Source organism: Podarcis vaucheri, assembly GCF_965113315.1.
Source record: "Podarcis vaucheri genome assembly, chromosome: 11".
In the NCBI taxonomy this organism is placed as follows: domain Eukaryota; kingdom Metazoa; phylum Chordata; class Lepidosauria; order Squamata; family Lacertidae; genus Podarcis; species Podarcis vaucheri.
The window spans coordinates 63,967,726-64,089,621 of record NC_138749.1 but is presented as its reverse complement, the minus strand read 5'-3'; the positions used below and the strand labels follow the sequence as shown (position 1 = coordinate 64,089,621).

At 42.9% G+C, this 121,896-nt stretch overlaps 3 protein-coding genes across 5 annotated transcripts; 2 read left to right on the top strand and 1 right to left on the bottom strand.

The window, feature by feature from the left end:
• The first annotated feature begins 6,686 nt into the window (after window positions 1–6,686).
• On the top strand, window positions 6,687–35,272 carry LOC309542694 (cytochrome P450 1A1-like). Of its 2 annotated transcripts, none has more exons than XM_082241595.1 (7): window positions 6,687–7,048; window positions 24,793–25,629; window positions 27,769–27,892; window positions 29,000–29,089; window positions 29,181–29,301; window positions 31,482–31,568; window positions 32,881–35,272. In XM_082241595.1, the coding sequence occupies exons 1-7, from the start codon at window positions 7,001–7,003 to the stop codon at window positions 33,161–33,163; spliced, it is 1,590 nt and encodes a 529-aa protein (XP_082097721.1). In that variant the 5' UTR covers window positions 6,687–7,000; the 3' UTR covers window positions 33,164–35,272. The 2 variants fall into 2 exon arrangements, with proteins under 2 accessions (XP_082097721.1, XP_082097722.1); XM_082241596.1 differs by lacking the exon at window positions 6,687–7,048 and adding an exon at window positions 22,545–22,579.
• Window positions 35,273–40,573: 5,301 nt separating this feature from the next.
• On the bottom strand, window positions 40,574–75,575 carry LOC309542705 (uncharacterized protein). Of its 2 annotated transcripts, XM_082241619.1 has the most exons (12): window positions 75,531–75,575; window positions 66,682–66,789; window positions 61,647–61,847; window positions 58,533–58,643; window positions 57,130–57,242; window positions 53,109–53,189; window positions 46,967–47,089; window positions 45,922–46,014; window positions 44,728–44,788; window positions 44,130–44,242; window positions 43,575–43,682; window positions 40,574–41,674 (listed from the first exon to the last, which is right to left on the bottom strand). In XM_082241619.1, exons 1-12 carry the CDS (start codon window positions 75,538–75,540, stop codon window positions 41,492–41,494), a joined length of 1,305 nt encoding a protein of 434 aa, XP_082097745.1. In that variant the 5' UTR covers window positions 75,541–75,575; the 3' UTR covers window positions 40,574–41,491. The 2 variants fall into 2 exon arrangements, with proteins under 2 accessions (XP_082097745.1, XP_082097746.1); XM_082241620.1 differs by lacking the exon at window positions 75,531–75,575 and having other exon boundaries at window positions 61,647–61,907; window positions 66,682–66,770.
• Window positions 75,576–91,028: 15,453 nt separating this feature from the next.
• On the top strand, window positions 91,029–107,357 carry ANXA1 (annexin A1). The gene is made up of 13 exons (XM_082191709.1): window positions 91,029–91,183; window positions 94,816–94,895; window positions 95,980–96,073; window positions 97,656–97,750; window positions 98,390–98,503; window positions 101,701–101,791; window positions 102,807–102,886; window positions 102,995–103,051; window positions 104,044–104,137; window positions 104,448–104,543; window positions 104,959–105,017; window positions 105,969–106,091; window positions 106,967–107,357. Exons 2-13 carry the CDS (start codon window positions 94,830–94,832, stop codon window positions 107,024–107,026), a joined length of 1,029 nt encoding a protein of 342 aa, XP_082047835.1. The 5' UTR covers window positions 91,029–91,183; window positions 94,816–94,829; the 3' UTR covers window positions 107,027–107,357.
• Window positions 107,358–121,896: the final 14,539 nt, after the last annotated feature.

Here is a 121,896-nt window from a genome sequence, read left to right as displayed (position 1 = left end):
CATGTTTATAAGACATCTTTAACTTTATAAATTTAACTTTATAAACTTTATAAATAAGGTCCATATAGTTAAAGCCATGGTTTTCCCAGTTGTGATGTATGGAAGTGAGAGCTGAACCATAAAGAAGGCTGATCACCAAAGAATGGATGCTTTTGAATTCTGGTGCTGGAGGAGACTCTTGAGAGTCACATGGACTACAAAATCAAACCTTTCCATTCTGAAGGAAATCAGCCCTGAGTGCTCACTGGAAGGACAGATCCTGAAGTTGAGGCTCCAATACTTTGGCCACCTCATGAAAAGAGAAGACTCCCTGGAAAAGACCCTGATGTTGGGAAAGATGGAGGGCACAAGGAGAAGGAGACGACAGAGGACGGGATGGTTGGACAGTGTTCTCGAAGTTACAAACATGAGTCTGACCAAACTGCAGGAGGCAGTGGAAGACAGGAGTGCCTGACGTGCTCTGGTCCATGGGGTCACGAAGAGTCAGACATGACTAAACGACTAAACAACAACAAACTTTATAAATTGACCCGTGTAGCTGAGTCCCTAGTATTAGGAGAGAGACAAAAACTTCTTCATGTCTACTTTCTTCACTCCATTCCTAATTTTATTCACCTCTACCATGCCCCCCCTCCATTTCCTCTAAACTAAAATATCTCTTCATGGGGGAGTTGCTCCAACATCTATCTATCTATCTATCTATCTATCTATCTATCTATCTATCTAATCTATCATCTATCTATCTATCATCTATCTATCTATCTATCTATCTATCTATCATCTATCTATCTATCTATCTATCTATCTATCTATCTATCTATCTATCTATCTATCATCTATCTATCTATCTATCATCTATCTATCTATATCTATCTATCTATCTATCTATCTATCTATCTATCTATCTATCTATCTATCTATCATCTATCTATCTATCATCTATCTATCATCTATCTATCATCTATCTATCATCTATCTATCTATCTATCTATCTATCTATCTATCTATCATCTATCTATCTATCTATCTATCTATCTATCTATCTATCTATCATCATCTATCTATCTATCTATCATCTATCTATCATCTATCTATCTATCTATCTATCTATCTATCTATCTATCATCTATCATCTATCATCTCTCTCTCTCTCTCTCTCTCTCTCTCTCTCTATCATCTATCATCTATCTATCATCTATCTATCTATCTATCTATCTATCTATCTATCTATCTATCATATCTCTCTCTCTCTCTCTCTATATATATATCTATCATCATCTATCTATATAATTTTATTGGGTTCCATGTTTAAGTTTAAATTTACTGCATCTTTTACCATTATCCATGTATTATATAACCATAATTACCATAAATAATTCCACATTACAAGTGTCTTTGCATCCCTGCCAAAGATTTTAATTGTTTACAGTGGTCTTTTAAATGAATTACAAATTGACTCCAATCTTTAGAAAATACTTGATCTTCCTGGTTTTGGATCTTCCCCGTCAGTTTCATCTGCCATTCTTCTTTTGTTGGTATTTCTCCTTCCTTCCATCTCTGGGTTAGTAGCATTCTCGCTGCCATTGTTGCATACATAAAAAGTCTTTTATCTTCTCTTGGTAACTCTTCACATATTATACCTAGTAAGGCTTCTGGTTTTTTAACAAATGTATTTTTAAACATTTTCTTTAGTTCCTTATATATCATTTCCCAGAAAGCCTTTACATGTCCATCACATATGGTAAAAAGTACCCTCCTTCTCTTTACATTTCCAACACAATTTTGAACTTGTTTTGTACATTTTAGCAATTTTACTCTGTGTTAGATACCAACAATGCATCATTTTCATATAGTTTTCTTTCAACGGACAGCATGCAGTAAATTTTATTTCTTCTTTCCAAAACTTTTCCCAAGATGAAAGTTGGATATAATACCCAAAATCTCTAGCCCAATGTAGGCATTGACTTCTTTTGTAACCAACATCTTTGGCATATAGCAACTAGGAAACTGATGAAGGATTAGCAGCTGTTTTGCCTATTTTCAGGAGTCCACTTGTTTCCATAATGCTGTTGGTGGATTTGTAAATAGCCAGAGACCGCAAAGACATCATAAGTCTCCCTAAGGGAGACTTTGGGCTGGAACTCGGTTTGAGGGGTACCCAGGCAAGGTCACCTCTGCGTCTCTGCATCACCTGGAGGGCCCTCCAAAGTCACAATACCAGGGGGTGAGGATGGTAGCAGGCGGCTGCAGGGATGGATAGCAATGTAAGCCCTTGTTCCCCCTACCTGTGCTAAGAAGTGCTGGGCCAGACATTGGCAGCCATCTCCATTTTCTGTTCTTTTTTATAATCAATTTTCTTTTTTCTTTTTTAAATAATTTTTATTAACCGACCAATCAAATCACATCACATCACATCACATCACATAAATTCCAAATTACAAAGCCGAATTTTTAAATTTTTGTGGGGGGTACCCATATTTCAAGTTCCGAAGGGGGGGGGGTCCAATCATCTTCTTGCTGCTGCATTAATGTCCACAAATCTGTTCAAATAATGTTCATAATTCTATCCAATCCTATCTTGCTGTTTCCCACATCTCATCTTGTTATTTTCGTATATTTTTCCTTCTCTTTGCGACATCTTCTGATAATCTCCTTAAGCAGGTATAAAACAAGTTGTAATCCTGTGTGAATTTTTCCGTTCGTCCAATAGCCATATCGAGATAGTTTCCATATATCATCACTTCCATAGATAAAAGCACTCTTTCCATCATTAATCTTCACAAATCTGTCGCCTTCTTTAGTCCTCTGAGGAGGTTCGCCCCAGTGGCGTAGCGTGGGGGGTGCCAGGGGGGCCGGCCGCACCGGGCGCAACATCTGGGGGGGGCGCGCTCGCTGCCTCCGGAGTCGCCGAAGAGCCTCGGGCGCAGGCTGTAGCGGAGCCGCATGTCTCGCGGAACCGACGAGCTGTGCGCGCGTCCGGGCTGAAGGCGCCCGGCAGGCAGCGGCTCTCAGCGCTCGCCGCGGAGGACGCGCCAGGCAGCCCCTCCTCACAGCCCCGCCTCTGCCGGTGCTGCTCCAGCTGCTGGGCCGTTGCATTTTCCTCGCCTCTCTGCCCCCCTCCTCCTCCGGGCAAGCGGCGTCGTTTGGGCGGCAGCGCCAGCGGCAACTCACAGGTTGGGGGGGCGCAAATTACTTGCCTTGCCCCGGGTGCTGACAACTCACGCTACGCCGCTGGTTCGCCCGCAGTATAAAAACAGACCCGTTCCTCCTCCCAGACATAAATCTTTCGACAGAACTTGTCAAAATGGCGACGCTGTTTTTTGCTGCGTCATCCCAAAGCTCTTGTACTTTTCTCGGTCTCCTTAAAACATGCTTTTGGTTAGAGTTTGTTTTCACACAGTCTTAAATCATCCATCTTAGGTCATTTAATCGGCATTTCTGACGTGGGGGGGGATTATTGGTTAATCACATAGAAGAAAGAAAGAAAAGTTTTTCTTCCTCCCCCATCCAGTCCCGCTGCCGACATACCGAGCCTTGATGTGTCTTCTCATGATATATTCCTGTTTATCCGACCCGTCTTCTTTCAGAGGTCCCTTCAATTAGCAGTCTTTACTCCCCATTCTTCACTTGAAATATGTGCATTTGCTTCTTCCTAATTGTTTATTTTCAAGTTGCTGCAGCTAGTGGCACGATCAGAGACAGCGTCCAGGAGAGCTGAAGTCCACACAAGGGCGTTCAGCCTAGTGCCCACACCCCCTCGAATCCGGGGATGATTTATGGGCACAGCAGGCAAAGGCAGTCCCCCCCATTCCCTTGGGGGGGGGCAGGGAGGCTGCATACTCCCATTACAGCCTCTTAATTACCTCGTGTGGGTCAGAGAGATGTTATTGTCGGCCATCTTCCAATGCGCCCCTAGTGGCCCCCCTTTTATAATCAATTTTCAATTGAAAGTTTTAAACATAGAATATAATAAAACCAAAATAATCTAAATAAATAAAACTAAAACAGAGAGAAATATCCAATATGATAAGTTTCTTTCCAAGGGTTCCAACAAATCCTAACAGCATATTCGTTCGCAATTATTTACTTGTTAAGTCATAACCAATCCCATATTTTCCAGTCCCACTTAAAAGAGGAGAGGTCCTTATTTTTCCATTCTTTTACTTCAACTTGTGCACTCTCTGCCGACAGGAGGGTCAGCAGCTGATGACTATTCCTTGTGGTCACCACCATTTTCATTTCCCCAGAAAACCTGTCAACCCAGATGCAGCTTTTCAGAGGGACGTGATGTTGTGGCTGAACCCACAAGCACAGGAAAGATGGTAGCATCTGTGGCTGCTGGTCTGACAGGTGTTTTTTCTCAGTATCAGGTCCGTATATATGTATTTCTGAAATAAATAAAATAAAACAAGGATGCTGGTGTGAGCTCTGACCATGCTGTGTGCTCATGCTGGGCCCGTGCTCTCTCATTCACCCCCACTTTGAGACAAGTGTGGGGAACCTCAGGCCCTCCAGTCTCTTGCCCTCAAGACTCCTCTCTCCAAGCCACATCCCTCCCTCATTCTGCTCTTCACTGCATTAGTTTTGCCTGGCTGGAATGTGTCCTTGGACTCTGATGCTACCTTTCGCTTGTCTGGATGGAGAACTGTATATAGAAACCCATCTACTGTCCAATCAATTTTTTTACATTTCTTGCTTTGCCCATTTTTGGTTCTGGCCCCCCACCCCTGGCATGTGACCCTTGGAAAGCTGACCAGAAGGGAGTGCAGTCCTTGGGCTGAAAAAGCTTCGCCATCCCTGGTTTGAAACCACACTTATTTAAACTAAAGGGGGAAAGTATAACATATCTAATTGGGTGGTCGACTTATGGTAAAATAGCTACGGTACTGTTCATTCTGCAGTTCTCAGGCTGGAGAGAATTTTGCAGGCTCCATGTCTTTCTTCCAGTTTTGTATTTCTCTGGAACCCAAAGAACTGTAGTCTGATGGATCTCTAACAGAATTCTTAGTGGCATTACCAAGCAATTGCATGTCAAGGTCCCCAAGCCACCCCCTAAATAAATCACAATTCACACAGAATTTTTGTTTTTGTGAGTGGTTGCTTAGGCATTGGTTCCGGCTATCTGTCCCTGTCCAGGGACAGAACTGACTTCTGGATTCCAGCGAAAGCCAGTAAGGGAAAACAATATTGGGGAGAAAATGGAGCTGAGCCCCAGGCCCTCATTGCCCTGCATGCTCCCCGGGGCTTGCCGGCCCTAGCCCCATTCCAGGGATTCGGACGAAATCATGGCAAGCCCCTGGATTCCTTTAACAGAAGTAGCATTGGAGGGGCAGGCACTGCCAACCACATCCCTTCTACCAACCAACAATTAACCTTACAATGCCTAACTGCAACCTTACAAGTTGTGACAATTTGCTACGCAGTAGGCAAAAACCAAATGGCACCAGCCAATCTGCCAAATGGACAGAATTCCTACTAGGCCCCTGCCCCAAAAGCAGGCGACCCCATGACAGGCATAGCAATGTCAAACGCAACAGCCCTAAATTAGGGAGGGTAGGCGGGCGATCCGATGCACGCAGCAAAAGAGACTGAAAAAAGCTGTGTGCCAAGAATATATAACTTTTGGGCCAACCCTCTAAATGGTAACATCAAAATCTCCCCAACAACCCAAACTGGCCCAATCACAGTCATGGCCATCCAAACGGTCCTGGCCAGTAACCAAGAGGGGGTGTTCTGTTAAACCCCACCGCAACGCATGCTCTCCATGAAGGAGAACACGCTTTCCCACAATTCTTCAGGGGAAACCTGGGGCCTCCTCTCTGCTATTCCCTGTGCAAAACCTGCCCCAGAGGGTTGGGGAATCCTCTGGAGCAGATTTATGGGGTGGGGGTGGGGAATTGCAGAGAGAGGAATGGGAAGTTCTTTGAAGCAAGTGGGATGCCATTAGTGTCGTATTGAATACAACCCTACAACAGTTAAACTGGTATATTGAAGATACAAGTTTAAAAAACTGACAAGGACATAGAGCTTTCAGACATTTCTGTTTTCTGATCAATGTTTATAACTTAATTATAATTATATTAATTGTAGTGGGGGGTTTTGTTCACTGACTCATACCACCTTGAATCAATATATAATTTAAGTTTCAAATGTGAAACTTAAATTATGCCTCACATGACATTAAGATAAACCCACATAAATTTCTTGAAGCGAAGCACATTCTGTTTATATGGCAGCATGGCAGATCCTTGCTTTGAAAAAAAATGGCTGACTAACGCAGCCTATCATCTGTTCAGATGACCTGTATTCTAAAACAGATTGTGATTTTGTTCCTGCCAGCCTCCCGCTAAAGAAAATGAATGCTTGATTTAAAAATGCGGTGAAGAGAGAGTTGTAACTGAATTAACCATACAAACCGTAGAAGATATTTGGGCTTTGTTTAGGAAACCTATTTATTGATCATTCAAGTACTTTAATAATACCTGAATAAATTTAAGACTGTGTGGCACAGTATATTGTTGGCTGTTTCTGCTGTGCAAAGTGAATCTGGCTTTTCAGGAGAGATTTAGTTAGGATAGGGCTAAATGTGTTGCCAAGCAACCATCTCTGGTGCTAAGGCTTATAATCACCAGGAAAGGGGGGGGGGCGCTTTAAAAGTTTGCCTTCCCCAAACAAAAGGGAACTGGTGAGTCATTTTCAGATGCTGGTAAATAGAAATTTCCCAGAAAATTGTTCTCTCTGTTTCTGAACTCCCATATAGGATGTTTGTCACATCCCCATCATCTCCTAATGCTGGATTTAATCAGATTTGCAGTCGAGATCATGAATCCTGTCAGGCTAAAGGCATCCAGGGTGACGCTATGGGAAGCTGCCCTCCTTCAAGGCAGCAAGATGAGGGGAGTGAAAGCGCTGACTGTCCAATGGTTTTCCCAACCGAAGATCCAGAAAACAGTGATGACGACAGCCAGGACAAAGTCTTCATGTGCGCTTGTACTTGGAGATGTTCTATTTAATATTTAGAGCCTCGAGATCCAGCAATTTAAAGCAGGTAACAGAAGCACGAAGCTGGAGGTTGGATAAGACTTTTGTGAATATTCAGCAAAATGTGGCTGAAATGAAATTGCTAGCTAGGCTTGGATTGTGAGTGGCCATTTCACCTTAAGATACATTCTCTAATCATGGGAATAATGCTCTTCTTGTTTTATTAAAAGTGGGTTTTGTGGAAACTGAAATAGTACCTCAGCAAAAAGATGTACTCTCTGCAGAGGGCCTTGTGTATTGCCTGAAAAAGACTTTTAACATTGAACATTTGCAAAACAATTGATTACTATTAATTGGTATTTATTTTATTTGGGGTCACTTTTGATTTAGGACTGTTCTTGAGACAGTTAGGCCATTGCTGTACTAAATTGGAATGCTGTGTTGACGTCTAATAAGTCAGCAACTTTAAGCATGGAAAGGAATGCAGAACAGAAACCTTTTTCTTTTTCAGCCAGGGCATATTAATTGAATGCTTTGATATATTTGATTATTGAGTAGGTAGTGTGTAATACAGATGGGTGTTATTTTACCAGTAATCTATAATTTGCTTCAGCTGTCTTATACATTCATTAAGTGGAATTCATATTATATAGTACTCTATTTATTTTTATTTTTCTGCCAGATAGCACTTCTGTCTCAATCACATTGATCTCCGTGGAACCTTTCTTCTTGAGCTTGATTGCATCATGTACTGGTTTTGTATAAATGGATAAAAATCTGGCTCTGACCTCCAGAATATTATTAAAAGTTTCAGGTTATTTATGCTATATAGGTGAAATTTGTATGCTTCTTTCTGAGCGTTGCTATTCAGCCTGTTATTTGTGCTGGAATTTCTTGGGCACAGTGGCATCAAAATAAGGGAAATGGATTGTGGGGGGATTATATATATAAATATAAGTGGGCTGGTATTCAACCCCATAAAAATCCAGAGTGTTTCCACAGACTGCAAAATCTGTATTTATAAGAATGAGATTGGTCACTTGACTCTTCCAGCACTGGCAGAATCCCATGCAATGCAGTGAGGTTCATAAAAGTTTTGCAGATTCAGAATGCTTCTTTGGTATTTCAAAGCTGTTCTATTCTGGGTTTGCTTTCAAATGAGAAACTTGTAGTTGTCTCTCTTTAAAATGATAAAACAGACACAAATCTCTTTTACTTAATCTAGCTGTGTACTGTACTACTGTCTGCTCACCAGTTGCAGTTTTGTGTCCTGTGGAGTCGTCTTTCTTCTTAGGTGCAGGACTTAATGCTGAAGAACACTTTTCATTGGGCATACAGTGACATGCATATGTGTGCACACCATCAAGATGCAAGAAAAAAAATGATTCCGTTTGCATTTAAAGGCAAGAATATGTCATTCACATTTTCCAAAACAACACACGTGCCAAAACGCAGCCATCCTTCAAAATTCACACACCTCTCATTTTTTTCAAGGCAGTTTGCCATCCAAGTAATGACTAAAAAATGTGTATACTATGGTGAAGTGTGCATATATTAGTGAAAATTACATACATGATGAATTTATATGGAGATTTTAGAAAAATCACAAACTGATGTGGAGAACGTTAGGCAAGCCCCAAGCAGTTTGGGTTTAAGTGCACATAATTTAGCTTTTGATTTTGGTACCCAAAAGCAGATAAATACAATTTAGAAACATGTTAAATCTCCCTCTCCCCTCAGACTAGAATAAAATGGCTTTTACACAAATGAAACTCCTCAACGTGATCCTCTCTCTTCCCAAGGGGTGGTTGATTTAAAAAGTTGTTATTCTCTCATAGTACGCAGAACTGCAAAATAATTTTATAGCGCTACATGATATTGATTTAGAATTGTAGAATCATAGAACTGTAGAGTTGGGAAGGACTGTAGACATCATATAGATTTGTTTCTTTTAGGAAATGAAAATACATGATAACTAGTAACGACAAGGAAAAAATGCTGTAACAACTTAGCAAACCATAAAACTAATTCTCATCATGACTAAAAGGAAAAAGTGTCCTTAAGGAAAAATCCTTCTGGTTAACTCAAAGTCATAGCCATAATTATTTTCATTGACAGAGCAAGTAGGCCAATCTACTCAAAGTAAATGCCAGCGATTTTAATGTGTTTTGTTTACTCCTTGGTAAGTGTTTCCTAGGTGCTGTGTGTTAGAAATTATCAATGATAGCAAAATGACTATCCAATGTATATGTGACTAGGAATGTAGGCTTACAGCACAATTACATATTTATGCCTTTTAGGAAAGAAGTCTCATTAACTTCCAGGAATGTATAGATTTGCAGCCTTAATCTATGCTAACTGTCCATGTTAACCAATTCAGATTTGTGCACCAAATGCATTTATTAAATTCCTTGAATTATGAAACAATGGACCCCTGCTCCCTGCCGAAAACATCAGTTCTTACATTTTAGTATTACATGCTGTAGGAATGTGGAAAAGGGGGAAATAAATGATTACAAGTGTCATGGCAAGCAATCAGTGTCAGATTTACACACAATTTACGTAAACTACAATTTAGGGTTTCAGATTATGAGTTGCCTCCTAATACAAAAAAAGATGAAGTTTCAAGTTTTACATTATAATTGTAGAGCTGGAAGGGACCCCAAGGGTCATCTAGTCCAGCCCCTGCAATACAGGAATATTTTACCAACATGCGGCTCGAACCCACAACCCTGAGATTAAAAGTCTCATGTTTTTCCAACTGAGCACACTAGTTTTTAGGTGCACCCTTGACTGTGTATGCAATTATTTCTATTTTTCTTTTTATTGTCATTTCAATAAGAATAATATACATTTCTGGCAATACTATGGGGCTTCTTAAACTTGGGATAGCTTAGGGCCACATCATGTTTTCATCCAGCTCTGAGCTGTTCACTGTATCCTGAGTCCTCCTCTGTATGCTGGGCTCTCCTTCCAAAATGTTGTATATGATGCTGGAGGAGAGATGCCAGTTATATTAGCAAACATTTGAGGAACTTCAAAAGATGCACCACCTTGGTGTGTTCACTGTGCAATGTGAACTTTTGCGTTGGTCAAAACTCCTGTTTTGATGCCCCTGAGAAAATATGAAATGAAAAGCTGTTTGATTATATTTTGAATTACTTCTCTCCTCCGCTCTGTACGATAACAGCTGTTATTGGAAGTGAACAAACTAGAAGACACAAAGCAAAGGAATCATGTGATATTTACTCCTACAGATACCAGCATTTTATATTTACAAGTTAATGATTTGTTAACTACGAAAAATGGCTGCTAGGTTCATTTAACAGGTCATAAATTTGATTCATTACCTGTTATACATTGATGATAAAATGCTTTTATAGACCTTGGTTCATCCAAATAAGAGCTACATTTTGTGGATGCGGGTGTGCTGTGGTCTAAACCACTGAGCCTCTTGGGCTTGCTGAACAGTAGGTCGGCGGTTTGAATCCGCACGCCAGGGTGAGTTCCCGTTGCTCGGTCCCTGCTCCTGCCAACCTAGCAGTTTAAAAGCACGCCAGTGCAAGTAGATAAACAGGTACCGCTGTGACAGGAAGGTAAACGGTGTTTCCGTGCGTTCTCGCTTCCATCATCATGTTCAGTTGCACCAGAAGCGGTGTAGTCCTGCTGGCCACATGACCCAGAAAGCTGTCTGTGGACAAGTGCTGCTCCCTCGGCCTGAAAGTGAGATGAGCGCTGCAACCCCATAGTTGCCTTTGACTGGACTTAAGTGTCCAGGGGTCTTTTACCTTTTACCTTTACCAAACATTTATATTAACAGTGAGAATATGATTACATGCATTTTTAAAAAAATTAAAATGGAGTCCCGGTCTAGCGATATACAACTGTTCCATTGCACATGTGAAGAGCTTCATCCATTCCAATATACCATGGCTGTCCGTAAATGGGGAAGCTCTTTTTGGTGAACATGCTTCTAAAAATTACTGGACCACACTCTAGATTTTAATGATCTTGTTATTTGGGTTTGGATAATCAGTAAAATATATTTAAGTGACTATGTACTGCATTTCCTCCCCCCCCCCCCGTTATCTTTGGTACAAGCACAATATCTGCAGTTTATTTAACTTTTTGGAGATCATTCACTGCAGCATTTTATTGAAGGAAACCTCATTGTATTTTGTAAATAATGAAAATCTATGTCTGAAACTCCTGAGAATTTTATTCCATTTCTTCTGAGTAAACCAAATTATGTTTTTCAAATTAATCTCACTCCTCTGTGTTTTGACTCCCTTGCTTTAATATTGCTGTATTTATATTTTGATTTTTTTTTTACTATAACTTCCTTCTGTTTGCATCAGTCTTCTATTTAATTATATTTCTGAATGCAGAAGTGTTATAGAATGGTTTGCAGTTAAGAAGCATTTTCCCTTCTACCATAGATGCCGAAGTTACTTAAACTGATAAATCTCCTAAATTTTTCTCACTTTTGTTACAAATTGGGGGTCTTCCTTCCTTCTTGTTGACCATTGGATGGCATGTCTTTGACACTACGCACCAGAAGCGGATTGTGGGGTGAAACTGGTATGCTTGCTTTCTGGCCAGCGCGTTGCTGTTGCTTAGAAGGCGGTCAGCATGGCTCAAACTGGCTCTACTAGTGACTTTTCACCATCCTGACCTCCTCACCACCTTTCCCTTTCTGTCTCACAGTAAACAATAGCCATCCACTTGCTGGGAAGGCAGCTGAGAAGCTCTGACCCACCTTCAGCACTGCTTCTGCCGAACACAATTTATCAATCACCTTTACTGGCATACAGAAGATGCAAAAGTATATAAATCAAAACATAAAATGGCATCTGTTCCTAAAAGGAGTTACTTTAAGATAAAGCTAATACAGACATAATAAGGTTAAAAAATGCCTCTCAAGTCTTATGGCGACATAGTTTCATGGCATCTCTCATAAATTTTGCTTCATTCTCCGACTGTTGAGTAGAAAGGAAACCCTGCAGAGGTCAGGACAATTTAACCTGTTTTCAGCATGGAGTTTAAATGTTTATCATGGATTTTTGTGTAAAATGGGCAGCTAAATAGAACATGTCCAATAGTTTTGACCTGTTTTATGCATTTCTAAGTATGATTTTTTTGGAGAATCTTCCTTGCAGAATTGCTGATGGCAAGATGTTAGGATTTATCTAGATGGCAGGACTTTACAAGCAGTTCTGCAAGGTAAAATATAATTTACTGAGTTCAATGATGTGCTAAAGAGAGTGATCTGCTTTGCATGCAGAGAATCCCAGCTTCAATCCTCAATATCTCCAGGTAGAGTTGGGAATGTTCATCAGAAACCCTGATTTCTGATGGGGGTTGTCAGCCAGTGTGCGTAATAGTGACCTGAATGGGCTGTTCTTGATTCAGTATAAGGCTGTCCTCGACTATTTACTCATTCAATTTTCTTTTTCAGAAATTTGATCTGATTTGTGTGTGTGATTTTCTGAGATTATGAGGAGTGGTAGATGGGGCTGAGTGCATCCTTTAAAAAAATGTGCTTACTTTACTTTTGAGGTGCAAGAGGGGTTTTTGTGAATATCCATTATTTTATACTACAAACCATCTCAGTGGTCTGCAATTTTCAGCCTCCCTAGCTCCAACCAAAACTCATGACGCATTTCCAGATCAGTAAGTGTGGGCAACCAGGGAGGCTGCAGAGTGCTGGACAAATGTTAACTGGAAAGAAAAACACCTTTTGCCCTTGACCACTTTGCAATGACAGGCAAGACAGACAGGTGGAAGGTATCAAGGAATGCACTGTGCAGTTCCTTCTCTTGGATAAGCAAGGTAATGTGTGCAGGTAGCACATATTAGCAATATTGGTCAAATGTGATATATCACCTTAACTTGGAACAAATATATAATGCCAGTGCCTTTTTTTGGGGGGGGGGTACAGAAGTACGCATACCCCTAAACATTTTGTGAATCTAAGTTTGGCCTCATTGAGGGGCAGTATTTCAATATGAGTAGGAAAATGTGAGTACCTTTAAACATTTTTTTTAGAAAAAAAGCACATTACATAGGACATTACAAAAAAGTCATATTACATTAGACATTGGTGTGTGTGTGTGTGTAATTGATGAACGCTTAACTGGAATATGTTTTTCTACAATGGCTACAGATTGTCCAGCTGAAGCTTCAAATGCAGGGCCATCTTTACCTGGGGGCACAAGGGGTGCAGGGCATCCGGTCGCCGAATTCAGGTGGGCGCCAAATGCATACCTACTGCATACTGTTCCCTCTCGATTGGCAGCAGTGAAAAGCAATGGAGCAAAAGTCCCCACCCCCGCCATCGTTCTGTTACTCCGTAGCATCAAATATTCCCGACGAGTCAGGAAACAAAAGCAGGGTTTTTTCCACTGCGTCATTGTTACAGGTTTTAAACCTTGCATTTCCCCCCTTTCCTCATTGCTAATCTGACCGTAGTTTAATCTCATTTCCTCTGAAGTGTCATGACCGACACCATTTATTTCCATTTATTTGCAGGTGGCCTTGTGTTGTGCGATATGTATACTGTATTAAAAAGTGTGGGGGGGGTGTGAAGTGCTGAGAAACCCGAGGGAAAGAGCTGCCGAAAGGAGGACCACTCGCCCCGGGCAACGAGGCCACCAACGCTGCTTCGCTCCCTGGGCCTGGGCGAGCGAGTGGTGGGTCCTCCTTCACCGCCCCCAAAGGGGCCGCAGGGCGGGTGGCTTGATAACTGCCAGGACCCGGCGGTGCTGGGCACAGGAGAAGGGCCAGCCCAGCCCTTTCTGTGAGGCGGTGCTGAGGCAAAAGCGGGCGCTGGGGCTGCCTCCTCCCTGGCCTCTTCCTGCCACGCGAGGATGGAGGTGGCGAGGCCCAACTAGGGGATGGGGCTTCAGCACCCAGCAGGTACCTGTGGCAAAAGAGGCCGCAGCAGGGACAGAGCCTCGCCCTCCGCCCTCCCTTGCTTCGCGTCTCTGCCGTGGCTCCCCCCCTCCCCAAAAAGCTCAATAAAAGTTAATTTGGGGGCAGCTGGGTGAATCTTTGCACCCCGTTGCCACATATGCTAAAGACAGCCCTGTTCAAATGCATCTCTTTTTAGAATATATGTAATTCCCATTCTTTGGATTTAGGAGTCAGAGCTTTCCTCTCATCTTCCCTCTCCGCTCTGCCTGCTTCCTATCAGAATGCTGAAAGAATATGATGAGAAAGTTATTTAACTGTTGCGTCCAAATTCTACCCCGATTTCAAAATAACATATTTCCTGATATGATTTTTGGAACACAGCTGTAATTGTCCTAAATCCAAAGGAATTATATTTTCCTATACTTTCTAGAATATAAATCACATTTCTATATTTTTGCAGGGAAGTATTTATAGAAAGGAACCAAGCTAAATGCTTTAAAATATTTCAATTGCACAGTTTGACACTTTTATATTTTACTTCATGGAATTATAAATATACAATTCTAATAATAATAATAATAATAATAATAATAATAATAATAATAATAATAATATTTTTAAAACCATGGCTTGAATCCAAAGATGTATTCTAAGTGTAGAGGGATACCTTTGGATCCAAACCTACATATTTCTATAAGTTTTTAAAAGTAGGAAGATTTATTGTTTTCCTCCCACTGTTAAACATATACTTAAAATTAAAAAAAAATAAACAAATGCCATGACTAACAATCCAAAATGAATCATAGAATCATAGAATCATAGAGTTGGAAGAGACCACAAGGGCCATCGAGTCCAACCCCCTGCCAAGCAGGAAACACCATCAGAGCACTCCTGACATATGGTTGTCAAGCCTCTGCTTAAAGACCTCCAAAGTAGGAGACTCCACCACACTCCTTGGCAGCAAATTCCACTGTCGAACAGCTCTCACTGTCAGGAAGTTCTTCCTAATGTTTAGGTGGAATCTTCTTTCTTGTAGTTTGGATCCATTGCTCCGTGTCCGCTTCTCCGGAGCAGCAGAAAACAACCTTTCTCCCTCCTCCATGTGACATCCTTTTAAATATTTGAACATGGCTATCATATCACCCCTTAACCTCCTCTTCTCCAGGCTAAACATGCCCAGCTCCCTTAGCCGTTCCTCATAAGGCATCGTTTCCAGGCCTTTGACCATTTTGGTTGCCCTCCTCTGGACACGTTCCAGTTTGTCAGTGTCCTTCTTGAATTGTGGTGCCCAGAACTGGACACAGTACTCCAGGTGTGGTCTGACCAGAGCAGAATACAGTGGCACTATTACTTCCCTTGATCTAGATGCTATACTCCTATTGATGCAGCCCAGAATTGCATTGGCTTTTTTAGCTGCCGCGTCACACTGTTGGCTCATGTCAAGTTTGTGGTCAACCAAGACTCCTAGATCCTTTTCACATGTACTGCTCTCAAGCCAGGTGTCACCCATCTTGTATTTGTGCCTCTCATTTTTTTTGCCCAAGTGCAATACTTTACATTTCTCCCTGTTAAAATTCATCTTGTTTATTTTTGCCCAGTTCTCTAATCTGTCAAGGTCGTTTTGAAGTGTAATCCTGTCCTCTGGGATGTTAGCCACCCCTCCCAGTTTGGTGTCATCTGCAAATTTGATCAGGATGCCCTTGAGTCCATCATCCAAGTCGTTGATAAAGATGTTGAATAAGACCGGGCCCAAGACAGAACCCTGTGGCACCCCACTAGTCACTCTTCTCCAGGATGAAGAGGAACCATTGATGAGCACCCTTTGGGTTCGGTCAGTCAGCCAGTTACAAATCCACTGAGTGGTAGCATAGTCAAGACCGCATTTTATGAAGCTTACTAGAATTCATCTTGGGCTGTTTAAAGCTGTCACTCAATCTTTAAATAAAATAAAAAATCTGGATTGGCAAATGAGATGAGCAGACTTGTGTGTCTGCTGTGCCCCTGCTCTAGTGGTACGGGGTCTGCGATTTCCAAACCATCCCAGACTTGGGAGGGAGAAACGCCAGGAAAATGTGGCAGGATGGGTAAGTAATAATAATCACCATAATTTTATTATTTGTACTCCGCCCATCTGACTAGGTTGCCCCAGCCACTCTGGCCGACTTCCAACATATGTAAAAACATAATAAAACATTGAACATTAAAAAGTTCCCTATACAAAGCTGCCTTCATAGAATCATAGAATCATAGAGTTGGAAGAGACCACAAGGGCCATCGAGTCCAACCCCCTGCCAAGCAGGAAACACCATCAGAGCACTCCTGACCATCAGAGCACTCCTTCAGATGCCTTCTAAAAGCTGTATAGTTCTTTATCTCCTTGTCATCTGATGGGAGGGAGCCATCACTGAGAAGGCCCTCTGCCAGGTTCCCTGGTTCACTTCTCACAGTGAGAGAAGCTCCAGAAGGTCCTTAGAGCTGACTATATGGAGATGGCGGAAATGGCTGGCAGAATCCGAGACCAGGGAGAAGAGTTGGTGGAAGAAGATTGGAGGAAATTTAAAACTTTTTTGCAGAAATATTGTAAAATTTTTGAATGCTGATGACATTGAAATGAATTGAAGGGGTTCTAGCAACAAGGTAAAATGTAAGATGGGATTAATAATAGATAAACTAATAGGACATGAATTTGCTGAACCAATTTCTAAAAGGGATACAAAAATGGGAGACGTGGGGAAGTCAGGAAAATAAGTTAACTAAAGATGAGAAATTAAGAAAGAGGGAATTTTTGTTTTTCTTTTGTATGTGTTTTTTTTCTTTTTTGTGTTTAATGTCTGTATTTTTGAATTTTGTAATTTTGTATCTTTTTCGTTTTTGTACTTTTCTAAACTTTTCTATTGATAAAACCTAATAAAATATTATTTAAAAAAACACAGAAGGTCCTTCAAGCTGGACCAGAACGATGGGGGTGGAGACGCTATTTCAGGTAGAAGTCCCACTAGAGTCAATGGTGGTGGTGGAGTACTTGTGCCAGCTCCTGTCTTGGTGTATATTTCTGTTGTTTGCAGGCATGTTTGCGCAACAAGAGGGGGTTAGGAACCAGCATAGGTGTGTTTCTCCCCTGTGCACTGCGCTAGACTCTGCCTACGAATCCAACCCATTTTTAGGTGGAGCATGACCAGCAGAGAGGCTTAGCTGGTTGAGCCTCCTGCAGTGCTCACAGACATTGTCTTGGGTATGTTGCTGGTGGCTCTTCACTTCTGCTGATGCCAAGAGCCTCCCGCCTCATTCTGATGCCCCTCAGCTGATGCCCTGGTGTAATATAGGACTGCACCTATACTCCAGGAAAATAGCTCTAAGGGGGTTGGGACCATATGTTGCTTTTTCATTTTCATGCATATAATGGAGAAGGTACTGTGTATGCCTCCCTTGTATACCACATTGATTCCTGTGCTGTGCAGTAGAGAACCTCCCATAGACAACCATCCTTTCAGGAGGTTTGTTCTGTATAATATAGGAACTGGGCCTTTAGCATTATGGCGGCAACCTTTTGGTATACTCTCTCATGACATATCAGGTACCGTTTTTGTTGACTTTTTGACAAATACAGAAGATCATCCTCCTTCAACAAGACTCTTAAAGGAAGATCTTTATCCCATTTTGATTCTGTAGTGGAACTATTTTGAACTGTTTTTATATATTGAATTGTTTTTAATTTTTGTATTATTTTATATATGGAACTGTTTTTAATTTGTCTTGTTTTATGGTGGCAACTGCTTAATTTGTTTTATAATCTCTCTCTCTATATATATATATATTTGGTATAACCTACCCTGGTAAAGGGCAGAAATCTCATAAATAAAAGACACCCCCTTATTTATTTATTTCATAAACTTTATACACTGCTTGACTGTAAAAAACTACAAAAAGATAAAACAAGAAAATCTAGGAAAAAATCCCAAACATATCTTGAGGATATAGAAGTTAAAATACTAAAGCATATTAAAATTACCTCAACTTTCTAAGCATCTGGGTAGACATTCTTCAGTCTGAGAAATACCTTGGAAATACCCTGTCTATGCAAATTTAGAAACAAACACTTGCATTTTTTTGTTTTTGAAAAATCATTAACTCCTAAGTACTACTGCATTACTCAAGTCTTTTGACAGATTAGTCTTTGAAAGGAGAAAATAAATAAGAAACTTCAGATACAGCAGCACACTTGGAAGACAACAGAAACTGAGGTCCCTGAAACAGAAACCTTTTAATAAGGAGTGGTGTAGAGTTCAGAGTTATCCATTTAAAAAAATATATTTGAGCATTCACTCTGTTTAAACTTCTGTTGTACAAACCTGGGCTTTTTTCTGAATTATTCAAAGAAGTTAATTGGGGGAAGTAGAGATCGTGCCTTAAGTGCCTTTAACAAACAATCTACCATCCCAATGTGAATGCAATACTGCTCCCCACAATGCAAAACTTTTGCCTGATCTTCTAGAATTACAGTGACTATTTCTTTGATTTCTTCATTGAATTACTACCAGCTAAAAAAATTTAAGAAAATAGGCTCACCCAGTCTTTCCCAACTTGGTACCCTGTAGTTGTTGTTAGACTGGAACTCCCATTAGCCCCCGCTAGCATGGCTGGTCATCAAGGATGCTGGAGCTCCCAGTATTGTTGTTGTACTTCTACTTCTCTTAGGCCTCCTTTCTGCACTGGCAGGAGATGCTTGCCCTGTTCTGCAGTCCCTCCTCATCTTGGTTTTGCTTTTCATGTTCACAAAAGAGAGAAACATTGAATGCTTCATTATGGCACATTCCTTAGTGGGTGGTCCTGGCCTTTGGTGCATAGTGGTGTGTAATGGTGCTCTTCTGATGGTGGTACCTCTGTCTCCTCAGTGGGGCTGCTGGCTAGCTTGGTACCCACACACAGTCACTCCTAGTCACTTATGTCTAGTAAAGGTAAAGGTACCCCTGCCTGTACGGGTCAGTCGTGTCCGACTCTAGAGTTGCGCGCTCATCTTGCTCACACTCGCAGACACTTCCGGGTCACGTGGCCAGCCTGACAAAGCTGCTCTGGCGAGCCAGCACCAGCGCAGCACACGGAAACGCCATTTACCTTCCCGCTATAAAGCGGTCCCTATTTATCTACTTGCACTTAGGAGTGCTTTCGAACTGCTAGGTGGGCAGGAGCTGGGACCGAATGGTGGGAGCTCACCCCGCCGCGGGGATTTGAACCGCCAACCATACGATCAGCAAGTCCTAGGCACTGAGGTTTTACCCACAGCGCCACCCTTTACCTTTACCTTCAAGTTGTTCTAATGAGTTACATCATAGTAATTTTGAGAATCACTGTCTCCTGATCATTTTACATTGCTGCAGTAACATTCATCCTTTTATATATGTTAGCTGCGTGGACTGGTCTGCGATCCCTTGACATTTTCTTCTACTCACAGTGCAGCAGCTGCAAAGCGAGACTGTCTGTCTTGCAGTGGGATGTAAAATGATCAGGAGACAGTGATTCTCAAAAGGTAAAGGTAAAGGAACCCCTCCTATGGACATCCCCAAACAATATGCATAACTAAATAGCATGTTGAAATAAAGGTGTTTTCAGCAGGAACCTAAAACAGGAGGGAAATGTCTGCCTAATGCCAAGTGCAGGGACTGCATAAGATGGCTCTGTGAACAAGGAATGCTCCCTTCCCCAGGCACAAAGTGATAAAGTTTCCCTGGCTTTACTCTCATTATATCAGATCACCACAGTCACTGGTGAGGCACAAGCTTTTCTTCATGTAGTGCAATGACTACAGGAGGGAAGACTGGTTTGAGACGGGGGTATTCGGGTCTCCCCACTGTGGCAGAGGCCCCTCTGGTCCTATCCATGGTGGAAGAGGGCCTTGTCAGGCCTCACAGCCTCCTTCCGACACACATGACATCACACATGTGTGTCACACGTGTGATATCATGCACATTTGACGAGCCCTCCTAATTCTGTGTGCCTCTGCTCAGCACCAATCAATTGGCCCCCAAGGAGTGGGAGAGGTAAGGATCAGTCTCACCAGCTCCAGTTTCCCAGCCCTGCTCCATAAATGGTATGCGCATTTAGCCCCTGGATATGGATACGGATTGTGAGGCAGGAAAGGGAGTTTGGCAAAATTAGAGGCTGGAAAGAGAAAAATGAGGTAAATGAGGAAAAAATGTGTCTCCCTCAAAACAGGCAATACTGTTAACTTTCAGAAGATGCAAAGAAGGACTTTTTTTTTTAAAAAAAGAAAACACGTGGAGCAAGTGCATCTGAGCAAATGAGGTAAAAAGGCTTTTCTAAGCAAGGATGTGTTGCAGGAAAAACGTATCAATTGCACCTCCTGGTGGCAACCCAAAAAGTTTTCTTTAAGAGAAGTCAGGATCTTTTCTGCACCGGGGGGGGGGGGTGTGTGTTTGTGCATATATATGTTGAAAATAAGCTTTCAAAAACACTATTGAAATCTCAAACTTGGCAAGGTGTATTTTCTTTTAAAATATAAGAACATACACTTCAGTAGCACACAAGAACAAAAAGAAAAAAAGAAAAAGCAGAGAGTTCAAGTAGGGAAGGGCAGGCGCAAGCAGAGGGGTGCCCTCTGTTGCAGTTGGATTTCTCTTCCACAGGCCGTCCTGGGCCCAGGGGGGCTGAGAGGGGAGGGCCAGAATTGCACAGGGCTCCCGATCATGTGGACATGGAGCACATGAAGGTTAAGGGCAGAGGGCTCGGGGAAGGCGCATGCACACCCACAACCTCTACTCACATTATTTCAGTGTCCCAAGAGGGATATTTTAACAATATGTTGACACCCTGAATGGCTGAAAGAGTTGGGAATGTTGCCTCACAGGGAGGCCTAGAAGCAGTGGGTAGAAATGCCTCCTGCACAGAGCAGGGGTGGGACTTGGTGGCCTTTAAGATGCCCCTCTGTGAATGAATACAATGATTTCCCCACTTTCAGCTGTCTTCAGCTCCTGCTCTTTCTTATTGTTCCAAACCATGTAAAGCAACTGGTAAAGCACATTGTGCCCAGTCAAGAAATTAAGATGCATACGACAGCTATAAAATAATAATAGAAGATTAATGTTCAACTTCTGTCTCTGCCTACTGCACCTGGGATATTGCCATTCGATATTTTAAAATGCTAAATATGCGTTACTATCATACCAGCTCTAACCTGCATAATTAGGAGATAAGGGTCCTTATCTGATCTCTCTGGGTAAAGTTCTTTTCCAAGTTCTCCAGCTCCCATGCTGTGGCATGTTTGCTGGATATGTGCCAAGGCAAATCTCCTTCCTGAAAAGTATTTGGTGGGTTATATAACCTGCGGAGAGAAGAATACGCAGAATCAAGACAGTAGACCAGTGGTGACTGTGGCAACCTTTGTAACTCAGGCAATGTGTTGTGTAATTGCCAGTCCCTTACTATTTGAAGAGCAAATATCAGGAGCCACCATGGATGTTCCAAGCAGACGTGTGTGCAGTCATAGGAATGAAAAACACAGTCATATAACCAAAGTTGATAGGCAAAGTCTCACCTGCAAAGGAAAAAGAGGCAGTAGGAGAAGTGCATTTTTCAAAAAGCCAAAAAAGTGGAGCCTAGCTGAAATCAGTGGGCCTAGACCACGCAGAGGCAAACTAAGGCCCAGTCGCCTTCTAAATCTGGCCTGCAGACGGTCCGGGAATCAGCGTGTTTTTCCATGAGTAGAATGTGTCCTTTTATTTAAAATGCATTTCTGGGTTATTTGTGGGGCATATGAATTTGTTCACCCCCCAAAAAAATATAGTCCGGCCCCCGCACAAGGTCTGAGGGACAGTGGACCAGCCCCTTGCTGAAAAACTTTGCTGACCTTTGGCCTAGACATACAGCACAATAAGAAGTCCTACTGAATTGAGTGAGTCTTACTCCCAGGTACGCTGAGTACTGCAATGTACTGCAGCCTAAATCTAGATCTAACCCAACATGTTCAAAATTATGTGGCTACATAAAGACTACCATAAGGTTACCAGATGTCCCTGTTTCCCGGGGACAGTCCCCGGATTTACAGCTTTCTCAGCATTCACATGTATGTAGTGAACAATAAGTGTCCCCATTCCAGGTTCACTGAAATGTTTTTGGTAACCTTAGACTACCAGCAGCCTGGGAAATATTTCTTGTAGGTCAAGGATGGAGAAGTTCTGGCTCTCCCATTTTTCTGGACTCCAGGTCCCATCAGCCGCAGCCAGTGGGGCCAATGGGGGGAGTCTGGAGGGGAAGGGGAACACTCACTTTCTGCACCAGCTAAATTTAGAAACTTGGATTGCAGGACTTTGAGGCACTGTGCTTTCTTTTTTCTTTTTTGAAAAACAGATTTAATTCTGTCCACCTCGAATGGGTCTTTCTATGTTTTCAGCAGCTCTTCTTTTGATATGTAAGTCGCCTGGAGTCCCATCGGAGGGAAAGGCGGGGGATAAATACTGTATATGATACGGACGAGGATGGGAAGGCTGTGCACACAGCGCCCTCTAGTGGCCCGCGGGCAGGAGCCGCAGACGGCAGCGCCCCCCGTTTCAAAGGCCGCGGGGCCGCAGGCTGGCGGGCTGCGCTGGCGCCCTCTGCTGGAAGCAGCTGGAAGCGCCGCCGCTGGCCTTGCGGCTCCGCCGAGCGGGAGCAAAGGAGGCGCGCGAAGCAGGTGAGCCGCGGCGAGGGGGGGGGTCTGGCTTGGGAAGCCTGGGCAGATCGGGGGGGGGGGGCGGCAGAGCAAAAGGGAAATGAAGAAGAAGACCCTCGAGTTGCTTTTGAGAAAGACAAAGGCGAAGAGACGTGCCTTGGAGCATGTGCAGAGTCCCCTTTTGCAGGGGGCCCAGGGAGTCGAGGCGGGACTAGCCGGGCTCCTTCCCCGTCGGGCAAACGCCAAGAGACCCCGCCAGTCCCTCGGGCTCCCTGCTGGTCTGTCCCCGGAAAGTGTGTCCCTTGCGGGGTTGCGAAGGCGGGGGGGGGGGGCTGCCCTGGATATAGATGCCCAATGCCTTTTCCTCAACCCGGAGGGGCCACGATGAGTCTTCGTAGCCTCCCGAGGTTTTGACTCCAGCTGGCCTCAGCCCCGGGCGGGATCCAGCCTGGTTGGGGGCTGCTTGATTATAGAGTGTCAGATAAAGCCAAAATAAAGAGCTCAGGAAAAGGAGAAGGGTCCTCGCACCCTTTGCAATAGACAAATGTCTTCACAAGTCATCTCCTGAAAAGATGCCTTTGACACGATCTCCCGTTTTCTCTTTTATTGAAGAACAGGATGTTTTAATTCCACCATCACCACAGAGGTGTCTGTGGAGGGGATATATTGAATGAAAATGCATTGTATTGTAACTTTTGAATAAATGTGGGGGGGGGGATGGGAAAATGCTTAAATACATTTCTGTTTCTTTCAACCCTGATATTTCTCTATTGGAAAACGCTGTGATAGATGTAAAACCCAAACATTTCTTGCTTTAGCTCTTTAGAGGAAAGCTCATGTGTAGCTAGGAGAGGGGAGATTTAAACTACTTGTTTATATTTTGAGTTATCCAGAAATCCTGTCCTTAAATTAACTTTAGTTTCTTCACACGCCTCTTCATGATTCAATTTATGGGAGAGAAGCTGAGACTAATTCCAGGAATTCTACACTGGAGAAGGTACAGTTTGCAGTAAACAATTATTGCTTTAGAGGCACAAGTGGGGGAGCCAGAACTTGGTTCAAAGTGCACACTGTTGCAACACTGCCATAAATATTTATAGAGGTGGAATTCAGCTGAATCATTGCCAAAGTGCAGACTTCTCCATCCATAAATTAAATAACGACATGTTCTGGTTTTTGGATTTTTTAAAAAGAAAATAGTTTGGGATGAATTTGCCACTTACTATGTTTTCCCCAAAGCAATTACATCTCATTCCATTTCTTAAATAGCCAGCCTTCTGTTTTGCCTGCACACATCCTCAAAGGAATCATCCCATGTTGCTTGTTCTGATAATCTCATTTACAAGATAGCCGCTTTCAGGAGGCGATGGATGGTCCTCATCTCCCCCGCTGGAATCCAAGCAAGTCTTATTCCACAACCATTGCATCTCCTAATATCCCCATTGCTTCTAAGTTGGCACTGAAAGGCCAACTTACATTCTTTAGAGCCAGGGCTAAATCCAGCCCACCACTTGCAGATCCCTAGTCATGGTTTGTTTTCATGGAACAAGGAGGAGGCCACCTTTAGATGACCAAATCCTGTCTCACCAGGATGTGCACACACTTCAGGCAGATTAATAGTGCAAAAATATGGGTTGGTATTTTGATGCTGACAACATCGTATGGATGCTGTGAAAAGCTTGTTTGCTTGAGCAAGACTGATCCCACAATAAGCAGCCGTCCGGAGGTTGCTGCCTATATATTATGAACAACTTGACTTTGGTGAAACATTGCTGTGTTCCCCGAGAGATATCTAGACACATTTAATTATTTGGCTCTTCTGTAAGTATTAGGGTGCTCTACCCAATAAAAGGTGCTTTTGGTTGTAATTTAAGAGTCAGAGTTGTATACGGATTCTTACCTAAAATGTAATGAGTTGGGAGTGTGCTTTGCCACTAGATAGATAGATAGATAGATAGATAGTGGTTTTACCATATGATATCACTAGATACAAAAGTGTGGGAGAAAGATCCTAGAATCACTTGTAGATGGAGAGATTGTGGCAACCAGAGAGAACCTCTGAATTGCATTGGGAAGGGGGGGGCATGGAGATAATGCGCCATGAAGCAAATGGGTTCTACTGTGTAGAAGGGTATGGAGCTGCAAAATGTCTTGCCGGAAATCTGTGTATCTACACATGTCTGTAAGTTTTATTTTATTTTAAAGGAGTTTCAGTCTGCCATTTTTCTTCTCAGGTATTTTCTTATTTGAAAATGAATTTTACAGCTGAAGAAGTTTCCTTTCCAATGATGACCATTGCCTTCTTTACGGTGGCTTCCATTTTAATTTCTATACGAATTTTTATGAAGAGCAGGCAACCTCGGCCACCAGGACCTTGGTCTCTGCCAATTGTGGGGAATCTTCTCCAGCTGGGAGAGTATCCCTACATTTCATTTGAGCGCATGCGGAAGAAATACGGAGATGTGTTTCAGATAAAGCTGGGAATGGTACCAGTCGTGGTAGTTAATGGACTGGATGCAGTGAAACAGGTGCTGCTTAGAGATGGGGAGAGTTTTGCTGCCCGACCTGACATGCACACCTTTTCTTTTTTTGCTGATGGAGAGAGCCTGTCATTTTCTGTGAAGTACGGAGAAAGCTGGAAGCTTCAGAAGCAAATTGCCAGCAAAGCTTTAAGGTCGCTCACCAAATCAGAAGCCACGTCTTCCACTTGCTCTTGTCTGCTCGAAGAGCATGTTTGTGCTGAAGCTTTGGAACTGGTGAAAACCTTCGTGGAGCTCTCCAAACAGGCTGGTAGCTTTGACCCTGCTGCCTCCACTACCTGTGCAATTGCGAATGTTGTCTGTGCCCTCTGCTTCAACAAAAGGTATGACCACGATGACGAGGAGTTTCAAGGCATGCTTAAGGTAAACAATGATTTCATAAAAGCATCAGGTGTCTTCAATCCAGCTGATTTTATACCATACCTTCGTTACCTCCCGCTTCCTGCTGCAAAGGCTGCTCGAGAGTTTTATAGGAAGTTCAACAACTTTGTTGCAAAACGTGTAGAAGACCACTACACCACATATGATAAGGTAAGCTTTCGGCCGTGGAGGCGGAAAACGCCGGCGGTGGGGGTGGTTCTTCAGGTAGCATGACACTTATCAAACCAAAGCATGGCAGGAGATCACACCTGCCAAAAACATTAAAAGGGTGAATACAGGAATGCAGAATCTTTCTGTTCAAACACTGCATTTCTACAGTTTGTGGCAGAGTAGAATGGCAACTTAGATCACATTTCTCATATTAACATTCCTAACATTCCAGACATGTGGAAGGTTGACATGTGTTTTAATCTAGTTTTCTGATTATCATTGATTTTAATCACTTTTGAATGTTGTAAATAGCTGTTTTAAAAATAATTACATTTTTTTTGTAAACCACTTTGAGGATTTATTACAGTCAAGTGGTATATAAATCTTTTATTTCCTGGACATGCAAATATTCTATCTAGTTTCTCTAACAGCTAAAGCATACTAGTTTTCAATGAAATATTTTTAAAATTATTTTTAAAATTCTGATCTTAAGAAAATGAAATGCATTGTAATGAAGCGGCTCACTCTCCCCAAATGAAAACAACTTAGTTAAAGAAAACTCAAATTAAAATTAAAAACGCATTACAAATGGAGCAGTAGCAACTAAAAGAAAAAATAGAAGCAACGGGGCAGAGAAAAACAAGAGGCAGCAAATCAGTTGGGCTTAAAAACCTCAAAGAGCCAGGTGTTAACTAGACACTCAAAGAGCAAAACACTGGAGCCCCACAACCAAAATGGTTGCACTCCATATGGGGAAGGATTCCCTGCCCCACCACTTGAGTTCCTAAACCATGTAGGGCTGTAAAAGTAAGAATCAGCATCTTGATTTGAGCCTAGAAAGTAATAGACTATGCAGATGATGGGAAGTTGGAGCAGGATGCTGTGTTTGACTGTTGGTAGATGCTAATTGGGCAACAGCATTTTGCAGTAGTTGATGCAAAATTGTACCTCCAAAAACTGCTATTAGCTCTGGAGGGGAGACTGCACAGGCACAGTGCTGGTGTCTATATCCCTGGCCACCCCCCACCTCCACCCCCTGGAGTTCTGGAATACTGATTTTGTATCAGGAAATCTGAGGAGGGGGAATGTTGCATATCAGTTCTTGGCTCGAAAAACATACCAAAGTACTGTGTCCAGTTCTGGGCAACACAATTAAAGGAGGGTATTGACAAGCCGGAATGTGTTCAGAGGAGGGCAAGCAAGATGATCAAGGGTCTAGAAACTCTACAATTCTATGATACCTGCTCCAGAGACTAGGACCTGAACCAAGGGCTTCAAGTTACAAGAAAGGAGATTCCTACTAAACATCAGGAAGAAATATCTGAGGGTAAGAGGTTGTCAAGCAGAGGTTGGATGGCCGTCTGTCATGGATGAATTAATTGAGATCCCTGTGTTGCAGGGGGCTGGACTAGATGACCTTTCAGGATCCTTTCCAACTCTACAATTCTGTTTCTGTGTGCAGTGTAAGGGGAAACATTTTGAAATGCACATTTTTATGTATGGTGGCACCTCTGGATATGTACACCTCCGGTTGCGTATCCTTCAGGGTGCAAATGCAGCAAACCCGGAAGTATTTTTCTGGGTTTCACTGCACGTGCATGCGCAGAAGCGCTCTACCATGCTGCACGCATGCACAGAAGTGGCACCTCCGGTTGCGAATTCCTCGGGATCCGACCAGAGCTCCGGAATGGATCCCATGCACAACTGGAGGTACCACTGTAGTTTAAAAGAGAAGTCACAGATTAATGTGACTTCTGTCCAGCCTTAGGTGAGATTGGGAGAAGATAACCCTCTTGTACTGTCAAAAGAGAAATACCATTAGCAGCATTCTTTTGTGTGTATTGACTGGGCAGTAAATTCCTGTGACTTTAATGTTACTTAGGCCAATAGCTTGCTATGAAGTCAGGCTGGGATTGTTGCCTAAGGAATTTATCACTATGCTTGACATTTTTAACAGCTGATACTTGCTGCTTTCTTTTCCAAAATAAATTTTGTCCTAAGAGTCTGAAGCCCTTGATTTGGCTGGGAGGGGGGAAAACAATATAGACTCGTTATATGTAGGATTAAACAAATTGCAGGTTGCCAAGTAAAAAGTGATTGGTTGAAAATAGCATCAAGGGTTTTGTTTGTTTCCTTTAGAACCATCTCAGAGACATCACAGATGCCCTCATTAGTGTTAGCGATGAAAAAAGAGAGGATGGGAAAGCTGCAGCTTTATCTCATCAGAAAATAATAGTTACAGTCAATGACATTTTTGGGGCTGGTAAGTATGGAACATTTTTGCCACTCTGAGATTTTAAACATGACCCTTAAAACACAGCTGCCTGCTGTTGCCTGACAGCTGATCTTTTAGGTGAAGAGCAGGTGAAATTTTATGGGGACCATATAAAGGCTCCTATCTTTGTTGGTGGATAGACTTAGTGTGACTTAAAATTCATGAGATTTTTAAAAAGTATACATTAATTAATTGTAGACCTCTTGCCCAGTGTCTTCTATATAGATGGATTTTGTGTCATTGTCAACATGGACAAACTTCAACAAAGTGTGTTAATTTTTTCCAACACCTAAAATATGGAATTGGTTTCACCCCCTAAAATGGAACTCAACATAATCCATTTTAACGTTTGATAGGAAAGTACTGTTTGACTGAACATTTTCTTGGACCACTGCAAGGGGTAGAATTGCAAAATTGACTGTCAAACTGGGACTGGTTGTAAATTTCAGCAAAAATGGATCTGTGACCTGAATTAGGCATTTGGCTAAATAAAATTATGGCCAGAAATTGAGGACCTGATGACAAAAACTCCATCCTACAAAGCGTTGCAACTGTGGGGAACAGAAGCGTTGAGTTGTGCCCAACATAAGGGGAGTCCGTCACGCAGGTGTGATGTCACATGCACGCCATCTCTCCCACCCGACCAGGGTGGCTCAGCTGCTGTCCCCCACCGCCCACCCTGGCCATTGTGAAAGGGACACCTTACCCTGTCACAGCCCTGACAGAAGATGCGTGTGGTTGTGGGATTTTGAGGGTGCCCAGCCCCCTCCTTCAAAATTTTGCGGGTCCTCGGCCCCCGTTACAGGGCACGCCTGGTGGGGAAAATGCTCCTGCAGACATGGAAATATCCAGGACCTGGATTTAAGTGAACCATTAGCAATTACCAGTAGTACCAAAACATGTCAAATCATAACTATCTAGTCAATTTTATATGGAAATGTATGGATGTATGTATTCCATACATTCGTGCTGGAATATCTCTTGGGATTTGTGCATTATGCCTACAATGGATTTCAGCATATAGAAATACCAAAGTGTTGTTTGCAGAATAATAATTTAACCACAACATATCCTGACACTTCTTTTATTTTGTAGGCTTTGCTACACTGTCAGTATGTTTGCAATGGATATTTCTGTACCTGATAAGCAATCCGGAAATTCAAACGAAAATTCAAGAAGAAATTGGTAATGTTCTTGATTAAATTGATTAAATGGAAAATTGAAGCAATCCTGTGAAGCACATTGCTTGAAACATGTTCCATTTTGTTCTGTGCAGATGCAAAGATTGGAGAAAGACCATCAAGGTTTAAAGATCGAAAAGTTCTGCATTACACAGAAGCTTTCCTTCATGAAATATTTAGGCACGCCTCCTTCCTGCCCTTCACTATTCCTCACTGGTAAGAAGCAGAGTTGGAGAGTGGTTTTGTTTCAGAGTTCTGCTCATATGACTACTTCATGTTTTGCATGGTGCTGCCAACACAGACAGAACTGCCAAGTTACCTTAACTGACCGCATGGAATAGTTAGCACTCTGCCCCACCCCTCCCTAACTTCCCATCACTGGATTCTGCCTTAACACTGGGGCTTGACCACAGAAGTAATATTCCAGATAATTTTTGCCATCATCGATTGAATTCTGTGTCCAGTAGAGTACTGAAGAAAGAAGAAGCGGACACGGAGCAATGGATCCAAACTACAAGAAAGAAGATTCCACCTAAACATTAGGAAGAACTTCCTGACAGTGAGAGCTGTTCGACAGTGGAATTTGCTGCCAAGGAGTGTGGTGGAGTCTCCTACTTTGGAGGTCTTTAAGCAGAGGCTTGACAACCATATGTCAGGAGTGCTCTGATGGTGTTTCCTGCTTGGCAGGGGGTTGGACTCGATGGCCCTTGTGGTCTCTTCCAACTCTATGATTCTATGATTCTATGATTCTAAGAGTCTTATTTTATGAGGAGTTTCCCTAGCTTATAGGTAAAAGATGTGGCTTAGGATATTTGTCCACCCTGTTACAGTTCCCTTAGATCCCCTGGTCATCCCCCAATACTATAATGCTCTTAGCCCTAAAGTGACCAATTGCAAGAAAGCCACTCAGGCAGAACTGTTTAAAATTCACCAGCAGCACCACCAAAAAAGATTTATTTGTTTAAATGGCCTATATTTATTTGTAAATAAAACACATCAATTAACAAATAATAATGCAGGGGCTGGACATCTTTAATCAAACAATTTGAAGAAAAAATGAGTGCCACCCAAATTCAAAGTGGTGTAGTGTGTTAAGAGCGGTAGTCTCGTAATCTGGTGAACCGGGTTCGCGTCTCCGCTCCTCCACCTGCAGCTGCTGGGTGACCTTGGGCCAGTCACACTTCTTTGAAGTCTCTCAGCCTCACTCACCTCACAGAGTGTTTGTTGTGGGGGAGGAAGGGAAAGGAGAATGTAGGCCGCTTTGAGACTCCTTAAAAGGGAGTGAAAGGCGGGATATCAAATCCAAACTCCTCCTCCTCTTCTTCTTCTTCTTCTTCTTCTTCTTCTTCTTCTTCTTCTTCTTCTAAACCCACCAGGATGAGAGTGGATCTGAGCTGGGACTCAGCCAGAGAGATGCTAGCAAAGTCCATTACCTCAACTCAGCTGACAGTATTTAAGCCACCCAAAATGGGGTGGGAGAGGGAAGAGAAACTTGACCAATTCAAAATCAATTTTGTCATGTGATTTAGCAACCTTTAGGAACTTAGCAAATTTATAAACAAGATTAAGTGGGAGAGTGAAAGTGAAATTTGAGGATGAAAGCAAGAACGTGGGAGAATCAGCCAGTCTTGTAAGGTGCCTTATAAACTTCTTTTCTGGGAGCCTCACCAAGAACCAAGCTACATTCTGGACCTCCTGATATTTCCAACTTTTTACTTTAAAGTAGAGTTCGGGAGGAGGCAGCGCTGAATCACCCTCCCCACCCAGATCTCTGCTGTTAGCCCTCTCAGGCAAAAACTCCACAGGTGCCTGACAGAAGCTTTGAGGGCAGTTTAGATGGAGAAAATGTTCATGTTCAGAATTCAGAAAAGCTGTGTTAAGGTGAAACCCAAAATGCTTCAGGAGATGTAAGCATGGAATGCCTGTACTACAAACAGGGCAAAATAAGAAACCATTGCTCAGCTCAAATGAAAAACGGGTTGTGGGGTTTATTTCTTCTTTCGTTCATCTTGTTTCATTTATTTTAACAATGAATAAGGAAAACAGTATTTCATTCACATGAAACGTTCCATGACATTTGGAAAGCTCTTAAATCCCCAACTGGAGAAGCCAAGATCTGTAATGCTGGTACATAACAACATAACATCTAAGTGACCCTTTATGTCATCAGTGATGGACCCAGGCCATTCTTGGTGGTTCCTTTTGTTTGGACCATGACACTCGTAGCAGGAAGTGTAGATCAGTGTGGGGCAATCCTAAATTATATTTCTGATAGGTGGGGGCCACGGGTTGATCTCTCACCACTATCTGCAGATTGCTGTGAAGCTGTTGTGCAGCTCCACATATCACAGTGTTGAACAAAAGTGATGTGTATGCACTTGTGTTTTTGTTTCCAGTACCACCAAAGATGCCACTCTGAATGGGTACCATATTCCCGCAAAGACTTGTATCTTCGTTAATATGTATCAAGTGAATCATGATGAGTAAGTAACAATACTATTTTTAAGAAAAGGCATTATAGTCAAGGCTTGTTTTGTTTTTTCTTGTGTCTGCTGTGCATAAGCTTAGAACGTAGGGTGGACAGGGCGTGACGGAGAGGGACTTGTCTTGGGGGGCATGATGCATTTCTGAGCATGGCAGGTAGAAGCTCCTATTGGACCATTGGGCAGTAACACACACCTGGTCTCCGAGCAGAGACATCCCTGCTGCTTTCCAGGCAGAGAGTGGAAGAGGAGAGGTGGCAGGGAAGTCAGTGCTGTGTGGTCAGACTGGCAGGAGTGCCACGTTGGCTGTGCTAGTGCACTGGCAACCCCATCCCACCATCTTAGCAGCTGGCAACTGTGCCACTACCAGGAGGCAAGGTGCACAGTGACGTCCCTCCACGCGGGCTGCTCTTGACTCCCACCTTGGGGCCTCTTGTCAGTGGAAGCCATGCACCTTCCCTGTTTGGTTGCTATCAGGGATTACCTTTGCTTGTTAGGGATATTGCCTGTGTCCTCTCTGGTTGCAGCACTGCAAGACCTCCTCTCCCAGCAACACAAGGGGCATTTCAAGCATCTCCCAATACAGGGGAGGGCAACCATTTTTCTCTTGGGGGCAATCTGTTACGAGGACATCAGTGGGTCAAAGGCAGTGGTGAGCAGTACTAAAACCGAATGCTTTCTCTCTTTCTGAGCCCATCTCTCTGTGCACCACTGATAGGAACATTGGAAGGTGCTTTATACTCAACTGCTCCATCGACTTCAGTATTGTCTACAGAAGGGCATCCATTGGTTGTCCAGATGTTGTTGAACTACAACTCCTGCGAGCCCAAACAAGCAGTGGCCTCAGATGACGGAAGTTGTAGTTCATCAACATCTGGAGGGCCAGAGTTTCCCAACACCTGCTCTACACTGACTGGGAGCAGCTCTCCAAGCACATTCCCAGCACTACCTGTTGGGGATTGAATTTGGGACCATCTGCATGCAAGAGGTGCTCTGCACTCTCCTATGACACCTGCCTTTATGTGTATATCCCATGGATGGGTGACCTAGTCTCTACTTCCTGTTTGCTTTTGAGTCTTTTCAGCAAATAAAGCTTAGGACTTTTATCAATCCATTTCAAACTCATCTCTGCCTTCACAAGGGACATTGTTTTTTTCCCCATTTTAAAAGTGGGCTTCCAAAAATTTGGATTAAAAATCTCAGTGGAATGTTGCTTTCTTCATTGCTTAGGTGTGGCTAAATTATGTGAAGCATAACTTAAATAAAGTGTCCTACATTGACTATATGGTGTATTCCCCCCTTTTCACAACAGATCTTTATGGGAAGACCCTTACTTGTTTAAACCAGAAAGATTTCTGAATGAAAATGGAGAGCTCAACAAGAGCTTGGCTGAGAAGGTATTGATCTTTGGAATGGGAATACGAAAATGTTTGGGAGAAGAAGTCGCCCGCAATGAAGTCTTTGTCATCCTCACCACCATCTTGCAGCAGCTCAAGCTGGAGAAACCTCCTGAAGATCATCTAGATCTGAATCCAATTTACGGGCTGTCCATGTCACCTAAACCATACCGAATTAAAGTATTATTACGCACTTGATTGTGATGAGGGCAGCAGCTTTGCTTTCAAAACTCAATGATAATGCAGTTGATGCAGTGAGAAGTAATCCATGAACCTTCTGCGACTATATTGCATCTGTCAGGAGAACCATGCTGGGTTTTTTGCTTATTATGATTTTTTAAAATCACTCTGATGACAGGTATGAGATTAGCTAGAGAGCGAATTTAATCCAGGCTCTTCATGAGCAAGTTGCCCATATATCTTTCATGTTTTGTCTTGCAGGGCATAGAACTATGGGAGGAGGGGACATGCAGATGAGTGAAAGGGTGAAAGGCTCTGAGCTGGTGGAGGGAATTGCTGCTCTTAACTGGGTCTCCCAACAGGGGTGCCAACTTGAATAAAATACTGTGGGGGCCCAGGTAAGCCCCACACCGCATAATTGATCACACGATGCAGTGCACACACACCATTTGAATGGGAAGGCCCATCAACTTTGTGGAGGCCCCCTCAAATATTTTATTGTGGGGGCTGAAGCCACCACAGCCCCTAGGTGTTGGCTCCTATGTCTCCTGATGTTACATCTAATGGCTTCTGTAAGAAGGTGACCCAGAGGTTTTTGAGCCCACAGCTTGATGAACCACATTCTTTCTGTGGCTCCCCTGTTGAAGCCACTTACAGTGGGATTCCATTACAGGAAGTGGGGATTTCCCCATAAGAGAGAGAATGAAGCTAAGAAATAAGCAAAGGGGAATGTGTATCTAAGCAAAGAGTTGAAAGCGAGAGACTGTTCCCTAGCATGTGAAAGAGGGCAGAGAAAGAGACTGAGAGATCTTACTCTGGAAGGTATTGGCACCATTCCAAAACCTGGTGCCTGTGCTGAGCTGATGTCAGCTGCAGTTGACACCATCCGGGCAGCACCAGCTTGGGGAAGAGGTTGCAAGGTGTCTTCTCCCCCCATGCCTTCTTCCTACCTTGCAGTTTTTCTCTGGTGAAATAGCATTAGCAAATGGATATACTTCCCCACATAAAAAATTCATTGCTCTTGTAACGGAACAAGGTAGCTGTAAACTGTTACCTAAACAACTTTCCATGGTTTCGTTATTGTTGCCAGAACCGGTTATGGCTGATGCAAGTCTGTTGCTTCTTGCATGCATCTGACAACGTGCGCTTGGGTCCTCTAAAGGCCAGGCCCAGAGCTCCCCCCCCCGGGGGTACTCAAAGATACCCAGTACTAGCACCTCTTTTGTTGTTGCTGTTAAGAAGTGTGACACTTAGTGTTAACAACTTCATGGTGACTACCGGCACCTATTTTTCTAGGGAAAAAAGCACTGGTTGGGCCAAATAAAATTTTTAGATTTTAAAGATCCCACCAGTCTTGTCATTATTTTAAGCTATGTTTGCCTTCTTGTTTTACATTAGTTCATTGAACAATTGATAGACACCAGGGCCAGCTATATCATTAACGTAAGCCTAGGGTATTCCACTATTCTTATGCGGTTATTCTTATGAGGCAAAAGCCATTCACCTGGCTTGAACAAAAAGTTCATTTAAAAAGCAAGCAGGTGGCAGAGGCAGTCACAAAACACAATCTTTGACTTTAACCAGAATGAATGAGGAAAGAATTTTCAAGATTGCTTCTAAAATAAAATGTGTTGGCAGTTCTTTATTCCCCTGAGGCTTGTTGAATGCTTGAACCAGCCTTCCTCAACCTGCAGATGTTTTGGACAACAGTTCTAATCATTCTTAAATCATCTCTAACAAGCACTGTCTGTTTCCTTATGCTCTGGTTTGGATCACTGAGATCGTCCGATGGGGCACTTCTGGTGGTTCCCGATGCCCATGGAGTTTGATTGGCCTTTACTAGGGACTGACACTTTAGTGTGTCAGCCCTGCTCTGTGCAACTCCTTGTTAGTAGAGACTTGGCAATTTTCATTCCTGCTGCCTTTTGGATGTCTTCTAAAAATGATTTTAGTCAGAACTTTTTCATGGGCATTTCTTTTCGCTAACCAGTATTGATGTTTTACCTGATGTTTTTATTGACATTTTTATTCTCCTTATTGTAATTCTGTATGCTGTATTCCACCTTCTGTCCTGCTATGGAAGTGTAGTCTATAAATATTTTAATAAATACACAATTGACAATGCTGGCTGTGGCTGATGCAAATTCTAATTCAAAACACCTGCAAGGCACCAGATTGGGGGAAACTTGCCTTAAGTTTAGGAAGGGGGTAGCAATTTGGGTTGGGGAGGAAAGTCTGAGAATAGCTTGTTCTCCAACTCCAAGGACAATCCTTTTCAGAGCAGAGATTTATATTCATTCTCAGCAGACAGTGACTACTTCACATTCATTTTGAAAGGAATGAGCTGAGAGCTTCAAAGTTCAAACTCATGTTCCATTTGTGTGAGCCTAGTTGGTGGGCAGGCTTCTTTCAGTCCACACTTGAAGCAGTAATGCAGAAAAAGGAAAATTATGTAGCGATTTTCTTGAAACAACATATTGAAACAACTTGAACATCTCTTACACCAAGTTCTTTTTTCCAACTCAGCTGAACTCTTCTGCTTTTAAATGCTTTTCTATATATTTTTAGCTGAATCTCCACCCCTGAGTTTCCTGCTTTGTTGAACTCCTGGCACTTATCTTAACTGTCCCTGGAACTGTTGCATTCACTGTTTTGAAAAATGTGGGGGAAATAATGTTTATTACTTTGTACATTAGAAACAGGCATATTTCAGTGGATTTCTTTCTTCTTCTTTTTTGGTGTTGTGTGGTTTGCAATTTCACATAAAGGCTCTCATCTCTGCTATACTTTCTGTGCTTAGAACAATTTCTGTCCTTTTCGCAAAATGGGTACAGTGCATATTTTCCTAACAACCTTCATTAATTCATCAGCCAAAAGCATATTCCATGTACAATAACAAGCACAATGTAATTCTGAGAGAAAAATGGCAAAACTGGTAATGAAATAGACAGGACAGCAAGAAAGGTCATTGATAACAGTGGGAGGTATTGAATGTTGATGGCAAGGACCTGTTCTTCGTTTACCTTGCTTGAAATAATATATCAGATTCTCTGTTAGTCTGCCAAAGGTGTTTGACTGTTACGCCCTGGGGGGGTGGTGGTGGTGGTGATTGGACAGATCAGTCTCTATCACTTTTGCACATCTTCATCAATCCTGTCTGCCCTCTCCTGTTTCTCATCAAAAAATTAAGAATGAAAATTGGCATATTTTCTCACAAAATATGTAGTTCTAATTTTACCACCCCCACCCCCCTTCTCACAAAATACACAGTTCTAAATCCCCCTGGCTCTAAACTAAGTATTTTAAATGTATATTTGCTGCTTTATTGAACCAAGAACTGAAACACAAAATTTGGAGAAGCGCAAAATGCAAAGCATAACTATGTTCTGATCTGCACTTTAGTGTGGGATGTGGTGGCATAAGTTAGTTCTTGCTGGAATTCAGAAAGATTTGCTACAGATTCAGAGTTTCAGGTGGTAGGTAAGAGGGCAGGCACTGTTGCCTGGATGCATCTCACCAGAGGAGGGGGCTTGGTCATGATGGTTAGTTGAGGGAAAAGACCAGCCCATGAAGACTGGCTCTTTTTCTCTCATCTTAATTCCAGCCTGGGAGAACTCTGGCCAGCTGCTTCTCATCTCACTTTCTGGAGGCGTGATAGGTGGCACAGCACCGTAACAGGAGGGAACAAGACAGTTGTAGTCTAAGCCGAGGCCAGATCCATGAAAGGATCCCAGGTATGCAGAGTGGACAGTGTAGGAGGGAGGACTGGGTAAAACTAGTACAGCTGGGCAAAGGGCAACAAGTTAGAATGAAAACAAGGCACGGAGCCAAGGAGCTCTGTACTTTCACTGCACAAACTGCCATCAGGAAGAGGAAGTGTGTGTAGAAGGTGGAAAGAGCAGATTTTACATGTTGAAAGCAAATAAATAACTTTAGCTAACTATATTTGTTTTTAAACTTTTATTTATCAGCGCTTGAATCATCATTTTATGTATATTTGCTTTTTAATTGTGGATTTTAGCTATATGTTATCTACAGTTTTATTTGTACTCTGCAGAGTTCTTTGATCAAGCAGCTTATCAATCTTATGAATAAATCTTAAAAATGGACCTTCTTAGTAAGTGATCATACAGAGAATATGTCAGCAACATGCTTTGTGGTGGGAAGTAGGATTTTAAAAAATGTAACAACCAGTATCTTCAGCTTCTTTCTATTCAGACAACAATCATATGTAGACAGAATGTGCCATGTACTTATGAGAAAGAGATATCACTTAATAGTGGTCAGTTTTGAATCCCTGCGGTATGTTTGGACTATCATTTCATTTACTTTTACTTCTAGCCAATAGAATCATAGAATCATAGAATCATAGAATCATAGAATCATAGAATCATAGAATCATAGAATCATAGAGTTGGAAGAGACCACAAGGGCCATCGAGTCCAACCCCCTGCCAAGCAGGAAACACCATCAGAGCACTCCTGACATATGGTTGTCAAGCCTCTGCTTAAAGACCTCCAAAATAGGAGACTCCACCACACTCCTTGGCAGCCAATTCCACTGTCGAACAGCTCTTACTGTCAGAAAGTTCTTCCTAATGTTTAGGTGGAATCTTCTTTCTTGTAGTTTGGCTCCATTGCTCCGTGTCCGCTTCTCCGGAGCAGCAGAAAACAACCTTTCTCCCTCCTCTATGTGACATCCTTTTATATATTTGAACATGGCTATCATATCACCCCTTAACCTCCTCTTCTCCAGGCTAAACATGCCCAGCTCCCTTAGCCGTTCCTCATAAGGCATCGTTTCCAGGCCTTTGACCATTTTGGTTGCCCTCCTCTGGACATGTTCCAGTTTGTCAGTGTCCTTCTTGAATTGTGGTGCCCAGAACTGGACACAGTACTCCAGGTGTGGTCTGACCAGAGCAGAATACAGTGGCACTATTACTTCCCTTGATCTAGATGCTATACTCCTATTGATGCAGCTCAGAATTGCATTGGCTTTTTTAGCTGCCGCGTCACACTTTTGGCTCATGTCAAGTTTATGGTCAACCAAGACTCCTAGATCCTTTTCACATGTACTGCTCTCAAGCCAGGTGTCACCCATCTTGTATTTGTGCCTCTCATTTTTTTTTGCCCAAGTGCAATACTTTACATTTCTCCCTGTTAAAGTTCATCTTGTTTGTTTTGGCCCAGTTCTCTAATCTGTCAAGGTTGTTTTGAAGTGTGATCCTGTCCTCTGGGGTGTTAGCCACCCCTCCCAGTTTGGTGTCATCTGCAAATTTGATCAGGATGCCCCTGAGTCCATCATCCAAGTCATTGATAAAGATGTTGAATAAGAACGGGCCCAAGACAGAACCCTGTGGCACCCCACTAGTCACTCTTCTCCAGGATGAAGAGGAACCATTGATGAGCACCCTTTGGGTTCAGTCAGCCAGCCAGTTACAAATCCACTGAGTGGTAGCATAGTCAAGACCGCATTTTACCAGCTTCTTTACAAGAATATCATGGGGCACCTTGTCAAATGCCTTGCTGAAATCAAGGTAGGCTACATCCACTGCGTTCCCTTCATCTACCAGGCTTGTAATTCTGTCAAAAAACGAGATATAATGGCATTCATAAGTTATTTTCACATCATTCTGCCTGTTTAGCAGAATGAGCTGCAGCTTTCACTCCTCACAGGAGAAAAGGGTTCAAAAACTCTCATTTCTGCTTTTGATTAGCCACAGGTTGCTGTGTTATTTGGGCCTGGAACAGTGGTTAATATTGATTATTATAAGTTTATACAAACTCAGTCCGTAGAGCAAGAGACTCTTAATCTTTGTGTCAAGCGTTCAAGCCCCATATGGGGCAAACTATTCCTGCATTGCAGGGCTGGCCCTCAGTCCCTCCCGTCTCAACAATCCTATGATTCCAAGCTGGATTCAGTAACAGTGGTGTGAAGCTGCCTAGTTTGCAACAAACCACAGTTGGCAGGCTAAGGAAAGTAGGGCAGGAGAGGTGAATATGTGAACCTGAGGTTCACGGTAGCTCACTAAACCTGAGATGACCCCTTTTTGTACCAAGGGCTGCACTGAACTGTACCCAACCCTCTGGGCGGCACATGTCAAAGGGGTCCTGGCCCCAGAGCAAACATGACCAAAGGAGGTTTTAAAAATGGACACATCTGGGGGGGCTTTGGGGGTCGCAAAAAAACTTTTGGAATCACAGCCTCACTGTGGGGTACCTGTGGAACTAGTCGGCTTTTTAAAAAATGGACAAATGTGGGGGTTGGGGTTGGGGTTGGAGGACAACAAATATTTTTCGCTCTGTAACATGCACCTGACCATAACACGCACATCGTTTTTAGAGGAGGAAAACAATGGGGGGGAATTCTGAATGAAACAGTGGATGTATCATTTTTGTGCCTCATGCTGTGGCCACAGACATGTGATCTGATGGTGAGTTTGGGGTAGCCCAATGCAAAGATCCTGAGGATCCATGTGGATCCATGCTTTGTAACCATGTTTTAAGTGGGGAGGGAAGGAAAAACACAGAAGGGACAAGGAGCACGAAAGGGGTGTGCAGAGAAGCAGCTGGCTAACAATGCAGGAGAGGGATTTAACGGGGGGGGGGAGGAAAGGAAGGCAAAAGCTTTCCCCCACCCACCCACCCACCCAAGCCAGCCCCCCCTCTCTCCCACATGCATGTTTTCGGGCTGCTTGCGAGTCCCTAAAATGCTTCCCTGGATGCAGCAGCACCGGAGCACAGAGATCCTTTCCTTTCCCCTCTGCTTGCCTGGAGGGGAGGGGATGGGATTTGCCTGCTCTTTGTTCCGTTTGAGCAAACAGGAACCGAAACAGAAGAGGGTGGGCAGTAAGACCCTGAGGCAGAATGCAGGAAAGCAACAGCTTCCTCTCTCACGGAGCATCCTTCTCCCTGACGCGTGCAATTGGATGTTTGCCTGATTTTTGCCCCTGCGCTCGGGACGGTCGGCTCCAGGGACCACACATTCACTCAATAACACGCACAGACATTTCCCCTTACTTTTTAGGAGAAAAAATCTGCGTGTTATAGAGAGAAAAGTACAGTATAGTTTGGCACCACAGTGTCACAGCAGGGGACCTTTGAGTGCTGTCAGTAAAACTAAACATGTTTTATTTTTATCTTTGAAAGGAAAAAGATGAGGTAAATGTTCTGTAGATGTTTGTACTACACTAGGATATTTCATATTGTTATCAGCGCCTAACCTGCTCAAAACCTAGTAAGTCAAGGTACCTAGATATCTGTAGGCTGACATGGGCCTATTCAGTTTCCTTACTATGAACAGATGGATATATGATTGTACGAACAGCAGCAAATTGCAGAAGTCAGATAAGACTGGTTAGAGATTTCAACAACCTGGGGACAAATCAAAAACCTCCCCCCTCCTATTTCAGAAAACATAAAGAAGGCATTTCAAAAAGAAATATAAATAGCATTTAATCTAAGTCTTTATGTCTCTCTGTTTAGAACATTGAAGCAGGTTTTCTGAGAAATTTTGAACAGGATAATTTTCCTGTGCAAATTAGGCTAATTTGAATAGGGTACTTTGCATTGCAAAATTTTCAGTTGTTAAAGTGCTCTGGGGATTGTAGTTCTGTAAAGGGAATAGGCACTTCTTCACAATTCTCAGCACCTTAACAAACTACAGCGCCCAGGATTCTCTGGGAGAAGCCTTGATCGTTAAAGTGATAAAGTAGTGCTTTAAGTGCATGGGAAGAGGAAACTCACTGAATCTAACTTATTCATGCTTAGTAATTTCATTGGGTCCACGCTCACAGAGCTGGCCCACCGGTGAGGGAGGGGGAAGCACTTGCTTCAGGCAGTAGAAGCGCAAGAGGCGGCTCCCTGCCTGCCCCACTGCTGCCGCTGCAGCACCCCCTCCCAGGCAAGAGGGAGGTGTTCCAGCACGTGACATTGCTGCTCATCTTCCCACCCCCAGGGCAGAGAAGACAAGCGGCAATGCTTTGAGGAACGCGCTGGCTCTCATCCAGTTCATGGAGATGGTGAGGGAGCAGAACACTCCTGTTTCGTTTTAGGGCAGATCCACACCAAACATTTAAAACTTTAAACCTTCCCTCCAAAGAATCCTAGGATCTGTAGGGTGTTGTTAAGGGTGTTTGGAATTGTAGCTCTATGAGGGTAAACTATAGTTCTGGATATTTGGAGAAGTCATGTGCTTTAAATGTCTGGTGTGGATCTGTGTTCAGAGACCAGTTTTGCTCACTATTAGAGACAGACAGTGTAAACTAAATCCTAGTCCAAAGAGCATTTAGGATAGAAGCATCAGCCCATATCTGGTCTGTGTCTTAACTAAGCAAATGTATCTTCACTAGCTAGACTCTGTCAACAACATATCTGCAATTTGAGAGTTACACCAATGTCCATTTTGCAGAAGTTCACTGATCTCTGTCTCCCGTTTGTGTAAAGACCCTTTGACCAGCTCCAAGGTGGCTTTCACTTCCAACAGAAGTTTCTTTTGTGGCAAACCATTATGTGCTTCCTCCATCTCCACCTGAGGAAGAAGAACAAATCTTGATCACCATCTCGGACAATTGAAGTACTGTACCTAGCATAATGTGCGACAATGTATCTAAATTACCAAGACAGGCTGAAACTACACTGAACCTTCTAAAACTTGTTTAGAAGGAAATGAAATAAACCACACACTATTGTAATCTGAAGTAGCTCTTTCTTTGACTGCACTCTCTCAGGACTTTCCCAGATTTTCAGGTGTACAGTGCAATAAATAAAGACTTGGAGCTTATTATTTGTGTGAAATCCAAATATATTCCTGCCTGGAAGAAAGTACTTCTGTTTTAAGGGTGCCACATTTTCCTTGTATTCACACCTAAATCTGAGTCCTGGCTCCTGGCACCAGTGCAATCTGAAGGGCAGTCTGGAGTGTGGCTGCCTGAGTGCAGTCAAGATCTCTGCATAAGTGCCAGCAACATCACTGATTAGGCACAGCACAGATCCCCAGCCAAAATCCATGCTGGGACCCAAATATCCATTGCTTGGCCTGAAAAGAGGAGACTCGTATCAATACACTGAGCCTATTTGTCTAAAGGCAAAGTCTGGTGAAGCCGCCCTCCTGTCCTCCCAAATCTGTTTCATTACTGTTTTTTTTTTTTTTAAAGGTAAAGGACCCCTTTCACAGACAGCTTTCCGGGTCATGCGGCCAGCATGACTAAACCGCTTCTGGCACAACTGAACACTATGACAGAAGCCCGAGTGCACGGAAACACTGTTTACCTTCCTGTCACAGCGGTACCTAATCTACTTGCACTGGCATGCTTTTGAACTGCTAGGTTGGCAGGAGCTGGGACAGAGCCATCGCAGGGAATCGAACCATCGACCTTCTGATCAGCAAGCCCAAGAGGCTCAGTGGTTTAGGCCACAGCGCCACCCGTTCTCGTGCATATATGATCTGCAGCAACAGGTGTGGGAAAATGGGTCCCGGCTACTAGAACCAGTGCATTGACACCAACTCGAGGGGGCCCTGGGGGCCCAGGCACCCACAAAAAAATAATTGTGTATGCTCAGCACACATTTTGTGGGGCCTTGGACGTGACTTCCATGTCCCATCCGCGGCCCTTGGAAGTGGTGTCCTAGGCCTTGCAGATCCTCCAGTGCCACTTCTGGTTCCTCATGCGGAACTGGAAACTACATCAGAGACCGCACAAGGCCTACACTTTCCACTTTGAAGGCCCTACAAGGCTTCGGATGGGACCTCCGATTCCTCATGAGGTCCTGGATGTCCCACCTGAGGTCTCACGGGGCCTTGAAAGTGGCATCCTAGGCCTTGCAGGACCTCTGACGCCACTTCCAGGAGCGATGTAATCTGACACCATGACAGCACGTTACATCAGCGCTGCTGGACACCCAGGGTCTGCGGCCCAAGTCGGCACCTCTGAACCAGTGCATCCAGAAGTGGCTGAATGAGCAGTGTCAGGATTTCTGGATCCCTCACAGCAATAGGCTTCATGGGAGTGGTGGCCCTGCACCATTGCTCTTCCATGAATCTAAAGTAAGATGACTCAGAAACCCTGTTCATGGGTGAAAGGCACCCACGACACTCCTCCACCCTGCAGAGCTTATCACTGGGACCAGAATCTCTTTGGTTAAGGAGACCAGAATATTTTTGCTGTGATGCTTGAGCTGGACTTGCTTTTTTTCAGATTTTACCCAGGACACTGCAGTTTTAACTCCCGTATGAATCCCATTTTTGAAGGCTGAGCACGCCAATGTGCTGTACTTCACCTAGCAGATATGAGGTCCAGGCTCTTGAAGCAACAAGAGCAACAGAAGTGACAAGCAGCAAGTTTATTACTCCTGCAAGTTTATTACCACATTGCCATGCATATCTGTGATTTAATATGTTCTGGCAAAAGGAAAGTGGATGGAAGGCTTACCACAACAGATGTAGACCTTTGAGTAGGCTCTGTAGTCTCCGACTCCTGTGTTGTGACATTAGACTTTTCCACCCCCGCATTATGGTCTGTGATTCCTTTTTCTGTTATCTGAAAGAAACTTGCTTTTTTATACATTCCAGTTTAATCACACCCATTTTGCAACCAAAAGAACATTTCCATTTACTGCTAGTATAACTGTTGGCACTGCAGAATGGAATTTTGCCTCCAAAGGAATATTTGACATAACATATGCTATTTTTCTCCCCTGATTTCAATCAGACTTGGGTGAACAAAACAGAAAGTGAGCTTGGTGAAGTTTGCAAACTGAATCCATAATAGAATGGGGGTCCAATCAGCCCACATTAAACTTATATATTTTAGAACACTCCCAAATCACCTGCAATTGAGTTTTGCTACTACAGAAAACACTCTAACCCATCTCTCTGCCAGTTAAGTGATTTATAAATAGATCAAATATGTAAAAGGAACTTATTTTCAAAACAGGAAAACTGACCATTTATTCTATTTCATCATCTGCAACACAAAGACGTTTACCTCATCTGATATAATTAATGCCCTTCGTTGATCACAGGGTAAGTCCATTTGAAAATCTACAATTTTCTCCACTTTTTCAAGGTTTACTCTGCTCCTCTGAAGTTCTTCAATAGCTGGGAAGGGGGTGGATAGGAGAATGTAACAACAACAAAGAAAACTTCTAAAGAGAAAAGAAACAGTTCTAACAAAAGAATTGTAATAATAATTCTGAATAATTCTCCAGAGTTGTACACTTACTTGCCTGTAGCTTCTATCATAGCAAATAGAACTATGATCCAACACCATTCACACAAAGAGCAAGTGGTATATTGTCTGGTTTGGGCTTTGAGATGCACACGAGCATGTGAAAGACAGCATTTTTTTTGGAGGGGGGAACTGCAGCATAGTTTGCATGCTCAGTTATCAACCAGGGCTTCTAAAATGTGATAAATGAAACCTTGTGCTTTGGACATTGTAGGAATCCTTTTGTCAACTCTATTTTTCAATTATGACATGATTAAAAGTCCACTGAGAGACTTCCCATTGAGCAAGAGACATCCGTTTGGAGCTACAAATGAAATTCCTTCAAGCCGTCTTTCTTTTGAAGGGAAACACTTACTTAAGGTGTGCTGGTTATGCAGGCAGTCTAGCTTTTGAGTAGTGCTCGTGAGCAGCCAAGCCTGCAAAAGATCATAACTGTTCAGTTCTCAATTCCTTTGCAGATCAATAGAAGAATGTCTCATATATATTGTGGTTTATTTATTTATTATTAAAATATTTATATATTTTCCTTCATTTCACAGTTAAATAGTTTACAAAATATAGTACGGTGGTATATATTAAAACAAAAATAACACTGAAAACCAACACAGGAAAACACCATGGAAAAATAGAACAACATATTACTAAAGGTTAGTTTTAAATCCAGGAAGTCCTAGTTCTGATGTAACCTGCTCTGAAGCTTCAGGGCAGGATAGGTTTTGATATAAATCACTTATAATACTCCTTTGCAAATAATAGACACTTAAAGTGAGGAGAAGAGCAATGCTATGTGCTTCTCCTGCAGAGCACCAGAGAAGGATGATGGCTGCTAGGCTGAAGGTCAAACACTGGCCCTGGAGGTGCAGGGACCTGCCTGTTTACAGTACGTGTCACTTTCACAGGTATTTATTCATTACTTTGTTCTGACCAAATTACAAATTAAACTGTTTGCTTGTTTTTTAAAAAACCTCCATGAAAATTCACAAAATATGCATTTTTTGGTAAGCATTTAATCAAAAAATGCCAACTTGCCCAGACACCCCCTCCTGCAATTGGCACCAACTGCTGCATTCCTGGTAAGCTTCTCTTGCCAGCTCAAGACATTTTTTTTTAATTCACCTGAGCTTATGGTGGACCTCGTTAGCCTGCTCTGATGTTGTAGGATTGCGTTCTACCATGATCCATCTGTTATCTATTGCTTCAGTGCACCTGATATATTGTGCAGGCATCTCAGATTAACTAGGTGCATTTAGGCACGCATTCTTCCCGTGGGTCAGCTCCACTGTGACCAGGAAAGTGCTAGATTTGGCAGGGATCAGTGTATTTATTCACCTGATCCTCAAAGCAGAGAGAACATGACTTTGGTTGAAATCAGAAAATGCAATGCCAGTGGACTAATCTAAGGACCATTAATTTAATTTACAGGTCCTAATTACATAATCTATGTGTGCAGACATCTGTTTAAATTTGCTAGTCAAAAAAGGAGAAAACTTTATACAATTTCAGTTGGGGGTTTTTAAAGTCAAATTACTCCAAACTACTTCTGAGTTACCTTTTCATCACCCCATTTTTCCTTCTGCAGTGTGATCTGATTTGCCAGCTCTTCTTTCTCTTGTCTCAGTATTCTATTTTCTTCCTTCAGTTTCTGGGTGTATAATTATACAGAAATGAGACTATTATCTTAACCAGACGGGCAAAGAGAGAAACCTGCTTGCTTGCTCTAATTGCTACAGTAATCATACTGTAGAAATGGAACCTATGACAAAAGGTTGCAGTATACCTGGAGGAGCGTCTCCGCTCATTCAGCCTGAGGTCCACGTCCAAGGGCCTTCTGCTGGTTCCCTCACTGTGAAGTTACAGGGACCCAGGCAGAAGGGCTTCTTGGCAATAGCACCCTCCCTGTGGAACACCCTCCCATCAGATGCCAAGGAGAAAAAGATCTACACAATTTTTAGAAGACACCTGAAGGCAGCCCTGTATTGGGAAGGTTTTAGCATCTGATGTTTTATTATGTTTTTGTATTCTGCTGGAAGCCATCTAGAATAATAATAATAATAATAATAATAATAATAATAATAATAATAATAATTAAAGATCGAATAATAGCTTCTCCGTAGGACTCCAGCCACCCCCCATTCAGTTTCCCCTCCTCTCCCAATGTTTCCTGTCCCCCCTCCCAGCAATAGCCAGTCAACATTCCATGATCACAGAGCACAATCTGGCTTCATTGGGCTGCCCCCCCCCGCCCCGGCCACCATGGTTTCTTTCAAAAGATTTTTTGCACATCTGCAAATATTGGGTCACAAGTTCATGCCTGTGAAGTTGTGATGGTGGCAAACCTCACAGAATCTTCACGGCTCATAAGAAATGAAAATATTTTTGTGCAAAGTAGCTTACCTTTTACTTCCTTAATAAAGAGACTAGTAGATCAGCAATCTGCAATTGCACATTTGCCCTTTATTTATAAACTTAAAGGGCAAATGTGAAATTGCAGATTGCTGATCTACTAGTCCTAAATATTGTTCATATAGCCTCATGGAGTTTTAGGGGGAAAGTTGTATCCCATCCATTCAAGGTGACAGTATTTTCCTTTTTACCTTTGTTGTGTCTTGCCAGTATTGGTTTTTCTTGTCTACTGTCTCTTGATAGGCCTCCAGCTGAGCTCGCAAATTCTTCATTTTGTTGCTATACTGATTTTTCAGAGCCATCATAGCTTGTTCCTATCCAAAATATTATGATTAAGAAAATAAGCTAGCTTTAAAGGCAACTAAAAAAGGAGTGGCAGGTATAAACCAAAACCTTTGAATCATGGCTCCTGATACCTCTCCACCTTTCTATGTTAGTTTTCTTTACTTGGGTAAAGCTCTAGGGCATTGACTTCAGCTTTGAGCAAATGCTAACAAGAGTTCATTGGTTTCTGGATTTTTCTGTACTCAGCATAAAGACACTTGATAGCCTCTAATTGCTAATTGTTTGGATATAATGCTAAAGTTTAGCAGCCCAGCCACGGTTTAGCATGACAAGAATGAGCCTCAGAGATCTCTGGGCTTGCATGTGGCTCAGTCCACTCTTCTTTTCTAGTGGCTATGAGGAGGAGTTTCTCTTTTAGACTAACTAAAAGTTAGAGTGTCATCCGAATTCTAAACTATTGCTGGTCTTAACTATTCGAACAAGCAAACTTCATTAAACCCTAGTTTGAAGTTGGCTTGTTTCCACCAACCATAGATAAGATTAACCATAGTTTGCCAGGTTTAGTCACTCTAATGGCCATCATGGAGGAGCAGGGAAGGAGAGACGCACAAGCTACTCTGTGGGTTGTTCTCATAACTGCATTACCTTTAAATAAGCCAATGAATAGGACAAGAGGGCAAAACAATGATCACTATTTTACAACATTTCCATAATCAATCATTTCAAGAATAATTAAAACAAAGAGTTGAACCGTCAATGAAAAAATGAGAGGAATAAAGCTAGCCTACATCTTAGAATGAGGGTGTGATATAGAGGACTAACACAGACTCTGATTCACAGACAGACTCCTTCACTCACTGACCTCAGACAGACCAACAAGACTGACTAATGAGCTGGCATGCCTTAATCACATATATAATTGGCACTGGGCCATTGCTGTAGCAACTGGCGTGGCTGAATAGGCACTTGTATTAGCTCATCCATGGGCTTTTTAATGCTTATGAAAGAAATCAACCCCTTCCCTAATTTTAGTTACTCCAACAGGTTTAGTTTAGCATGTTGAAGGTCTCTCCTCATCAACCATGAGCTATGATGAAGAACAGACCTTGGCTACAGTCTGTGGTCAGTGAGGAGAGAACTGAACCATGGCTTGGGGTTCATAGAATCATAGAATCATAAAATCATAGAGTTGGAAGAGACCACAAGGGCCATCGAGTCCAACCCCCTGCTAAGCAGGAAACACCATCAGAGCACTCCTGACATATGGTTGTCAAGCCTCTGCTTAAAGACCTCCAAAGTAGGAGACTCCACCACACTCCTTGGCAGCAAATTCCACTGTCAGGAAGTGCTTCCTAATGTTTAGGTGGAATCTTCTTTCTTGTAGTTTGGATCCATTGCTCCGTGTCCGCTTCTCTGGAGCAGCAGAAAACAACCTTTCTCCCTCCTCTATATGACATCCTTTTATATATTTGAACATGGCTATCATATCACCCCTTAACCTCCTCTTCTCCAGGCTAAACATGCCCAGCTCCCTTAGCCGTTTTAGCCCTTCCTCATAAGGCATCGTTTCCAGGCCTTTGAGCATTTTGGTTGCCCTCCTCTGGACACGTTCTAGTTTGTCAGTGTCCTTCTTGAACTGTGGTGCCCAGAACTGGAAACAGTACTCAATAGGGCTATAAGAAGGCACTGGTTTCCATTATAACCCATGCATGCAACACTATTTCCATTCTGCTGCAGTTTGTCTTCTGACAAAAACAAAGTTAGTAGTGATGTGCCAGAATTTATGCAGGTAATTACACTACTACTACTACTACTATTATTATTATTATTATTATTATTATTATTATTATTATTATTATTATATCAACACCATTTATTATTATTATCATCAACGCCATTCATATAAAAACCATTTATTATTATTATTATTATTATTATTATTATTATTATTATTATTATCAGCACCATTCATTTAAATGCAAATGCCATTTGTTTCAATCCAAAGGAAAGACAGTGGAAATAGGGGTGAGTGGGTGTCACTGTTAACATAAAATTTGTGGGAAGAAAAAAGCAGCAGCAAATGCTGGATTAATTTCTGTTCTAGACATGAGACAAATAAGCAAACCCTGGCAATTTCTGCTCCTATGCCTGTTTTCATAGAAATCGTCTGACATCCCCATGGTTCCCCAACCTAGTTTCTGCTAGGTTCTAAAGGATCTCTGAAGGGTATGGATCAAGAGACATAACTTATGCTGCTCCTCAGAAGACTCTCTCTCCCTCTTTCTGGTTATTTGCTTGGGCCAGGACCTCTGTACTCCACTGATACCACACAGCTAAGTGACAGAACATCTAAATTTGCTTTGCACTTAACAGAAGGCAGTTGCCTGTTGCAAGTTTAATCCTTGCAACTGGTCTGATTTACACACCTAAAACACCACCAGAGGGAGCTACCATCTAATACAAAAACTGTTTTAAATACTGCCATGTAAATTGCGCTTAGCATTCAGCCGGGTGTGGGAAGATAGCAAATATAGCATTTTATATAGAATAAATGCAGATTAATATAGTGGGGACTGGTCCACTAGAGGGAATGGGGCACTGACCCACCAGCCCAATCTAGTGTCCAGATCAAGATCAGTCATATTCTGCCTTGGTCAGACCACACTTGGAATACTGTGCTTTAAATGTGCTGGAGCTGCCCAAGTTCAACTGAACGCATTCTTTTACCTTCCCCAACTGCATGAAACATAAATAGCAAATACACCCAGAAACCAGGCTGTCTGTTGTTCTTTGTGGGCTGAACAATGACTCCGCTTTTGAAGCATGACATTTCATTGTGCATAAATTCCTTCTCTTTCTGGGAAATCTACTCAAGTGTGGATCAACTGTGTGTGCATCATCAGGTATGAAGCAAGCACAGGTGATGAAACAGGTGTGGTGTCATGAATAGACGGAGAGTAGGGCAGTATAAGTTGTGATTATTCCTTTCTTTCCTATTCTGCATGATTGTTTACTTCCATGAATATTTATGAAGAATAGACAAATACACCTGTAAATCTAGTGTTCATCTTCACACTTTCATAATAAATCTGACTTTGCACACATTTAAAAAAGGAAGCAAGACCATTGTAGAAAGTTAGCTACACCTATGCCAAATTCAACAAGCTAAAACCCATTTTTCAACAGGCTAAGGGATGTACATCTCTGCATATAATGTAGTTTAAAATCTCCTTAATCTTAGGGTGGCCATCTTGTATCATAAAAAATAAAATTAAAATTAAAAATGAGAGAAGGAAAGGCTTTGAAAACGGTATAAGTGCAATTTATTCAGAACAAAAGGCTAAACTAATTGTAAATAATGTAGTGATGGAAGAATTTAAGATAGAAAAAGGGACACAACAAGGTTGCCCAATTTCCCCATTGCTTTTTATATTGGTCCTGGAGGTTTTGCTGAATATGATTAGAAGGGACCGGTTGGTTAAAGGTATACAGGTCGGAGCCAAACAGTACAAATTGAGAGCGTTTGCAGATGACTTAGTATTGATGTTACAAGAGCCAGAATCTAGTACCAAAAGAGTTTTAGAACTGATTCAAGAATTTTGTCAAGTTGCAGGATTTAAGTTGAATAAATCAAAGACCAAGGTTTTAGAGAAAAATTTAACACCAATGGAGAGAGAGAGGTTTCAGAACAAGACAGGTTTAACAGTGGTTAAGAAAGTTAAATATTTGGGGATCAACATGACAGCAAAAAAATGGGAATTTATTCAGAGACAACTATGAAAAATGCTGGGTTGAAGTGAAAAAAGATTTAGAAATTTGGTCAAATTTGAAGCTTTCACTGCTGGGCCATATTGCTGCGGTAAAAATGAATGTATTGCCTAGAATGTTGATTTTGTTTCAAACACTGCAAATTGTGGACAAAATGGACTGTTTCAAGAGGTGGCAGAGAGATATTTCTAAATTTGTCTGGCAGGGCAAGAAGCCTAGAATAAAATTTAAAATACTAACAGATGCAAAGGAAAGAGGTGGATTTGCCCTGCCAGACTTAAAACTTTACTATGAATCAGCAGCTTTTTGCTGGTTGAAAGAATGGTTGCTTCTTGAAAACACTGACATTTTGGATCTAGAAGGTTTTAACAATGTATTTGGATGGCATGCATATCTGTGGTATGATAAGGTCAAAGCACATAAAGCATTTAAAAATCACATTGTCAGGAAAGCATTGTTCAATGTCTGGATAAGATACAAGGACTTATTGGAAAATAAAACTCCAAGGTGGTTGTCACCGATGGAAGCAAAAGCTCTGAAAAAGCTCAATATGGAGGCCAAATGGCCGAAATATTGGGAAATTTTGGAACAAGACGGAGATAGATTGAAATTGCAGAGTTTTGAGAAATTAAAAAACAAAGTGCGAGACTGGCTTCATTATTATCAGATAATGGAGACATATAATTTGGACAAGAAAATTGGTGGAGAAATCAGGTGGATTTCCAGGTGGAGAAATCAAAATTAGAAACAGAACTGTTAGAACCCAAAACTAAGATTTTGTCAAAAATGTATAACTTGCTGTTGAAATGGAATACTCAGGATGAAACGGTGAAATCTGCTATGATTAAATGGGCACAAGATGTTGGACATAACATTATGTTTGCTGACTGGGAACAGTTGTGGACCACAGGTATGAAGTTTACGGCATGTAATGCCTTGAGAGAGAATATTATGAAAATGATTTACAGGTGGTACATGACCCCAGTCAAGCTTGCAAAAATCTATCATTTGCCCAATAATAAATTTTGGAAATGTAAAGAAACTGAAGGTACATTCTTTCACCTTTGGTGGACGTGCCCAAGGATTAAGGCTTTCTGGGAAATGATATATAATGAACTGAAAAAGGTATTTAAATATACCTTCTTGAAGAAACCAGAGGCCTTTCTCTGGGCATAGTCGGCCAATTGGTGCCAAAGAAAGATAGAACTTTTTTTATGTACGCTACAACAGCAGCAAGAATACTCATTGCAAAGTATTGGAAGACACAAGATTTACCCACTCTGGAAGAATGGCAGATGAAGGTGATTGACTACATGGAATTGGCAGAAATGACTGGCAGAATCCGAGACCAGGGAGAAGAGTTGGTGAAAGAAGACTGGAAGAAATTTAAAGACTATCTACAGAAATATTGTAAAATTAATGAATGTTAGAATGATGTTGGATAGAAATTAAGTGGTTTCCAGCTGTAATGCTTTAAGGGAATATGAAAAATGGATTGTTAATAGGGAAAAATCTAATCTTACTATTTTAAGACCAAAGATTAGGATAAACAAAGAGGGTAAGGATTTGCTGAGCCAACAAATTGAACTGGAATACAAAAAAGGGAGGTATGAGGAGGTCCGGGAAACAAGCTAAGGAAAATAAGTAATAGAAAAATGGAGTGGTTTTTAATCATTTTTATTTCTTTTTCATTTTTTTTTCTTTTTCATTTTGTATTGTGATATCTTAAAAAAATCTTAATAAATATCTTATAAAAAAGAGAAGGAAAGGGAAAGAAAACTCAAAGCCAGATTTGCATAAAAATTACAAACTCTAGTTTATATGTAAAGATGTGCACTTAGGAAATAATTACTATCATTTACCTAGCAATACAAGCATCTCACCAAAGTGGGGGCCTGTATGCCTGCTCAGTCTGTCCAGGCACTGAGTGTTGATGGGCAACTTCAAGACTCCTCCTTGCCCTTCTTACGGTTCTTGATCTTTCATCTGGACTTGGATCTGGCAGCCCATCCAACAGAGGACTGTCCTCTGTAAAGCAGGACAGAAGCTACCCTTGCAATCAGAAACACGTCTACTCAGAAGTAAGTCCTATTGAGGTAATTGTGTGTAGGACTTCTACCTGAACAAATAGATTATCTCTACCTCCCCCGCACTACCCTCTTTGATGCATCATGTGTTAGTGCAACAAAAGTAGAACGTGGTTTGCTGAGCCTTGCTTGTTCTCACAGTAAATGGAAGAATTGGACCCCTGGAGTTTATTTGCAACTTTAAAAAAATCACCTGGTTTTCTTTTCCTACATGTTCCAGCTCTTTGATTGCCTTCGTGTACCCAATTTTCATCTGATGCATGTCTTTAGCAATCTAAAAAGAAGAAAAAAAGCAGCAGCAGATTGGAACATTTTATTCATCCCTCCCAATAACCAGCACTTACTGCAAACTAATAAACAAAGTACAGTAGACAGATGCAAAAGAAGGCAGACTCTTGCAGCTTTAACAGTTGTGTACTCAAGGAAATTTCAGCAGGAATAGTAGTTTGCATGACAAGCTGTACCTAGGAAACCCCCCCCCCAACTAATAAGTATTAAAGGTGGACGAACCCTGCCCTCTTTTTCATGTCAGTGCGAAGAATGAGTGTGTTGTGGACAAACATCCATTTAAATTTTGACAGTAGTATAAGAGTAGTATAATGAATGCATAAAGCTAAAACACTAAAACCAATCTGTAACATCAGAATAATACTGTCCTTTTCTGGGTCAGTGTCTGATTTTTAAGATTTTGAAATATGCATTTCATTCTTTGATGTTAAAAAACCGTAATGGTTTTAACAAGTAGCTGTTGTAAGCAAAAGCTGATCATATGTCTGTTTATTTGGAAATCAGATCCCACCAAATTAACTGAGAATGATTATTATATATATGTGCAGGAATGCAGCCTTAATACAACCCGCCCAGACCTTTGACAGGTAATTGCAGTCACTTTGGCATGCTGTGCTATCCCTTTAATCCCATAGGATGGTGAGGCTCTGGGTGGGCTTTGTTTGTTTCTGAAACTGGCAGGAAGATGTGAAGTGAGGCCTGATAAAGAGTGTGGGTGAACTGAACAATACTTTTATTAGAGTTTGGGAGGTCACTGCCCCTCTGGCAGAATGTGATGCCTGCTGCCAAGTTCTGGTTTAAGCAGACACCAGTGTGCTGTGGGAAGTTATTTACATGATGTCAGGCTTCGGGGAATCCGATCCCTCACACGGTAGCAGTCAAGAAGCAGAGAAACAATTAAAAGTTCTTACCACGTAATTCATTAATATTCACAGAGAGAGTTGAAGGAATGCAGTCCTCTTTAAATAATGGCATTGCTCCAAGTAAAGTCCCACCCCTTATGTCTCTCCGCTTCTACCTCACCCCTGCATCAGCTGATCTGGGCTTTCTGCCTCTGAGTTCCCTGTTCTCCTACCCTCAATGCACGCCTGGTCCTGGGAGAGGGGGGTGGGGTCAGGAATGCTTCCCAAAGACACTGAGTTTGCCAGCTGTCTCTCCCCTGGTGTTTCTTCTTCTTGCTGTTCCTCTTCCAATATTTCCCAGCTTCTCCCCTCTGCAGCCTCTGAATTATGCCCTTCTGCAAATCACTGTTCTAAATCTATACTGTCCTCCTCTTCTTGGGAAGGTTCAGGAGAAAAATATGTCCCTGGCACATGATAGCAGACTACAGACACATGCACATACACATACACAGAGAGAAGGTACTCTGATCTCAATGGAAGGAAAAACCACAATATTTACACCTCCATCCTAAATAGATTAATGGCAATAAAGATTCCACTGATTTAAATGAGAACTTACTTCCAAGCTAATTGTTTATAAGTTGCAGCCTCAGCAAGGCAGTGGCAATTACTTACAACTTGCAGCCAGCATCCCTGTGGCTTATGGGGGTGCATGTTGAGGCGGCAGTGAGGTCAGTGTAGAACAAATGCATTGGTGGCAACACTGGGTTGGTTCCCCTGGTGCGCTCTCCCAGCATTGGCCTCAATGTTGCCTTGCCCCCTCTCCTAGTATAATGCAGGGATGCTGGTGATAGGAGGTGAGGTACATGCCACTGCCACACCAACTGTTGCCACCAGCTGCTGCACAGATGTCAGAGTGAACTGAGGCACAAATATTTATCACAGAAAAGATGGCTGGAGATGTCCTCCCTCCTCTCATGTCTTATTGTGTCTCTGCCTCCCAAGGCGTGTGCAGCTGTTGTAGCAGCCCTGGCTACAAGTTCCCCAGGCGAATGGTGCCTCTGGGACTAGCCAGGGCATGCTGGTTGCCAGGAGCTGAGGTGGCCTTGGGGGGGGGGGAGCAAGCAAGAGGGCGAGGGAGCCCAGCCAGCCAGTCAACCAGCCCTTGCTGTTGGGAATGGACAGACAAGTGAGAGGCTGTGCAGGGTTGAAAACCTCTGGTTTATGTGAATGTCAGGGTTTTATGTCTAGTCTTTAAAACAAATACTTTAGATTTGTGTTCTGCGTGTCATTGGTTTGTGTGGCCTTTGAATGCTAAATGGCTGTTGTGACCTTTCTCTAGCCACTGGCAGAGCATATGCCTGCGCTGCCCAGGGCGGGCATGCTCCCAAGGGGGGCGGGGTGTGCCCTCCCATGCGCCATAGTTCAGGGTAGGAGAGGGGCAGGGAAGCTGCTGCTCACTCTCCTCCTGCTCTCCGCAGGAGCTGCTGCGGCCGGGTGTGCCTCACCACGGCTAAGGAGGGCTGCTCTCTGCCTCCGGGTCAGAAGAGCTGCTGCTGCCAGGTGCGAGGTGTGCCGCCCACTCACCTGCCATTTTGTCACCCCCCTCAGTCATGACACCCGAGGCGAACAGCACCCCCCCACACATCCCCCTTCCTACGCCTCTGTCTGTAGCAGGCTCCTTCCTGGACTATGATGACTTGCAGAGCAAAGCAGGCATCTTGCCAGGTGGTGGGAAAGAAGTGCTTACCTTGATCCTAACCAGGGACATATTCTGATAAAAACTTGCTTTGAGAATATCCTAGGCCACACTACAATGAAAATGTGGTCTGCTCCCAACTAGATGTAAACACTAAGCACACCTCAAGCATTTCCCACAAGCAGACCAAAGCAGGTGCACAGGCAGGCAGATATGTGATCTTGATTCTCACAAGCCTGTTACCGTATCAGTTCAACAGAAGCAGACACAAAATGAAATTTATTTGCGCAGCCTTACAATGGAGAATTGTTTGCTTTCTCTTGAGTCTTAGTTTCAAGACCTGGGGAGCAATCCCAACCCCTGGCCAGGATCAGCGTGGCTGACCAAGGTGGTGGAGCCATTTGCTGCTCACACTGGCCAGGGCAGAATGTGTAGGAGACCATTTTGTCCCCCTTTTTTGGCAGCACTAGCTCTAAATTGGGCCCAGCACCAGTAGCTGGATCAACTGGGAAGAGAGGGGGGCTGGATTGCTCTCCTTCCCCCCGTTTAGGCATAGTTTTATATATATCTTTCTTTGGATGAAGTATAGCAACTGAGGTTACTATACTCTACTGAGCTTTCAGTTATTATAATATAAAAACTATGAGAAGTTTGCATTATGGTATTATGAACTTTGCTGACAAAAAAAGAAAGCTTATTCACACAGGTAACTTCAATCCATCCTCAATTCTTATGCAAAATAGAATGCATGATGCTATGTGGTGGGTGCCCAGTCTGCTCCTTCTCTGCCTTGTTTAGCTTGGAACAATGTTATGACAGAAGATGTCTCTTAGGGGATGAGCACACAAAGCCACCCTTCTCTTCTGACCTCAGATGCCCTGATCCCAGGACAAATGTATTAGTTTGGATAAACACTGTGTATTGGATGCAAGCCAGGCTTACACCAGAGTAAACATTAAAAAGGAAACAAAATATGCCTTGCCAAAGGATCAGTACCTGAACATATTATCATGTTTGAACAATTTCAGCAGTTAAAATTATTACTATCATTATTTTTACTGTATTATTATTCCTGAGGAAATTGAAATAAACTTATATTTTCTGCGTTTTCTAGGGACATCACTTACAAAGCACAAAAACTGGTAAACATCTGTCATGGCTAACAGTGCAACAGACAATTTTTCATGTTGGCCTTCCCTTAAATGGAGAAAATGATTTAACAATAAATTAATTACCTGCCCTAAGAGAAGTACCCTCCAGTAGGAAAAGTAGAAGAAAGACTCTTTTCTCTACATTAGTGCGTTTATAAAAAGAAGTAATGCATTAGCAGTTAATTATCTACTGAAGTCGATTCATATCAGAAATTACTTTGTTTGTTTGTTTACCTTGGTAATATATAATTTTGCTAGTCTGTATGGAATGTAAAGCTGTTCTTCTTTGGACAGGCATCCATCCAGTTGATTGTCATGAAAGAGCACTCTAGGAGCACTGGGATGACCTGGGATATGTATATATAAATATAATTCTTGACTATGTAAGACATGAAGCAAAATGAACCAGAAATGCTCATAGCTGAAAACTTCCTCTACCATTATCCAATCACACTCAATATTAACCACTAAACATAAAGAATGCATTATTATGCACTCACCAGCAGAGAGAGGACAAAAGCACTTTACGTAAGGCGAAGTCAGTCAGACCATGCAAAATATGTTAGGAATCCTGACATAGCACAGGAATTACTCAAATTTGGCTAATTCAGGGATGGGGAACCTAGAGGTGCAGCAGATGTTGCTTGCTTACAACCCCCACGGTCTCTGATCATTAGCCATGCTGGGTGGGCTGATGGTTGCTGGATTCCACAACATCTGGAAGGCCACATGGTGACTTATGAAGGCCAAAGGTTCACCAGTCCTGACCTAATGTGTGTAAAGTTAATGTTGGTGGTGAATTCTGACTTAGAGAAGCTTGATACACAAACTCCCCCACACAAGCATAGATACTCCAAGATTTGCCCCTGCGCTTGGTTTGGACCATATTGTATTTATTATTATTTCATAAAATTTATATACCACTTACCATGCAAACAAAAGACCTCTACTAAGCAGTATAGAAAAGGCAATATAAAATGTTCAATTAAAAAATATTTTAAAATGCTAGTAAAAACAAACATTTAAAGCAAGTTGCCTGCTCTTTTAACAGCTCTTTAAAACAATTGTAATTATTAAAATCATGTTAAAACTGCACACTAAAGTCACATAGCTGGGTAGGTGAACCAAAAAGGGTTTTTAGCAGATTATGAAAATAATAGAGTGGAGGTACCCATGTAATGTTAATGGACGGGGGGTTCCAAAGGTTAGTTGTTGTCACACTATAGGATTTTCAAATGCTTGAATGAACATTATGTGGACTTGTAAATGCGCTAGTTCCACAGAGCTAAGCAGGTGGCATTGCTGCCTGCCAGTCAGCCTCTGTTCTTCTTTCAGCGTCTCATTTCCTGCCGCCAACCGCATCCCTTCTTCCCAATTTGCAGCAGGCAAGTCACAGCAGTGGCAGCAAGCTCTTTCCCTGAACTCAGGAGCCCATGGCTTCCTAGGAGATTTAGTTCTCCAGAACTCCTGAATGACTACTGGGGTCACAGACACAAAAATGAGGTGAGTCAAGAGGAGTTTACACTTACCACAAATAGGATATATTTCTAAGGAAACACCCATGTCTCACCGTGGGAATGGTACAATGGAATGTATGTCAGGCAGAATATATGCTTCAGCCTATGCTGTCGAAATACCTTTTTGTGCAGTTTTGTTTCCTTTTGTTTCATTCAGGCATGTTACAAATGAGAGCTTGTTCTTGCTGAAGCTCAGTTTGTTCAACCAAGATTGGCCCTGCCCAATTTCACCTGTAAAAACAAGCCTTGTGTAAGAAGCCGGAAACATTCCTTTTAGGAATTATAACAAATGACAACAAAAGACATGAAAAGAATATTTTTATATGCAACAGCTGCTGCAAGGTTACGGATTGCAAAAAACTGGAAATCAGAAGAAGTACCAACATTGAAAGATTGGCAAAATAATTTTTTTTAAATGATTGAATTAGCAAAAATGACGGCAACAATTAGAATGCAATCTAATCAAAATCTCAAACAGGAATGGAAATGTGTGGAAGAATACATGACCAAAAGATGCTCCATCAAGAATTTATTGATGTGTATAGACTGATGTCACAAAGTTAAGTTAAGCTAAGCTAAACTAAGCAGATATATAAGATTAAATGTTTAATTATTAAGATACAAAATTACAATCTCAATAATAAAGTTACAAAATAATAACAAGGAAGTCGCGCACGGGTGGAGGGAAGACACAGGGCAAGAAATAAGAAATGGATAAATGTTGGTACATAATGAAATGTGAAAATGTGAATTTACGAATATAATATATATTTATCAATATGTAAAGATTTCATATATGTATTGCAACATTAATAATAAATAAATTAAGTGCAAAAAACCCCAAGCCTTGTGTGATTCTGTAGTGAATTGTCACATTATTATTGAATGGAAAGATCCCTTTGGTTTTCAAATCTCCGTTCTTTGGGTTACAGTGTGTTTTGTCTTTGGCTTAAACAGAAAAGGGGGGAAATGCACTCAGACATTTTTGTTTGCAGTTACATTTGAGAATAAGCGTTCCTCTGAAGTTTGAAATGCTCATGATGCATAAACTCTAGTGCTGATGAAGCCAGCGAGGTCACCTGCAGAAGCTGCTGGACCCCAGCTCCCACCAGCCCCACACAGCCGGGCCCACGGTCAGGGATACTGAGAGTTGCACTCCAGCAACATCTGGAGCTCCCCACACTGGCTTCTCCTGCTTAAGGACTTACAACTTTGGAAAGAGTTTAAGGCTGATATACTTGCCAGTGACACTGAGTAGCCATGATAGTTGGGGTCCAGACTGATTGACCCATTGCAACTAAACATGTTCTCAAAACAAGAGAGACCATTGCTGTCCATATGAAGTGCTTCCCACTTGGGCTGCTGCTGACGACAGTCAAAGTCCTGTGCGCTGGTGGAGGAAGAGAAGTGGGGGGGGGAGCGCACTGCCCCAGGCAGCATGATCCTGATGGGGTGCCATCGCAGCTGTCCCCCCCCCATGCTGGGCGCCATGCCTCCGCAGGTGCCGCACCCCACCCCTGCGGGCATCGTACCACAACCTCAGGACACCTGCCAGCCTCGCCCCCGCCTGCTCTCTGCCCCCCCCCCCCCCGGTGCCAGAGCATTAAGCTCTGCCACTGGTCCTGTAACACCATCTCAAAACCACATTAAGGACAGAAGAAAAGCTCAGCTGAACTGGAACAAGATCCACCTATTGCAGCATCCTGTTTTCACAGCAGCCGAATAATAGACACCTCTGGGAAGTCAGCACCTGAGTGCAAGGTCATTCATCCCACTTGTGATTCTCAGCAACTTTCTTTTGTCTGCCCTGAAGCTCCCAAAATTCAGTTTCATTAGATGACCCAGAGTTCGTGGAAGCAAAGCAGCTCCCTCTCCACTTTCTCTACATCCATTGAAGAATGTGGATTCAATGCTGCCTCTGTCTGGTAGCAACATAAATGTACAGTGGAACCTCAGGTTACAGCAGGGATCTGTTCTGTAGGGCCCCCCATAACCCGGAAATGACACATTTTTGTACTCATTATTTGCTTGGAGAACTGCATCACAAAATTGAGAGAAGTGTGCAACAAGGGTTGAACATATTCTTCACATTAGGCCAGGAGGAGGCTAAGTGGAAAAACAAGTACAGTGGTACCTCGGGTTACAAATGCTTCGGGTTACGTGTTTCAGGTTGCGGACCATGGGAAACCCGGAAGTACTGGAAAGGGTTACTTCTGGGTTTCGCCACTCACGCATACGCAGAAGCACCAAATCACGTCACGCGCATGCACGGACACAGCACTGCAGGTTACGAATGCTGTGGGTTGCGGACGTGCCTCTGTCACGGATTCCGCCCACAACCCGAGGTTCCGCTGTAAAGGCCATGGCAAGAGGCACAGTCACTGCATAAATTAATTGTGTCTTACTGTATTAACATTCATATTAGGTTCTCCACATTGCAACCTGGCAACCTTATCTATATGAATGTAGCTCCAAGTTCTTTCATTGCACACAAATGTATCAAATGATGGCATCAATGTACTGTATCTTATTCATAATATGATACAGGGTAACAGCCTAATACTTCACTCTTCCCTGCTGATACTTCATTGGGTTCTGCAGAATGACTTTAATTATGGTCACAGAAGGTTCCCTGTGAGAATCTAAAATAGTTGCCATGACTGGGAAATCTCCATCTAAAGTATTACAGTGGTGCCCCGCAAGACGAATGCCTCGCAAGACGGAAAACATGCTAGACGAAAGAGTTTTCCGTTTTGGAGGTGCTTCGCAAAACGAATCTCCTATGGGCTTGCTTCGCAAGACGAAAATGTCTTGCGAGTTCCTGCGGGTTTTTTTTCCTTCCCCCCTTTTTCTAAGTTGCTAAGCCGCTTATCAGCTGATCCAATAAGCCGCTAAGCCGCTAAAAGCCGCTAATAGCGCTAATAGCGCTAATCCGCTAATCCGTCAATGGGCTTGCTTCGCAAGACGAAAAAACCGCTAGACGAAGAGAATCACAGAATGGATTCTTTTCGTCTTGCGAGGCACCAATGTATGAAGATCTGCATGAATAATGATGAAAAATATGGCTGGATCCAAAGGAGCTTCAGCCAATGGAAGAACACTCTGGATCCAACCCATGCAATCCATGGACTTCAAACATTTCTTGCTCATTTGTGTCAGATGTTAAGGGGCTTAATGTGTACAATACGGAAACAAATGGAGCGATTTTGTTGGTGTCAGGGACAGAATGCTTACCACGTCCAGCTTCCTCAACCATGGCAGTGCTTTTTGCAGCACATGGAGGGTGCATTTGCAGCTCATCCATGTAGTCCATAATACCGCCCGGCAGAGGGATAGATGAGCTGATGGTTGTTTGTGATTTGGGCTCAGCATCACTTCTCAATGACTCCTCTGTCACTTGAGAGCTTGATGGGATCACTGTTTGCACCCAGGCCTCTGGAACAGCATGACATGAGTCATTCATACAGAAACAGGAGCAGGGCTATAAGAGGAAGGCTACAACATAAAGAGAATTACAGTTTGCTAGCATATATAAGCAAGCATGTTTCAGACCGTGGCAATAATAAGATGCAAAGATGGACCTGCCGAAGCTCCCACTTCTACTAATGAAGCCCTAAGGAAGTCAGATTAGCCTCAATCAGAGGCAGGGCCTTTTCAACACTGGCTCCAGCCTGGTGGAACGCTCTGTCTCATGAGACCAGGGCCCTGCAGGGTCTGATTTCTTTCCGCAGGGCCTGTAAGACAGAGTTGTTCCGCCTGGCCTTTGGCTTGGAGCCAATTTGATTCCCTCCCCCTCTTTCTTTTTTCTTTTCCTTTCTCCTCCTGCGATGAGGCTACATTTTAATATTTTAATGTTGTATTTTAATTTTGTTTTTAAGTTGTATTCATTCAACTTATTTTTATTATTGCTTGTTAGCTGCCCTGAGCCCAGCTTTGGCTGGGGAGGGCGGGGTATAAATAAATATTATTATTATTATTATTATTATTATTATTATTATTATTATTATTATTTTCAAAGATTGGCCCCACTGGCTTAAGGCAGGGCTGTGACACCCCACAGCCCCAGGGCCATGCCTGTAGCTGGATCCATGCCTGTTGCTGGGTTTTAAAGTTGCAGGCTTTTCAGTTTTCATTGTGGTGAACACAAAGAGAGCCTGCTGGATCAGGCCAATGGCCCATCTTGGCTGACCAGATGCCCGTGGGAAGCCTGCAAGCAAAGCTCTGCCCACTGCAATGCCCAGCCTTTGATGGGGGCACTGACAGTGTCATCCTCCATGAATTTGTCTGATCAACTTTGAAAGCCACGAGGTTGAAATTATTTGATTCACAGAGCTTAAAACAGAAAATATCTTGCACAAATATATATATTTTTGTATTGAATCTCCCTCCCTCACATTATCTTTCAGTTTATAGACTGACATGTTTTTGCCTGGAACTTCCTCACCTCTTGTTCCACCACCTTTCAGACCCCCAGAAGTTTCCTTTTCCTCAAATCCCTTGCTTCTGCCTGAAACATCTCCCTTGTTGCCTCCCTTTATTCCTTACCCACATCAGAAACAAAATCTATATAAGTGCATCACACAAAATCAGGCTCCGCTAGCCTTCCCTCTTTTTTCCCTCCCTTCCTGTGTTGAAATTTGTCTTTCCAATTGCTCAAGGCTTGAACCTGTATTTTGTTATGTCAGGTAAATGTAAAGGGACCCCTGACAGTTAGGTCCAGTAGTGTACGACTCTGGGGTTGTGGCACTCATCTCGCTTTACTGGCTGAGGGAGGCAGCGTACAGCTTCTGAGTCATGTGGCCAGCATGACTAAGCCGCTTCTGGCGAACCAGAGCAGCGCACGGAAACGCCGTTTACCTTCCCGCCGGAGCGGTACCTATTTATCTACTTGCACTTTGACGGGCTTTCGAACTGCTAGGTTGGCAGGAGCAGGGACCGAGCAACCGGAGCTCACCCCGTCCCAGGAAATTGAACCGCCAACCTTCTGATCAGACACAGGTGGCACTGTGGTCTAAACCACTGAGCCTCTTGGGCTTGCCCATCGAAAGGTAGGCGGTTGGAGTAAGCTTCCGTTGCTCTGTCGAAAGCATACCAGTGTGAGCAGATAAATAGGTATCTGTGGTGAGAAGGTAAATGGGGTTTCTGTGCACTCTGGCTTCCATCAAGGTGTCCTGTTGTGCCAGAAGCAGTTTAGTCAAGCCACAAGACCCAGAAGCTGTCTGTGGACAAACACTGGCTCCCTCAGCCTGAAAGTGAGATGAGTGCTGCAACCCCATAGTCGCCTTGGACTGGACTTAACTGCCCAGGAGTCCTTTACCTCCTTTACCTTTACATGAAGGTAGTGGCTAAGTGCTTTGTGAACCAAAGGCAAAAAAAAAAGTGCCTTTCAGTATGTGCAGAGATCCTTTGTCTTACCTCCGAGCTCAGTTTTGCAGTTTGCTATCATATTATAATAAAGATAATGCAAATCCCTTGTGCATTCCTTATCCAGCCTCCTGGATTTGTGCAGAGGGAACACATATATGCTCCTGAAGTAAGTACCATTTGCTCATTCTATAATATACAACAGCTATATGAACTGCAAGTTCCAAACCTGCCACAACAATTTTATTATTTCAGGATTTGTACCCTACCTCCCCTTCCCCACAAAAAGAATTCTCAAGGCAGCTTCTCCTATTATTATATTATTTATCATATTATTTTTGCTTAGAGCACGGGTGGGCAACTGATGCGTGCACTCAACCTCATGTATGTGGCCCCAATCCATCCTAATGTTCCCCCATTCTTCCATCCCCTCACAGTTTCTTTCTTCCTGTTCATTTTCTCCTCATTTTTTCCTGGCTTTTTTTGCGTTGTTTCCCCTTTGTAACTTCAGAACAATTGGAAGGGGAGCTATTTTATCAGATAAAGATATATTTATGTTTAAGAATTGTATGGCTATACAACACTAACAAAAGGCTCTGTTGTTCTAATCAGATGATCAAGTCATGAGGCCAGCCATGTCTCTTGCAGTTCATGTCATGGCAGGATTCTTAACTATATGACTTGGTAACATTATGATTATCTTGCTTCTTGAAGGAAATATTCCGGGTTTTGCCCCTCTGCACAGATTTTCATATGTGGAATGCATGCATAAACCCAAATTAGTTCATAATCCAAATCATACTTCCCCTATTTTGGCTCAAATCCCTTTGGGAGAAACCCACTTGGGTTATCTAATAGAAAAACAGGCATTCTACACACAAAGCATCTATTATAATCAGAGTTCATATGCCCCAAAGATTTTTAGATGACAGTAGAAAAAAAATTCATAGGTTTGGAATTTGATGTAGCTCATAATGTAACCACATCCCTTTCAAGTGAGACTGAACAATTTGTAGAAATTGATGTTCTCAGCTTGGGAATTAAAGATGTGTGATTTCTGACTTTCATGCTCCCTATTCCAATATCCCCATTAAAAGCAGAAGCCTACCGAATGTCTCTTACAAGAAACTATTAACTAAATTTTGAAAGATGTACATTTTCAAATACTAAACTTACAAAATGAAAATGATATAATAATAATTGAAATCAATGGAACTAACATGATTATGTTCATTAACTTCAATGGATCTGAGTAAAACTCAATGTAACATTGCCCTTCAAATGGTACTTGCAGTGGTAAAGTCTCATTGCAAACAGGAAAGGAATGGGAGAGTGAGAAACATACCCAGGACAGAAGGGGGCCTGAAAGCTAAAGAGAGAAGGGCAAGAAAGGAAGAGGCAAATGAGAGAGAAATTAGCCAAGAAGAAAAGGTGTGGGGGGAGTGGGGGGAGGAAGAGATGAGTGAGGATGGGGTGGGGGGAGAGATGGGCCAGAGAGGATAAGAAGGTAATAAATGGAATACATGTTGAGAGAAGGAAACAGAAGGTGGGGTGAAGAGAAGAAGGTGTGCATCAGTGCATATGAGAGAGAACAATCTGAGTACAGATGAGAGAAAAAGAGAAACTCCCGTGGCTCACTGAGTAAGCACCTAGATGGTATGAAAGATTGTTTAGGAGTTTATCAGCCAAAACACTGCCTGCAGATTATTCTAAAGTTAAATCCATAGTGAAGTTTTGGCAATGAGGGAGATATCACAGGATTGCACCACTGCCCCCAAATAGATTCAGGCATGCAGCAACTATACTCCCTTGTTATCTTTCTCATGAAGCTCTCAAAACACTTACTAGATTCACATGGGAGGACTTTAGACGGAGATAATTTGCTGCCATGATTTATTGTTGCTAGAAGCCAAAATTGCTCTTAATACTGTCACAGCATAAAACTGTCTAACCTTTCAGTCACCAAATATACCATGGAAATAATGGCTTGCCTTGTTACTACAGGAATGCAAGAGATCTATAGCTTCCCTTCTCCATAAATCTAATCCTCATACTAGGCTCAGTACTAGTTTCTAGCTTCAAATTGTGAAGTTCATTCACAAATGTTGTGTAACCATGAACCATTACATTTCCTGGCCTGCTCCACTCCCATCTCCTTGTTGCTGCTCATCTCCAGCAGTCTGGGGGCTGCAGCCTCCACAGATTCCCCTCCACATTCTGCTGCCTCCCAGGAATAGAGGCTCCCATCACTAACTCCTGAAAACAACCCTCATTCCAGGACCAAACCATACATAGAAAGTGTGCTGAAAGCACATGACTTTGCCCAAAGAATTCTGGGAACTGTAGTTCACCCCACATAGAATTTCAGTTCTCAGCATCCTTAACAAGCTAAATCAGAGGGCCTAGCTGGAGAGAGAAATTTCAATGTGCGAATCGCACAGGTGGCATGGTTAATTGGGCAGTATGTAAATGCTATAGATGAATGAATGTAGTGAGCTCCCCCTGTATTGCTTCATGCCCTCAGTTTTTGAACTCTCTCTCTCTCTCTCTCTCTCTCTCTCTCTCTCTCTCTGTGTGTGTGTGTGTATGTGTGTTTTATGTACATTAAGGAGGGATCCCTAAATTCATCAAAGAGCCATAACATAATTTATTTGCTTATTCTTTCCACACAATCACAAGCATTGTAAACGGCAAAGCTTATTTGCATTGAGGCCATCGGTTGTGATCCTATGCATGTTTGTTTAGTGGTAATTCTGTTGAACTCAGTGTCTGTTGTTTTCCAAGAAGGTATGTTTATGACCATGATATAACAGTTTCTTGCTGTCTTCGGGTTTCACAATTTCCTAACAGTCATTTTGTAACTTTGCAACTATGAGGTTTGGAAAGACACTGGGTTAATTCGTACCTGTTTTGTTTTGGCTTTCTGTAGCAGGGAAGACAGAATTTCTTTTTTTCTTTGAGAGCCAAGACCGTGAAGACATGGGGATATGTTCTTGAGATGTAAGGTACATGCCTGAACAGAAATAAAATACCCGTATCATTTTTACAACCATTCATTCATTTGGATCTCTGTTTATCATAATGGCCATTTGAATGAGAAACAATAATCCAGACCTAGCTAGTTAGCTTGACTGAGACATACATGTTACTTATAATCTGTTTTGCAGTTAATACAGAATAAACAGATTAATGAGCTGCACATCAGCTTGATGTCTGAAAGGTTAACCCAGATATTAAATATCCAGAGTCTGTTAGACCCTGAGCAGTTTCTGCATTCTGACATAACGCAACACCTTTCTGCCAAGAGAGCCAAGGCAGTTTACAATGTTAAAAATACTGACACAAACAAACAGTACAAAATATGTAATGGTGCATGTTGGACTTCTTGGGTTGCTCTGGTGGAAGAGACAGCCAAGAAAACTCAGTGGATGCCACAGACACAAAGGGGGGGGGCTCCATAGTCCTGCCCCCACCATGCTGACCACTCCATTCAAGCCTCCTTTCAGGAGAGCTGAGAGGAGACAGACTCCCTGCCAGGTTCCTGCTGTGTGAAATGCCGGCCTTGGTCTTTGCTCTTGCTAAGGCGGCCTGTTTCTTGCTGTTGCATTCCTGCCTCAGTTTTGCAGAGGAGGAGATGGAGCAAATTCCATCAACACAGATGGCTTGTGGAGGCAGGAAGAAGCTATCCCTCCATGTGGCATGTATGTATGAATGTATGTATTTTTATTTATTTCATGGCAATTATATACAGCTTGATTGTAATAACATCTCAAAGTGGATTATGAAAATATGAAAGTATGGTTTGGTTTTGAAAAAAATTGATATAAACTAAATCTAGAGGTTTAGAGTAGGATTAAATTCAGATGGAGGCAAAACAGGGTATGTTCCAGGCAGAGCAGAACAACCAGCCAAGATGAGGCATGCCAACAACATGGCTGGGGAGCGGCAGAAAGTTCAGGGACATTCCCACAGACGGAGCAAGCCAACGAGAGGCAAAGGTTTGAGGCTGGTTTGAGGATAGGACTTGCAACAGGCTGAGCACGGCCTCTGCTTGTTTCCAACTGCCTAGTCCCTGGCAGAGGGACCTGCTTGGATGCTGAAGGTCCCAGGTTCAATCCCTGGTGTCTCCAGGCAGGGCGGGGAATTATCCCTTGTCTAAAACCCTGGAGAGCAGCTGCAAGTCAGTGCAGACTGAGCTAGATGAACCAGTGTCCTGACTTGGTATGAAGTCGGCTTCCTATGTTCCTGTGACCAGTGAAGTCAGGGGGAAACCAAATGAGCTTTCAGGTGTGCTCACTAGAGCAGGTGAGTGTGAGGGAGAAGAGGGGACCTCAGTTTGCAAAATGCACACAGTGTGCCCAATGTGCCTCTAGCAACCTGCCAGGACAGACAATGATGATATAACATAACTACTTAGTTTGTACAGCTCTATAGGCAGGTGCAATGTTATTTCTGTACTGCCTGCCCTAGACTTCCCCTCTAGCATCTTGTAAATCATTAGTCCTCCTTCCTTCCCCAGTTTTCAGCCACTCCTTGGCACTGAGCCTCATTTCCCTGTCCCACTGACTGTACAAACCTGTAACACAGGCTCACCTCTGCCAGACCTTGATCTGTACATATGATCCTTTTAAAAAAATAAATAAAATTTTATTAATAGTGGGGAAGACACTTAACTGAATATTAAAAACACAATGCAGCATTAAACATTAAAAACTTCCCTAAACAGGGCTGCCTTTAGATGGTTTTTAAAAGTAAGACAGTTGCTTATTGCCTTGACATCTGATGGAAGGGTGTGTGTGCCTGCTGATCAAATTGTTGAATTCCCCCCCTCCCCTGTTTTGTATCCTCATTGTCTAACCAGCATCCTATGCATAAGACAAACCTCTTTACCTTGGCCTTTAACAGCAGAGGTATTTCTTTCAGACCTGCTTTTATTCTCCATTTAAAATGCATTTTAAAAATTTTGTATTAAACATTGGTTTTACCTAATTTTAATTAAATTGTACCATTGCTTTGCTGTAACCTGGACTGGGACCTTTTGGTAAAGGGTGGAAACCAATTAAACAGGCTTTTAGGAGAGATTCAAACACACAATACAGGGTCCAGTAAAAGCCTGGACAAAAAGAGACGTCTTGACAAACCATAGGAAGCAATGGATGGTGTGTCAGGCATGGCCAAGGGAAGGGTTTTCCCTTCCATTGCTTCCGATGGCTTGTCAATACAGGAGGCTGTAGCAGAAAATGCTCATTTTCGAGTCACGTTATCCTGAAATACAAACTCCTTAAAGATAAGTCCCTTATCTTCAAACCATATAAGTTTGCAATATTACCACACAAATATACATTAAGACTTTCTGTCTTCCTCCCCAGCTCAGCTGAAGCAATATTCTATTGCCGCCACATTATTTTACATATAATTTGTTTTCCACTCTTTTTTAACCACATAGCTTCTTGACTGTTCAGGTTCTTGGGAAATAAGGTTGCCTAAAAGAATCATCCAACTGTGTTCTTCATTATATCCCTCTGAACTGTTTCCAAACTCAGAGCTAGCTGCTGGGTTTTGTAAAAAAACCCCCACAAAAAAACACAGAGAAAACACCATGTGCCTTTAGGGCTGACTGCCTTCTTATTCTTACTTTTATGATAGTAAAAACAATTGAAGGCAAATTTATATACAAGGAGTGATATATGAATACAATTAACAGATAAAGCAGAACAAGAGCATAGCAATTAATACCTCCCATTATTACTTTCTGTAATTTATTATGCTTATGTTATTTCTGAGCCCTTTGGCAGCACTGCGCTGTGTTCCAACTGATCAAATTAAAATTAAACATGTTGAGGGAATAAATTTCAGAACCATTCTAGCTGTCCAATTTACCCTAACAATTATCCATGGTATATTGAGGGGGGGGGTACTTGTTTTGCTAATTAGAATATTGCTTAAATTATGTTAAGGATTCTTAACATTTCAATATAGGTGTCAGGTGTTTAAAATGATGCACGGATAATTGACCTCCCACAAACCTGAGTGACAGTGAGACTGCAGTGTTATGGTCCCAGGGTTCAAAGGATAATATGGACCTCCCAGTCTATGGTTGGAGAAGGAAGTCCTCAGGCAGAAAAGGAGGTCTGTCCCTGTAGGTCCTGCCCTTCATCACGTGGAGTCCTCTGCAGCTGCCATGACTCCTGCGCTGCCAATGCTCCAAAAGCAGTAAGAGTGGAAAGAGTTCAAGAGGCATCAGGGGAAGGTGAGGAGAGGCACGGAGCAGCAGCAGAGGAATCCCATAGGGGCAGGATGCACCATGGGGCCCCTAGAGTCTGCCTGCCTCCCTACAGCCGCCCTACAGCTGGAGGGAGGGGCAGGGGGCGGACCGCTTGGGCAGCGAGGAGCCTGCGGGAGCCCAAGCCACCACATCACTCCCAGGAGAGACACATGGCTCGGGCGCACTGCAGGCCCTGCGGTGAGTGCCGCCCAGCATTTTGCCACCCCCTTCAGTGGTGACACACAGGGCGGACCGCCCCCACTGCACCCCCTTCCTCCGCCCCTGGCACTGAGTCCATTGGATCCAAAGCCTCTCCTTTGCTGGAGTCCTGAGCCATAGTCACACTATACTTTAAAGCACCATGGAACCACTTTGAACTGTCATGGCTTCTCCCCAGAGAATTTTGGGAACTGCAGTTCCTTAAGGGTGTTGTGCATTGTTCCCCTAACATTCCCTCTTTCCAGGGAACTCTGGGAAATGTAGCTCTGTGAGGGGAAAAGGGGATTCCTCTGCCCAGTACACTAAGGAAGAAACAAGCCTCTGCGCACTTACCTGGTCCACTGAACACAGGAGGATTGCCCTCTAAATAAACATGCATAGGATTACAATGATTTCTTGTTGTGTTTACTCTGGATTTCTCTGTCATAAATGATGGCTTATACATAGCAGATTTGCTCTTTATTGCTTCAGCAAATCCTACAGATGCCTGAGGAATAGGATCTTTGTGAACTGTGCTCTAAACTGACCTGATTTTGCCCTCCCATACAAAGTATTTATTGCATAGTAAGTAAAGTCATGGCCCGTTTAGTTCAAAATACCCCAATATTCTTTTCATTCTTTTTTCTTTTATTACTGTTTTGATTCCTTTCTTTTAGTTTTGCACCATATTTGCAAATACCTGCTTAGAGACCCACACAAATTAAGAAAAAAATCCTACTAATATGGGTTTAAACAGAGTTTTCAGCACTACTTTAAGTTGTACAACCCTATTAAAGTGTATTATTTCTCACCCACGAACTTAAATTGATGACTTCTGTTCATTGAGTACTGTTGAACAAGACTGAGCACATTAATGGAAATATCAGTCTGATACACACCAGTCACCAATCAGGATGACAAATGTTGCTTTCAAATTGGAATGTAATTTGAGTTTTGTTCTCTGTTAATGTGTGCCCAGTGCTGAGGCCATTAAGGGATATTCTCTTTGATCTCCAGTTCTGTACACAGAGACTACCACTGATCTATGTGCAGCTTTTAATTTGATAATGATAATACAGCTAATATAATTTTTGGAACAAAGTATATTTCATTGATATTTACTAGAAATATTTGTTATATTCACTAAATATCATACAGGTATGATAAGTTATTTGCAGTTACTTTGGCTGCTTCCACACGATGGTCCTTTAGTTCTTTTGATACATTAGTTTTCTTCTGTCATCTGGAAATGGCGATAAAACAGTGGCTCCACACAGCTCTTGAAATAGTGCTGTATCATCATCCTGCAATGCCAGTCTATAATGTTTATTCAGAAGAAAGAGCAAAAATCTCCTGCATTTTTTATTAGAAGCTTTCTCCTTCCAGAATCTGCCCTGAATGTCCCTTAATGAGACAGCTCATGTTTCCTGCCACTGTGTTTTAAATGAAATATATTAAATCTAGGAATCAAGAAATGGCCAATTAAGATGCATTTGAGGCTATTAGTAATGCTACTGCTCCACTGAACAAGAAGAAATTATAGGGGCAGAAAGGAAAAAGAAAACTACTAATTAATGCTGCAGAGTCTTTTGCTGAGCAGGACTTCCTGTTGAGTAAACATTATAGAAATGCGGTAACCATTGGGATGGGAATTCCTTGATAAGACAGTGCTGTATTAAGCGTCATGTGGAATCACTATATTACTACTACTACTACTGAACAAGAATGAATTTCAGGGGCAGAAACTGTAAAGAGTAAAAGCAACCTTAGACTACCAATCTGCTCCCCATCAAGAATAGATAAATTGCCTACTTCCTGGGCTTAGGAGCCACCTACCTACAAGGTCTCCATCTTAATCTTTTTGGCCCTCATCCAACCCACTGGTGCATCCAGGCACCTGATCAGGACTTGTGTGGCCACACCTCAGATGTGAGAAAGATAAAGTGCTGGGTGATTTCACTGTGCTCCAGATCTCCTAATGACTGCTCCCAACAGCTTCATATAGATGTTAAACAGCATCAGAGACAAGATGTCTGGGGGACCAATTACAGTCCCAGTACCACTCTCTAGAACAGGCCCAGTATGTAGGAGCATAAACACTGCAGACCAGTGCCTACAAGTCCCACTCACTAAACTGGTCCAGTAAGATATGAAGATTCTGCCCCTCTCCCAATCCATCAGGGAAGTCTGATGGAGTCCCTTATCCAGGCCTGAATCTATACTGAAATGGGTTCAGATAAATTGTTTTCTCCAAGGGTGTCTGCAGCTGATCTGCCACCACTCTTTTGAGCACCTCATCCCACAAAATCTGGTGTTGGTGACCAGATGGGAGGGAACTTCATGGAGAGGTGGTTGCTGAATGCTCATATATAACCAGGCGACAAAGCCTACAGGCTCAGTCTGATTTGCTTCCTGGGCGGAGCCAACTGAGCAGCATGATTGGCCAATTTTCGGACAGGCCACGATCCACTTCTCCAACTGGCATGAGGTCCATTTTGGGATCTCACTGGCTGGGGACACCCCTCCCCCAAGAGCCTGCCCCTTGTCAGATCCTGGATGGAGAATGCACTATCGCACAAATGCCACCTGACTAACAAGGGTAAGTGGTCTTCCAGAAACAGCAGGCCTCAAAAGCTGAAAACTCTTCTTACAATTCTGCCTAGACAATGCACCAGGCACTTCACTAGTCAAACCTGTAACAACAATAGTATCCAAGTCATCACTATTAATGCCTCTGCAAACTGCTCATGGAAGAGCAGTACCTCAAGTTCTGATGCTGGCTCTGCAATTCTGTGTATGTTTTAAATGTCCTCCAAAGAGGAAAAGAGGATGCAGAAAATGCCAAAATGCAATGGATTGCCAATAATATGATCTGGTCTTACTTGAAAAACTGACCGAGTGGAGAATTAGATTACATTTATACATGTCTATGATTTAGTTCACACAAAAGAAGTCCTGGAGCAATTATGGAGCAGTTATTGTGTGGTACTGGGTGATTTTTGTGGATGAGCATTTTTAGTATATTACTTTTGTTTTAATTTTTATTGTGTATTGTTATTTTATCCTTCTAAAATTAAAACAAAAGTAATATACTAAAAATGCTCATCCACAAAAATCACCCAGTACCACACAATAACTGCTCCATCCACACAAAGTTGAATACTAAAAACAAATGACCAAAAACTGGATTGCTAGCACTGTCCAAATACCTGGAATTGCAATTTCAGATAAAATTGTTAGCATGGAAACAATTTGTCCAAATCAAATGTTGTAGTCAACTGAGTTCTACTCAAAGTAGACCCAGGAAAACAAATGAACCTAAGTTAGACATGTCCATTAACTTTAATTGGTCTACTCTGAGATGGCTAGCACTGAATACCACTCCAAGACAGGTAATTAAGAAGATACTAGTCCTCTTCAGACATTCTGGCACTGTTCTACCTGTGTGGTGTAGTGGTTAGTGTTGGTTGAGGACCTTGGGATACAAGGGTTCAAACCACCCCTTGCCCATGAAGCTCACTGGGTGATCTTGGGCCAGTCACTGCCTCCCAGCCTAACCTACCTCATAGGGTTGTTGTGAGGGTAAAATGGAGTTGAGAGAACTATGCATGTCACCTTGAGCACCTTTGGGAAGAAGAAGGTGGGATATAAAGGCAATAAACAAATAAATGTCCCAATTATGTGGAAAGGTGCCTATACACATACAAATCTATGAGAACAAATATTTCTACACTGAGTACATTTTTGAATGTGTGGAATACCACTGGTATGTGGGAAGAGGGCTTTAGTTGCTGCCAGCTTTGTAAATAGAAGGAAGGGTGAAAAAACTGCACACCTTTGTGCTGCAGTGTGAGAAGGATGGGAAGCTTCTCCCATCTTTGATTTTGCAGTGACGGCAGCAGGACATCACCACACAGACACCTCCCTGGGCTTGAACCCCCAGCGGAGGCTAGTTTCACCATCCCCTCAGTACACCTATGCCCATGTTGTGTCTCACCTTTCCTTTAAAAGCCAAGAGAAATGCTTTAGCTTTATAGACACCCTGTGAGGAAAGGGTGTGTTTGTGTGTGGTGTTCAAACCAAACCACCTAGCTAATCAAGGAACTGGGGTTTAACCATCATCAAATCTTCTGCTCTAGTCCTTACTACTGCATCACACCACTTCTGTCCACATCTGTTTACCATCTAAGGCCAGGAAGATGCGTCAAGGTCATTTGAAGCAAGGAACAAATACTAAATCCAACATCTGGCTGTCTGAGACAGTGTCTTTGAAATTAAGGCTACCATTCTAGGCATTAGGTTTGACCTTTGAATGCTTACTTCACTGAGGTTTAGTTCTACCAAGTGCCTTTTGTTAACACTTTGGGCAACTCTGCAGTTAATTTAAAGCTAGTTTGATTTTGTTGTGCCAGTATTTCAATAAACATTTAAAGCTGAAAGGTCTCCAGTCTGCCCTGCTCTCACATTATTTTACTAAAATACTTTTGCTGTTGCTTACTTATAAATCAGATGAAATACCTCAGCGAACTTTTACCAGCATTTTTTGCAAACAGAAAATTTTGCTTGGTTTCTTGCCAAGTGGCCAAACCACTATTTCTGTAGATGTTCATATTTCATCATTATTGTTAAGCCATAGTGCAAATGCAACACCCTTGTCTCTGACCGAAGAGACATGGAGGAATGGGTTGCAGCATTGCTTGTTGGGGGGAGGAGAGATGGCAGGGGGAAAGCACCGTGCAAACAGTGGCCTTTTGAAATAGTTTAAGCATATTTCAGATTAAGGAGCAGCTTTATCTTGGAATCGTTCCAGTAGATGATAAGGGCTGTATGTTCTCCCACTAAATCAATCTGAAATTAACACCTGTCCTAATACTAAAATTATAAAGTCCTTGCAAAGTTTAAACAAAAGTTTAAACAAAACTTGTACTTTTGTTTAAACATTCTAACTTCCCAGTTTTGGTGCTAGAAAGGGCAAAGTCCCTGTATTTTTCTCTCTTTTTCTCACATCTATGCAGTTGGGAAGTGTGGCTCAGTCCCCCCCCCCCCACAGCAGCAAATTAATGTTAATTTAAAATATAGGTAATTGTATCTCTCTTTTTGCTCCTCTGAGTATGAGAGCAAAATCTACATTGTTTTATGAGCCAGTTTCAAGCATTTTATAAACAAGCAATCACATTTAAGCCACTGAACAAATATTGATCATGCAAGTCACATTTGCCACTCCCAGGAAGCCTTAACCCAGCTGAACAAAAGATTTACTTAAAAGAAAATAAAAACTTGAGCAAATTTACCTTCTTCCATGGTGAACAAACAGTAGAGTCAGGATAATGAATTCACTCAAGAGCTTTTTTGTTTTGTTTCTTTAAGAACAAGCTGCTTCATGTGGAAGAATCTGACACAGAGCATGTTTAAAAATGCAGGAGCCTTTTGACATGGACTAGGGTATGGTTTCCTGTGGAAATGAAGCCATGCTTCTGATAGGGAATCGGGTTTCTTCTTTGGCCAGGAGTCAGGCCATTAATTAAAAGGGCATCACTGCAGCCCTGTGTTTCTTCTGTACACCCTAGGAGCTCATTCAATTCAAAGTTCACAAAAATCGCATGTGGGACTTAGGGTGTCTCAGAAGACTATCCCCAATGCTGAAATAAACATGGCCAGTCCCTGCTTGAGTGATGCTCCACAAGGACAACAGAGCCAGATGCAGCAGTGTCTGGACTAATGCCTGCCAGTAGGTGACTCCTGTGCTCTTGCCCTGGCATATATGTCCGGAGCAGGAGTGTGACATGTCGTGCCAGTAAAAGGAGCGCATAATGCAGAAGGGGAGACCCATTGGCAATGTCGTTCCTGCCAGGATGGTGACTGTGTCTGACTGCAGTTGACCATGCCTGCAATAAAGAATATTATCAGATGAACAGCACAAGGTTATGTTGGTCTCAGTGTGCCCCCAGATGCACATAGAAGCATATATTTTTAAAATAATATTTTATTAAAGTTTTCTTGGTTTACAAAGGTATGCTCAATGTCTCTTTTTTCAAGTTACATTTTGCATAGGTCCGTTTCATTTGTTGAGACATTAGGGTTACATTACGAAGAAAAAAGGGGAGAAGAGGTGGAAGGGGCCATGGTGGGTGGGGGGTGGGGTCGGGAGGCGATATTTCTATTTTGCTTAATGTATGTGTGGGGTTTTGTGCCAGCGTCGTTTGTGCAGGTTCTCTTTGCTATTTGCTTGTGTTCCTTTGGTGGTGAGAGAAATTGTGGTTGGCTTAGGGTGCGGTTGCTTGTTCGTGATTGGCTGTGTTGAACTTTGTTTTCGTATGTGAGTGGGGTGGGTGGGTGTTTTTGAGTCAGGTTAGCCATATTGATTCATATGCTGTTGGTGGATTCTTGTTGTTGTCTTGTACATAGAAGCAGATATTGATATAGTATATGGACCATTTGTCTAACAGTGCATTTACATATGCAAAACTTTCCAGGAATAAATATTCAGAAAGTTCAGCTTGTCACAAAAAGGTAAGAGAAAATGTACCTGCAAATATACTACATTTGACATAACAGTCAAATAATAATAATAATAATAATAATAATAATAATAATAATAATTTATTATTTATACCCCGCCCATCTGGCTGGGCTTCCCCAGCCACTCTGGGCGGCTTCCATAAAAACCAAAAATACAATAAAATATCACAAGTAAAAAAACTTCCCTGAACAGGGCTGCCTTAAGATGTCTCCTGAATGTCAGGTAGTTGTTTATTGCTTTGACATCTGCTGGAAGGGCGTTCCACAGGGCGGGCGCCACTACTGAGAAGGCCCTCTGCCTGGTTCCCTGTAGCTTTGCTTCTCGCAATGAGGGAACCGCCAGAAGGCCCTCGGCGCTGGACCACAGCGTCCGGGCAGAATGATGGGGGTGGAGACGCTCCTTCAGGTATACTGGACCGAGGCCGTTTAGGGCTTTAAAGGTCAACACCAGCACTTTGAATTGTGCTCGGAAACGTACTGGGAGCCAATGCAGGTCTTTCAAGACCGGTGTTATATGATCTCGGTGGCTGCTCCCAGTCACCAGTCTAGCTGCCGCATTCTGGATTAGTTGTAGTTTCCGAGTCACCTTCAGAGGTAGCCCCACGTAGAGTGCATTGCAGTAATCCAAGCGGGAGATAACCAGAGCATGCACCACTCTGGCGAGACAGTCCGCAGGCAGATAGGGTCTCAGCCTACGTACCAGATGGAGCTGGTAAACAGCTGCCCTGGACACAGATTTGACCTGTGCCTCCATGGACAGCTGTGAGTCCAAAATGACTCCCAGGCTGCGCACCTGGTCCTTCAGGGGCACAGTTACCCCATTCAGGACCAGGGAATCCTCCACACCTGCCCGCCTCCTGTCCCCCAAAAACAGTACTTCTGTCTTGTCAGGATTCAACCTCAATCTGTTAGCCACCATCCATCCTCCAACCGCCTCCAGGCACTCACACAGGACCTTCACCGCCTTCACTGGTTCTGATTTAAAAGAGAGGTAGAGCTGGGTATCATCCGCATACTGATGAACACCCAGCCCAAACCTCCTGATGATCTCTCCCAGCGGCCGCATGTAAATGTTGAAAAGCATGGGGGAGAGGACAGAACCCTGAGGCACCCCACAAGTGAGAGCCCAGGGGTCTGAACACTCATCCCCCACCACCACTTTCTGAACACGGCCCAGGAGGAAGGAGCGGAACCACTGTATAACAGTGCCCCCAGCTCCCAGCCCCTCAAGACAGTCCAGAAGGATGTTATGGTCGATGGTATCAAACGCCGCTGAGAGATCCAGCAGAACTAGGAAACAGCTCTCACCTTTGTCCCTAGCCCGCCGGAAATCATCAACCAGTGCGACCAAGGCAGTTTCCGTCCCGTGATGAGGCCTGAATCCCGATTGGAAGGGATCCAAATGGTCCGCTTCTTCCAGGCGTGCCTGGAGTTGTTCAGCAACCACTCGCTCAATCACCTTGCCCGGGAATGGAAGATTTGAGACTGGGCGATAGTTGGCCATCGTGGCCGCATCTAAAGATGGTTTTTTTAAGAAGCGGTTTGATAACCGCCTCTTTCAGCGGGCCTGGGAAGGCTCCCTCATGGAGGGAAGCGTTCACCACCCCACGAAGCCCATCGCCCAGTCCTTCCCGGCTAGCTTTTATAAGCCAGGATGGGCAAGGATCCAGGAGACAGTCAAAGTTGCAAGTTTCCTGGCACTGTTGGTTGCCCCTGCTTGGGAGGCTTTTCAGGCATCCATTTATGAACTATCTAATTTGGGTAGGCTCCCTATAAAGCCAGCAATTGCTTTCTTCTGGCAGTGCTGCAGGGCAGATCATTTGACCACCAGGAGCTTCATGTTTTCCTTCCTTAGGGGCCTATGACGCCATCCAAGTCAGCTTTCGCTGGAAATTCTTTCATAACTGCAACTAGGGAAGAGCACATCCCACACAAAGAGCTATTTTGCAACCAGCCAGAAAAACTTGTAAGGTTTCTGTAGGCACTCTGAGATGCTATCATGTCATGCCTAAACCTCTAGTCTATAGCAACCTGTGATTATTATTCATTGTTCATAATGCGTAGTATTTCACCACTTTTTTTTTTAACCTGGAGGGCAATGTTGCTGATTTTGACCATAAAAATGGCCAGATGCCATGAACAATTTAGCTGAAGTGGTAATTCATATAAACCTGTTAATTATTAGCTGCTTGCCCAATATCTGAAACACTTTTTCTGTCACCTTGAATGAAATGGTAGATGACTTAGGCAGACATGTGATGTCTGCCAATAACTTCAAATTAAGCAATTCTAATAATTTACCTCCCCTTCATGGATCACTGCCTTGCCGTGGCGAAGGGGCTTGAATAACTCAGAGAAGCTATGGGCTATGCCGTGCAGGGCCACCCAAGATGGACAGGTCATAGTGGAGAGTTTTGACCAAACGTGATCCACCTGGAGCAGGAACCGGCAAGCCACTCCAGTATCCCTGCCAAGAAAACTCCATGGACAAAGGCAACAGGCATATAAAAGTTATGATGCTGGAAGGTGAGCCTCTCAGGTCAGAAGGTGTCCAACATGCTACTGAGGAAGAGCGGAGGACAAGTACAAGTAGATCCAGAGCTGATGAAGCGGCTGGGCCAAAGCCAAAAGGACGCTCAGTTGCGGATATGCCTGGAAGCGAAAGGAAAGTCCAATGCTGTAAAGAAAAATACTTCATAGGTACCTGGAATGTAAGAACCATGAACCTGGGTAAGTTGGACGTGGTAAAAAATGAGATGGCAAGAATAAATATTGACATCCTGGGCATCAGTGAACTAAAATGGACGGGAATGGGCGAATTCAGTTCGGATGACCATCATATCTACTACTGTAGGCAAGAATCCCGTAAAAGAATTGGAATGGCCCTCATAGTCAACAAAAGAGTGGCAAAAGCTGTACTGGGATGCAATCTCAAAAATGACAGAATGATATTGATACAAATCCAAGGCAGACCTTTTAACATCACAGTAATCCAAGTTTATGCACCAACCACCGGTGCTGAAGAAACTGAAATTGAGCAATTCTATGAAGACTTACAACACCTTATAGAAATGACACCAAGGAGTCTGGACAAAATACAAAGACTTATTAGAAAGTAAAACTCCGAGGTGGTTATCACCAGTGGAGGCCAAGGCGCGGAAAAAACCCAATATGGAGGCCGGCTGGCCGACATATGGGGAGATAACAGAAAAAATTGGTGACACTTGGAGGTTACAGAGTTATGAAAGACTAAAGGATAAGGTGCAAGATTGGTTTCATTATGCCCAAATTCAGGAGATGTTTAAGATGGATAAAAAAGCAGGTTTCCAGGTGGAAAAATCGAAACTAGAGTCAGAATTGTTAGAACCAAAGACTAAACTATTATCAAGAATGTATAACTTGCTGCTTAAATGGAATACTCAGGACGAGACAGTCAAATCAGCCATGATAAAATGGGCACAAGACACTGGGTACAACATTATGTTTGAAGACTGGGAAAAGTTATGGACCACCGGTATGAAATTTACGGCATGTAATGCCTTGAAAGAAAATATTATGAAAATGATATATAGGTGGTACATGACCCCAGTCAAGCTTGCCAAGATATATCACCTGTCTGATAACAAATGTTGGAAATGTAAGGAGGCTGAAGGGACATTCTTTCACCTCTGGTGGACTTGTCCAAAAGTGAAGGCCTTCTGGGAAATGATTTATAATGAGTTAAAAAAGGTGTTTAAATACACCTTCCCTAAGAAACCAGAGGCCTTCCTCCTGGGCATTGTCGGCCAGAAGGTGTCAAAGAGGGATAGAACTTTTTTTATGTATGCAACTACAGCAGCAAGAATCCTTATTGCAAAACACTGGAAGACTCAAGATTTGCCCACATTGGAAGAGTGGCAAACGCAGCTGATGGACTACATGGAATTGGCTGAGATGACTGCCAGGATCCGAGATTTGGGAGAAGAAGCAATGGAAGAGGATTGGAAAAAGTTTAAGGACTATTTGCAAAAGTTTTACAAATTATATGAACTATAAAAATTCGCACGACTTGGAGGAAATAGCTCCAGCAATGAGAGTGGAGGATATTGAAATTAAATAACAAATTATGGAAAGGACCAATGTTTAAATGGTTAAAAATGTTATTATATTGGCTTTTTAAAGTAAATGGATAATAGGTAATTTAAACTAAAAGGTAAGATTTAAAGTAAAAAAGAAACGCATGAAACAAGGATATAATTTGCTGAAGTATTTATTGTAAATAATGCATTGTGGGGAGATGTGGGGAAGTCCGATGATTGATTGAAATGAGTTTCGAAATGGTTATTTCTTCTTTTTTCTTTCTTTTCTCTTTTTATGTTTCTCTGTGTAAATGACTGAAGATCTTTATCTGTAAAAAATGTAATAAAAATAATTTAAAAAAAAATAGAAATGACACCAAGGAAGGATGTTCTTCTCATTATAGGGGATTGGAATGCTAAAGTAGGGAGTCAAGAGATAAAAGGAACAACTGGGAAGTTTGGCCTTGGAGTTCACAACGAAGCAGGGCAAAGGCTAATAGAGTTCTGCCAAGAGAACAAGCTGGTCATCACAAACACTCTTTTCCAACAACACAAGAGACGACTCTACGCATGGACATCACCAGATGGGCAGCATCGAAATCAGATTGATTATATTCTTTGCAGCCAAAGATGGAGAAGCTCTATACAGTCAGCAAAAACAAGACCTGGAGCTGACTGTGGCTCAGATCATCAGCTTCTTATAGCAAAATTCAAGCTTAAACTGAAGAAAGTAGGAAAAACCACTGGACAGGTAAGATACAATCTAAACCAAATCCCTTATGAATACACAGTGGAAGTGAGGAACAGGCTTAAGGATTTAGATTTGGTGGACAGAGTGCCTGAAGAACTATGGATGGAGGCTCGTAACATTATACAGGAGGCAGCAATGAAAACCATTGCAAGAAAACAAAGTGGCTGTCCAACGAGGCCTTACAAATAGCGGGGGAGAGAAGGCAAGCAAAATGCAAGGGAGATAGTGAAAGATACAGGAAATTGAATGCAGATTTCCAAAAAATAGCAAGGAGAGACAAGAAGGCCTTCTTAAACGAGCAATGTAAAGAAATAGAGGAAAACAACAGAATGGGAAAAACCAGAGATCTGTTCAAGAAAATTGGCCTAACAGAAGCAGAAGACATCAAGAAGAGGTGGCAAGAATACACAGAGGAACTATACCAGAAAGAAATGGATGTCTCATATACCCCAGGTAGTGTGGTTGCTGACCTTGAGCCAGACATCCTGGAGAGTGAAGTCAAATGGGCCTTAGAAAGCACTGCTAATAACAAGGCCAGTGGAAGTGATGATATTCCAGCTGAACTATTTAAAATTTTAAAAGATGATGCTGTTAAGGTGCTACACTCTATATGCCAGCAAATTTGGAAAACTCAGCAGTGGCCAGAGGATTGGAGAAGATCAGTCTACATCCCAATCCCCAAGAAAGGAAGTGTCAAAGAATGCTCTAACTACTGCACAATTGCACTCATTTCACACGCTAGCAAGGTTATGCTTAAAATTCTACAAGGCAGGCTTAAGCAGTATGTAGACCGAGAACTCCCAGAAGTGCAAGCTGGATTTCGAAGGGGCAGAGGAACCAGAGACCAAATTGCAAACATGCGCTGGATTATGGAGAAAGCTAGAGAGTTCCAGAAAGACATCTACTTCTGCTTCATTGACTATGCAAAAGCCTTTGACTGTGTTGACCACAGCAAACTATGGCAAGTTCTTAAAGAAATGGGAGTGCCTGATCACCTCATCTGTCTCCTGAGAAATCTCTATGTGGGACAAGAAGCTACAGTTAGAACTGGATATGGAACAACTGATTGGTTCAAAATTGGGAAAGGAGTACGGCAAGGCTGTATATTGTCTCCCTGTTATTTAACTTATATGCAGATTTCATCATGCGAAAGGCTGGGCTGGATGAATCCCAAGCCGGAATTAAGATCGCTGGAAGAAATATCAACAACCTCAGATATGCAGATGATACAACCTTGATGGCAGAAAGTGAAGAGTAATTAAAGAATCTTTTAATGAAGGTGAAAGAGGAGAGCGCAAAATATGGTCTGAAGCTCAACATCAAAAAAACGAAGATCATGGCCACTGGGCCCATCACCTCCTGGCAAATAGAAGGGGAAGAAATGGAGGCAGTGAGAGATTTTACTTTCTTGGGCTCCATGATCACTGCAGATGGTGACAGCAGTCACAGAATTAAAAGACTCCTGCTCCTTGGGAGAAAGGCAATGGCAAACCTAGACAGCATCTTAAAAAGCAGAGACATCACCTTGCCAACAAAGGTCCGTATAGTTAAAGCCATGGTTTTCCCAGTAGTGATGTATGGAAGTGAGAGCTGGACCATAAAGAAGGCTGATCACCGAAGAATTGATGCTTTTGAATTATGGTGCTGGAGGAGACTCTTGAGAGTCCCATGGACTGCAAGAAGATCAAACACACCCATTCTTAAGGAAATCAGCCCTGAGTGGTCACTGGAAGGACAGATCATGAAGCTGAGGCTCCAATACTTTGGCCACCTCATGAGAAGAGAAGACTCTCTGGAAAAGACCCTGAAGTTGGGAAAGATTGAGGGCACAAGGAGAAGGGGATGACAGAGGACGAGATGGTTGGACAGTGTTCTCGAAGCCACAAACATGAGTCTGACCAAACTGCAGGAGGCAGTGGAATAATAATAGTAATAATAATAATTTATTATTTATACCCCGCCCATCTGGCTGAGTTTCCCCAGCCACTCTGGGCGGCACCCAATCAGTGTTAAAAACAGTACAGCGTTACTGTCAGGGGTTCAGGAGCAGAGGCGAGGGAAAGGGAGGAAACAGAGAGCGAGGGGGAGGAGGCAGAAGAAAAGATGAGTGATGACGACGACCTGAGATCTCCGAGTCTTTCCAGTGAATCAGAAGATTCACAAAAAGGAGCACCAGTGGCCAGGGCAAGGGGGGAGACTAGGGGGACACCCCAGGAAGATAGAGCCAGAGGGGACTCAGAGGGGAGCAGTTGGAAATCGGGACCAGCGTCACCGCCAGAGAGCAGGGATGAGGAAGGGCGCCAGGGATCAAGCGCTGGCAGCTCACAACAGGAGGGAGGGCACGAGTCAGGAGTGGCCACACCTCCATCGGGGAGCGAAGAGACGGTTAGACGGAAAGTGGAAGGTTGGGCGCGCGCGCCAAGTTCAAATGCACAGGAAGGTGGCGCAGTAGGCAGCCCGGAAAGGGAGCCAGGTCCTAAAGCCCGGCGCAAGGAGACAGAAGGGTCCGGGGGGTCAGCGTCAGAAGAATCCCGGAAGGAAGAGACCCCGGGGGGCAGAGGGACCCAGAGGAGAACTGTCAGGCGGAAAAGGTGGAGCAGGGCTAGGATATTAAGTTGGTGCACAAGGGGCGGAGACTCAGACGGAGCTTCGCCGATCTAAGCATAAGACGTAGAGTTGCGCGCAGCAGCTTGAGAATGGAGACTGTAACTCAATAAAGACTTTTATTTAATGATCGCTGGCTGGCGTGATCCTCTGTGAGCTAGGATCTGGAAGCAACCCTGACAGTTACATATTAAAAACTTCCCTGAAGAGGGCTGCCTTAAGATGTCTTCTGAATGTCAGGTAATTATTTATCTCTTTGACATCTGATGGGAGGGCGTTCCACAGGGCGGGTACCACTACCGAGAAGGCCCTCTGTCTGGTTCCCTGTAGCCTCACTTCTCGCAATGAGGGAACCGCCAGAAGGCCCCCGGCGCTGGATCTCAGTGTCCGGGCTGAACGATGGGGGTGGAGACGCTCCTTCAGGTATACTGGACCAAGGCAATTTAGGGCTTTAAAGGTCAGCACCAACACTTTGAATCGTGCTCGGAAACGTACTGGGAGCCAATGCAGATCTCTCAGAACCGGTGTTATGTGGTCCCGGCGGCCACTCCCAGTCACCAGTCTAGCTGCCGCATTCTGGATTAATTGCAGTTTCCGGGTCACCTTCAAAGGTAGCCCCACATAGAGCGCGTTGCAGTAGTCCAAGCGTGAGATAACTAGAGCATGCACCACTCTGGCGAGACAGTACGCGGGCAGGTAGGGTCTTAGCCTGCGTACCAGGTGGAGCTGGTAGACAGCTGCCCTGGACACAGAGTTAACCTGCGCCTCCATGGACAGCTGTGAGTCCAAAATGACTCCCAGGCTGCGCACCTGGTCCTTCAGGGGCACAGTTACCCCATTCAAGACCAGGGAATCCCCCACACCAACCCGCTCCCTGTCCCCCAAAAACAGTACTTCTGTCTTGTCAGGATTCAACCTCACTCTGTTAGCCGCCATCCATCCTCCAACCGCCTCCAGGCACTCACACAGGACCTTCACCGCCTTCACTGGTTCTGATTTAAAGGAAGACAGGAGTGCCTGGCGTGCTCTGGTCCACGGGGTCATGAAGAGTCGGACATGACTAAACGACTAAACAACAACAACAAATAATAATTTACCTTCTTCTTATGCTCTTGCTAGTACAGTAGTTCCTACGCTCAGAGGAGCCAACTCCATGGAGCCGAGGGGTCTTCACCCCCCAATAAAACATTTGTGGGGGCCCACAAAGGTGATGGGCATTGCCATTCAAATGGTAGGTATGCACCACATCATGTGATCAATTATGTGGGGTGGGGCTTACCTGCCCCCCCCCCAATATTTTATTCAGGTTGGCACCCCTGGCTATGCTGCAGCTGTACCAGAGTTGCACAGGCATAACATGGGTGTGATCTTATGAACTCCCAGCTGCAAAGTAGAAAGCAAAACAACGCAAGTAGAAACAAGACAGAGCGTAACAGCATTGAAAGACATCCTTGCAGCTCCCTCGATCAACTCTCCAACAGCAACCAATCACGCTGCTGCATGCTGATGCCTTCCACCCCAGCACCCATTTATATAAGGCATAAATCAGCATGTGGTGATGACATCAGTGCCATCATGACATCCACGTATTCTCCCAGGCAAAATCTTTAAGCAGACCTGATTCCACAGCACTTCCCCTACCAGGGGTCTTTCCTCAGACAGGGGTTTGAATGCAGTGGCAGATGAAACACAGCAGCCAGCAGCCTTGACACTGAAAATGACTACAGGATTCCACTGCAGTCTCTCTTCTGGTTGCTAGATAATGGGAAGGTTTTCATTTGCAGAAGTAGCACAGGGAATGATCCATCTAGTTTGTTGCTTTTCCCTCTCTAGTTTCACAGGACACAATGCATGTCATCCACACACTCACAATAGATTGGACTCCTAGATCTCAGCATAAGAAATGAGCTACGTGGACACTAAGCCTGGCAATAGCAAGAGTCTGATGGGCTGCAAAGATGAGCTGGCAAAAGGAATGCTGGAATGTGTAGCAGGCCAAAGAAAGCAGTTTCTTATTCCCCCAGAAGGAAGGAGAGGCCGTGGGGGAGTGCCTCTGAGTCACAGATGCTGCTCCTTGTCAGGGCCAGGCTAAAGATATGCAGATTGTTCTAAGCAGAGTGGAAACTTGCTCTGATTTCTTATTCTTATTCTATATTTGTTGCCCGCCCTTCACAGAAACAATGCAACAACAGCAACATAATAATAATAATAATAATAATAATAATAATAATAATACAATCACATCTGCATTCTGAAAGCATTAAACAACAATCCAAGTAAAGTACAGAACCAGTGAAAATTCATATTCAGCCAGCCCAGAAAGCCTGGGTAAGATGATGTACCTCAGAATGCCACCAAAATATGTACAATGTGGGTGTCAGATAAAACTTCAGGGTGAGGGAGCTCCAGACCCTGGGGACCACCACAGAAAAGGCTCTTCCCTATGCTGCTACATCTCGAATCTACAAGTGGGGACAGAATTTCTAGCAGAGCCTCCCCAATGAATGCAGCTACCAGTTTGGTTGGTCTGGGTGGAATTGATCTTCCAGGTAGGTTTTCTTCAGGATCTCCTGCAGCACAAATCTATGCTAATTTAATTGTAAGCTCCACTGTGCTCAATAGCACTTACTTCCCCAGTTAAGTGTGTATAGGATTGTGGTCTTTAGCAGATAAGGTATGGATTTTTAAAAACCCACCCAGGAGCAGGGTTGGGCAGATAAAGGAGACAGCATTTGGAGACTTAACTCTTTTGAGGGGTGCAGTTGTGATCATTTTTTTTTAAAAAAACCAACCACCACCAAGCTCTTCTTAACTAGAAGCTGATATGTCACAAACTAAAAGTCTTGTCCCCCTCCATTTTGAGTGAGGTGAGTTAGTTCTCGTGTGTGTGTGTGTGTGTGCGTGCGTGTGCATCAACTGCCCCCTTCCAGGCTGCGGCCCTGCAAACAGGAGCATGGGGCAACTGGGAGCATGGTGGTTGTCTTAAAGCCTGTTGCAAGTTTTCCCCTCCCTCTTTAAGTCTCTAGTGTCCAAGACATAAAAGGGAAGTGGAAGGAGACTTGAAAAGGGCATTGCATGTCTCTTCCCACTTCCCCTTAAGCCTCTGACATTGGAGCACAAGGGATTTTGACAGTTGGGCAGCCAAACCCAGCTGTCAAATTAGGCCTGAGAGGCAGCTCCTGATAAGGATCTGGCCCATGGAGCCTAAAAGGTTCCCCAGCCCTGAATTAAAGGGAGACTCTATGCACAGAACAGCTTGGTCACCCTCAATAGCTCAACAGAGTCAAGGTGGATATGTTGATTGGTATGGCAGAGAGTGACTGCAGGACTGAATATAACATTTCACTAGCAGGTGTTGATCTGAGGCAACACCTGAGGAGAAATAACAGCCCCCAAGAGGAGAGATGCTGTCAGTATTGCTTGCATACCCCTTAAAATTGCTACATTAAACCCAGCAATTTCAACACCTGTGAACAGGGTGGAGAAACTAGAAGTGGGTGTTGGCTCAGCTTGGGCTAGAGTGCATAGCAAACTGCTCCTGGGTTCTACCTGGGTGTGGGCAGAAAACAGCGGATGGGGAGACTGCAGCTGTTCAGTGTATGGAAGCGATACTCTGTACATACTCCTGTATTTTGGGACCCAGCACTTCTACTGAAATGGGCTTCCCTAGCACATCACATCAAGTGAAAGAGTAGGGGACTAGGTAAACTGTTGAGCCCAAATGTCCCTCCGAATTGTGTTGCCCTATTCACAGGAGGTGAAATAGTAGCAGAGGGATATCACTAGAGCAGTCTTTGCCCACCTGGGGCCCTCCCGATGTTTTGAACAAGCTGTGCTGTCTGGGGCTGATGAGAAATGTTCCAAAACTTCTGGAAGGCAACAAGGTTGGCAAAGGCACACTTATGCTTGCTTCCAGATGGCAGCTCCTTCCACCACCATAAGAAGTCCCGCTTCATCAGATGGTCTCATTGTGTGCACCCATAGCATGCAACAATTATTGAGTACAGTGGTACCTCGGGTTAAGTACTTACTTCGTTCCAGAGGTCCGTTCTTAGCCTCAAACTGTTCTTAACCTGAAGCACCACTTTAGCTAATGGGGCCTCCTGCTGCTGCCGCGCCGCCGGAGCACGATTTCTTTTCTCATCCTGAAGCAAAGTTCTTAACCTGAAGCACTATTTCTGTGTTAGCGGAGTCTGTAACCTGAAGTGTATGTAACCTGAAGCATATGTAACCTGAGGTACCACTGTACATGGATTCAGCACAGCCTGAAATGTGTAAACACCTGAAAGTACCTTTATATATCCAGTACAGAAAGCTGAAAAAAGACTTCAAATAATTCAGGTAATATACACAGCAAAAGCTATTCCATTGCCAATGATGTAATTGCGTGCCTAGGCACAGCCCCCCCCCCCCAGGAGCCATACCTCAGGATCAAGGAGTAGACATGACAACATATTTAGGATTAAAATGGCCACAACTTTATTACATTTCAGATGTAGGAAACCTTAGCTTAGGCCAGGCATGGCCAAACTTGCCCCCCCCAGCTGTTTTGACTCCCATCATCCCTAGCTAATAGGACAAGTGGTCAGGGATGGTGGGAATTGTCCCAAAACAGCTGGAGGGCCAGGTTTGGCAATGCCTGGTTTAGGCATTGAGCGTGTATCCCTCTCAGCCCCTTACTGGGGGTCTGAGGCAAGACAGGGTCAATTGGGAATATGGGGGCATTGCAAAACATGCATTTACACAGCTGGCCCCCTTCCACATTGCTGAGGGGAGTTCTACAGCCCACTCTGTGTGCTTGTGGTCAGAGACTCCCCTCAGAACCCCTCTAATGGGGAACCCTGATATCGCCACCACAAAAGGGGTGAGTCACCGCATCACCCCTTCTTTGATTGTTAGACTAAAGGATTCCACCCAAGGCCTAAAACTGCCAAAGTTGTGACAATTGCTACGGGAAAGGCAAAACCTGCAGAGCAGGGGAAATTCCTTCCTGGCTCTGAGAAAAACAGCAACCCCCGTCCGACTGTAGTAACGCCCATGGACCTGGAAAGGAGAATCATAGAATCATAGAATCATAGAATCATAGAATCATAGAATCATAGAATCATAGAATCCTAGAGTTGGAAGAGACCACAAGGGCCATCAAGTCCAACCCCCTGCCAAGCAGGAAACACCATCAGAGCACTCCTGACATATGGTTGTCAAGCCTCTGCTTAAAGACCTCCAAAGTAGGAGACTCCACCACACTCCTTGGCAGCAAATTCCACTGTCGAACAGCTCTTACTGTCAGGAAGTTCTTCCTAATGTTTAGGTGGAATCTTCTTTCTTGTAGTTTGGATCCATTGCTCCGTGTCCGCTTCTCTGGAGCAGCAGAAAACAACCTTTCTCCCTCCTCTATGTGACATCCTTTTATATATTTGAACATGGCTATCATATCAGGAGAAAGGTTAGCCTGTAAAGAAGGATAAAATTAGAGGGAGGGCTGGGTGGGCTCTGGGGGCCGACTGCTCTTCTGGCATCAGCTCTGGCCCTCTTTCCCACTTTAGGAGCGGACCGGAGTGAAGCCTGCTCCAACACGGTCCACTCCTCTTGCCCCGCCCCCGAAACCGCCGCGGATAGGTCAAATTTGAATTTTGGGTTTGGCAGGAACCCCAGCAAGCATCACTGTGACCAAGGGAGCAGAGCAACAGCCAGCGGAGTGGTGTGCCTTCGAGAGAATGGCAGGGCTGGCACTAGGTCGCAAACCTTGCCCACCAATGAGTGGCCATGGTTGACCAGTTTAAGCAAGTGAGCAAACTGCTTCAAAGGGTGTTTGGCACAGGGCTTTAATTCTGCTCAGCTGATAAATAAGGATTAAATTCCTGCTGTGCCACCTTGTTCCCTGCACTTCTGTCCATCAGCTGATTTCTTCAGTAACATCAAAGATATGGATCATTCTTGTAGATGATCTAGAGAGGGGATTATTTAAAGAAAAGTCATTCTAGTAAAAATGTTTCTCCCCTACCCATTTATTGGCCGAGGGAGCCGGTGTACAGCTTCCAGGTCACGTGGCCAGCATGACTAAGCCGCTTCTGGCGAACCAGAGCAGCGCACGGAAACGCCGTTTACCTTCCCGCCAGAGCGGTACCTATTTATCTACTTGCACTTTGACGTGCTTTCAAACTGCTAGGTGGGCAGGAGCAGGGACTGAACAACAGGAGCTCACCCCGTTGCGGGGATTCGAACCGCTGACCTTCTGATCGGCAAGTCCTAGGCTCTGTGGTTTAACCCACAGTGCCACCCGCATCCCAGGTGGTGGCTTACCAATCATCAATATCCTTCTTCATGTATGAAAATCATAATGGGTGGATGCCTTGAGCCAGCCATGCATGTAGCAGCTGGTGGCTGTTTCTGAAGGAAGTTTCAGAAATGTGAACAAATTTTCAGATCAAAGCCGAAGGAATGTGCAGAGATGTTCATGATATTATGTACAGTGCAGGTCCATACTGAAACAGGATGGTATGAACCAGCCTATGGCAGAGTGTGCATGCATATGGCATATTTCTGTGCTCATTTGGGTATATGAACCATGACAATAATGGCAGTCTACAAAGAAACTGCTTTTAACAGTACAAAAATGAAACTGACTTTGACATGGCAATCTAATGTGTTAATTTTTGAACAGTTAAGAGTGTCTAATTTGCAGCTTAATTGTTAATACCATTGACTTCAATGTCTCAGGATTCAGCCATCTCAGTTATTCATCTGGTTCTAGCAGTTTCAGCATTAGCTCACTGATCTGTTTCTTCACTGCAGTGGACAGTTTGTTTCCAAAATGTTTGGGTGTGAGTTTTGCCTAGATTCTTAGCCTTCCCCCACCAAGCAACCAATCATCTGAGTTGTAGAAGTAAGCATTGGTTGCTAGGTGTGGCTTCCTGGTAGCTTTATAAAAGCCACAAGTCGGCAGCCTGATTCTTCCAGTCTGTAGTTTTCCAGAGCAAAGAAGAGTCTTTCTGAGTTTGGAAATCAAAAGGTATGGCTTCTTCATTCCTTGCTCTTTACTGCTTGTTAGTTGTAGAAAAGTGTAACTTATGGGATGACATCCTGTGCAAATTTACTTTCAGGTATTACGTACTTATTTTCAACCAAATGTGCTTAGGAACAAGGCTGTAGTCTGTTTAAAAAAGTTGTTTGCTTGCTGTATTTTTTTCGGGGGGGGGGGTTGTGAAAAAGCAGCAATACTTCTGAAGCTGCCAATGCAGGTTTATTTTTTTAGTTTGTCTAAAACTAGCTCTTTTAGGACTGGCTTTTGTGTGGATGTGTGTGACCATGGAAAACTGAATTATTTTTAACCACAAAAGAGTGAGTTAAGAGGAGAAAATGTGACTTCCTTGTATGGAAACTTTTTTTTAAAAAACATGCACCCTGTGGTTATGACGTTGCTTAACTGTTTTAATAACAGCCGAGTTGTCACTTCTTGCAAACATTACCTAGGTATGAAATTAAAATGTGAGCTCTTCTTCAAGAAAAAAGGCAGGGGAGCCAGTAATTAGTCCCCTTCCTTTTTTAAAATTGCAGACGGCTCCTCCTGAGGGTGTATGTATGAGTAAGAGCTGCAGAATCTCACCCCTAGTCTATTCATACTTTCCACAACTGCTTTCAAAAGAGGGTGGGGCTGTTTCTTTCTGCTTGGTAGTTCTTTTGAGTCAAGGGACAAGTTTTTCAAGATTTTGATGCATTCTGGACATGAGGGGAGATTGCCTATGGGACATGAAATGCCAAAAATAGCTGTGTCCTTGTGAGGGTACTTTGATATACTTGATCTGGTGGATGCCTACTTTTGAGAAAGTGGCATTAAACATCATATGATTTATTTCTTAGTAAACATGTTGGAATGTTGCAAAAGAAGCTCTTTGAAACATACTTAGGCCTTTGCATCAGGTTACATTTTTGTAGACACAGGATTATTCCTCTTGTTATGCAAGTATTGCATGTGAACTCTGGTTTTTTTGCAATGATCCCCAAAACATGGCTTTGGAACTCTTGGTTTTATACATCTAACTAGCGGGATTTGTGTGTTAGCCAACCCTGAATTGAGGGCAGCTGTCTTGTATAAACTGCAAAGCATCTAGAGCAACTTCTAGCCTGGCTGGGGACGCAGGGGGCATCCAGACATGCAGAGCATTGCATTAGTTTTCCTGATTGCTAGCACTTCGGTTCCATTTTCTAACATTCCTTTCACATGGCCGTTCTATGGAGCCATGGCTTTTTGACTCATATACCAGCATGTTGAGCTAAATTTCCCCAGTGATTCCTCTCTGATTCACTCATGAAAATGGCAGGAAAGACCTATATACTGGTGGTACATTGTCTAGCCCCACTATTCTCACAGTTTTCTGGGTTAATGGGCTTGCAAATGGATTAAAATGGAAATGAGTGCTGAGCTTCCACTGGAAATTTTCACTAGATTTCCAGAAGTGGCCTTTACTGTATGTGTTCTGCAGGGGTGGCAACTTGAATAAAATATTGGGGGTGCCTAGCAAGATGTGACACATGCACACCATTTGAATGGCAATGCTCATTAACTTTTTATATATATTTTTATTTTCAGTTTTCAAAAGTTTACAGGTACACACCTTGCAAACACATACATCCAGTACAATTATATATTTGACTTCCCTCTCCCACTTTTGTGGTTTCTTTTCTAATTTAAAATTTTAACACTGCATTTTCCACTTTACTCCATTTTTAAGTTATTTTTCCTTTTCTCTTAACGATAATTTTAACTACTTGATTTAAGTTAACCCTACTAATAAACTTACTTGCATGCCAGAATTTTTCAGATGTTCCCCACTCTTTAATATTTTGTCTTCCTCTTGGTTTCTTATTACACCCACCCATTTTGCCATTTTGGCATAGTCCATCAATTTAGTTAGCCACTCTTCTGTGTTTGGTACAGGGCAATGCCCATTATCTTTGTGGGGGGCGGGCCCCCTCAAATATTTTATGGGGGGCAAAAGGACCTCGGCCCCAAGGAGTTGACTCCTGTGGTCTTCTGGAACATAACATGGAGATTAACACTTAGGGGACTGGGGAAATGGAATAAACTGTCGTGTGAAAACCACCACAGAGATGAAATATAAAAGGTTATTGGGTGGTACCTTCCTGGCCAGTCCCTGGATACATCCTACTTACTTCCTGCAAACTTTGCATCACTGGAAAGCCCTCCAAGTAGGCCACTGGTGACAAACTTTCTAGCTGTCCTATTTTTGGAATTAAATGGGAAATTCGTCTTTCACAAAGTACCAAAATAAATAACACTAAAAGAAGGACTTTGCTGAAATAATATCTGAATGGAATTGTGATTGAACCAAGAAGATTAAAAGCATTGAATCTTGATTTCTTAACCTCTCAAATCTTATCTCAGCCCAACTTGGTGGTTCTGAGCCTGAGTTCCTCCTCTGTTGCATGAAGCTGAGGATTGTTTTACCCCCTATTACTGCCTCCCCAAACTCTGGTGATATGGTGTGTGTGTGTGTAAGAAATAAGAATATACTATGGGTTGTATCTGATTAAATCATGCCAGGACTATACCTAATTAAACCATGGACTAACGGTGGTTATAACTAACTTTTGCCCATTGATTTCAATGGGCCTTCTCTGAATATGTCTTGTTTGTGTCCCTAATGAAGATCCAGCTTGGGGATGGCCTTCTGGCGGCCCGTGGGTCTCTTTTAGTGAACCCCTGGTTTCCTTCTGCCTCTCTCACCAGTGGCGTAGCGTGGGGGTGCAGGGGGGCCGGCCACACCGGGCGCAACATCTGGGGGTTAGGGGGCGCAAGTCCACGGGTTAGGGGGCGCAAGTCCATGGGTTAGGTGGCGCAAATAACTTGCCTTGCCCCGGGTGCTGACAACCCACGCTACGCCACTGTCTCTCACTTCATCTTAGAAGTGGTGTGTGACTCATATGCTGTGTTTGGGCTGGGCACTTCCTCTATGGAAGTAGCACTGCCAAGAAGGGATGGGGGAGAAATTCAATTCAGTTTGTATTTAAAGGCAATCATACAAAATTCAGTGAACTAAAACACAGCCATCCTTCCAAATCAGCATTACTCTGAATTTTGCAATGTAGTTCTTAGCTGTGTGATGTGTACAAAATTGCATGTACTGGAGTAAACTGTGCATGTAAATGTATATATTAGTAAAAATAAAATACAAAACATGCATCATGCTACAAAAAATTGCTTTGCAAAAATGTGTATATTGGGCAAAAAAAATCATGCTGAAAATGTAACATTAGGAGAAATTCTCACCCAAATGCTGATGAATTTTCTAAACTGATGAATTTTCTAAACTGAGAACTGAACTTAAGACTGGAAAAATGAGAAATTGAGAGAAACAGAATTTGACCCCTCCACCTATCCCTTTGTGCCAATGCTAAAATCAGCATGTGAGAAGCATATGTGATCTTTTTGACCTAGTCACCCTCCTCCCAGTATAGAATGAGAATGTCATAGTCTCATTTGCTTCAGAGGGCTGTTGGGAAACATTAATCTCTTTTCATGGCTTTCAGAAAGCCCTGACAATATAGATGATTATTAACCTTAGAAAACGTGAAAAGAGACTGCTGTAACATTTCATTATAATCCTTGCTTTCTCCCTCCAGAACCTTGAAACAACATGGCTTTTGTGCAAGAGTTTCTGAAACAGGCCTGGTTTATTGAAAATGATGAAGCACAATACGTGGTAAGATTTTTCAAATAATATGTGCATAAAAAAAGAAAAGTAGAAGACAGAGTTAATCACACGGGGTCTGCAACAAAATGTTCCAATGTGGAATATGCTGCTGTTCAGGATTCCTGCCAGTCAGCCATCTGTACCATTTTCCAGAATGCATTATCCCCACTCCCACTGCCAGCATCAGGCAGCCATTGGTCTACAGCCACTAAACAATGCTCAGTCTTCATTGGGGTGTTTTTCCTTAAATATATTTTATTCTTTTGCAAATCTTGGGGTTTCCCTAAGAATGCAAATACATCCCTCTTTGTGTGGATGATACCTTTTGGCCTGTGGGAGGTTTTTCTTTCATAGTCAGAGAATGACTTCGTATTAGGGTGTCAACACAAATAGATTTCAGAAGATGGGTGTGACCTGTCAAAGTGTCTTCCTATAAGAGCCCCAGTGTTATTAACAAGCACTACTGCTGCTTAAGCAAGAGCCCCTTTCATGCGCTGTCCATCACTTGTTGGCCACACCCCCTTTGTCATGTCCCTATTTGCCTGTCTTTGCCACCTTCTATGCATGGGAAGAGAGAAGACATCTGAAGGGAAAAGGTTGTTCTGTGCATGTAGGTTCTTTGTACATGATCATGCTTCTGCATTATACAGGGAGCCTTCCGTTGTAGAGCAGAGTCTAAGATTCAGGTCACTTTCCCCAGGCCATTTTTGAGCTTCTTTTTAATGGAAAATCAGCAACATGGGCTGCCATACACCTGGATTTTCCTGGACATTTCACCGATTTCCGCCCAGACACTGCTAGAGACAGCAGTATTCAGTATATGTCCAGACATATGGCAACTCTAGTTAATATGGAATTAAGGCTATCCTTGGTACTCATAATTGTCCCTTAGGTCCAAGCCTTAATTGTCATTGAAAATGTAAGGGCAATATGTCAATGGAATAACTGTAGCATGCTATATATATATTATTTTGCATCTTTTGATAATTTATACTTCAATTACCTGGTTCTAAATGCAATTCATCCTGAACCTCAGAGGATAGAAAATTAAAGCAAATGTAAGTTTCTCATTCAGTCCTTCTGTTTCATTTAGAAAAATACTAAAAGTGGCTCTGCAGTTCATGCTTATCCTAGCTTTGATCCATCTGCTGATGCTGCTGCCCTGGATAAGGCCATAACAGCTAAAGGTAAGATGGGCTTGTTCATCATGCATGTGGAAGCAGTTTGAAACTGTCCTCCATCGACATGTCCCTAATATAGTGAGGACTACTATTTTGAAGACCAGATTAGATCACCAGTCCTTTTTCCAAGTTTGTCAATGGAAACTGATTTTTCATCCAATTTGTTACCCCAGTCTTCTAAATTGTTCTGGTATGTCCATCATGGGATTCAAAGATCCTCCTTTATCTGGCTGGTATGTGTGAGGTTTTCCTACAGACTTTAGCCTCTGGCTGGATAGTCTCCAGTTCCAAAGTTTGGTGGAAAATTAGGGCTGAGTTGATTTCTTTCTTACAGTTAAAAAAAACCCCCAAATTTTCCTAATCCCAATATGAATTGTTGGAGAATTCACCTGGAGAATATTCAGCAAAATGGCCTACCCAATTTTGGCAAAAGTGTGCATTAAGTTTAAATATTGTTTCATCTTACACCAAAATTGCTGAATAAATCAATGGGTTTGACTTCCTATTTTTTCCAGTCTGCTCCTTTCTCTGCTGATTGTTGTTAGGATGAAGAAAGCAACAGCTGATCAAGCCAACATTTCTCAGGAGAGGTTTCTGTGAAAAAAACTTTTTAAAAAAATCATTTTTATTTGGTTTTACAAATACAAAGTTATAAAAATCCAAATATATATCCATTCTGCCTCCTCCCTATTCCAATAATTTTCAGTGGAACCCCCTTCCACACATGGCTTCCCTACACTCAAATAACCCTGGAAATTTGAGAATATCATTTTTTACTAACCTTAATGAAGAATTCTCCCCTTTAAATAGTCTGTAAACATTCTTTTAAAAATCTGTCATTATTTTCTCCTGGCTGCTGTTTCTTCCTCTTTTGCATGACGCCACGCAATGAAGTGTTGTGAAGAGGTTGATTTCACAGCTCTGCATAGGACATCAGATATAGCAGCATGATTATAAAATGGAGGGGAAGTAAGGACAAAACATAGAATCATAGAATCATAGAATCATAGAGTTGGAAGAGACCCCAAGGGCCATCGAGTCCAACCCCCTGCCAAGCAGGAAACACCATCAGAGCACTCCTGACATATGGTTGTCAAGCCTCTGCTTAAAGACCTCCAAAGTAGGAGACTCCACCACACTCCTTGGCAGCAAATTCCACTGTCGAACAGCTCTTACTGTCAGGAAGTTCTTCCTAATGTTTAGGTGGAATCTTCTTTCTTGTAGTTTGGATCCATTGCTCCGTGTCCGCTTCTCCGGAGCAGCAGAAAACAACCTTTCTCCCTCCTCCATGTGACATCCTTTTATATATTTGAACATGGCTATCATATCACCCCTTAACCTCCTCTTCTGCAGGCTAAACATGCCCAGCTCCCTTAGCCGTTCCTCATAAGGCATCGTTTCCAGGCCTTTGTGAATGGCTTAAGAATGAGTAGTGAAAACCCATCTTTTCACTCGCTGAAAATGTTCATGAAAAAAGTGACATGGGCCAGTTATGGCTGAAACTTTATTTGTCTCTCAGTATTATAATTAGGAAAAATGATCTGCACACAGTGATATGGCTTACAAATAATACTTCTTTGCATTTCAGGAGTTGATGAAGCAACCATCATTGATATTTTGACCAAGCGAAACAATGCCCAACGCCAGCAGATCAAAGCTGCCTACCAGCAGTTAAAGGGAAAGGTACAGCTGCTAATAAAGGATCACCCTGAAGAACTATCTTGTATATAAATGTTTGCATTTTGAAGATCATGATGCATTGTTTTAGAAAAAGGAATCAACATTTTAAAATCCTCATGGTTTTTGGTTGTTAGAATATAGGTTTGAAGAGGTGGATGTCAATGTGTCCCAGATTTGGCATGGGGGAGGGATATTGCCCCCCCCCCAGCACCATGGTTCTGATTTGAACAGAGGGTCTTTCCTTGGCTTCTTTAAATTGTTTTTTAAATAAAAGAATCTGAAAGGGATAATGTCATGACACTTTCTAACCATAAATGAATGATAAATGAATCAGGAACAATTGAAGGCAGATTCCATCACCACCCATGAGAATGGGGTATAGAGAGGAAGCTATGGCCAATTTCAAGTGGAAAAAAGGCTTTTCCTGAATGTGTGAGGTTTCTGTACATGGCAATGAGGCTGTTTAAGATGGCATTACAAGTTTAATAGACACAAGTATATGGAGTGTTTGACGCTTGAACAATATTCTTCTTAGCAGAGAGGGAATTGTTGTCAAAGGGGGGGAGTAGATTAGATATTTATTTTATAATCCAAATAACTCTTTAAATGGGTAGTTTACACTGATGTTGCTTTCGGTTACAGCCCTTGGAAGATGCTTTGAAAAAAGCACTTAAAAGCCAACTAGAAGATGTTGTCCTGGGTTTGCTGAAGACTCCAGCCCAGTTTGATGCTGATGAGCTCAGGTACGCCATGAAGGTAGGTCTCTCTGCTGACTGGGATAAGCTGGGTCTTGTACCCAAGCAAGAGCTGGTCTTCAGCATTATTGAGTCAAAAACAAATCTAATAAATGTGTATAACCTCAAGTGTGAGAGTGGAGCAGGCCAAGAAGCTCATTGGCTCCACTCATGTACAGGTCAGTTACAGGCAGAAATATTGTTGTGTAAACTGAAGAGGTAGATTGTGGCTGACCATTTCTTCTTTCTGGTCTCTGTGGTTGTTGCCCAACCCTTCACCATGAGATTCCAGGGTGATTTTACAATAGTTTATAAATACAATAGTAAAATCAGTTAGAACAAATTACAGTCAATAGAACAGGATGGGTCCTAAATATATACCTTTTACCTTTACCTTACATACAGTGATTTTTCTGGGGGACACAGGAGCAGTGGCAAAGCCGAATGCTCCACTACTGGGGGCGGAGAGCAGGAGGGGGCATTGTGCGCATCCCAGGGGCATGGCACGCTGCCCATCCCGGGGTGTGGTACACCGCCCGCGCGGGCGTGAAGTGCGTTCTGTGGGCATGATGCACTGCCTGTGAGGGTGTGATGCCTGGGGTGTGGGAGGGTGCACAGTGCGTGTCCGGGGGCCCGTCACGATGGCACCCTAGTGGAATAGTGGTGCCGGGGGCGGTCCGCTCCCTACGCATTCCTGTTCCTCCGCCAGTGCGCATACCCCTAAACACTTTGTGAATCTAAGTTTGGCTTCATTGAGGATCAGTATTTCAATATGAGTAGGAAAATGAGAGTACCCCTAAACATATTTTTTCAAGAAAAAAAAGCACTGCTTACATATATATATATATATATATATATATATATATATATATATATTTGCTTTCGTAGATTTTCACGGGTACAGGAATGCAGGTTTTGGTGTCTTTGGGTGTCTTCCCGTGTAAGAGTCGGGGTGTCTGGGCGACGTTTCGACGAGGTCTCACTCGTCATCTTCAGGCTGGTGCTTTCGGCTTCTTGTTACTGGAACAGAGCAGAATCTGGTGTTTGAGTTCCTATAAATACTGTTGAGGGGTGTGGTGTATAGCCTCCAATGTTCTGGGCAGAGAGGAAGTTCCTAGATTAGTGTGCCTTTTCTTCTTTTGTTCCTTAATTACTTGAGGGATATCTTGAGTGATATCATGAGTGATATTCTGAATACCACTGGGTGGGTCATTAAGTGTAGATTAGTTGCTAAAGCTTTCGTGTCTTGACCTCTTGAGCTTGTGAAGAGTTTTTCTGAGAAGATGGCTGTGCTGCATTTAGTTGTGCTCTGGCTTGGCTTCGTGTATAGGGGCGAGCTGTGATTTTGTGCCTTGTGCCAGCCAGATCTGTGTAGGGATTGCAGGGGGGTGCAGCATCCGGAGGTGCCACTATAGTTTGGCTACTGGATGGAGTCTGTAATATGTCTGTGGAGAGGGTCTGGGTTTGGGTCTGGTGTGGTTGATTGGTGACGGCGTTCTGTGTGCCTCTGGTTCTGGTGTCGGTTTTTGTGGGGAGGGCTAATTTCCAGATGTCTGGCAGGCGGGACGTGTCGTCACGCTTGTTCATGTTGTGAGGGTGTTTCTCTATCTCGATGGCTTCCATGATTATTCTCTTGTGGTGATGTTCCATGTTAAAGAGCAATTTGGAATCTGCAAAATTAATTTCGTGTCCTGTTTCTTTCATGTGTTGGAAAAGAGAGGAAGTTTTTTCTTCTTTTTTGACGGCATTCTTGTGTTCTGCGATACGTGCATTTATTCGTCTGTTTGTTTGTCCAATGTACGTGGCTGGGCAGACTTTGCAGGGTATTTCATAGACCCCTTGGTTTTCCAGCTGGATTTTGTCTTTTGGGTTTCTGAGGATATTGGCTATTTTTTGGTTGGTGCAGAAGGCTGTTTTGATATTGTGTTTATGGAGGATTTTGCTAATTTTGTCTGTAGTGCCCTTGATATAAGGAAGGAGGGCCATGCCATTGTTTTCTTCTGTGTCTTGGTTTTTGGGGGGTGTTTCTTTTTGGATTAGCTTCGTAACCCTGTTTTTCTGGTATCCATTGGCGATTAACACATTTGAGAGATTCTGTAACTCATGATATCACTCAAGATATCCCTCAAGTAATTAAGGAACAAAAGAAGAAAAGGCACACTAATCTAGGAACTTCCTCTCTGCCCAGAACGTTGGAGGCTATACACCACACCCCTCAACAGTATTTATAGGAACTCAAACACCAGATTCTGCTCTGTTCCAGTAACAAGAAGCCGAAAGCACCAGCCTGAAGATGACGAGTGAGACCTCGTCGAAACGTCGCCCAGACACCCCTACTCTTACACGGGAAGACACCCGAAGATACCAAAACCTGCATTCCTGTACCCGTGAAAATCTACGAAAGCAAATATATATATATATATATATATATATATATATATATATATATATATAATAAATATATATATATATAATAGTTATAGCTTGGTTGCTGAACACATTGGAACTCGTATGTTTCATCCCCCAAACATCAAAAACCAGAAGTGAGTGTTCTGGTTTTTGAACGATTTTTGGAAGCTGAACATCTGGTGCGGCTTCCAGTTGGCTGCAGGACACTCCTGCAGCCAATCGGAAGCCGTGCCTTGGTTTTTGAATGGTTCCAGGAGTCAAATGGACTCCCAGAATGCATTCTGTTTGAGAAAGGTACAACTGTATACATGTACATATACATGTCCATGTGTATGTATCTCCAGTGCCAAAGTTCAGGGTATGGAAACTACAGAATGAAGGAGCCAGACTGATGTCTGGGGTGGTGGATTAAATAGCTTAGGGTCTACCACAGAGAATGTTCTATTTTGGGCCAGCCCCACAAACTTCGGAGAGGCCCCCTCTCTGCCGATCCTACTGCCTGAGAGGGATTATAGGAAAGGCAGCAGTCTTTCAGATATTATATATTAGGTCCCATGGACTTTGGGTCACCAGATGACATTGAACTCAAATTTCCATCATCCCTGACCATTGGCTAAGCTGGCTGGGGATCACGAGAGATGTAGCCCAACAACATATTGGCCCCCAAGGTTGAAGGTAAACTCTTATTTTGGGAATGCATGACATGGCTGTGATTTTGACTGGATATACCACCTGTTCTGGGTCCTTTATGCACTTTTTAGATTAAAGTCATTTTAGAGGAATACATATTATTGATTTACTGCCATACAGGGTCTTGGAACTGATGAAGACATTTTAATCGAGATTATGGCATCGAGGAACAACAGAGAAATCAAGGAAGTCAGCAGAGCATATAATGAAGGTAACTTAGTGTTTGGGTTTGTCTGTTTAAACTCAATATAAAATGCTATGCAAGGGGGAGAATAAAATGCTCGGAGCTGCTTTCTTTGTTAATGTATCTTAAGATAGGAAAATCAACTTCTTGCATTTTGTTCAGGGTATAGAACTAAGAGTAATGCATGTATCTGGCCTTGTGCCATTCTTGGAACACAGACAGCAATCTAACAATCCAGTGTTCCATCCACTGTGATTATGGCTTGTAGGGAACTAGACTATATGCTCAACTCTCTCTCCCCACTCAACCCTTCAGTTTTAAACTGTGAGGCAAAGCCGTTGAACAGCTACTAAGCTGCAAATGTTTGTCTACATGGATAACGTTCCACTAACTCTATAAAAATATGTGTGAAAATTATGCCACATCAACAAGAAAATAATGTCTGGGTATGCATCTGCTTCTGTAATTGGTGATATTACCTTTCAATTGCCTTGTTAGAAGGATCATGTAGGCAAATCGCACCTATTTGCCCCCCCCCCCGTCCCTCTCTTCTTCTTGCCCCCCTCCCCAGCCTGTCAAATGAAGGAATCACTGGGACTCTTCACACGCCATTTGCAGGTCCTCTTTGCAAAAAGACAGAAATAAAAACACATTGAGGCTGCGATTCTATGCAGCAGCAGCAGCAGCTCATGTGGTGGAGGGGGCTGTGGGGCTGCCCTCCTGACTTACTGGCTACTTACCGGTGTTGTGCTCGTGGGAGTTTTGAATTGGCTCCTTCAAAAATGACCTCACTGCCATGCCACCCCAGCCTTTTCTGGTAAGTTTGGGGGCTCCTAGGCTCTACTTCACCACTGGACAAAGTGAGACATGTGTCTAAGCATGCATAGGATTGTGCTATAGGATTTCCAATGGAAATCTGTCATTGGGTGTAAAACATCAGTCAGTTAACTATGGAATGAGAGAGTTATCTCACCACGATGAATATTTTGTTGTTAAAAATGGATTTCAAAGGTTTATTTTAATTGCTTTGTACTTTTTGCAGCTTATAAGAGGGATCTTATCAAAGACATTGTCTCAGATACATCTGGAGCCTTCCAGAAGGCTTTGGTTGCTCTAGCAAAGGTATGCACAATTTGAATTTTTGAGAACTAGAAGTTAATGTTTGTTTGCTGGTAGGAAGCCAGGATTATAGTCTGCAAAGTGGTAACAGGTGAACTCGATCTTTTGCAGGGTGACCGTGATGAAAACCCTCACGTGAATGAAGAGCTGGCCGATAATGATGCCCGGGTAAGAGCAGGCTTGTGTCTATTCTGAATGCCCTCCACTCCATGCCCACAGAAGAACAAGCTTTTCCATCTTGCCAAGGACTAATAAGAGCAGCAGAGCTATTTCATATTGCCAGAGCTCTGTTATCTATCCTGCCACTCCCCTCAAAGCCCCAAATAATTTATTAATTTTTCATTAATAAAATCTCAGGACTCACAAAGAGATGGTTCTAAGGTAGGGTTGCCATATTTCAAAAGGTGAAAATCTGGACACAAAAGTTGTTGAATTTTTTAGTTTTGCAAAAATAAGTTCTCAAAAATAAAAAAGGAAAAGGTTTTTGAGCTATTAAGGGAGTTCGTCAAAATCTACACTTCCAACAAGGGTTGCACTATGTCTGGATTTTCGTGGACATTAAAGCAATTTCCACCCGGACACTGTTTCTGACAGCCGAATCCTGGCAATGTCCAGGAAATTCTGGATGTATGGTAACCCTAGAATGTAACGGAAAGAACTAGGTTCCACCTGGGCCTGACTGAGGCACGGGCCGGCAGTGACCTGAGTGAGGCAGGTCTGGGTCTCTTCCCTTCTGTGTTGCCTTTGTGCCCCAGGAGTTCATTCATGGGGGGGGGGGGAGCAGATTGTTCTAGGCCACATGCCATAAGTTTCTACCTGGGCACAGCATGGCTTAGCATTAGGTGCAAACAAGGGTAAGGGTGTGTGTGTGTGTGTGTGTGAGAGAGAGAGAGAGAGAGAGAGAGTTATGCGAGTGGGGAAATGGTCAGCGAGGAAATAAGCAACTCCTTCCATTCCACCAGCTCTCAGCCATAGTGTATATGTGATTCTGGGGTTCACTTAACTGCAGGAATCCTAAGGTACTGTCAATTTACAGAATGGACAGAAAATCATTTGACCTGCAGGTTGAATTCTGCTGTGCAGTTGTTTGCTTTTGACTGAATCGGATTATACACAATATTTCGGACTCCCACACTACATAATCTAATTTATTCCCACAGGCCTTGTATGAGGCTGGAGAAAGAAGAAAGGGGACTGATATTGATGCTTTCATTCATATCCTCACTACAAAAAGCATGCCACACCTCCGAAGAGGTAGGTAGAAAGCCATTTAATCCTGTACTTCAGTCAAGAATTGCTTCAGCCACTTTGGTGTTCTGTGAGGACAAAGCATAACAGCAAAGCGCAAAATAGTGACTGCTTAAGGATAAACCGAGGAGCCCCCACAGCTTTGTTAATAAGTCTGTATTTCCACACTACAGTTGGCTGCTTCTATTGTAACAAAAGCTGTTTTGAAAGAGTAACATGGGACATTGCGCTGTCAGCATTCACAGAACTTGCATGAAAATTGCATGTCTCATGGCAAGCACAGCCTTACATTTCCCCTCACACCTTTTTTTTTCAGTTTTCCAGAAATACACCAAGTACAGCAAGCATGACATGAACAAGGCTTTGGACCTGGAGCTGAAGGGAGACATTGAGAATTGCCTGACAGCAATTGGTATGTGGCCCTGTCCCATAGTTAAAACTCTGTTTCTTAGTTCTGTCCCCCCTTATATAAAAAGTATTATTAGGCGAACAATAGTGTGATCCTGTCTACTCAGAAGTAAGTCCAACTGAGCTCAGCCTGACTGTATATAGTGATTTGTGAAATTCACATTACTTGCCTAAAAAATTTCATGGAGGATGCAGTGGGTGTAGGTGTGCAGAGAGTATTATTATTATTATTTATTTGCATTTACGCATCACCTTTCTGTCAAGGCACCCAAGGCTTGCAATTTGTGTTTAATTAACTCCCGATGGTGACTAAAACCCATTGAGTTTGAAGTCTTCAGAATCTGTATCTGTTCTTTCCCTCATATCTTGTTTCTGTTATTTTGCTGTCATAAATAATCACAGTTCTGTTTGATTTCCAGTGAAATGTGCCACAAGCAAGCCAGCTTTCTTTGCGGAAAAACTCCACTTGGCAATGAAGGTAAAATATACTTTAGTGGCAGAACTCTTGTTCTAAAGGGGTAGGCTAAAATCAGAGTCCTTCGGCAAGGATGCCTCTTTATGATGAAGGGGGTAATTTAATCAGTGGAGCATTCCCAATAGGACCGGTCTAATATAATATAATATATTACTTAGGCAAGTAATGTGTATGTATGTGTGTGTGTATACACACACACACACACACACACACACACACAACATTTTTGATGTATCCCCGCACCCTGAGAATATTGATCAAAATAGCCCCCCTCCCAGCTTCTGACATGTGAATCAAGTTGACAATGTCTGGAACAGCTGTGGCTCCAGTCCTAGTTGAGCTGAAATTTATCAAAGAGAACAAGAAATTATTGGTGATTCTGGGCCTGTTGTGTAATTCTACTACTTCCATAGAACATTTGGTGAATCCCTCCCACCCCAATTTTAGCACTAGCATGTGGGGAGCTCTGAAATGGGGCTTTGGGGGATGCGGGTGGGGTGCCAGTAGTTTATTAAAAGGATATAGCCAAAGGACATTATTCACTGCAATTATTCACTGCAGAGAAGCAAATGTTCTTGCACCTTCACTTTAAAAACTGATGTTACAATGTGTTCATAACACCATTTTGAAAAATAAATATGCAGGAACATTTGTTTGCCTGCAGTGAATGCACATGAAATATCCTTTATCCTTTTAAGAGCTGCGGTGATAGAACCAGGAAAGTCTGGCGAGCAGTGCTAAGCCAACTACAATCAAAATGTCTATATTAAAGTTTTATTTATTTAATTACATTTATATTCCTCTTTTCACCCTGTCATGGAACACTGGGAGGCATACATGTGACTCCCAGGCAGTAACCCATCCAGGCACTGACCAGCCACTTGTTTAGCCTTTGGATGGTGCTGGCCTCATCTGCCAACAGATAGTGAATTTACTTCCATTTATTTTCAACAGGGTTCTGGAACACGCCACAGAACTCTGAACAGGATCATGGTGTCACGTTCTGAGATTGACATGAATGAGATCAAAGGATTCTACAAGTCAATGTATGGCAAATCCCTCTGCCAGGCCATCTTGGTATGTAACTTTTAAAAAGTGCAGTAAACTTAAATTGAACTAAACTTGATTGAGTGGCTAAAGAGTTAGGTCTGGAGCTCTGACAGGTTGGCTTGCAAATGTAGATCCTGACTTGTTTATGTATATTTATTTATCTATTCCTGTTGACAAACTACTTTTGGGGCTTCCAAACAATTATGTAGCATCAAGGCTGCAATCTAGGCACATTTATCTAGAAGTCCCATTGAACTCAGTGGGACTTGCTTCTGAATAGACGCACACAGGGTTTTGCTGTAAGACTCCCTTCGATGTCACACAACTGCATCTTGTAGGTATGCACTGCATTCTGAGTAGCCCTGTTTAAGGAACCTAGCAGTCCTTCCTCCTTAGCTGTTACTGGCTGGGCTACAATAGGATTTTCACAGCTTGGGTACAGTCTCTCAACACAGCTCCAGAATCTCCACCCCCCCCAAACTTGGGAGAATACGCCATTGCTTTCAGTGGAGCAGCATTAGAAATGGTGTACGCTCAGTTCCATGAACTCCAGGATGAGCCAGGACACTTTCCTCTTTGTGAAGCTGCCATCAGCCCCATGGAAACAAGCCCTCTCCAGCCCTTTGTCTGTTCACATTATTGAAGTCAGACCTCCATCAGCATCCTTGCTGTCTTCCAGGAGTTGAAGAGGGGCCCCTTGTATCAGGGCTCTTCCTCTACTCATTTGGCCTCCTCGTGATGTTCTGGATCTAAAACATCACATGAAGAGGTCAGAGGGGAAAGGTATTGAGTGAGCATAGCAGGAAAGCTCTTCTTACTGTACTTCATTATATTATGTCTAGCAGTAGTAGACTGTTTTCTTGGTCACATAACATGATTCTTCTTTGTTCTTCCACATCTAGGATGAAACAAAAGGTGATTATGAAGCTATTCTGGTGGCTTTGTGTGGTGGTGACAACTGAGCTCCATATCTTTTGGATACTCTCCAGCCTCTGCCTTGAGGATATCATTCCTTTTAAACTCCAACTGTTAAATATATGTGTACGTAATGAAGGCGCTTAGAGTAATAGCCAAGTTAGACTATTGTTCAGTCTTGATACCTTGAAAAACTGTAGCCTGGAAAAATACTCTTTGTTGCTCTTAATTTCTGAGGCATTATCATCTTTTTTAATATTTATCCTAAGCCAAAGAACAGCCATGTTTGCTTTTACATATCTAGTCAATGTAAAAGGTAAAGAAAGTGCCTGAACAGGCCTAAGTAACATTCCAAATAAAATTAACCTGTGATATACATTGTCGGGCTTTGATCTGTTGTGTTTTCTTTATGCATCCTTCTAGCATTTAGTCCAAGGGAAGAGGGCTCCACATAAGGGCTGTTGGGTGGAGCTGTGACGCTGGCCCTGCCCCCGGAACATCCATCCGTTGGTGCAGGTGCTGGCAAGATGCTTAAGCATGCGGAGTGGCTTATGCCTTGGGCTTTTACTAAGCAAAGACTCCCAAGGCAGGAATGGAGCCATCAGCGTTGCCACATTGCAACAGTCACTGAGTGGAACCCATTCATACAGTGAACACACAAGGGTGGGGGCCTTACAATTTAAAATATGAGTGCTAGGATGAAGCTTTTACAATTCTCATTTCACACATGCACACATACATCCACAAATGCATCCCTTATCCCAACTTAGCTGTTCCACTCGAGTTACATCCTCTTCTTCCAAGCCAAATTGCTATATTTCATCAACAAACACAGAAAGCAGTATTTTGGCTGTTAAGGGTAGCCCAGTAACCCATGCCAACTCGCCTAGGAAGCAACAATACAGATTTACTCTCCTCTTTCCTTACAGAGGAAATTAAAAACATATCTGGTTGCAGAAAATGATATTTTCACCTAGAAAAACATTCCAACAGCTAGATAATTCCTGAAGTCATGCATAAGCAACAAATGTTTTAACTTTGCTTAAACTCTGCCCTACCATCTTTATGGAGTAAATAATCTCTCCTAGATAAAATAAAGTCTCTCAGAGTATTGTGGTGGATGATCTTTGCTCCAAAAAATATGGTCAAAAGTAAAGGGTTCAAGAACTCAGACCAGACCAAATTCTATAAAATCATACACAGACTTTACTAACTTTACTACAAGAGAGAAAAACTCAAAATAATTACACAGATTAAAATAGCTCAGAAGGTAAGAAAACAACAAATAGTAACTTATCCAGCTAATTAACATAAAGGCTTACACTTAAATCTCAGTAAGCTGAGCAATGGAACAAGATGCTGTCAAAAGCCCAAATAGATGTTGACCTCAGCTTGGCTGGATGCTGAGAGCTCCCACCAACTCAGCTTTTATGGGGGACTTAGACCACGGGCGTTCACCTCTTCCACCCAGTTACCTGTGACACCAGCCCTGAAGCCTTAATGGGAGACAGCTGCCTGTAAGCTAATTGTTTCTGAGGTTCAGTCTAACCTATTCCCATAAACCAGTCTTAAAGGGGCGATATCACCACAACTATGTATTGCTACCTGTTTACCATGTTCATATTACTCAAACTATTGGAATTCCAGTGCTAGAAAGATTTGTGTACACTGTTGATGCAGAAAGATACTTCAGCTTCATTGTCTAAGGTGTGGTTGGGATCTCTGGCATTTTGGAAGTTAATAGGAACTCTAAAGTTTGCTGCAGCAGAAAACCTGAGAAAGACCACCCTCTTTCTTCTGTAAAAAGATAATAGAAACAGGGCAACCACTGCAGGTTGTGGATTGGGGACTTAGGATGTCTTCCTTATCTCTTATCTTTAGGCTGCCACTTGTCTTTGCCTCAAAGCATCAGCAGTGGGACGGTGTCACATTGCTGCCCTCTGGACAGTGGCTGTGGGCAAGGCAGGATGGGGCAGGGCAGCTGTGGCAAGGTTGGCGCTGCATGGATGCAGTGGTGTGAGTACCAAGTGAGCTCCTCACCCTTCACTGTTCTGGTAGGTAGCGGTGACACTGCTCTTGGGAGAGCAGCTGCAATGGCAGCTCCTGACCAAAGAGGACTATGAAAGCATCCATGTCAATGCAGTCTCCTAGCAAAAGCTTCCTATACATATAGAGGACAGGCTTGCTAATTTGAGCAATTTTGCTCTCACCACTGGCTGCTACCTTCTTGCTGCCCTTTTGGTTTTCTAATCCTACTTTCCTTTGTCTTATTTCACCACCTTGCCTCAGCTGGATAGTAGCCTGCTCTGATCTTAATTAAAATAGCCAGTGCAGGTCTACTGAAATTTCACAACATCTGCAAAAGCTTCCAAGGCCGGCTATTCTGCCGGCAGCAGATAGGCCTTGTCTGTGTCTCAGCTCCTCCCCATTGAAAAGCATCTGGGTCTGACATACACTTCCACTGCAGGCCTTATGGTGAACTTCATAGAGGGAAAAATCAGTATAGAGGATGACAGGGCCTCCTGTGCCGTGGAAGTTGGGCAAAAGCTTGGTGCTCTGTTTTATTGTGGTTGAACTGTTTGGTTCAACCCATCTCCCTGTACTGTGAAGAACTGTGTCAGGGGTGGGGGGAGACAGGAAGAGCTGGTGCAGAGGCAAATGCAATTTCTTTTCATGACAATGTTTGGTCCTTAAGACATGGGTGAAGGCTTTAAAGGAATAATAGATGACACTTGCTATATAATTACAAATGTGGCATCAAGTTTCAGGAACTGGGCACTTCCCCAGTTCTGGTTTGTAGGTGGTATAGCCAATCATATTATGTTAGGACTGAATAAGGATCTAGAGAGTCTAAGAAAAATTGCACATGTCTAACTGTCCCCATGTCCCGTTTCCCTAACCCTGCATATTCCCTGCAGAGCTAGTGGTGGAGCTAGAACTTTTCATTCTTCTGAGGGATGCCTTTGGCCCCTCGGCCATCAGACGTAAAGCAATTAATGCTGTGAATCCCCTGTCAGCCTTTCCCTTTCTCTTATGGCCATGTCTGCCAATGGTAGCAAACTGCACCTCTTCCCTTCTTGGAAGCTTGCGACTGGCCCCCCTCACGCAGGAAGGAGATGCCTGCTGCTTTCTGCTGCTTAGGGCGCATTGTCTTAGAATGTGTTTTCAGTGCGAGAGTTTAGCCCTGGGATGTTTGGAAAACAAGAGGACCTCTGAGCATTCCCATCAGAAAATAAATAATCATTAGTCAGTTAGGACTTGCCTCAAAATCAGAGCTCTGTTCCCTAAAAAAAGTTTAAATTATGTGCAAAGGCCATCCAGGTTCTTCACCAAGAACAGATGTCTCTTATTCTGCCTAAGTTGATTATGGTTTTGCTAGTCATTGGGAGGGTTGAGGAGCAGTGAAAGGCACAGATGCCCTGCCCCTCAACTTCAAGGGAGCAGCTGCTGTTCCTAGAAGAGGCCTTGAGTGCATCAGAGAAAGGTGGAACACACATTCAATTATAATCATAATTCTCCTGGGTTGAATCCAAAAGCTCCCTTCCTTTAACATATAGTCTTTCTACAGATGGAAGGAACCCTTCCAATAGAAAAAACTCCTGTTGAAAGAAAGCAACCTTTGGATCCAACAACATTATCAATTTACAGCTTCTGAGATTTCAGTCAGCATTGCCTACAGACCAGTGGAGTAGCATGGAGGGCCAGGGGGGCCACTGCCCCGGGTGCACAATTGGGGGTGAGAACCTGGTGCCCCCACCCCTGAGATCCTGTTGTTCCCTGCTGGCAGCGAGGCCTGGAGAGCACAGAGGGTGAAGATCCCCTTCCGTGCCCCGCCCCCACCCGGCGAGCGAGCGAGTGCCTGCCTGCAGCATCCGCAGCGAGGGCTGGATGAGTGTGCTTTGCACCCGCCAGGGCCACGTGCCCTCGCACTCGCCCTGGGTGCTGACAAGCAGTACTGCGCCCCTGCTACAGACTGTCAAGAATATCTACACAGCAACAGGAGCTAGAAACTTGCTTTCAAAGAAAAACACCGGCAATTCTTAGGCAGTTTTCTGTGCCTGATGCAAAATTCTGCCCCCCATTGGGATCTGTCTGTCTGGGGAAACAATAGAGGAGTGTGCCTTTGAGTGTGAAGTCAAACTGTTGGAAGGTTACTGTGCCTGTAGAGACCAGTGTGGGAGTGACGTGTTGTTGTTTTTTTTAAAAATATAATTTTTTATTGGTTTTACAAAAAATTTTGAACAATACGAAGACATACAAACACGTATAGTTTCATAACTTTTTTTCATAAACCTCGTTTCTCGGACTCCCCCATACCTCCCTTTTCTGCATCCCAATGTCCAAAATTTTCCAGCAACTTTCAATTAAATCTGTCAAACATATGTCTTCTTAATCTTTCCTTCAGTCTAATCTTATATCGCTGTAACCCTTTCTTTCTCAAAACCTCGACATTCTAACATTCATCAAGTCTATTATAGTCCTTAAGATAGATTTTAAATTTCTTCCATTCTTCTTCTGCCGTCTCCTTCCCCTGGTCGCGGATTCTGCCGGTCATCTCAGCCAGTGTCATATAGTCCATCACTTTCATCTGTCATTCTTCCAGAGTGGGTAGATCTTGTGTCTTCCAATACTTTGCGATGAGTATTCTTGCTGCTGTCGTAGCATACATAAAGAAAATTCTATCTTTCTTTGACACCAATTGGCCAACAATGCCCAAGAGAAAGGCCTCTGGTTTCTTAGGGAAAGTACATTTAAGTACCTTTTTCATTTCATTATATATCATTTCCCAGAAAGCCTTAATCTTCGGGCACGTCCACCAAAGGTGATAAAAGGTACCCTCGGTTTCTTTACACTTCCAACACTTATTGTCAGGCAAATGATAAATTTTTGCTAGCTTGACTGGGGTCATGTACCACCTGTAAATCATTTTCATAATATTTTCCTTTAAGGCATTACATGCCGTAAATTTTATACCGGTGTTCCACAACCATTCCCAGTCAGCAAACATAATGTTATGACCAATGTCCTGTGCCCACTTAATCATAGCCGATTTAACTGTTTCATCTTGTGTATTCCATTTCAGCAGCAAATTGTACATTCTTGACAAATTCTTAGTATTGGATTCTAACAATTCAGTTTCTAATTTCTCCACCTGGAAGCCAATTTTCCTATCTTGTTTGTAAATCTCCATTATTTGATAATAATGGAGCCAATCTCGTACTTTAGGTTTCAATTTCTCATGACTCTGTAATTTCAATACATTCATCTTAATAACTGCAATTCGGCCTAACATTGACAATTTCAAATTTGACCATATTTCTAGATCTTTTTTAATTTCTGACCAACATTTTTCATAGTTGTCTTTATACAAGTTCAAATTTTTAGATGTCAGGTGGACCCCTAGGTATTTCACCTTCTTAACCACTGTCAAACCTGTCTCTTCTTGAAATTTCTCCCTCTCCATGACTGTTAAATTTTTTTCTAAGACTTTAGTTTTTTGTTTATTCAGTTTGAATCCAGCTACCTGGCCAAATTGTTGAATTATCTCCAACACCCTTTTCGTACTAGTGTCTGGCTCTTGCAAGGTCAATACTAAGTCATCTGCAAAGGCCCTTAACTTGTAATGTTTAGCTCCGACCTGTACACCTTTAACCTGCTGGTCATTTCTAATCATATTCAGCAGCACCTCCAGAACAGAAATAAAAAGCAATGGGGAAATTGGGCACCCCTGTCGTGTTCCTTTTTCTATCTTAAGCTCCTCAGTTATCACATTATTTACAATCAACTTAGCTTTTTGTTCAGAGTATATCGCACCCATACCGTTCTCAAATCCTTGGCCTACCCCCATCCCATGGAGATTCTTTTTCATAAAACTCCAAGAAATATTGTCAAAGGCTTTCTCCGCATCCACAAAGATCAGCACTGCTTTGGTGTTTATGTTCACCTCTAGCAGTTCCAAAATATCTATTATATTCCTTACATTGTCTGATAAGTGCCTTTTTGGGAGAAAGCCTGCTTGGTCCTTATGAATCTTCTCCATCAACACTCTTTTAAATCTTTTTGCCAAAATATCTGCAAAAATTTTGTAATCCACATTAAGTAATGATATTGGGCGGTAGTTCTTAAGTTGAGTCTTTTCAGTCTCTGTCTTTGGTATGAGTGTAATATAAGCTTCTTTCCACGACTCTGGTGCCTTTTTCCCCTCTAGAATCTCGTTGCAGACTTCCTTTAACGGTTGAACCAACCACTCCTTCAAGGCTTTGTAATATCTGGAAGTCAATCCGTCTGGTCCTGGAGATTTGCCCAGTTGCATGTCCTGAATGGCACCCTCTATCTCTTGTTCTGTTATTCTCTGGTTTAAATCCACCTTGCTTTGATGAGAGATTTTTTGTAATCCATATTTATTAAGGAATTCATCTATGTCCTTTTCATTTTGTGGCCCTTGAGAATATAGTTTTTTAAAATAGCTCAAAAAACAGTTTCTAATCTCGTTGGGTTTAGATATATTCTTTCCATCCACTTCTAGGCTTGTAACTGTATTTAGTTTCTGCCTTTTCTTCAATTGCCAAGCCAGAAGTTTACCACATTTATCTGCCAATTCAAATGTCTTTTGTTTCATTTGCTTTATCTTCCACTCAATCTCTTGATTCATCAATTCCATATATTGTGTTTGATATAACTTGATCTCTCTCAAAATCTCCTGGGACTTTGGTTTTGATCTTATTTTTTTCTCTCCTTCTTTTATCTTTTCCAAAATCTTTTCCTTCTTCTCATTCTGCTTTCTCTTTTTTATTGAATTTTGTTGAATCAGAAATCCTCGCATCACAGCTTTGCTTGCATCCCAGATCACTCTTTTTTCCACATCGGCCTTCAGATTTATTTCAAAATAGCCCTTTAAAGTTTTTTGGGGCCTTCATGTGGATCTCCTTATCTCGAAATAGGGTGTCATTCATCCTCCATCTAAATTGACCGGTTGTTGTAAGTTTCATTTCCATCTTCACGGCGTTATGGTCGGAGCAAGTTTTTGGGCAGATTTCTACCTTCTTAATCTTTGGAGCCATCCCACTAGTGATCCAGATTTGATCAATTCTGGTCCAGGTCATCATTGCTTGAGAGAAAAATGTTCCCTCTCTCTCAAGAGGGTTCCTCGTTCTCCATATGTCTATTAGGTCCATATTTTCAGTCATTTCAAAGAAGGTCTTCGGAAGTCTCCCTTCCTTGGAGATTGTCAGTCTTTGTGCCTTGTCCATGTTTGTAGAAACCACACCGTTCATATCTCCCATAATTATTACATTGTAATCCAAATAATCCATCAGAGTTTCATGAAGCTTCTTAAAAAATTCCGCCTTGCCTTCATTTGGTGCATAAACTCCAACTATTAAAAATTTTTCTCCTTGTGCTTGTATTTCAACTGCCAGGTATCTTCCTTGTTCATCTTTAAACATCATTTTTGGGACCCATTTCTCTTTTACATAAATCACAACTCCTCTTTTCTTGACTTTGTCCAATGAAATAAATTCTTGTCCTAGTCTTTTGTTTATAAGTAGTTTCCTGTGTACCCTGGTTACATGGGTTTCCTGTAGGCAAATCAAATCCAATTGTTCTCTTTTCAAAATATGAAACACTTGGCGTCTCTTCAAAGGCATGTTCAGCCCATTACAATTCCAACTAAGGAATTGCAGGGCCATCTTGTTATTTTTCCGTTACTCCTCCGACCACTCCAAGTTGTTGCTCTTCCTCTGATGGTGGTGGGTTAAGTCCAAACGGTAGGTTCAGAATATCTAGTGCTCTCCTTTGTTCTGCAATTGGATCCACCGTTCCCTTCTGTAGGTCCTCTTGGTTTCTCTCCAAGAACTTCTCTTTATCTTGAATTGTCTTTATTTTCACCTTCTTTCCCTTGTAGTTAAAGGACAGTCCTTGTGGGAACTCCCACCTAAAGAGGATGTTGTTCTTCTTCAGCAGGTAGACCAGATCCTTAGAGAAGGTTCTCACCTCCAAGATATATTTAGGGATGTCTTTAAAAATTTGTATAGGTGAATTTTCAATTTCCAAGGCCTTTTGGTAATGTAGTTTTAATATTTTGTCTCTTTCTTCCTTGGATCTAAGGGTAATCAGGCAATCCCTCGGAGTCTTTTTGTTAGGTCTCCTGCCCAATCTGAATGCTGTTGTTATCTTGAATTCTTCCTCCTCTAAATCTTCCCAAAAGTCAGCAAACTTTTGTGTTAGGAACTCCGCAAGGCTGTCCCCTTCGCTCTCGGGAATTAATCTTAATTTCAGATTTCTTTCCTTTCTCTGTAATTCCATCAAAGACAAAGTTGCATCATGTTCATAAACCTTTTTAGCAATCGGTTCCAGCTTCTCCTGTGTCTCTCCGGCAATGCTTCTGGCGTCCTCTGCAATTTTACGTGTTGCAGAGTTTTCTTCAATCAACCTGTTTATAGATTCTGTATTACTTGTCACACTTTTTGGGTTCAAGTCCAATCTCGCTGTTAGTTCTGTTAATTTCTGTGTATTTTCTGTACTCTGCTTTGTCAAAGTCTCCAAAGACTGATTTATCTTGAGTAACGCCTGTGTCACTGACTCCATGGAGGCAGCTGTCACTTTTTCTTGTCCTGCTGTTCCTGTAGGAGTTAAACTTGAGATTGAGCCTCTTTTCTTTTGTTGCTGTTGTTGCTGTTGTTGCTGTTTAGCTTTGGCTCTGGTGGTTATCTCTTCTGCTGGGCCACTCATGTCCCAAGGACGTTCCCACAAAAACAGTTCCCTGATGGAAAATCCCACTGTCTTAAACCGTTGCAACCGTTACTTTCAGCCCTCTAGGGGGAGCAAAACAAAATGTCCAAGTGAGGAAACAAAGAAATTAAGAGCAAGTATATCAGGAGGCTTGAAAATATATGCTGCGACACTTTTTCCAGTAGATACTCTTTCAACACACTCCAATATACTGTGGCAGCAAAGTCAAACAAAACTTCAACCATGTAACTTTCCCAGAAGTTTAAAGTCAGTTCAGTGCCCTAATGTCTTATTTGGCAGTCCGTTTCCAGGTATTAAGACAGCAGAAGCCTTTTTCCTTTTAGATAAATCGTGCAGTGGGGGTGATGCTGCCAGCCTTCATGTCACATTTGCAGACATCTTTGCAATGCGGAGCTGGTCTGCCAACAGGCCTGGTGCCTGAAGACAGCTCCACATAGAGCACATCCTTGGGAATCCTGCCATCTTCCATTCTGTGGATATGGCCAGGCCAGTGTAGACGTCACTGAGACAGGAGTGTGAACACGCTGGAAATATGGGCTTGGGGGAGCACATCTTTGTTAGAGCCTCTGTCCTGCCATGTGCTGCCTAAAATCTTCCCAACGCAGCACATGTGCAAGACTCCTGGTGGTTGTAAGTTGCCCACATCCATTTCCATAAAGCAACAGGCTCATGCAAGCCTGGTAGACCTTCATCTTGGTATTGGTTGTTAGTGTCACATTCTCCCATACCCTTTTGGACTCCCCTGTGGTCCTATAGAAATGTAGAATGCACACAGCCCTCCTAAATGCTTGCAGGGTCACAGGACGGGAAAACCATGTCATACCTGTGCTCCAGGACTTCTTATTTCTAGAGTACCTGATTTCCTGGAACGTTTGAGTTCTATATTCTCATTCTCACTGCACACACCTAGTTTAATGGAATCTGTTTCATAGAATCATAGAGTTGGAATAGACCACAAGGGCCATCGAGTCCAACCCCCTGCCAAGCAGGAAACACCATCAGAGGACTCCTGACATATTATCCTGATTAATAAACCCATAAGATATATTTTCAGCTTCAGGTCTGTGCTTGCCAATGGGAACAAACTAAGATCTCATACTTTTGATTTGTCATCACAATGAATGTTCTTTGCCAAGTTTTCTTTGTGCAGTCAGGTGTGGGAATATAAACTTTGCTGCCATTGTGAGGTTTCTGGCACATATTAGTGATGTAGAATGGGTGCTTCCCTCTAGTGCATTGGAAACCTATGAGTAATAGAGCAAATACAAATGTCTCAACTGACTGTCTTTTGTAGAGGAAGAAGGTAAACGGAGAGTTTCTGTGCACTGTAATTAAAAGCTTAAGGGAATTATGGGACAGCCACAGCAGTCAAGAGAATGAGCTGTGATGTGGGTGGTGGCTGGTTCAAATCTTACCTTGCCACACAGTCACTGCGAGGTCTTAAGCAAGGCACTTTCACTCAACTTGGTTTGTTAAACAAAAATCAATAAAATCCAGGGACAGACCACAAGGACTTAAGCAGTAGGTACAGGAGAGTTCAGTACCTGGACAAACCATGAGTCATAAAACATAGGCTAAACTATGGCTACAGCTCATGGTTGGTCTGGAGACAGCTAAACCACAAGTCCAGGATGACATGCTAAGCCAAGGTATTGCTTAGCTTGACAAAGCATGGTAGCAAAATGATGGGTGGATGGGCCAAGCGGCTGTGATCTATGCTAGAGAGTGTACCCTGGAGGATCTGGGCCAAGCCACTATTTGCTTTTTATTCTATTTATGGACAACCAGGTGCTAAGGGCAACTTGTTTGGCAATAGTCATGAGGCAAGGTGAGGTGGTGGCCTTAGATGGCAGGATCCACAGGGATAGCAGATCCCAATGTAGATCTTTATTCCCTTGTTCCTGATGTAGATCTTCACTCATCCCTGGTGCCATTTTGTGGTTTGCCTCAGGCGACAAAATGTATTGGGCCTGAGGATAGTGATGGGTTTCAAGGAGGCTTTGGAGCTGGGAGAGTCGCTAACTCTAGTGGAAGCAAGCAAAGAGTGTGTTTTGGACACATCAAGGCCAACATATTCGGAGTTGGAAAGGCCACTTTCTGCTTGGAACCCTAATCTGCCCACTGTGCTTAAGAGCTGAGCTACATATTAGCAGCCGCTTGCCGAGTAATGCCTTGTTTTGTGTTTTGAATGCTAAGGGCTTCCTCCAGAAGCTGCCTTATAGCTCTAGGATTTTCTGGACACTCAGAGGAGCACTTTCTTAGCCTTCCCCATCACCCTCCAGTCTCTGGAAGAATGGCAGAAGGCACTGTCAGATTCAGTCTAATTTTAAAAAATACAGCTACGAAAGATGTTTTGCTGAGGAGGGATTTAATTGTGGCTCCTTTCTGAAAGTGCTGGGAGAGGTCAACAATTCACATTTACTCATCTTAACTTCCTTGCAGGGAAGAACAGTTTGTGCAGGGGATCTTCAGAGTTCCCAATGAGCAGAACGCAGCTGCTCATCATGAGAGCAGCATAATGTGAGGTGTGTCTCCAGATTCCCACCATCAATTTAATCTTACTGAGGCTTCCTGAACCATGCTATTTATGACATCGGTTGATGGAAGAAAACTGCTTTGCAGGACAGCTCCTTTCACTCCTATAAAGCTTTGCTAAACCCAAGCCACTTACAGATCAAACCAGCCATTCCTACTTGATATGGGAATTGAGAGGAAGATCACTTTGTTAGCTGAGTTCCACCCAGCAAAGTGTGTGTCATAGGGTGGAGGAGATTGTCTGCATATATGAATAGGTATGTGCCTGGAAAAAAGACTCAAAGACCAATGCTAGGCATCGCTTTCAGTGGGGTGGATATTTCAGTGTATATTGCTATCCTCCTTGCAGTGCAACAAGTCCCATGTAAATGAATCTCCATTATAAACATGACTACAGCTGGATCTCACAGAATGAGAATTAGGAGATTTTAAGAGGGGAAGAGGAGATTATTAAATGATATCTTGAGATCAGCCAGAGAAACTGCAGATATTTCATATTCTTCCTATGGTTGCAAATGCCCATCACATGAGGATTAAAGTCTACATGTTCAGAATGTTTCAGACCAAAAGCATCTGGTTTTGTTTTGCTTGGTCTTGGCTAGCAGGATGGAAAGAACTCTTCAGCTCTTTCTTATGAAAGTTAGAATAAACTCCATTTTACATAAACTTAACTCTCAGCAGACTGGAAAACCGAATGGAAAAGGAATGCTGGCATGATAATAAAAGTAAATAATTTGCACAGATATTATCTATGTTAAAGTCTTAAGATTTAGGGTGTTCTCAATTGTAAATGGGGAATCAAAAATACAAGATTAGAACTGTCTGAGGTGTTCCATCTTGCTGTTTAATCTCCTGAATAGAATACCTGGGAAGCTCAGAGAGGCACAGCTCTGGACCCAGACATTTTGCTGCCCTGGGCAAAGAAGAAGAGAGCCTCTCCCCACTGCACATACATAAGTCAACTGGTCTGGCAATAACTTACTTTAAAATTGGTGATGGGACAGTGTTCTCCACTGCACCTCAGAACAGAAGGCTAATATGAGCACAGAGTAAGATGCAGGACACTCCCAGGTCTGGCTCCAGCAGAGGACAGAGCCTGCATGTAGTTCAGCCTTACCATCAGCCTGATGAAAATCAACATCCTGGGTCAGAATGCCACCAGCACTGCACACATCAGCATTAGTGACCACACACTTGAGGTGGTAGAAGATTTTGTCTACCTGGGCTCCATCATAACCAGCAACTTCTCCATCAACGATAAGCTGGGCAAGCACATTGGCAAGGCAGCTACAGCAATGGGTTGCTTCTGCAAAAGGGCTGCCATACATCTAGGGTTTCCCAGACCTATCTGGGATTTGGATGTCAAAAACGGCATCCGGGGGGATTTTCCACAAGTCAGCAAAATGTCTGGGAAAACACGGACATATGGCAACCCATATTTTTCTGTCCAGATTTTCACTTTTTGAAATATGGCAATCCCAGATAAAAGAATGTGATACTAGCAACCAATACCAAGATGAAGGTCTACCAGGCTTGCATGCTGAGCATGCTCCTTTATGGCAGGAAGACGTGGGCAACTAACAACCACCAGGAATGATGCCTCAATGCCTTCTGCATGTGCTGGGTCAGAAAGATTTTGGAAGAAGAAGAAGAAGAGTTTGGATTTGATATCCCGCCTTTCACTCCCCTTCAGGAGTCTCAAAGCGGCTAACATTCTCCTTTCCCTTCCTCCCCCACAACAAACACTCTGTGAGGTGAGTGGGGCTGAGAGACTTCACAGAAGTGTGACTGGCCCAAGGTCACCCAGCAGCTGCATGTGGAGGAGCGGAGACACGAACCCGGTTCCCCAGATTACGTGACTACCACTCTTAACCACTACACCACACTGGCTCTCACATGGGCATCACATGGGAGGACAGAGTCCAAACAAAGATGTGCTCTCCCAAGCCCACATTTCCAGCGTATTCATACTCCTGTCTCAGTGACATCTATGGTGACTTGGTCATGTCCACAGACCTGAAGATGGCAGGACCCTGCATCAGCAGAACTTTACGCCTTCATCTGCCCCAGCTGCAACAAAACATGTCTCTCCTGTATCGATCTCTACAGCCACAGCAAGCGCTGTAACTCTCCAGAAGTTTGTCTTCATCCCTGAAGGTACACTCTTCCATTGTCTCCCTAGACAGATGGAAGCCAACCATTCTTAATTATAACTGACTTCTATTTTATTTCATTCCTTCATTCATTTAGTACATTTATATCCCGCCTTTCCTCAAACAAGCTCAAGGCAGCATACATGGTTCTGCTTCACTGTATCCTCACAACTACTAAGAGGGCCTCCTCTGCTAGCCTAGAGGGTTTGTAGGGGAGGAGAGGCTTTATTTTTATGCAAGTTGTTTTGAGGAGGCTTTGCCCTAAATCATGACTGATAAATTCTCATAACAAGGAAATATAGACGATATCAACACAGAATGCTTTCCAATCAGTTGAGAGGGGATCATGTGCCCTACCAGAAGAAAATGTTGCTGTCATGTGACTCTTCATTGAAGATAATTATTTGGTAAAGTATTCTCTCTCTTTGCACAGTCATTTCTACTAAAAGTGGCTCTAAAATTCTAACACATTGAAATAAAGACCTTTATCTCATGACTATCAGCATTACCAGCAGCATTTGACAAAAGTACAGTAAATACATCTTGCTGGAACCAGCCCCCATTTTCTAGGCTGCACTGCCACCTTGTGGGTACGTTTCCATTTAGAAAAAATGGAACAAAAAAAAAAAAAGTTCAATTTTCACTGCTGCCAAAAGGTCCGAACCAGTGGTGGGGAGGAGAGAAACCCCAAACAACCTCCTCAATAAACATTTTTGAAAACAAGAAATGTAGTTTAGTGTGTCTTGAACTCCTATGATGATGGAAGAATGTGCTAACTGTAAGCTGTCTATAGCGAGCTGTGGTTTTGATCTAAGTAACATTGGAGATTATAGTGACAGCACATTTCTGAACAGAAAAGAAAACAGTGTGTGTGTGTGTGTGTGTGTGTGTGTGTGTGTGTAATGGCTGAGGACAGTCCTCTGTTTGAGTGCTAGTGAGTCCAAGTCTGGTTTAAAGGTAAAAAGAAAATAGCAACATTTAGCAGCATCTGGTCCACAGGCATACAAGTCACCTGATGTGTTCCTCACTACGGTAATATGCATTCTAGTCCTGCTTAAATTATAGTGAATAATTCTAAAACTGTGCTTATACACATAAATTACTGTACTCAACTTGGTGTCCGCTCTTTTTTTGGCAATGCCTAACTGGCCACCCTATGCCTTCTGCATCAGACAAAATCAAGCAGATAAGAACATGTGGCCTATCTTTGCAGCTGAACCTCCTGGTGTGAGTGACCTGCCCTCTTGAGGACTTGAGTCCAGGGTTCCTGCTGGTGTTTCCTGTGCACAGGCAGCAGAAGCCAGCAGGCATCACTTTAGGTGGGACAAGCTGTACATCGTAACCCGGGAAGTTGAGATCCCAGGGACAGTGGAGGCCACCCAGGACTGGGATTTAGTGGCCCCACAACAGATGTGAACGAGGGACTTGGGCCTTACTGAAGACGTGTCAGAAGGTTCCTGGGACAGAGAGCAGTGTAT

What these genes read in the sequence shown, in the direction of transcription:
- LOC309542694 (XM_082241595.1), top strand. Translation starts at nt 7,001, where the DNA reads ATGTTCTATTTAATATTTAGAGCCTCGAGATCCAGCAATTTAAAGCAG. An exon ending in GATCCAGCAATTTAAAGCAG is followed by an intron (nt 7,049 to 24,792) that starts GTAACAGAAGCA and finishes TTTTCTTCTCAG; the next exon opens with GTATTTTCTTATTTGAAAAT. An exon ending in CAATGACATTTTTGGGGCTG is followed by an intron (nt 27,893 to 28,999) that starts GTAAGTATGGAA and finishes TTTATTTTGTAG; the next exon opens with GCTTTGCTACACTGTCAGTA.
- LOC309542705 (XM_082241619.1), bottom strand. An exon ending in GGTTGAGGAAGCTGGACGTG is followed by an intron (nt 58,644 to 61,646) that starts GTAAGCATTCTG and finishes TTGTTTTTACAG; the next exon opens with GTGAAATTGGGCAGGGCCAA. An exon ending in GCATAACCAGCACACCTTAA is followed by an intron (nt 44,243 to 44,727) that starts GTAAGTGTTTCC and finishes CCCCCTTCCCAG; the next exon opens with CTATTGAAGAACTTCAGAGG.
- ANXA1 (XM_082191709.1), top strand. Translation starts at nt 94,830, where the DNA reads ATGGCTTTTGTGCAAGAGTTTCTGAAACAGGCCTGGTTTATTGAAAAT. An exon ending in TAAGGCCATAACAGCTAAAG is followed by an intron (nt 96,074 to 97,655) that starts GTAAGATGGGCT and finishes TTTGCATTTCAG; the next exon opens with GAGTTGATGAAGCAACCATC. An exon ending in TGGCCGATAATGATGCCCGG is followed by an intron (nt 103,052 to 104,043) that starts GTAAGAGCAGGC and finishes TTATTCCCACAG; the next exon opens with GCCTTGTATGAGGCTGGAGA.